Genomic DNA, 132,700 nt, shown 5'->3' with positions numbered 1-132,700 from the left:
AAAGGGCCCTCACTATAAATCTATAGAAGAGTGTATATCAAAATTGAGGCCTATTTATCACCGAAATCAGAAACACCAGGGGTATTTGCTTAAAATGCAGATTTCCTTATTCTACCAAAATGTTCTAAATGATAATTGCTGGTATTGGGACCTGGGGACATTTTAACAAGCTCTATAGGTGATTCCTGTGTATGGTAAAGTTTGGGGACTCTGTCGCAGAAGAAGGGCTACGTGTTAGAAAGTTGTGGCTCATTCTGATGACCGGAAAAGTTGTCAGTCATGAGAAGAACTGCTCATCTGCCGTGTTTTTGTTTTTGTTTTGTTTTCCAATGATTAAAAACACTTATATTCCCTTACTGCAATAAATCTTGGGCAGAAAACTGAAATGAAAAGAGATAGGTTTTCTTTTTCTCTCCCCCCCCCTTTTTTGACTTTTCATATTGGAAAACTTAAAAAGTATATAGAAGTAGATAGAACAGTATAATGAGCCCCAAAGCTTCTCTCCTTCACAGAGCTTCAACAATCACCAACTTAGAGTCAGTCTTTCTTTATCTATCACCTCACTCATCTCTCCCCATGCTCCTCATGATCTCCTCATTGTCTCTTCTTTGGTTACATTTTAAAAATCATTGTCCTCAAAACATTAAAACAATAACTAAGACACTTAGTAGCATAGACATGTACGGTGATCCACTAAAATGTAATATAAGGTGTACAGTCATAGCAACTGATTTACAGCCAGGAAGCTCATTAAAACTATAAAGCTATGATGTGAGAGATGTGTGGCACGGGACAGGATGGTTGTTAGCATTAAGTGAGATAATGCTTGTGAGTTCATATAGTACAAGTGCTATCATGGAATACGTGTTTTGAGATGAAGTCTCCACATTAGACAATGCGGTAGTTGTAAAAATATGTTCACACATTTTTAAAAATTAAATTATATTAAATTAAATTTTAAATTCCAATATAGTTAACATACAATACAGTACTAGTTTCCGGCATACAATATAGTTAATTCAGCAGCTCCATACATCATCCTGTGCTCATCAAGACACATGCCCTGGAGCACCTGGCTGGCTCAGTGGGTTAAGCCTCTGCCTTCAGCTCAGGTCATGATCTGAGGATCCTGGGATCGAGCCCCGCATTGGGCTCTGCTCTGTGGGGAGCCTGCTTCCTCCTCTCTCTCTCTGCCTGCCTCTCTGCCTATTTGTGATCTCTGTCTGTCAAATAAATAAATAAAATCTTTAAAAAAAAAAGGGGGGGGGGGGAATGTCCATGCACTTATTCTTGTCAAAAGAAACATAGGAAAAAAAAATAAACCTGAGACTAATAAACACAAATAGGATTAAAAGATCTCAATTTTTATTTTTATGTAATTTTTTTACTTCAGCCAAGTAAATATTTCACATATTCAAACATAAAATGAAATAAAAATAATTGGGAAAAAACCCTAAAATGGAATAAAAACAGGAACAACTACAATAAACTGTCTATCAAATTGATAACAAACACAAATAAAAAATAATTTAAGACCCTTTGAAGCACAGAACTCAGACTATTTACCACACTCAATACTAGACCCTGTAGTAAATTCTGACACAAAATTATAAGGAAATCTCGTTTTCTTAGTAGTTCTATTATTGTTGGTTGAAGGACCGCTGTTGCGATTCTGAATCTATTCTGTGTGCACTAGAGCAAATGGGTATGTATATACTTTAAAGTTTTAAGAAAAAAATTATTTTAGAGCATCAGAGTTTTCACTGCAAATGAGTGTGGAGACCAGTGGGCACCAGAGGAAGGTGCATTTGATGCTGCATTTGAACTGAAGATATCAGTGTGATCTCATCACTTCCGAAGGGATGAAGTCTCAGGTTTGTTCTCTGACACGAGTGACACTCCAGTACAATTAGAACCCCCCAGCACGCAGATGCTGGCTTCTAAATGATATTCCCTACTAAAAGGAGTCAGTTCTCCTTAAAGAAATGGCAGGTTCTGGGCCTAGAGCAGGAAAAATGCAAGGTGAGAGCTGAACATCTTTTGCCAGAAAACAAGGCAATGCCTGAGAGTAATGGCATCGTTTCAAAAGGACCCAGAAGGGGCTGTTACTGGATAAATGTGGAAAATTTTAAGATCCCTAAAAAATAACAAAATTTTAAAAATCTTGATCCAAAGTGAAACTCAGAAACAGGGTAGGTGGGAGGAAGAAAGGAGGGAGAGGGGGAGAGAGGGCAGGGAGACAGCGAGCGAGAGAGAGAAATTGTACGTGTAGTAGGTGTGCAGGGAGGGGAAAGAAAGAGACAGCGAGAGAGACAGGACGTGAGGGAGAGTGTAGGGGTGTCTGGACAGGGAGAGAGGAGGAGGAAGAAAGAAAATTGACAATTGATTCAGGCTAGGATTATCACTGGGTGCTAAAAGCAGGTTGCTAAGGAATAGAAATTCACAGTCTTCTCCTTATAGATTACTTATTAATTACAAAGCATCATTCCATAGATAACTTATTAATTACAAAGGAGAAAAACGATCTTTTACACTGGAGAGATCGAGCAGTCGGTACCTTAAGCAAATGATCAAGTTTATCATCAGTAGTGGAACTGGTCTTCACCTTTTGCCCTATGTTGCAAGAAATGTACGTCGGTGATGTAAAAAATGCTTAACCCTGTGGTTTTCAAAGTGTGATCCTCAGACCAGCAGTACCAGCATCTCCTGGGACCTTGTTAGAAATGAGTGAGTGGACCCCAACATAGACCTATCGAATCAGGAAGCCTGGGGCAGGGCAGGCAATCTAGGTTGAGAAAGCCTCCCGATGATGCAAGAGCATGCTAAAATTTGAGAACCCCTAGTTGCACCTGAATCTAATGAGGGGAAAATTAGACAAATTCAGATCAACAGATTGTCTATTGGCCTATTTGTTCACAAATAACAAAAAAATTAGAGCCTGGGAGGGTTTGTGGGAAGAAACCTTTAGACGGAAGCTAAAGAGATGGGGCACCTCAGGTTCAATAGGTTACTTGCCTGCCTTCGGCTCAGGTCATGATCTCAGGGTACTGAAATCGAGCCCTGCACTAGGCTTGCTGCTTAGTGGGGAGTCTGCTTCTCCCTCTGCCCCTGCTTCTTGTTTGTGCTCTGTCTCTCAAATAAGTAAATAAAATCTTAAAAAAAAAAAAAAAAGCTAAAGAGATATAACAACCAAATGCAATGGATGAGATTTAACTGGATTCTGATTTCAAAAAAAAAAAAAGAAAAGAAAAAGAAAACCTATCAAGATGTCTGCAACTTATCAACTTACTTTCAAATGATTCAGGAAAAATAAACATAAACAGATAAATTAAAATTTCCCTCTATTTACCTGGACATAGGAAAACTCAATCTGAAAGAACACTAATAGTTAATGTATATAAAAGTCATTGAGCTCTTTTTTTCAGTTTTCTGCAATTCTGAACATTTTCCTAAGAAGGTGAACCAAAATTAATGCCAAAAGAGGTCTAGGAACCAAAAGACAAAAGCCAAAAAAGCCAAGAGTCAACACACAGAATGATTCTGGGCATGCATTTTTGCCAAGTGAAAGACTGAAGTATTCCCAAAGCAACAAAATGCCCAGCCGAGATCCCTAGGGTGGCAGGGACCTGCGGGGGCCTGCCAGGGTCCCGTGTGCTACCCACACATGGACTATTGTCAAAAAGTGCTGTACCTCCAATTTTCCCCTCTACTACGGAGGAAATGCGGAGAGTGTTAATAACATTATCAACCATAAGCTTGCAAGGTTCAGCATCCCAATAAAATTGAGGAATCTCGACTTGCAACCTCAGCAGTTAAATTACTGCCATGAGAATCCCTTGCCAATGGCCAAGTGCATGAAAGAATAATTATACATGTTTACTGTTAGCCATCAGTCAAGTCCAAGCGCCACGAGATGAACTACGCAATGCAATTAAATATGAATGCATAGTCTGAGGGCCTCCCAACCCACCCTCCCTCTCTCTCTCTCTCACACACACACACACACACACACACACACATACACTCGTACAGGAAGTGAGGCTAAGAATTCTCTTTGGATGTTCTTCCTGGTAATTTTACAAGGTTATTGAAAAATACGGAATGTAAGTCTGAAATGGCATCCTTCAAAGAAGGGGTTCAATCAGCAGCAAACAAACCAATAAAGAACGAGCTCTGTTCGTGGAAGTATTAAACCCTTCATTTCACGATCATCTGTTCTTGAGAAACTCTACAATCGACAGCAAGACACTCCCCTCGTATTTAAAGGGTATGATTTATGACTGACTTTCTTCCACAGCTTTTATGAGGAGGCATTTTTTGAGCCGTCCCATGTGAGTTGCTAACATATGCATTGATGAAAGAATTGTAAAGAGCAAAATTCACAAAGGATTACCACGATCAGATTTTTTAAAAGAGAAGCGATACATTACAATTTGATGGACTGCTCGTTTTTGAAGTACTTTCCAATGTAAACTTCAAAAGATCATAATGAATATTTAATTTCAATGAAGCACACATTGCAAGTTCAAAATTACCAGCCACTGAGAAACTAAACCCACCGATAAAAGAACGGAACCGTTTATTACGTCCATGGGCATGACTTTGAGCTTGGTAACTGCAGCTTTGGTAACTGCAGGATTAACTGGGTATTTCTGCAACCTTAAAATAGGGTAAATAGTCAGTAGTGAGAGCAGTTAATCAGTTAATGGAGAGCAGTTGCAGCTGCAAAATGAATCCCCATTCTTTGAAAATCTGGATTTTAATCTTGAATGGTCTCTATACTGTAAGTAAGCACTATTTTGAAGCCTTTTATTAGTAAATCTCTTTTCCTGTCTGCAGTCGCCAGCTGTGTATCCATGAGACTGGGGGGAAAACAGCAAAGCCCAAGTGAAGATCGGCTTGAAATGGAGGGTACCTGAGTGAAGGTTCTCAAGTGAAACTGGGCTGCAGAGGGGAACCGCAGCCTGTGGTTATGACGGTGTCCCCTGTGGTCACACAGACCTGGGTTGTCATAACTGCACCACTTACAACCTGTCAACCTAATGAAAATCGCATGTTTTCCATGCCTTCACTTCTCCATCTGTGAGACAGGGATGTAATAATGGCCTACCCCATTGGTAGGTTGTGATGATTCCACGAGACAATGTGTCTTTGCCACCATTGTCCCATCACTAGCTTGTGAATCGATTGGGGTTAAGCTTGTGGCGGTGGTAGCCACAGTAGCCGTGGAGGTGGGGGAGCTCTGTGTCCTTTGGTGAAGGCTGATTTCCCATAATCCTCTCCACTGCTTTCCCCGCATTCTAGCCCATCCAGGAAGGTCTATCTGAGACCTTGTGTATGCAGAAGAAAACTATGCAGAAATTTAAAGAAACACTGGCACTGATAATGTCAAATATTCCCCCTTCCAGCTTAATCCCTAAATATAACTGCTGATTTACGAGTTACTGTCACCCTCCCCCAATCCTTTCTGGAAGACACGGCATGCTTCCCTCTGGGTCCCAGGATGCAATCGTTTTAAATGACTGTTCTTCCTTTGGTGATGCACTTTTTTGGCGGGGGGAGGATGTGCTGGCTCTTGAACCTCTTCCAAGATTGCCAAGATTGCCCCCATGGAGTTCTCCTGCATTCTTAAACTGAATTTCCCTTTGGTTTTTATCTGACCCCCAGCGAAGTGATACTGAACAAAGGCACAACCGTGAAGATCAATGTCGCGACACAACTAAGGACCTAGACAGACTCATCACTTTCTCCTCTATTTGTTTGATGATGATTTTGTGGAAGGCTGGCCTCTGACCCTGGCACACAGGCGATGACTGCCCGCTATCCTAAGTGAGGGACAGAGCTGCCTTTGCGAGCTCCGTGGGACAAGGTACCACATGGACCCTGTTCCCCCACTGCATTCCCAATACCCAGCAGAGCGGCTGGTGTGGCTAGGTATTGGGAAAGCGTTTACTGAATGACAGAATAAATGGCAGGAAGACAGTAAGAGAGAGAGCGGACAGAAAGGGAGAAAGGATGGGCAGAAGGAAAGGAAGGAAAAGGGCAATTCTAAACTCGGAATAAAATCTATAAAACATCTGATTGCTTTAAAAAAATTAAAAAGTCACCCAGGGGCACCTGCGTGGCTCTGGTGGTGAAGCCTGTGCCTTCATCTCAGGTCATGATCCCAGGGTCCTGGGATCGAGCCCCATGTTCGGCTCCCCGATGAACAAGGAAGTCTGCTTCTCCTGTCATCCCTCCCCCTGCTCTTGCTTTCTCTCTCTCAAATAAATAAATAAAATCTCTCTCTCTCTCTTTTTTTTAAAAGATTTTACTTATTTGACAGAGAGAGATCACAAACAGGCAGAGAGGTAGGCAGAGAGAGGGGAAGCAGGCTCCCTGCTGAGCAGAGAGCCCGATGCGGGGCTCGATCCTAGGACCCTAGGATCATGACCTGAGCCAAAGGCAGAGACTTTAACCCACTGAGCCACCCAGGCGCCCCAATAAATAAAGTTTCTTTAAAAATGTCACTCAATGGTTAAGCCGAATGTTTAAGAACTGTTTAGGTCAGGAAAATGAAGGATCAAGGGACAATTAAAAAATAATTGTGGTGCACCTGGGAGGCTCAGTCAGTTAAGTGTCCAACTCTTGATCTCAGCTCAGGTCATGATCTCAGGGTGATGAGACAGCCCACAACAGACTCCATGCTCAAGTTGGAGTCAGCTTGTGATTCTCTCTCCCTCTGCTCCTTCCCTCACTGGAGCTCATGCTCTCTCTCTCTCTGTTGCACACATGTACTTGTGCCAAGTAAATGAACAAACAAAATCTTTAAAAATAAATAAATGCAAGAAGTGATTATAAAGGTGAGCTGTTCTCGACTAAGAACCCAATGTTAGGAGGGAGGCTGTCATGGTAGCACCTGGAGGGAAGGAGGCCCTCACAGCTGGTCATTCAATACTATGGTAAGACAGCAATGGGTCATATAATCTTTCTTCTTCAAGCACCTTTGAAAACAGGAAGAGTGATACCCATCTGCCTGGAACAATTTAGGGCCACTTCTGCCAAGATGACTTCTCAAGCCCCATTCCAAAGCTGATAAATTTTTCATCGCCTCCTTTCCAGCTATGTCCAAATGGCCATTGTAAGTAATCTCCTAGGATATTAACATTTGGAGTACATGTGCCGACCGAGGCTTTTAATATAAATGAACATTTAGAGAATAATTTAGGATTGGAAGTCTCCACCATTTCACATTTCGTGAAAGTATGTCAAATTTATGTCAGCCTTTCATATGGAGGACTATATAGCAGGGCTTGTATAAGAATTGAATGCACACTTGGGATATCAAGCAACCGCTGGTTTAATGCGAGAGAGGACTCCCTTTAAAAAAATAGAAACAAAAACATTTGGGCAGATAATCCTAGCCATCCTGACATAAACCGGTGAAAAAATAGCACAGAAAAAGATAAAAGAACACTTTTAAATTTTCTTCAATTATACAAACTAGCAAGGAATTATTTAATAGTGTCAATTAAAATTTCCACTGACTCATATCACAAACAGCTTCAGAATCAAGCTTTTGACAAACATCTCCTGCCCCTAAAATGTTTCACTCAACAGTGAACAGCTTTTAGCTTCCAGCAAAATCTCTGTTAATAAAGAGGACATATTTATATCACCAAAGATGAAAATAAAAGGTAAGCGAGTTGATATTTATTAAAGGCTTACTATATTATAGTGCCAAACACTGTATTTGTTTTAAAGAGTGAGTTGTTGGGACACCTGGGTGGCTCAGTGGGTTAAAGCCTCTGCCTTCAGCTCAGGTCATGATCCCAGGGTCCTGGGATCGAGCCCCATATCGGGCTCTCTGCCCAGCAGGGAACCTGCTTTCCTCTCTCTCTGCCTGCCTCTCTGCCTACTTGTGATCTATGTCTGTCAAATAAATAAATAAAAATCTTGCTTAGGTGTAACAGAAGCCTCCCAAATAGAACTTCCCCAAGCTACTGCAGCAAGAATTATGGCCAGAGGAGACTTGTTCCTGACAAAAGGGCGTCAACACTCTTCTCTCTAAATCCCACCTTCTTTAAAAAAAATAAAATAAAATAATAGAGGTGCCTGGGTGGCTCAGTGGGTTAAAGCCTCTGCCTTCAGCTCAGGTCATGATCCCAGGGTCCTGGGATGGAACCCGCATCCGGCTCTCTGCTCAGCAGGGAGCCTGCTTCCCCCTCTCTCTCTGCCTTCCTCTCTGCCTACTTGTGATCTGTCTCTGTGCCAAATAAATAAATAAAATCTTAAAAAAAAAAAAAGCATTGGTTTTAGAAGCAGATGCACTTGAGATGGGTGCTGGCTTGGGGGACTCATAGATCTAGAGCACTAAAAAGGGATGTAGGCTCTAAACTGTGGTTTCCCCTTGGGTCAGCTGAACTCCCCACAGGCTGTAGTAAGTAGCTCCCCCACAGGCTGTAGTAAGAATTACAAGAGACATGGAAAGATTCTAACTAGCATTCCTGGTACCTAAAAAAGTTTGTAAATATTTGTTGGCTAAATGAATAAACACCGGCTGGTATTCTTGGAAAAAGTAAAGCTAAAACAGGATGGAGTCATTCAAGGAAGAGCCATCTGAAGGAGGTATGACCTGGAAATAATACCAAGTATGAGCGGGAGGATAGAGTTTACAGGGACACTAATGAAGAGTCTTATATCTTCTGGGCTCTAATATCAGCTCTTTCCCTTAATGGTAGCGTGACTTGAGCAAGTTGTCTCATTCTAAAGCTTGGGGACAGGAAAAAATTGAAGCAAAAATGTCAGACTTTCTACATAAATTAAATCTGAGGGTTGAGTCCATGAAGGTTAACTACATCGTTCTCGGTCCTTGTTTTGTAGATTTGTATCATAATAATCATAATTTTAAAGTTACTGATCAATTGGGACACTAATATTTGCATAACATGAAAATAATGTGAGGGTCAAATAAAATAAAGTAAAAAATATAACTTTTTTCACACGGTTAGTGCTCAATACACAGTTGCTGTTGTTACTTATCACTAGAAGTATGATGACTAAGAAGTACAAGCAAAGAGGGAGGAGTAAGCATGAGTACAGTGAGCACGAGTAGGTCTACCGGGCAAGAGGTGGACGGTGCACAGGGTGGAAATGAAATGTGCTTGACTGAAACCAAGAGGGAAGCCTGGCTAACTAAAATGCTGAGTTTCTATGATTTAGGGAAAAAAAAATTATATCAACTCAACAGAGTCACTCTGGTTGATTTATGTGGATCAGACATTCTCAGTGATGTAAGTGTTTCATCAATAAAATTGAAAACATAAAGGGGCGCCTGGTTGGCTCAGTGGGTTAAAGCCTCTGCCTTCAGCTCAGGCCATGATCCCAGGGTTCTGGGATCTAGCGCCGCCTTGGGCTCTCTGCTCTGTACGGAGCCTGCTTCCCTTCCTCTCTCTCGGCCTGCTTCTCTGCCTACTTGTGATCTCTGTCTGTTGTATAAATAAATAAAAATCTTAAAAAAAAATTGAAAACATAAAATATGTTGATGATCTCCTATGTATATAGATACAAGAGAGATGTATACAAATTGCTCACCAAGGGAAATCCAGAAAAATGTTCACAGGAGCGAGCACTATCTGTAGAAGCATCAACAAGAAAACTGCCCAGATATCCATCAACGGAAATGGATAAAATGTGCTAGGCCCCTACAGTGTAATACTACACAGCAGTAAGAAGAAACAATTTTGGGTGCCTGGATGGCTCAGTAGATTTGGCATCTGCTTTCGGTTCAGGTCATGATCCTGGGGTCCTGGGATCAAGCCCCATATCAGGCTCCCTGCTCCTTAGGGAGACTTCTTCTCCCTCTTTTTCCCTGTCTCTTATGAATAAATAAATAAAATCTTAAAAAAAAGAAACATTTTTAACTACATGTATCAATAAGATAACTTACAAAAAATGGCAAGAGAAATAAGCTAAACACTTAAGCACATGTACTGTTTGATTTCATGTAAATGAAACGCAGAAACAGACAAGAAAAAGTCTATGCTGCTAGAAGTTAGGCAGATAGCTACTGGGAGATGGGAGAACCATTGATGGGTAAGGAGTGTGAGTGAGGGCTTCTCAGGGCACTGGTGTGTCTTGTTTCTTGGGAGGGACACTGGTTATATGGGTGTATGTTCAGTTTGCCAGAATTGACCAAGATGTGTACTTAATACACATGGATTTTTCTATATGTATATTTCAGTAAAAATAAAAAATAAAAGGCAGGGGGAAAGATGGTGTGAATGATGACAGTTTTATAAGTGAACTCCTTCCAAATCTAGGGTCCCCAGGGGACCCTGGAGGAGAAAAGAGTGAAATACTCATTGAGTCACTTGAGAATTTCAGCAGTGGAAAAGTGTAATTTATGTTCAGAGATGGTTAACATAGCACAATTGTGTGGAAATAAAGAATTTATATATGAATTCAAAACAAGCCTCAGATGCAGAGATCCAGATGGGGATTTTTATTTACTTATATGTGATTCCAAAAAAATCTATCTTTGGAGATTAACTTGGAGATTAACTCCCACAAATAATGGAAGTGTCTGGCATTCACACAGGAGAATGTTCACTGGGGGCCCAGAAGTTGGCTGATTCTGAAATGGATGCACTACGAAAGAAATTTATTTAAAAGAGTTGACTAAAAACAGCTGCACTTTGTCATCAGAATAAAAATCCACAAGTATTCGAAGACTTCAAAAAATATGACAAACAATGTGACCTCATTAACCCTCAGAAAAGGCATTTCTGCCATGCTTGTGTTTGATCACCATTTATCTCTCCTCAAAATCTCTTGCAATGCCTGCCTTGAGAGATGCATCCAGAAAAGTGTAAAGGGGGTAGAACTTGAAAGAAATAATAAAACACTTTGTTGCCCATGTGAAATCTGATTTTTTTTTCTTTTCTGAGGTTTTGCATATTCTCAGTTGCACTGAATTCTATTGTACAGTTAAGAGGACTTAACTAAGGGTTGAGGCCTTTAAAATAGAAGCAAAATGACAGGAAAACTTGAGAGGTTTAGGGGTTAGTTTTAGACATTATCCTGTCATGTCCTTTGTTCCAGTTCTCCCCAAGAAGGAACCTACTTAAGAAAACACCCGTGGCTGCCAACTTAGGTTACTGAGGGAAATTATAACTCCTTCCTGGGACAGTGGTTAAGAAAAAAGTCAACTGGCCCTTTTTTAAAATTATTTGGAATTACTTCTCCCCAAAAGGCAGCGGCCAAATAGGGTGTCTTCCAGATTTATGACTTCATTTTGTTCCCTGTTTCCATAAACAATATTGAGAGTCTCTCTTTAATGGAGTGACACATTCTGTACCCGCCAGAGAACATAAGCTCTAAACCAGAGTGAACGTAAACTACAGTTTCAGGGGGTTTAGAAATTGTTTCTATGAAGACTAAGTGAGGAGGACAGTGGAAAAATTAACCAGCTAATTCGGGCAAAAGTATCTCCAATTTTTTGAGGGACTAAAAAAAGACCTTCAGATCAGCTAATTGTATTATCTGCGTAACTGTGCGAGTCGAGTCTACGTTGTCCTTTGTGTACATAAAGCTCAGATGTTTTCTGGTTGTGTAGTAACACAACCTTGGAGTGAAAAGATTTTACTAGTTCATGAAATTCTTGCCCAGAGTACTCGCATGTAACAGTACATATGGAGAATACGAAGTACTTTGGGGTGGATAGGACGCTATCACTTAGGAACAGAAGAGAATTCAGAAAATCATAGTGTACATTCTAATCGGAGAAGACTTTGGAGACCATGAGTCCAAATTCACCACACTTCAAAGGAGAGAAGAGAACCCGGGGATCTGGAATGAGAACACGTCTATGGGATGCAGGGTTGCTGCAAAGACTCCTAGTTCAGTTCATACCCTCTGGAGCCCACAGTCCATGGAGTAAGTACGCTTCCTGTTTTCCCAGCGTCTCATGCATCATCAGGAACCACAGAAGTTACTCAGCACAGATGCGTTGTGTAGGTTAATTTCTGTAAATATCTAACTTGCAATGCCTTCTTGAGTCCGATTTCAGATTCCTCATTTCGGAGTCCATGTAAAATGTTCAAAAGTTAAATCATTCAAAACAGAGATTTTACAAAAGTAAACCTGTATTTCCTTTCGAATGCTCCATCAAGCTATTCCGCAATGCATCAAATGTGCAGGATCTAATTTGTCAATACTCACATGCATTTATCCTACAAGTAGATTTTTAGCCACTGTTCATTAACAAAATACAGTGTTATCACTTTCATAACATAAGCCACAAACTCACAAAGATGAGTTAGACTGGACACCACCTCCACCAGATGTTAATATGTTTTCAACCATAAAATTTGTATTGTGGTAAAGAATACTTTAAGTATCACCTAGTTTTCAAAATATAGTACTTTTTTCCTATTTTGCAAAGTCTTGCTTTACTAATGTGTTTTCACTACTAAAAGATGTAGTTGTGGCACAAATATGCTAGGTTATGCTATCATGATTCCTGAAAATGTCAAGATCACATATTCCTCCAGAGGTCAAAGGCAAGCATTTCATAAGCTACTGTGGCCATGAGAGCAGCAACTGTATTTGGGTTCAAGGAAGTGAAAATTTCTAAAGCAAGGTATCCACTACCTCGCTATGACACATGTAACTATAAACTATTATATATATTTTTTTAAGATTTTATTTATTTGCCAGTGAGAAAGAGAGAGAGAGAGTACACACAAGCAGGCAGAGAGGCAGGCAGAGGCAAAGAGAGAAGCAGGCTCCCTGCTGAGCAAGGAGCCAGATGCGGGACTTGATCCCAGGACCCTGGGATCATGACCTGAGCCAAAGGCAGCAGCTTAATCAACTGAGCCACCCAGGCATCCCAAACCATTATATTTTTCCAACAAATACCTAAGCACTAACATATCCAGACAACTGCACTGTTTCAAAGGTGATGCCTGTTGTACCAGAGTTGTTACTATTATTCTAACCATTTTGAAAAAGTCCCCTTCTGGAACTGCTTTTAGAGAACACAGCTCATTCTTTTGACTATCTGCAAGGATGGCAAATCTTTTTCCTTTGAAAATGGAAAATAGTCTGAGAAGAGTCAAAAATTGTTTCAGACCATGGCTAGAGAAGTAGGTGTGTATCTAAAAGAATGTGTGACTACAACAGCAATTTGAAGAATTTTTCCAGGGTGGCTCCAAATTCCCAAATCCGTGTTTATGCGGTTTCGAAAAACAAAACAAAACAAAACAAAACTTTGTTATAGTTTTATTTAAGAGAGTTGACAATAACTTTTCTCTAAAAAATCTTCCCCAAAATTTCAAGAAAATATTTTGAGAATTATAGAGTAAGTACAAATTTCCAGAGCAAATATCTCAAGGGCATACATTGTCTTTTTTCTACATATCTATTCAATATTTTGATTGTGATTCAAAATTGCTATGCTTGTTTCACATCAACTGTATTTTTTTTCTTTTTATCTTTTGATCCCTTTCACCCATATTTCTCACATGCCCACCCCCTCCCTGATTCTGGCAGCCACCAATCTGTCCTCTTTATCTATGAGCTTTTCATTTTTTTTTCTTTTAAGATTCCACATGTAAGAGAGATCATACAGTACTTGTCTTTCTCTGTCTGACTTAGCTCACTTAGTATAATACCTCAAGTTTCAGCCATGTTGTCACAAATGGCAAGATCTCATTCTTTTTAGTGGCTAAGTAATATTCCATTGTATACATACACCACATCTTCTATAGCCATTCATCACTACATGGACACTTGGGCTCTTTTCATAGTTTGGCTACTGTAGATAACAATGCAATAAATATAGAGATATAAATTTTTTTTTGAATTAGTGTTTTCATTTTCTTTGGGAAAATACTCATGAGTGGAATTGTTGGATCATATGGTAGTAGTTCTATTTTTGATTTTTTTGAGGACCCTCCATAACTGTTCTCCATGGCACAAATTTACATTGCCACCAACAGTGCATAAAGGTTCCTTTTCCTCCACTCTTGAACATATTTCCTGTCTTCTTGATAATAGTCATTCTGACAGGTGTAAGGTGATATCTCATTGTGGTTTTGATTTGCATTTCCCTGGTGATTAATGATGCTGAGCAGCTTTTCATGTATGTGTTCACTGGAAAATCATCTATTCGGATCTTCTCCCATTTTTAAATCGAATTATTTTATGTTGCTATTGAGCTGTATGCATTCTTTATATATGTTGGACATTAATTCCTTATCAGATACATGAGTTGCAAATATTTTCTCCCATTTGGTATGTATTTTTTTCATTTTCTGAATGGTTTCCTTTGCTGTGAAGAAGCTTTTTAATATGATGTAGTCCCACCTGCTGATGTGTGCTTTTGTTGCTTTTGCTTTAGGTGTCAGATTTTTAAAAAATCATCACCAACACTTATGTCAAGAAGCTTATCACTTATTTTTTCTCCTAGGAGGTTTATGGTTTCAGGTCTCACATTCAAGTCTTTAATCTTTTTTGAATTCATTTTTTTGTGCATGGGATAAGACAGTGGTCTAGTTTCATTCTTTTCCATGTGGCTGTCCAGTTTTCCCAACACCTTTTATTTCCAAAACTATCCTTTCCCCACTTATATTCTTGGCTCCTTTGTCATAAATTAATGGACCATATATATATGAGTTTACTTCTGGCTTCTCTATTCCATCCCATTGATCTGTATGTCTGTTTTATGCCAATACCATATTGCTTTAATTACTGTAGCTTTGTAGTATAGTTCAGAATCAGGGAGGTCTCCCCACAGTAAGTCTGCTGACTGTGAAAACTGCATGAGCATTTCTATTATAGAAATGTGAGCAGTTTCAGAATGCAATACATAAACTGAATTCTCTAACTAGAAGTTCTCTAAACTGCAATAAAAAGTGTAAACCCAGGTTGGGAAAACAAGGCTACTCTGATAACAACTGAATTGAACAATGTGTCTGTGTACATGTCTTAACTCTTTTTCACCATGATATAATTCATTTGCTTCATGTTGATTTTTGGCAGATTCTTGCTTTTCTCAATGAAAACAGATACTTGGCCATGATCCGAAATTAAATGCTGAAACAAGATGAAACACATCCTTGAATTTCCACATAGCCTTTTCTATTAATATGTAGTGTGTTATGCAAATGACCCAATACGTCTGACACATTCAACCCCTTTGGCCTTCCACAAGTATCAACAAAATAAGAAGCACATGAACCTTCCAGACTGTTCCAAGAATTAGTCTTGAGAACACACTGTACTACAGTGCACAAGAATCAAGGCAGGAAAATTATGTTTGTCAAAGAAACGAGCTCTAACCTTCTTAAGCTTAAGAAGACAACTGACTCTAAAAACAGCTCCTTCATTAGCCTTGCAATTTATAGCTGTATATTCTGGTCAAATCGGGGTTGGGGTCACAGTGACCCCTGAGGCAGGGAGAAATATCTTTGTTCCACTCTGAGTCAATGCAGGGAACTAACAAGGACTTCCTGCTGATGATGTTTATTGGATGATTCTTTTTAAAAGTTTATTTATTTATTTATTTATTTTGGAGACAGAGTGAAAGAGGAGAGACTGTTGGGGGGCGGTGGAAGGAGAGGGAGAGAATCCCAAGCAGACTCCCCACTAAGCATGGAGCCCAACGCAAGGCTCAATCTCACAACCCTGAGATCATGACCTAAGCGGAAACCAAGAGTTGGGTGCTTCACCGACTGAGCCACCCAGGCTCCCTTATTTGAAGGTTTTTTACAGTTGAGGAAGCCTCAGGGGTTGAAGTGTCTATCCGGTGAGGATGGAGATATTGGGACAGGAGGACTGGGGGCTGAGGGCGTTAAATGAAACCCTCTACAGCCCACTCCAAAGGACAAGATGGGACTTTCTGAGAGGTGGGGGTGTGGGAGCAAAGAGGAGAAAGACACCTTTGCATCTGGCTTTGGGGCCAGTCATGTGACTCTAAGTCTCTATCCACTAAGTTTCTGCTTAATTACAAGGCATGATTAAAGACAGATCCACGTGATATAAAAATTCAAGGTTACAGTGAATGGAGAGCTAGCATATCAAACTAATGCAGACCCCCCTCTACAGGCAGAACCCCCTTGCCCATCCCACTCCTTGAACCTAGCATCTTGGAACAGGTCTGAGAACTTAAGTGTGAGGTTGGATTTGAGGATGATTATTCTGTGCTACAGGAGCCAGAGCTCTGGTGAGAAAAGAAGAAAGCCCAAGGATGTGCCTGGGAATGAGGAGTACATCTCTCCCTTTCCAGTTCTGTTGTGGACTCAGTGCACTTGGGAAAATATGTTCTTATTTGCTTTCACTCCTTCATCTGAAATGACAACATGCCTATCTTCCAAGAGGGGGTGACATTCCCAACTCTAATGCAAACATTTTTCCTGTCAATGGGAAGTCTTCCTTGGTGTGACACCAATGACCTCCCAGGAAGGCTTGAACACGGGGTGGAAAATATCAAGTGATTGCTTTGCCAAATTCAAGTGTTAAGAAGAGATGGGAAAATCCCAGACAGTATAAGTCAGCTACGCGCCTAAAACCTACTGTCAGGAACACTAGACAGCACTGCAGGACAGTCCACAAACCACAAGCGATGCGGAAGCCGCGAGGCGATCCAGTGGCTGGTGGCTCAGGCGAGATAATAGATGCTACCATTACTGCTGGAGAAGCAGATTTGATTACAAAGAGACCCAAGAGCAGGAAAGCCCTTGGAAGGCTTACAAGAAATAAGATAAGCAGCATCTCCAACTGTAATCACAAAATACAATACAAATGCCCTCGGCCCTCATAAGATTCTTGAGTGACAGAAAACCGTTCCTTTCCTAGAACACAACAATGAAGACAGTTACTCCCAGAGCAAGGCAAGGTCTAGTTGGTGGCACAGATGACATCACACAGAATATTCTTGAACTGTGTTTTTAAAACGGCTGGACTTCTTTCAGCTGACCCCGCCCTATGCGTTCTCACTTCTCTGCCCTTTTCCCCTTTGTCTCCAGGCCTCAGATATGATCCTTTGCTCAGTATTTCCAGCCTAACCCCTCATGCTATCTGATGACCCACGTGGCTGCCAGTGGCCCCTCAACCCTGACACCCCCCAACCCCGTCTACTGCTCTTCCCTCCCTCCCCTGCAGTCCCTAGGTCATTTCTGCCCTGGGTCCTGCCTAAGGTCTCTCTCTTCTCGCTTGCCACGTGAACACTTCAGACAGGAAAAATTAAAACCTACATGTGAAAGGAGCGCCTGGCTGGCTCAGTCAGAAGAGCATGTGACTTCTGCTCTAGGGGTTGGGAGTTTGAGCCCCGTGTTGGGTGTACAGATTACTTAAATATAATAAAATCCTAAATAATAATAATAATAATATCTACATGAAAAGAAATTCACTTCAATATTACAAAGAAAAATCCAAACTAAAATTGGTTATCTGGAAATTCTCCATCTTCTTCTGAAATTTCTCCAATGCCACTTCACACTTTCTTGGTATATATTTTAAATCCAGATGGACCAATGGGTTGTCTGGTGGTTGTCCAGTACAATCTAAATTATCTTTCAAGAAATTATGTCTGGGGGCTCCTGGGTGGCTCAGTCAGTTAAGCATCTGACTCTTGGTTTCAGCTCAGGCCGTGACCCCAGGGTCAGAAGACTGAACCCGTGTCCTGCTCCGCACTCAGCGTGAAGTCCGCTTGAGATTCTCTTTTCCTCTCCCTCTGCCCCTCGCTCCCCCTACCCCCTTTCTCTCTAAAATAGATAAGTACATCTTTTTTAAAAAAGAGAAATCACGTCTGGTTAAGAGAGACACAGAAGATGATGAAATGCCTCTGGAAAAGCAAACCTAAAATGCACAAAGATATTTATTTAACAGAAACAATTGGTCAAAAGGCACTAAATACACATAAACGTACTTCACACACCTTAGGTGATATTTGTATATTAATTGTAATAAAATGCAAAGATTGTGAGTGGGTTCAAATGACAACAGAAGGTATCTTTGGCCCCAGGGTTCCGACAAGCTAGTCTACGTGAGAACTGGTTCCTAAAATAGGTCTTAGTGGCCAACTGATGACTTGAAATCTGAATGACCAAGAAGCAGATGTCTGAGACACCAGAAGGCTTTTGCTTCAGAATGGATAAAGTCACATATATTAATAGTCATGATTCTTCAGACAACACTGTCCTTGAAATACTTGTTTCCAGCGAAGTCTGACAAGTTCAAGGCACAGCTGTAGAGCGAGGGGTGTAGCCAGGCAGGCTGGGTGGGAGTCCTTGCACAGGCTAGGTCATTTACAAGCTCTGTGTCTTGGGCAAGCTACTTGACTTCTCTGTATTTCAGTTTCCTCATGAAAATGCGGACAATAATGTGAGGGTTGTTGCTAGAATTAAATTAGTTAATATACTTAAAACATTTAGAGAGGACCTGGCAAGCACTATTTAAGTGTTAGCTCTTCCGTCTTTTTTCTCTTTTTCATTCAGAGAAACAGGATTTCTCTACATCCTTCTGTGTGTTTGCCTCATTTGGAAGTACCCCGTGGGATAAAGAAAGGCCAACAGCTGCATATCTCTGTCCTTTTGGACTGGTCTGTGGTGAGATGAATGTGCTCTGGTGCCCTCCCTCTGATTTCTACCAGCTGGAAGGACTGCTGTCTGTCTTCTCCTTGGCTTGACACGTCTCCTCGGTGCTCTCCTCCTGTGCCCCTGTTATTCGCACAGTACAACGGAGAAGAGTTTGCGGAACTTTGAGGCGGGAAATACATGAGGCTATCTGTCCATCAAACTAAAGGATTTGACTTTCAAGAATCATTTCCAGGGTCTCTTGCCTCAATTTAAAATGTTGCATATGGTGGGGATGAGCGCTCTGAGAAGCAGGGATGCCCAGAACCACTCGATTCTGAGAAAACAAACAGCACACGTGCCTGAGTGACCTACGACCCCTTGAGGACACCCTTGACTTGGATGTGGATGACTGTTAACTTCCAGTCTTCTTTCCTGATGGAGGTGGGAACTATCCCTCTGGAAAGGATGCTCTCAGAGAGAAGATGAGTTCTGCTTGGTCTGGAGTCTGACTGCTTTAAATTCAAGTTGGAAAGATGGTAGGCTGTTTGTGCTGTACAGTATGGAAATGCAGAATTAACACGGCAGTCCTGTGACCCAGGCACCCTGGGATCATCCAGTTTGGTCGTTGTTTGATGATGACAGTAAGGTAACGCTTCAGCAAGTTTCCAGCAGCAGCTCATCCGAGAAGGTCCCAGGGGCCCACAGCACTGCCTTCCCAGAGACGCCTGCTGCTTCGCTGAAGCCACTCTTCCCTGCTTCTCCGGGGATTCCACAACATAATCTGTATTTTCCATCCAGCAAACCAAGGAGAAGTTCCCTGTGTCTTATCCCAAACTTTTTCTCTTCATTTTTCTAGAGTACTGACCCAAAACTTAAACTGAGAAAGACTTTAGTGGAAAGGGAAAAAAGTAACAATATTGAGAAAGACTTTAGTAAGGGAAAAAAGTAACAGTATAGAGTCCATATAAATCGAACAGCACAATTCGGCATTATGTGGCTCTTATTATGAACGAGCTGACAGTTCCCAGAAGTTCATTCTGTCAAAAGGTATTGTTTTCTTGACAATTTCTTCCATGATGTTTTGCTCTACATCCATCTCGAAATAAAAATAGTGTGAGAATTGCCGTTTCAGGGAAAATATCCAAATTATGCACTCGGATTAACTGGAAATTTTAAATAAAAACATTTTACCAGTAGCACTAATGAATAATAAAAGTTAAGTAAGAGTATTCTAAGAATTTGAATTCCATAAATAATCAATAAATTAAAAATTACATGTATGTTCATGGGAAACGAAGTGTTCTAAATTTGGGGGTTTATTGAGGGAAAAAATACAAGTCTGGCATGTCGAGGGCTACTGAAAAGTAATTATAAAGAATGTGGAATATATTCAATATTTACATATTGTAATAATAGGAGAATTCTGCAATTACTTTCACATCAAGAATGAAAACAAACATCCAAACCTACGTAATTCTCTAACCGTCCTAAGTATATCTGACTGCCGATGCCCTACTCATAGTAATGGATAAAACTCTATATTCACTTTCTGTATTCACCTTATTGTAAAGTCATCGGTAAATGCAAAAGAGTCTTCTGGAACTATCACCTATTCAGAACATTGTAAATTATTGTAAAAAGAAAAAAAAATGCTTTGCTGATCTTTTCACCTACTGGAACCAAAAATGAAAATTCTAAAATAAATAATGGTGACTTTAAAAACTCTGAACAGTTCAAATAAAGAGTTCACTGATTTATGTTGAGCACAGTTAGTAGAAGAATGAGGCTGTGCCCTTTGTGCTTATTGCAGAGACACGGGTTTGTTTGTTTTCTGACTTTCACATAAGAAACAATGAACACGTCAATGAACACTCCCACTGAAAAAAACTTCTCATAATGATAGTGGTTAAAAATAGTTGATTATTGCCTTCATCCTGGAGATGAATAGAAATGTTATCATCTAATCCACAATTCAGAAAACCGATGTCATATGTCAATAATCAAACAAAAAGTTAACAAGGCAAGAAATGTTAAAAATCTTTCTTAACTAGCCATAAACTAATCATCATGCAGGCTAAGTAAAGTTTCTGCATAACAGGTGTTAGAAAAATCCAACAATGTTACTTCAAAGACAACAAGAACTTTCAAAACCTGAACTGATTTCTTAACAAGACACCAAGACAATGGTTAGCTGGCAGGTTGTAGTATGTAAAAGACAAGGAAGGAATTGTTGGGGACCGTCATGTCCCAACAACAGATGTCCAGTACACACTAACTGGACCAGATCCGCGGTGTGGGTCTGTGCATACTGGTGCACAGAGGATAAAAGGCTGGGGACAAATGAGTGTCAGCTTTTATCATTTCACTGTTCAGAAGCAATGGTCCCAAATGTGGTATCAACCCCTTGACACAACCTTCAGAGGTATTATGTCCTTAGTTCAAGACTTCCTTCTTTTTTTTTTTAAGATTTTTCTTTATTTATTTGACAGAGATCAAAGTAGGCAGAGAGAGAGAGGAGGAAGCAGGCTCCCCGCTATGCAGAAAGCCCGATGCAGGGCTCTATCCCAGGACCCTGAGGTCATGACCTGAGCTGAAGGCAGAGGCTTAACCTACTGAGCCACCCCACCCAGGCACCCCAAGACTTCCTTCTATTTACTTTTAAATTGTTTTCTCTTTTCACATTGATTTGCGATGGCACTAACCTAAAGAGAACACTCCAAGTCCAAGTTCACTGAGCTCCAGGTGAAAGAAGATGGGAAAGTGCCTCCAACTGCCCATCCTGGCATCTGCTTCTGGTAGTTCTGGTGTGCTTCCTCAAACTTTATGAATTTGGAAGCCACATTTCTTGTCAAATAATTAGTGGGGTCTTACAAAACTTACAGTCAGACACATCGTTACAACATGCGAAGTGAAACTAATTGCAGATAAAATAGATTTTATCACGGGTGAAGTAAATACATTTCCAAAAACATCAGCATTTTGAAACTTCAAAGCAATTTTGGCTTTCCCAATAACGGGCAGGATACAAGTAATCCTCTATGAAGGGGCAACCCTTTCCACTGTAAAACAAAACAAAACAAAAAATTTAAAAATAATCTCATTAAAATTTAGGTCTAAATAAGTTCGTAGGTCATTTCCAAGTAAATTGCTCTCAAGTTCCTTGAAACTAGTTAGACGATCAGTACTCGACTTCACAAAACTGTAAGGATGTAAAGATTCTTTCAAACTGTCAGAGAAAGCAGTCAATTGGGATCATTTGTAAGAGAGAAGAGAGGCAAATTCCTCACAGTTCCTACATATTCAGTCAGTAATGCCATAATGTTCAATTCGATGATCATTCTCAGGTAAGAATGAGCTAGTTTCATGAAAAAACGTTACTACTAATAAAAACAATTCCTGGGAATTGTAGTTTCTCATGCCGCTGTAACAAATTATGACACACAGAGTGGCTTCGAATGCCACACATACACTGCCTCACAGAAGTCCAAAATAGGTTTTCCAGAGCTAACAAGATGGTGCCCACGAGGCTGTGTTCGCACCTCTGGAGGCTCGCTGGGAGAATCTATTTCATGCTGAAGGCCGCCCACGGTCCTGGGTCTGTAGCCCCTTTCACCTTCAAAGCCACCAAGAACATCTTTCTGAGCTTTGTTCTCACAGCACAGCTCATCTGCCTCTGATTCTCCCCGCCCACTCTCACTTACAAGGACCTCTGAGATTACACCAGGTCCCTGGATAACGGAGATCATCTCCCCGTTTTCACACCCTTAGCTGCATCTCCAAAGTCCCTTTCACCATGTAACACAACATACTCCCCAGTTCCAGGGATCAGGACAGGGACATCTTTGCAGGGCCATTCTTCTGCCTTCCACACTGAACATGAAAACACGGGAAGTGAACAATTGTGCATCCTACCCTTCCACTGTGGTTCTTCTACCTGCAAACCCATGGCTCATGTGTTGGGTATGAGAAGCACATAAATAGTGGGAAGTGTGATGGAATGGGGAAGGCCCGGCCCCTGGACTCAGCCTAACTGGGTCGTTCATTAACTGTATCACCATTGCACAATTCTCTCATCTTTGAAGTGGGAATAATAAACACACTTAGATCTGGGGCACCTGGGTGGCTCAGCCAGTTAAGTGTCTGCCTTCAGCTCAGGTCATGATCTTAGGGTCCTGGGATGGAGTCCCACATTGGGCTCCCTGCTCAGTGGGGAGTCTGCTTCTCCCTCTGCCTCTGCTGGTGCTCTTCCTGCTTGTGCTCTCTCTCTCAAATAAATAAATAAAATCTGAAAAAAATATATATGTATATATATACTTAAATCTTTTTCTTAGGGTTGCAGATCAGAGAACAGTTATGATGGTTTAGAATTATGCTCGTGTTGAAACTATGAAATCTTCTGAGAGTTGCCTATGTAGGACACCAGTTTCGCCAGCAGTGATTTGAGATTTTAGTCCAATTTTCAAGTGATCATCATCCTCTGTGGCAGTGGCCTGAGAGCTAGGCATTGCAATACTGAATATGATCGTGAAAATTTAACAGAAAAGCTGAATCCGATGATGAGGTCCCCTTTCTTAAATACCTTTATCTCAATGTGTCCCCAGATCTCTTCAAACAGATCCCTTCGGTTCACTACCTCGTTCTGATGAACACAGAAGAGGGGCTGGTGAGGGAGGGATGCTCCTGAGTCTGGATAAAGGAACATGGGTGTAAACATCTGTTTCACGGAGCACCTGGCTTGGCCATACCAGGACTCCTTTCCACTGAGCTGCATTTAAGGGCATAGACCATATTTCACCCTATGACACATAATATGGGCCACTCAAGATAGAAACATTTGATGGGCGCTAACTATCACCTCAGTTTTCTTCCCCCCAAATAATTTATGCAGTGCATTTCATTAGGAGTTTTAAAAACTCTCTCTGAGCAAGCTACTAGGGACCATGTAGTGGAAAAGGGAACCACAGCATCCTGAGAAATGTCTCCAAAGCCAAAGTGTATTTATCAGCTATGTTCCCTGATCCCAGCATCCTCACAGCATCTCCGGGGTTTCTTGGTACAGCTGCATTTCAGTGGTCGAGACAGTTGAGAAAATTGTTCTCATTACCTTCCAGTCATGTTTTGTTTGTTCTTATTAGTTTCCAGACCAGTTTCCCCTGCTGGGTCGTCTGCTTGATTGAGTCACCGGCCAAGACTCTGGGTGCCCATCTCCACATTCCGAAGGGCCATGACCCACGACCTCATCGGGCAGCGCTAAGAGCCAGCGGAATGATAGCTGGGACAGACACATTCCAGAGCAAAATACCGAGAAGGCAGTGTCACCATAACGACCCCCACATCGACTAATTTCAGACAGACACAGAGAACATTTAAACAATTCATTTAGGGGTGCCTCATGAGGTAATTATACCACATATTTACATGATTACAAATATGTCCCTACCTATTGCTGAGGAAACGTGTATTTTTTAAAAAATCCACACATTCAAATACCAACAAATGATAAGGGAGTTCATTTAACACACATGCTCCGTGGAGCCTTCCAGGAAGCCCTGTGCATGGGAAGGAAGGCTCGCCCCCCACTGGGTCACATGACAACAGCTTCAACAACAAGACCCAGAGATGCTCCTTCAGAACCATTCATAAGAGGAGTAAACTGTTGCACCTGAACAACCTCAACAGCCCGGCGAGGTCTCATTTCACACTTAGGGGAGTGATGCCAGGAGTGCTGACAGCAGACGCTCACAGACTGTGTCGAGTGTGACAAATCCTGGGGAGAGCTGCATACACACGGGGCCATGGAGAATGTGGGTCTCCTTGTACATCTGCTGGCCTCCACTACCCCAGTTTCTAACAGTTGGTCTCATGTATGTCAAAATAAAGAACAGTGCCGGTGCCTGTAAACACAGGGATAAGGCCTTGTTATATCTAAAAAAAACTTTTTGCTTCTGATTTTACATTTGTTTCATGAGACAAGCTATGAAAGGGGAAAATAAAAAAATATATTTTTTTGTTTTGAAGAGCTAAAAAGGAGGAAGCGAAAAGAGCAAGGGAAAAGCAGCAAAGGAGAAATACCACTCGGGGTCAAGCTGGAAAGCTAGTGTTGGTATCAGACTGACAGGCTGATATATATAATCAGTGAATGATTGCTGCATCAAGAACCTTAGACATCGTGTACCCCAACCCTCTTATGTCACAGTTAAGGAGACGAGATCCAGAAAAGGAAGTGCTTTGATCTTTTTTTTCCCCTGCATTCAGAAATTGAAATACAGTTTTTAAACTTCTCCATGCATAAAACATTATTAGATTTAAAACAACTAATATTGAAACTTACTACTGTAGGACTCAGTATTCAACCCATGAGTAACTTCAGAATATATACAAATAATTATGTCTTTAATTCCATTTCTCTTTCAATACAATATCCACACTCACACCCACACCTAACCACCTATCCACTCATCCACCCACATAATCCCCAAACTTCCTTTTCTTTTGTTTGTTGCTATCTTTTATTGTTGCTTTAGACATACCTTTTGGCAAATGGAGAAAAAGATCTACCCAAATTCCTGCTATATTCCATTCAGTGCTTCTATCATACAAGTAGAACTGCTCTGTAGAAATAAAGATTACTTGTTTATATTTGGAAAGCTTCAAAAAATCATTCATCTAGCCATCAAAAACAGATTCATTTGCTTTTCCTTCATGAGAGTTCAGTGAGGGAACAGGCTAACCATTTCTTCTGGTTGCTGATTTTTCTTCCTTTGGCATACCATACGTAGCTGGCATGTGCTAAAAAGAGTACAGATTGAAAAAAGTCTTACTTTCTTGTCGTCATCCCACAATGTGTAATCAAGTACACTGGGGCTCTCATCATTCAATTCATAACCCACTCATTCCAGAAATATTACAGTGGTAGGTGGCAGAGCTAGAGTAAGACTCAAGGAACTTAAGCGTAGTGGATGTAAGGAAGAATTTAATGTTTTTTTTTGTTGTTGTTTTGTTTTGTTTTTTTTGAGAGAGACAGAGAGAGTACAGGCTCCATGCCCAGTGCACATCTCAGTATGGGGCTTGGTCCCACGCCTGAGATCATGATGTGAGCAAAATCAAGAGTTGGACACTTAATCAACAGAGCCACCTGGGTGCCCCATTTTTTGTTGTTGTTGTTGTTTTTAATGTGACTCTTGGTCTGAAAATGAGCAGCCTTGTTCTTTCCTCTGCCCAAATCCAATGTATTCAAGGAAGGTGCAAGCTTGCTAACCAAGGTGTTTGTAAACAAGGATGAAATATTTCTCTCTCACTCACCCATCTTAACATTTTATAAACACACTTTCCGACATCTTTGTCTTATGAAGTCACTTTCAAGGAACTCCCTTTTTAAGCAGCGGTTGCACACACACAACTGCCTTTTTGCAGAATCATTTCTGATTGCAGACTAAATTTTAGATGTGTAAGGATCTTTGGAGACCTAGAAGTCAATGGTCTCATTTTACACTAGAGGAACATGAAGTCCAGATAGACTGGCGTTTGCCCAAGGTAACCATTTAGAAGTTGATACAGAGAATCTACCTAGAATTCTAATCATTCTAATTTAATAGTTTGTTCGGTTTCTCTGCAGAAAATACACACCCACAAGCTCCTCTTTCTCAAGCCAGAGACCCTTGCTACACTGAACTCAAAGGGCAATGACTGAGAAATTGCGCCACTTGGGTCAGCTGTCCATCTCCTTAATTGTTTCCCATCTTTCTATGGCTGATGTCCTCAGGCTACCAGGGACCAAGACACACAAGGTAAAGACAGAGAAATACTCCACCAAAGCAAACACAGGTTTTCAAAGTTTACTTCTTATGATTAAAGGAAAGTCAAGATATCAAAAAATCCTTTTATTAAAAATCAAAGTGATGGGGCGCCTGGGTGGCTCAGTCAGTTAAGTGTCTGCCTTCAGCTAAGGTCATGATCCCAGGACCCTGGGATTGAGTCCTTTATTGGGCTCCACGCTCAGCAGGGAATCTGCTTCTACTTTTTCTTCTGCAATCTCTCCCACTCCCTCTTAAATAAATGAATAACTCTAAAAAAAAAAATCAAAGTGATGAACTTTCATCAAAAATTTTAAAATATTTCCAAAAGTCTAAAGAAAAAAAGCATTCCCTCCACCCCCTTTAAAAATAATTTGACTTTCAGTGGATACAGAAAAATCCACTGATACAGGTGGCGAGAACCGAGAACTATTTGGGGAACTCTGGTCTGTCCGTGGACTAAGAGTCACACTTATTTATAAAAATGCAGATTTCCACATCTTAGCTTGTTAATGACATCATCAGGCATCCGGATTTTGAGCGTTTGAGCCTGTGCCCGAATGAGATTCTACTGCCTTGTGATCATAACACACTCATTTTTCAAAACAACAACAACAACAATTAGGGCATTTAGAATGAGAAGGGAGCTTGGACGCAATGTGTGGCCCTAAAGAGGTGACAGGCTTTCAGGTCAGTACTTCAGTTCTTCCAGTAGGTGGTGCCATAGCCGTAGACAGTGACTCTTCCCTCCTGAGTCTTCCCTCAACTGTGAGGGTAATAACAAGGCTGGGCGCTTTCAAGGATTAAAGCCGTGTAAAATATCCAGCCCATAAGGTGGACCTCCTTCAAGGCACTTGGCTTCTAAGTTCCCAAGAGCCATGTGCTTGAAGAATGGATCAGCAGCGAGGGAATGAAAGTGGACAAAACCTCCATGGCAGTCAGTGCCAGCTGTGTACCCAACACAAGGGAAGAGGCCACAGCAGAGTGGCTTCCCCTGACACCTGACCCTGCGCCAGCGCCGGACACGGTGCTGTCATCCGTGATCTCATTTACTCTTCCCAAATGAATGCCCCAACATGGTAGGAACTGTCAACTGTACAGAAGAGAAATCGGGGAGTCATGCGCCCGAGGTCACCCAGCTGACAAGCAGCAGAGCCAAGACAAGGAAGGGCAGAAGAAACGACCCAACATTGCCCTCCACCCAACTGCACACAGGGTGACACATTTCAGAAGAACTGGGAGAAAAGTCCAGCAGAGACCCATCTTCCCACTCTGGCCGAAATTCCCGGGGTTAGGGCTCTGCAGCCTATGTGAACTCGGGGTCCGGGACAGTTTCTGGAACATGCGGAGTGCTCAGTCGATGTACGAGGATTATAACCAACTGGAATGCAATGGGCAATGTGGGCAACAAGGAATCACGTCTCTCAAAGCGAAGTCTTTGTGATGAGGAGTAAATATAAAAGATGGAGGAGAGTGAACACGTCCATGAAAGACAGCAGTTAGGGACTAACGATATCTTCATGTATCTACTGCCCCATAATGATGACTATGCTCACAGAGCTTTCCCACCAGCGTATTATCATGTAAGGATTCCAATCACCAAGAGTGGTGTTACCCTAAAACGTAAGGGACAATGGAGAGGAACCACACACGTACGCGTGCACACACACGAACACACACACACATCTGTATTTGGGGGATGGCTTAAATACACTCTTATATATGCTGTATGGAAAAGATTCTCCACGAAAGTGAATCAAAAGTTTAGTTTTCTCTTGTAATCTCTATGCCCAACATGGGGCTCGAACCGACGACCCCGAGTTCGGAGTCACTCACTCCACAGAATGAGCCAGCCAGGCACCCCAGCTTAGTTTCCTTTCACTCAAATGCTACCTATAACTTACAAGTCACGGTAAAATAAATTCACAGTCCTGTCAGGTACGGGCGGCCACAGGTATACAAGTGAAGCCTCAGTAACCCGAGAGCTTGCTCTTTTGGGGGGTGGAGTAGAAATACTATGAAAACAGAACCGGGATCTCACAGAATTTTCAAAGAAAATACCACTTTGGCCAAACCCAAATTCCCCACAGCAACAGCCGACGTCCCCACGGCCACATCCAGTGACTGAACTGTGTTTATGCTTTTCTTAAGCAATGGAGCTCGTTCTGACAATTTATCTACTGAGAACTGTGCCAGAAAACTGCCTATTCATTTTCTATATTCTGTTTGGCAAACAAAGCATGACACACAGCAATATAAAAGAAAAATATAATCCCGAGATGCATTTGCAATCATGGTAGGGAAGTGTTCTGAATCCTCGGAGGCCTGGGGCACCGGCTTTCTGAACAGCATTTAAACACTGCCCCCTGCTGTTCCTCTGTGTGTCCTGCAGCCCGGGAGCGCCACGCGTGGCCCGGGCGGAAGGACGGATTGCAGGCTGCGAGCTCTTCCAGGCACCAACCGGTCCTGAACAAGGGACGTGTATCAACTTTAAGAAATTAGTAATTCCTGAAGAATTAATCATCTGACTAAGATTCTGTGAAACACACCGTTGTATGCATGATAATGCAGTCTCCGTGAGCACACTGCTTCCTGTTGGAAGAGCAGAGCATCTACCGGCAAGATTTTATAAAAATGGATGGACTTGACGAAGGTGTTTGAATTTCTTATTTTACAAATTTCACAGCGTCTTCTCTTCATCGGTGCACATCGGTGTGGTGCTGCGTAGGAACCATGCTCCTGATGCGTGTTAGCGCGAGCCTAACTTTAGAAACCCTGAAGCAAAGGGCAGACACTTCTAAAGGGAGCGCAACGTGAGATGCCTGTAGGGTACCTCCGGGTAGGCGTCGTGTTAGATTCAGTTTTCTTATCAGTCCTTCTGGGCCTGATAAGAAAGGAGAGGCTGAGAGAAATCCGTGGGGAACGAACTAAGGATGAATGAAGAGGCACGGTTCAGAATTAGAGATAATTCTAGGGAATGACTATCAGGTCCTCAAATGAACTACCACATACTTCTGGTTTCCTTTTCAACAAAAATAACATATATAGAGAAAGATTTAAAATGATCAGTCATTTTTACCTCCTCTTCCCATATTCAAGAGCAGCATGAACCACAAAAAAGCACTAAAAATCCACGTTCATTTCAGTTACTTGTATCAGAAGAGCTGAACTAGCGTGTGCGATTCTGTGTTCTTATCTGAAGTCCTTAATTTTAACAAAAGCAAGCATAAAATATCGCAATTGAAAACATCTACGTGTTATGTGACACCTGGGTGGCTCAGTGGGTGAAGCCTCCAACTCTGATTTCAGCTCAGGTCATGATCTCAGGACTGTGAGATCAAGCCCCAGGTAGGGCTCCACACTATGCATGAGCCTGCTCAAGATTCTCTCTCCCCGGACGCCTGGGTGGCTCAATTGGTTAAGCAGCTGCCTTCAGCTCAGGTCATGATCCCAGCGTCCTGGGATCGAGTCCCACATTGGGCTCCTTGCTCGGCAGGGAGCCTGCTTCTCCCTCTGCCTCTGCCTGCCATTCTGTCTACCTGTGCTCACTCTCTCTCCCTCTCTCTCTCTCTGAAAAATAAATAAAATCTTTAAAAAAAAAAAAAAAGAAAGATTCTCTCTCCCTCTGCCCTTTCCTGTACTCCCCTGCCCCCACTCACACTCACTCTCTCCTTAAATAAAAAAAATAAAGAAATAAAATCTTTAAAAAATACACATAAGTGCTAAACTAAAAAAAAAAAAAACTTACATAGCATGCAGCATAAAGTTAATATTATATTAACTCACTTCATTTATGTATTCATTGTCTCAAATATTTAAAATCTCAAATGCAGTTAGGGGAGAACATGAAAAACATATTGACTGGTCTCATCTTCAACTGATAACCACGGACTTCGAGTGGCTCTTAGCACTACTTAGCTAGCCTACTACAATGTTCTACTTGGTTCACTCCCCAAAGACACTATCACTCCTCTGCTCTCCCTTTAAACCTTTGAATGTCCTGCCCCTCCCCCATCTCAGCTGATGACCTGGCTTCTTGTTTCACTGAGAAAACACAACAACCAGAGGAGGACATCCACAGGCTCGCCTCCAGGGACCGCATCCCAGCAGCCCCTGTATTCTGCAGCTTCGCATCTACACCTGCTCTATCAGGAGATCCGTCGGGCCGTTAGCAAAGGTCCCTATGCGCTAGCTCCTACTCAAGACTCTGGGTTACAGAACTGTCCAACTTTGTTCTCGTTCTTCATCAGGTTTCCCCCATTCTACTAGATTCTTCCCATCTGCACACAAATATATATATATATGTGTGTGTGTTACAATATATCCCATCTTAAAAATACAAAATAAAGATATGACCCAACCTCCTTCTCTAGCCTCCAGCCCAATTCCTCACCCCCCCCACCCCACCTCACCCTCCCACAATAGGAAAACTCCTCTAAAGAATTTTCTAAATCATTCCATTCCCAATAGGGGTGATACTGCCCTCAATGGACAAAAACTGACTCTTGCAGGGTGAGAAATTCTTACTCTTTCTATGCATAAAGTAAGTACATATACATACAATATATAACAAACATAAAGCCTATCAGCAATATCTGAATTTCATCAGGGAGAGAGAACAATTAGGAAAAAAATGTCTAAAAAAGCTCCTTAGGGAGGTAATTATTAAAATAAGATTGACAAACACAGTCTAAACCTACAATCTCAGTATCTTCTCTTCCTGTTTTTTCTCAAGCCTCTTCAATCTGTTTTTCATTCCTAGTACCCAGAGAGGAGCATCACCCCTGCCCTGTCATATTCCTAAATCCAATGGCCAATTCTTAAATGAAACTGGAGGCAGCATTTCTCATAGATGACTACTTTTTCTTTCTTCGAACACTTTCTTGGCACCGTCGATCAGTGTGTGATTTTTCTAACTCTCTGGAACCTTGAGATCCAGTTTCACGGAGACCTAATGCAAAAACTAGAGATTCTTGTACAAGTGGATTGATTACACCACTCTGGGACACACCCCCAACATGCTATAGCCCAAGCCGCCTGCATTTCTGGCCTGTATTTTTTTAGTATCAGTCCGTCTGGTCAGGCCAGTCTTCTTACAGTCTTACTTCCACACAACAAGGAATGCCTCCTTAATCTAAGTCAGATCACAAAATGCCTTCCAGCTCTTGTGGAGGAAAAGCCAATGTCTTAATTGGAGGACAAAGCCCTCCACAGCTAGGCCTTGCTTCCTGTCTGCCCTCGTCTTCCGCCACCGACCCTTCATGTGACTATTCACCAGCCACTCGGGCCTCCTTGAGAGACTGCTCATTCTTCATCCTTTACCATATGCAGCCGTTTCTGCTTGGATATCCCTCCAGATACTGCTGTGGCTCCCACTGTCACCACCTTCAGTTCTCGGCTGCTTGAAACTCCCGTTGTCACAGAGCTGTTCATCCTGCGTACAGTAGTATTCCTTATTGTATTTTGTTCTCCCTATCCTGCTTCATTATCTTTCCCCAGCACTTACTATTACCTCTCCTAGATATTTCTTTATTTCTCCTCCTCCCCCTGGAATAGAATAAAGATATTCTGTCTCCTTCCACTGGAGCAAGAGCTCCTGGCAGCTTTTATTGTTTGGTTCACCACTGTATTTGAAGCACCCAGTTTCTAGCACATAGTGAGAGTTCAAGCAAATATCTGTATAATGTTATCATTATACAGATGATTTCAACATCTAAATAAAAGACTACAACTCTCATTTTTTAACAAATAAAACTGGATTTTAATTTTCCTTCTTGAAATAAAATATCATCTCACTGGCCTGTGGCAAATAGAAGTATAAGAGGCAAAGAAAAAAAAATCTAACAACTCAGAGGAATGAAAAGCAAACTCCGCTTTGGTTAGAGTGGTTTTCCTTGACTATTAAGTCATAGAGGAAGTGTTAGCAGAAACCAACAATCAGACAGTTTCCTCAAACCAAGAGACTTCTACACTGGTAAACATGAAATGCTCATTTAGAGGATCTCTTTCACTGTTTTCTAGCAGCAAACATTCATGTCAAAATGAGAAAATGTCAGACTCTGGAACTCACGCTTCGGAAGAATGAGAGAGGATCCAAACATCCAGTCAGCGCAGAGCCCTGTCTTATAAATCTGGTCCAACGAATAAGAAACTTCTTAAATGGGATCCATTTGTGAAAAAGAAAACAGGTTCGGGAGAGTGTGGATGCATGCAGAAGGTTGGTACTACGCCATCTTTCTCTTCCTCTCTTTCAATGTTAATGTTTACAGCTCCTTACTTCCAAATTAGGAGTTGATGGCCATAATGCTTTCTTTTTTGTGTGTAGCACATTTTGTCTGAATCTTCAGAGATTTCTGCTAAAAAGCTAAAAATCTCAGTTCTCAAGTTTCTTGTCTCCTCCAAAGGCCTGTGTCAGCCCAGAAGGGAAAGAGTCTCATTCAAGTCACTTGGTGGCCAAGTCGGTGATAACGACGCGATTAATAAGTTATAGCTCTCAGCTCCTTCATCTCACCGCATATCTAGCTGTGGCTTTTCTTTTTAAAGCCTTTCTTTTTCGAAGAACTCCCGAATGGAAAGGAGAGTTCCCAGTCCTAAAGGAAGTGCCCAGTCAGGAAGGCAGATTTAGGAAGGGATCTTTTCTTAAGCTCAACTAGCAACCTGGTGAGCACCTTTCAGATATCACACAGCTCTCAACAGCACGTGTCCAGGAACAAAGGGCCCAAATATTAACATCATTGATGCATTTATATCAAGCATGGGGAGATGACACACAATGGTGCTGGGGACAGCAGCCAAAAGGTACACGGCCTCCATCACCAGAGCCTGGAGAAGACTGGATTCCAGATGGCCACCCAACAGCTCTGTGACCTCTGGGACCTCAGACAGGTTAATGTAACCTCTTAGAGTCTCACTTTCCTCTGCTGTAAAATGGGAGTAAAACACTCAGGAATCAATTGTGAAGAATGAGGGAAGAACAGTGAGGGTGAAGTGGTTGATACAGTAAGTACAAACTGTTTGCGAAACCAGTTCTCTTCACCTTCCAGATCCTTCCAGATGCCCTCTTACTCTTCTCTCCAACTCCAGCAGTCAGTCCCCAGAGCGGCAGGTATGGAAGGAGAGATGCTTGCTCTGTCCCACCAGGACCTGAGTAGGCAATCAGCACAAAGAGTGGTACCAAATTGCTCTAGAACCCACGATGGGTACAGGACTCTGACATACCCACTGACTGCTGGGTTTCTGCAGGAAGGCAAAAATCAGCTTGGGCTGCCTCTTGGCTACTAAAAGAAGGAGACATCAACCGGAACCAATGCTCACTCTCCAATACTATGCAAATAATAATAAAGAAAGACAAGTAGATGAGGGAGATATAAAAGGTGAAGATCAAGACATGACAAATAAAGGGAATTTAATAGTAATAATTGTTTTTTCTAAAAATGGAGATCTCAGTTCATAAGCTTGCAGGCAGCCCAACAGAGCAGTTAATATCCAAGACATTTTGAAACTGAATTATCTCCCCTGCTATGGAGACGGTCTGCCGGAAAAAGCAATGAAGCATGTTACCTGATGAAGAGAGGACCTTTGTTTCCTGCGCTTTTAAGCAAAATCTCTTCACCAAAATGTCAAAGGAAAATGAGGAATTTAAACTTCTTTTAGCAGAAAAGAATTGGTTCTCATTTTTCCATCAAAGATAATGGGAGATTCTAGCAGTCATGGGAAGGAGATTGAAGGTGTTTGTAGTGACCAATATTCATCCTTTTATTCTATAGTACACGATAGGTTCTGAGATTACGTATTTTTCCAGTTCGGTTTACTGAAGTGCTTAAGTGTCTATTTAAGGACAGACAGTCTGTTCAGATGAAAAACCTTTTGGACAATATTCTCCAAAGTCCCACAAGGATTTCCTTCCTCTCAGTCCAGTTGGGTAAATTTATTTACCAACTCAATGTGCCCAGTCAGGTTTTAAAGGTAGAATCTGTATTTCTGATGAACTAGGGCTTCTGTTCAATGGATGTCCACATCCGAGGCTCACCAATTCTGCCCCAAAACCACATTTCCAGCTTTATCTCCCTAACTTTCCCACCCCAAAGCCTTCTCTCCCAACAAGCCAGTCCATTTTCAGTCCCCAAAATATAAGATAAGCACCTCTACTTCCAGCTTTTTGCTAAGACCTTTTTTCTTCTCCAAAGCATTCCCTTCCTGTCCCCTGCCTGTTCTGCAAGACTTACTATAGATTGTGCCCGTCATTCATTCAGTAAACAGAGCCTGAGGGCCAGCCACAGGCGACGGGATCCTGGGAAAGTAGGACAAGGTGAGTTGGAACGCGTTTTTGTCTTCGTGACCTTTCCATTCTTCCAGGGAAGACCCACGTCAAGCAGTGGATTGAGCCATTAATTAAGTGCAGCTGTAGGGGGTGCTAAGCATATGAGGCACAGAAAACTGGGATTACGTATGGTAAGAGAAATGGCCTGGAGGTCAGGAAGACACTCCTGAGGAAGCAGTTTTGCTGCAAGTTGGGAGGATGAACAGGAGGCTAACATAGGGCAGAGGAGGCCAACAAGTCAACTTTCCCAACAGGTGCATGGTTATGATGAAATTGGGATCTAGTCATAAAAGTGTGGGAAGGAAACTCCTGCCTTCCAAGTGTGAAAACTGCAACAGCAGTTCTCCCCTGCTCTCTGTGAAGCTGGGACAAAAAGCACTCATGATCCTACATTTGAAGTTCCAGGGATCACCAAGAAAAGGACTGAGCCAACCGCTCTCAGCAAATTCTGAGAACTCGCCAGTAAGACTTGGCCTTGCTCCTCTGAGCCCCACTGTCCGGTCAATATAAAGAGAAAATTCCAACAGGATGTGAAATGCCAAAGCTCAGCTTTATGGAAATGCCAGTATTCCCAGAGAGAAGCTCGACCTCCAAATCCTGGAAGCCCCCCAGAGAATAATCCAGAAACACTCCTGGAGAGGGAGTTCCAAAAAGGAGAGGCCTTGTTTTCTAACCAGGTACACGCTGAAGGGCAGACCCCACAGGGACTGAGGTGAAGCTCGGCAGGTGGGGCTGCCTGGGGAAGACATCACTGCCTCTAGACACAGGGAAACAGCCCTGGAAACGTTCAGTATGAAGCAGAAAACCGCCCTCTGGGCCAAGAAAACACACCCCACCTTGTCTACACGTAGACCCATCCCCTAAGGGTCAGACTATAGGATGAACTCCAGGGAAGCCAAGGCTGACTCCCTCCCAGCACCAAGCAGCCAGTCACAGGACAGTCTGAAGAGAGGAGTGGGCGGATATTCAAAATCGGCCCCCAAAGCCACTCTGCCAGCATCCCTTGGTACCAGACAGGCCTGCTTGGCATTAGGGATGGAGCAAATGAGCTCAGAGTCAAGACTAAAATAACCACAACTGAGCCCTAAAAGCCAACATTAGACTCTTCCAAAGCCAAAGATGGCTAGAAAGTTGTTGCCAGTGACCAAGACTCCATTCAGGCCCTAACTCTGTGGAAAGACCTGGAGTTCACACCAGAGAGTCTGAAGGCCATTCCAGAGAACAGTCAAGCTTTCTCATGCTTATACCCCACACATTCGGCTCAGACTCCCTAAAAACAATTTATAACTACAAAGTGACTATAAGTCAAATAGCAATGGCATTGGCACAGGAATAAATAAACAGAACAAAACAGATATCCAAAAACAAATATAAGTATATGTGGAACTTAACATATGGCAAATAAGGAATTTCAATTTAGTGGGAAAAATAAATCTTACGATGTTGATAAAATCGGTATTCCTATGGGGGGGAGGGAACCCCACAAAGCCAGATCACTATCTCATACTCTATAAAACACATATTACAGATAAAGATTTAAATGTAAAGCATGAGAATTAAATGTATTAAAATACTATTTAAGATATTTACAAGACAATTAAAAAAAAAGATATTTACAAGACTTCGGAGTGAGGGAAATGAGAAGTGAGTTGGGAAATCCAACAGCCATGCAAGATAAACATGCTTAACTGAATAAAAATCTTAAGAAATTACTATGGCAAATGACATTTTAAAAGAAGCAAGAGACAAATAAATGATAGTCTGGAAAATATTTGTGATATTATATGAAAAACATTAATATCTTTTATATATGAAATGCTCCTAAGAGACAAAGAGCCCACTAGAAAAGTAAGCAAAAGAGAGGACCTGGATATTCACATGAAGGGAATCCAATGAGCAACACACATGAAAAGAGGCTCAATTTCATTTTCAGTCAAGGGAAATGCAAGTTAAAACAAGAAAAATATACCTGTTTTCACTTATCACTGTGGCAGAAATTTTAAAAGATAAAAATATCCACTGCTAAGAGTATATGGAAAAGCAGATATTCTCAAACATTAAGAATGCACATCATTATAAAATTTTTAGAAAGTATATAACTTTTAGAAAGTGATATGGCACTATCTGTTAAAACATACAGCTCTCTTGAGCCCAAAATTCCAATGTTGGCACTTTATCACTCCATATAGCAGTAAACAGGAATAAATAGAAAAAAACTAGAAAGCACATGAATGTCCGTCAATATACAACAAGGGATGAAAACTAATTCTAGGACTTCCAAAGTATAGAAGATTATGCAGCCATTAAATAGAAATAGATAAGATGTATTTATCTGAAGAAATGTCGGATTTTTTAAAAGATTTTATTTATTTATTTTGAGAGAGAGAGAGCATGAGAGTATGCACACAAGTAGGTCTGGAGCAGCAGAGGAAGAGGGAAAGAGACACTCTCAAGCAGTCTTCCTGCTGAGTGCAGAGCCCAACGTGGGGCTCAGTCTCAGGACCCTAAAATCACGGCCTGAGCTGAAATCAAGAGTCAGATGACCCTGAAGAAAAGTCAATTTAAAGAGCCAATTTCAAAACAATACATTTAGAAGGCACTCTATGCCAGAGCAAGGTGTGGAAGGGCACTCACCGCACCCCTAACATCAATTATGTCTGAGAAATGGGAAGAGAGGACAGTGCAGGGAATTAATTATTAGTTCAACCTCTGATTGTTTCTTTTGTTTTCAGATTACTCATCAGCTTTTTCATATAAAGTGATTAAAAAAATATTCTGGAAGAAGGGAAGGATCACTTAATTTTTTACCTTATTTTTATTTTTTTACGTTACCCAACAACATCGAATACAAAGGCATTCAAAATTTTTTTGTGGAATAAAGTGAAAAGGAATAGGAGGGAGATGAAATAGGTTTAAACATGTTTGTAAACGATAAAAGGATAAGCATTCGTGGAATGACAAAGCACTGTCGATGCTATAAATAAATGGCATGAGAAAAGGAAAAAGAGAGACTTGATAAAGTTGGTGAAAAGAAGAAAAAGAGAGGGAAAAGCTACAATAAAATAAATAACAGACATCAATGGAAAAGATAAAAGTAACAGGCTATTTACCCCCAGAAACGGAAAAGGGTTTAACTCCACTATCAAAAGAAACAGACCTTTCATGATGGATTTAAAAACAACTAGGTGGTTTTCTCTGAAAATGCCTAAGTAAACCTAAAACAAAAGTGACATTCTTCACAATCTCCAAGACATCATAAGAGATTTCATAATAATCCTAATAAGAAATGTATAGGATCTTAAAATAAAAGCTACCAAATTATACCAAAGGGCATAAAAATTCCTAGAAAACGGTTTTGTTTTTGGTGTTGCTGTTTTTGGGTTTTTTTGTGTTCTTTTGGGTAGAAAGATGCACTATTGTAATAGTGTCCTTTCTCCCTAAATTAATGCTTACGTTCAATGTAATTCAAGTCAGTATGCTACCTGGAGTTTTTAATGAAACCTGATTCTAAAGCACAGAGAAATAAAACATAGATTAGCCAAGAAAACTTAGAACAAAAACCATCAAGAGGCCCTAACTCTACCCTATGTTAAAATTAACTGTTTCCATGAGGAAAGGAATTTAGTGGAGAAAGCCTCTGTTTCATATTTGCAGTTAACAACACGGTTAGCATTCTGGGAACAACACTTTATGAAACTGGAAACCTCCATGTCGATCAAACTGGTTTAACACATCAAGGTGAATCCAAAGAACAGAAATGTTAGCGATATTAATAGATATATCAAAACTAGATCCTGAGCAATTCCATAAGCCTGAAGTGCACCAGTCAGGGTATCTGAAGGCAGACTGTGTAGCCAGGGGCTGGACAGGAGAAGAGAGAGTGAGACAGCATGAGGAGTTCTGCCTGCTTGCTTGTTAGGGCCCCGATGTGGAGAAAAGGGACGCACACAGATAACTACTAAAAAAGCGGATATTCTCTGGGACATCTTTACAAATTTAGAAATGGACCCCCAAGATTGTAATTTTTTTTTTACAATAACTCGACAATTTTTTAAATTTTTTATTTTGTATATTCAAATTCTTTTTTTTTTTAATTGTGTGATGTTAGTCACCACACAATATATCACTAGTTTTTGATGCAGTGCTCCAAGACCTTTAACAGTTCATCAAAAACCTCCCATCTGTGAGTCTACTGAAAATCTTAAACTATTACATTTTAGGCAAACAAGTTATAATTTTAAAAACAGAAGCAAAGTAAGCATTGCCTTTAGACTCAGTCAAACATAATATTTTTTTTAAAGATTTTATTTATTTATCAGAGAGGGGGGGGAGAGAGAGCGAGCACAGGCAGACAGAATGGCAGGCAGAGGCAGAGGGAGAAGCCGGCTCCCCGCCGAGCAAGGAGCCCAATGCGGGACTCGATCCCAGGATGCTGGGATCATGACCTGAGCCAAAGGCAGCTGCTTAACCAACTGAGCCACCCAGGCGTCCCCAAACAGAAAATATTTTGTCGGAGGGCAAACTTCTCTACGACAAATTAGAGTGCATGTCCTTCATCTGAAATTATTAACTTTAAGGCTTCCAGTTGCTGCTGCTCCTTTGGTGGTTGTATTCTAGAATTTTAAGAGCAACTCCATGTTCTCCCTATTTCCTTCTGTTAGCCTCTAGTCAGGTACACGCGTGACCCTTCCGTCATTACAGTGTGCCTTCTTGAGAGCTCCTGCAGCTTCGTTCCAGCTTTTCTATCACACAGCAACCAGAAATTCGAGAATTTACCAAGATGAGTAATTCAGGGAAAACCAACTCTCTTGTCCCCACCATCCAGTTTAGGAAAGAGATGCTCAATGGTGTGTTTCTAAAAGTGGGGACGACCCCACCCTCCCCCCCGCATGCAGTCAGAAGGAAGTAAAGTGTCTTTCTGTTGCAGGATTATGAAGTGGGTCAAGGGGGTGAATCCCTGAAAATGGAAAGGCAGGGGCTGGACGTGAAATGTCTAAAAGGGAGGAGTTTTGGGGGGTTCCTGTCAGGGTTGAGACCTGGCTCCCACTCGTGTGCTCTGTCTGGGAGGCAACTTGCAGCAGAATTCACGAGGAGCATGTGTCTAGGCCTGCAGGGCCGCGGAAAGGCTTCTGGGTCAGTGCATGGCTGTCCCCTGAGATGTCCGTGAGTCCTGCCAGGCTGAGCGATGTCCGAGGACTGAGCTGGGCCCAAGCCGACAGAGCAGAGGAGCACCAATAATGCTGGCAACCTTGTGCACTTGGGAGCCATGCCCCCCCCCCAGTTCCCTGGCACTATGAAAGCCTGGAATTCCCATGTGACCCCAAAGGGAAAGGAAGATATCCTCATGAGGACAAGGGAGGCTTTTCTACCAGGTAGGTGGAGAGAGTAATTTGTAAACTTAGAGCGACGAAGAAACAGACATTCCTTGCACCTCAGCGTTGTAGACTCTAAGGTGAAGGGACCACACAGTGTTCTGGATCCAAATATGCCACTGTTATGCACAAGAGCAAAGTAATGTTCCCTGCTGTGTTTCCAGTATCCTTACTGATACAGGGGTTTTTCTGGCTGCCTTAATGCCCAACACCAAGCATTCCACCCCTTAAACAGATGCCCAGGCCATTTCCCTAGTGGTAAAGAAGTCACAAACATTAAAAAGTCACCAAGAGTATTAATAAAAGCAATGTGCTTACTATGTGTCCAATGCCCTGACAAGGTCTGTACTCAGAGTATCTCACGGAGTCTTCGCTATGATCCCATGTGTCAATCATGTGATTTGTCCTCATTCTGTACACAAACTCAGAGAGGCTGAGTAGCTTGACCCAGGTCACCCAGACTCTGAGTGGCATGGTTGGTTACAAGCTCTGGCTCCCTCTGTCAGTGCCCTGAACTGTCCTCTGCGGAGGAGCCAATGCCAGGAGCTACATGAGTGTAAGGACGTGGTGCTGGAGAAGTCTCCAAGGTGCTTCCCCTGAAGAGCAGAGCTGTCAGAGAAGCCCAGGGAACTCTTTGGTGGGGGGGCTGGGTCCTGAAGGAGGGAGACAGAGCCCGTGTCTGAGTATGGCAGGCAAAGTGAGCTTTAGGAAGAAATGCACGAAGAACGTATGGTTCATTCCAGGAGCCCGGAGCAGACTGGGATTCCTGAAGGGAGGAGACTCACTCTACGGCTGTCCCTGCCTCCCCCTCAGCTTCCTCCTAGTGACCCTTCCGATGGGCTGCATGTGAACCTTTTGCTTTCATTCATTTGCCTCTTGAAGTAATGTTCGGCAGCTTGAGGCCTCTGGTCTAAAACTAGCAGTGTTTTGTGGGGTCAAGGCGGGGAGGACTCACATGTTTTCCCCCCGGGGCTATCTGACCATGTTTCTGCTCAGATGAACACAGTGCAGTCATGTGGTGGGAGCAGGAGTGAGTTACAGGGGGGAGTGGGGTGCTCCCTAACATGCCGGTACCTGACCTGGTTCGTGTGTTCATTCCTTCCTGTCTCAAGAAAACAAATTACCCTCCTGGTGTTAAGGATGTGAGAGAGCGTACCAAACCAATAAGGACACAAATCCATCAGGAGACTTTAATGCACGTGTCCCTTCCATCTAGGCATGTGGGAGGCAGCATGGCACAGGGAGAGGAACCTTCCAGGCTTTTCATGTCACAGTCACTCACCACCTCCCACCTGCTTTATTCTACACTGTACACCCCACAATCTCTCCACTGCCTCTGCTACGTTCCTAGCAGGAGGAGGTGAGAACTCCAGCAGGAAGTCTGGTATGTGGATTCAGACCCAATGCCTTATGACAGCTCAATGAAGAGTTGTATTAAATGTGTCAGAAACATGGGGGCGCCTGGGTGGATTAATCGGTTAACCGTCCGACTCCTGCTTTCGGCCCACGTCACGATCTCGGGGTCCTGGAACAGAGCCCCATGTTGGGCTCCCTGCTCAGCGGAGAGTCTGTTGCGGATTCTCTCTCTCTTTCTCCCTCTGCCCCCCTCTCTAAAATAAATAAATCTTGGGCACCTGGGTGGCTCAGTGGGTTAAGCCGCTGTCTTCGGCTCGGGTCATGATCTCAGGGTCCTGGGATCGAGTCCCGCATCGGGCTCTCTGCTCAGCAGGGAGCCTGCTTCCTCCTCTCTCTCTGCCTGCCTCTCTACTTGTGATCTCTCTCTGTAAATAAATAAATAAAATCTTTAAAAAAAAAAAATAAAATAAAATAAATAAATCTTTTTAAATAAATAAGTAAATAAATGTGTAGGAAACACAAAATCAAGACCATAATGATATTCGAGAGGTGCCTCCTTTTCCTCAGCCACACTTTCTCCTGCATGGTTCCCACTAAATCGTGTGATCTTGTAGAAGGCAGATCACATCTGAAACTCCCCATCTCTAAAGTCAGGGTGGCAGAAGCAATGAGCCCCGAGGTCCCTTCCGGTCCTGAAACCCTCAAGGTTCACCCTTTTATCCCAGCACCCAAATGGGGAACCAAGCCAGAACCAGTGGACTCCAAGGTCATCTGACCACAAGGAGCTTATAATCAAGTGGAGGAATAAAACAGATGCTTATTCCTTCAGCACCAAGAATGGAAATAATCATAATAATAATGTCTTAAGATCACGAAAGATAACCCTGTGATATTAATACATAGAGAGCAGCACAGTTATAGTACCAAAAGGCAAACCACAAATTCTAAGAGGTTGTCTACGTGAGCCATAAGGATTCCCTGTTCTCCCACCTGAAATAATGTAATAAATGTAACAAGTAATTGACCAAAAAAAAAAAATAGTAGCTCCATGTCTTCTGTAAAAAGCAAAGTAAGGAGAGAGCAGTGCATACGGGAAAACCCAGACCATGTGTAATCAACAGGGAAGTGTCTCACGGGAGTGATGGTATTTGCATTGATCCAAAAGGGCAGACATGATTTAAAAGGGGGACAGTGTGAGAAGGAAATGCAAAGAAAGTAAAGGCTCAGGGCTGCTCACAGTTGGTAGGAAGGCGAGGCCTGTCACTAGCACTTCTGAGCATGTTACTCAGTTATTGTGGGTCTAAGGTGATTTCCCTGTGACACTGTGGGGTTTCGTGAATTACAGTCGCGGTTTTCCGTGTTTTCTGTTTTGCACTCTTCTTCCGAGTCCCCTCTGGTTTAAAAATTCTGAGGGGACATGCACTACACAAAGAGTCCACGAGGTGGCAGCACGTGGCTTCGTAGATGGATGTCTTCCACAGGGGAACTAGGACCCAACCGGGTAACAATCACACAAGCACTATTTAAGGCTCTCGGGGGAAAACAGAGAGAAGACCTGAACAGTCCTCATACTGAGCTCCGCGTTGAGATTTAGAATTTAAAGGAAAACCACATGTTTTTGATCCCTGCGTTTTAGGGGCACCTGGGTGGCTCAGTCTTTTGAGCACTGGACTCTTGATTTCAGCTCAGGTCAGGATCTTAGGGTCAGGAGAGGGAGCCCTGCTCTGGCTCCCCCTTTAGTGGGGAGTCAGCTTGAGATCCTCTCCCTCTGCCCCTCCCCTCGCACTCCCTCTCCCTCCCTCCTTCTCAAATAACCAATCCCTTTGTTTTAAACCCACAGGTGGAAAGGATTATGGTGGGGTGTTCTGTTTTAGCCCTTTATAGCTAGGGTGGCTTCTTTACAATGAACTAAACACAGCCTTATTTGCATGGGGTCCAATTCTGATTTGAGCTGATAAAACCCAAAGAAACTTACCCTCCGTCAAGTATACCAAGTCAATCATTTGTAAACATTTTCTTTTTCTTATTCTATTTTAAGATTTCATGTATTTATTTGAGAGAGAGAGAGCACGCGCTCGAGCGCGCTCGAGCAGGGGGAGCAGCAGGCAGAGGGAGAAGCAGACTTCCCGCTGGGCAGGAAGCCCAATGAGGGGCTTGATCCCAGGCCCCTGGGATCATGACCGGAGCCAAAGGCAGATGCTTAACCAGCTGAGCCACCCAGGTGCCCAATGCGATCAATTCTTGTATCATAAAAACCTTCTTATCTCCAGGATAGACACAAAGAGACTGGTCTTCCTTTAGGCCAAACAACTGCAGGTTCATCAAAAACATTTACCTCTTAAAAGCAAGGGTGGTAAGAAAAATGTTCAAGTTTTAACTGGTTAAAAAAAAATTCTGGGGACGCCTGGGTGGCTCAGTTGGTTGGACGACTGCCTTCGGCTCAGGTCATGATCCTGGAGTCCAGGGATCGAGTCCCGCATTGGGCTCCCAGCTCCATGGGGAGTCTGCTTCTCTCTCTGACCTTCTCCTCGTTCATGCTCTCTCTCACTGTCTCTCTCTCAAGTAAATAAATAAAATCTTTAAAAAAAAAAAATTCTGTGGGTTTAAGTTTAACCTTGACTAACATCACAGACAAGGCCATAGCATCGGTTTCTAAAACACGCAAATCAATAGAATCCACAATGTGCCGTTTGCTGAGAGAGTTACACTAAGCTCACGCCTTGTGAGAGGAACCCCACTCCGTGAGGTGGACAGCCAGGCCGGGACTCACAGTTTGCGATGTCGCCTTGGAGCTGCAGAATCCGTGGAACCGGCATCGTGAGGACAACGATATCAAACTGCTCGGGGGGACCTGTTTCCTTGGAGACTTCCCACTTGTCATTCCGCAGGTTGACCTGAGTCACACGGTGTCTGAAGCAGACATCAGCACCTGTCCAAAAGCAAGGTCATGTTCACATCCTCAGGGTTTCCAGTATGAACAGGCAGAGAGAGAGGAGTTACAGACTGGATCCATTCAGGGGAACTGAACAGTGAAGGTGCCCTTCTCGGGGCTCACTTCCCCATTAAGTCGGAATTCCTCTCTTTCCCTCTTAAACCTTAAAAAGGTGTCTGTGAACGAGATCCAAGCTCTCGTTAGTGGATCAATTTACCTTTATTAAGAATTGGAATGAGGGGGCACCTGGGTGGCTCAGTGGGTTAAAGCCTCTTCCTTTGGCTCAGGTCATGATCCCAGGGTCCTGGGATCGAGCACCACATCGGGCTCTCTGCTCGGCGGGGAGCCTTCCTCCCCCTCTCTCTGCCTGCCTCTCTGCCTACTTGTGATTTCTGTCAAATAAATAAAATCTTTAAAAAAATTTAGAATGAAGAGAAATATGGTTGAGAATGTCCTCTCATCGCATTTTTCTTCTTTATCACCAAGGTATTTTGATAATTACCTGAGTAGTTATTTGACTAATATTTTCTTCCCTATTAACCTGTGAGCCCCCAGGGAAGGAACCATGTCTGCTCTGTGTCTGTGTCTGTGAAGACCGTATCTCATACACAGTAGAGTACTCGCCACATACTGCAATTTCCTAAGTACCAGTTGAAGAGAATGAATCAGGAACCATAAACCAAAAGATAAGAAAATATCCCTGGATCGCTAAGTCTCCGTGAGACCAAGCACTTACTCACATCTCAATTACCAGAAAACTTGGATTTGTTTTTACAAATCTACTTGTATGCAGTCTCAGGAACAGAAAAGCAAGAAATGAAGAAAGAACAAGACACAAAAGCACGTTGGAAGATCTCGTTCATCATTTCCAGGGGACACCCCAGCATCCCAGCCACGCAACATCCGGCTTATGTCCGCCTGGCCCTGCAGCTTCCTTCCTGAGGCGACTCCATCCTCCTCCCCTAGAAGGTCCCTCCACAGTCGTTCTGACATTGATTCAGAATATCTGCCTGTGTCAGGCATGTCTTATCCATCCAAAACCACTCATTTCCTCGATGTCACGTCTCTAGACCTCAGATGCTTTCACTGTCCCTGGAATCCCACGGCAACACTGTGAACATTCAGTTTTTAAATCAAATGCAAATATATTAGAAGGAACAAGGTGCTAACTAGGCCCAGGGGTCCGTCTCTTTGAGGCAATTAGCTTCGTTCTGTTCATACACTGGAGCAAGGGCTAGTAAACAGCCTCCAACCTGCCTGCTTGCCCCGAGGCCCCTTCAACTCCCACCCGCCAGCTCCAGGCCGGCCTGAACCGTTCCCCTTCACTCGGTTCTATTTATTTAGGGTGCCGTGGGAAAGAGCGGTGCACGGTTACGGGCAGTGGTAAGCAGGCATGTGTGCTTCAGGGAACTGAAGTCCACGGACCTAGAAATTCTCCATACCCAGCCGGATGCCCTGGATATGCATCCCAAGGGTCCCAAAGTATTCTGCAAGGTGTATGTCTGTGGTTCTCTTAATTGTGGACCCCAGGCCGGCAGCACCGGCGGCACCTTGGATCCTGGTACAAGGGTACGTTCTGAGACCTAAGCCATGTACAGGATAGGTTAAACTCTAGGTGAGCCACAGATAATTAAATATGACCTTTTTTCCCAAGAGCTTCCAAAGCAAAATTGGAAGATAAAATATATATTCTCCCAAACACCTACCAAGAGAAGGATGTAGGTACTGTGTATTCAAGGACTGTTCCTCTGCCAGAAGAACAACAGATGTAAGAGGGCAAGGACTTTGGTTTTTGTATCCTTAGCACCTAACACAGCATCTGGCATATAGGAAGTACTCAGTAAGTGTTTACTGAAGGGATGTGTACGTGCGTGGACGGATGGATAGGACATATAATACAGCTGGTAAGTACTTGAGGATTTCAGTAAATAGGAACATCCAAATTGGGTCAAATCATGATGGAAATGAGATTTTTTTAAAAGTTATATGGTGGCAAGAGATGAAGCTGACGGTGACATTCTACAAAAATCCAATGCTATCACATTCTGTAAGGGTTAATTTTATGCACTAGCTTGACTGCGTCATGGAGTCCCCCCCAAGATATTTGGTCAAATATTATTCTGGCTCTGTCTTTGACAATGATTTTGGATGAGATTAACGTTTAAATTGGTAGAATGAGTAAGGCAGATTACCCTCCCTACTTAATGCCCATGGCTCTCATCCAGTCATTGGCACGTGTGAAACAAGACTGACCCTCCCCAAAATGAAAGAATCTTCCTGACGGAGAGCCTTCAGACTGGGAGAAGGGGTTGTTGGGAGTTTTTCTACCCCTTGTATTGGGATTTGCCAGTTCATCCTGCAGATCTTGACACCTGCCAATCTCCCTAATCACGAGCCAATTCTTTATAATAAATCATATATATACAAATATATCCTATTATATATAATAATATCCTATTATATATATTTGTGTATATAATACATATAAATATATTATATTATATATTATATATAGTTATATGTTAATAACCAATCATATATAAAATATATTAGATATTTATATATAATTATATCTATAAAATATATTAAATATATAATTAATATAATATAATACTATATAATTATATATTATATATTTTACATTATATATTATATATTATAAGAAGCTGTCTAACCAGAATGACATCTACTATGTCCCCATGTTGTATGATATTGAATCTAACCGACCCCTCCCTTGCCTGCTATCAGGGATTCTTGGGGTTCCCAACAAGTAAAATTTGATGAAGAAAATCAAAACAATAATTATTCTAGAAAAAAAAATAATAATAATTATTCTAGAAGCAGTTTATAGAAGAAAACGTCTCAGCACCTTTCATCAGTGATCTTGAATTGGGCACCTTACTTACTTATGATTCATCAAGAAACTTACTTCTGTTAAAAAAAAACAAATTGGGGCGCCTGGGTGGGTCATGGCCCACATTGGGCTCTCGGCTCAGCGGGGAGCCTGCTTCCTCTCTCTCTCTCTCTCTCTCTGCCTGCTTGTGCTCTCTGTCAAATAAATAAATAAATAAAATCTTAAAAAAAAAAAAAAATTAAAAAAACAAATTGTTGGGTGCCTGGGGGGCTCAGTCAGTGAAGCATCTGCTCAGGTCATGTTCCCCGGGGCCCTGGGATCAAGTTCTGGGTCGGGCGCCCTGCTCACCCGAGGAATCTGTTTCTCCTTCTGCCTGCTGCCTCATGCACATGCGCTTGCTCTCCCCCACAAAAATAAAATCTTTAAAAAATTAAAAAAACCCAAATTGTTTATCATCCAAGATCACTTATCAACTTTTTAAAAAAAGATCATTTCATAACATGCATAAAATACATAAAGAATAAATGAAAATCCTAATAGAAAATGGACAAAGGTTATAAGAAATGGACAATAGGTACTCCATAAAAAATCCATAAGAAAATGGACAAAGATAAATAAGAAATTCACAGAAAGAAGGTGGAAAGAGCTCGCTAAAAACACAAAGATGCATAAACTCAGTCATAACTATGGAAATACAAATCAGAACACAAAAAGACATCAGCTTTAACCTGCCCCACTAGCAAAAATTAAAAATCTCCATAATATCAAGACGCACAGAGAGAGAAATTTTCATTCACTGCTTTTTAAAAATTTTTTTAAAGATTTATTTACTTGTTTTAGAGAGAGAACATGAGTGGGAGGGGCAGAGGGACAGGGAGAGAATCTCAAGCAGATTCCCCACTGAGCTCAGAGTGGGGCTCCATCCCACCACCCTGAGATTGTGACCTGAGACAAAACCAAGAGTCGGATGCTGACTGAGCCACCCAGGCACCTCCTCATTCACTGCTGACGAGATATTCTTTAAGAGGAACAGATGGAACCACCTAGTTTAATTAAAAATTCACAATACCATTTGATACAGCAACTGTCCTGTTAGAAACTGGTCCTACAGATAGGCCTAAAGAAGTGTGTTACACTTAAACAATGCAGCAATATCGGTATTAGCAAAAACCAAAACAACCCCTCACCCCACCAACAACCTAAATATTTTCCAGAAAGCTAATCCTGACATAAGCAATGAATTTATTTATTCATAAAGAAATCATATAACACTGAACAGGCATTGAGAAAAATGAAGCATACTGAATTTGTTGTTATGAAAATAGACCTAAGATATGATTTAGTTTATGATGATGTATTAGGATTTTCCAGAGAAACAGAACCAACAGGAGGTAGACAGATAGATAATGGGGGGGGGGGGGCTGATTTATTACAAATAGACCAAACAAGGTGTTGGTTTATGAAAAATAATCCCATTGGTATACTTAAAAAGAATAAATATAAACACACATGAATAAATAAATAGAGGCAGCCATGTAAATCAATACACAGATGCATAAAGTTTTTTCTAGATGCATACACTGAAAACTATTATTAGGGATAAAAGAAAATCAGCTATTGGTAAAGAGAAGAACATCTATTTTATAACTTTCTTTATAGTATTAATATTTAATTATGTTTACAACTTTTATCTTTAAATGCCAATAGTAAAAGAAAGCAGAGAAACTCCTATCCCCACCTGATTCTTTCAAGTAGTGCTTAATAATTGAAGAAACTCCTTGAGGTGCCACAAAGTTACAGTCTCCTTCTTTCATCACCATCCCTTCAATAGGAGAGGTCAGAGGCTTCAAAATGCCAAGAGCTAACAGGTCATCATAAAAACTGAAATAAATCAATATATATGATATAATTAAATACCACTATCAGTTAGCTTAAAAATACTGTATTCTCTTCCAAGAATTCTTAGAGAGTATCACTCTACATAATAACTAGAAATCTTCATAAGATTGACTCAGTGCATGTTTTACGTTAAGAAAACAATTCAAGGGGCACCTGGATGGCTCAGTCAATAGAGCAGGGGACTCTTGGTCTTGAGGTGGTGAGTTCAAGTCCCACGTGGGGCACAGAGTTTCCTTAAAAAATCAGTAAACCATCATCCAGGTGAAGAACAGAAACGTTTTGCGAATCTATAAATCTTGCTGACATTAGCTGAAGGCCTATTTTCTTGTATATCTCAAAATTACAGACAGTGAACATAGAAAGGTATGCAGTTCCCCCAGGACTAGCTGTCCTCTTTGCCAACACAGCACAGTAACTCATATTTAAATTGAACCCTGGATGTAGCCTCTCTTCCAGTATCCAGGACCACCCTTGGGAGGAAGGGACTCTGGCTTTCCCACTTAACTCAGGCTAATGCCATCAATGACGTTATTGTAATATCTTCACTATATCACGGGGCAAGGTGTCGCTCTGTTAATGATTTCTATCTTTTTACATCCTATGGGCATGAAGATTGATTTCTGCCAACTAACTCACCTTTGGTGTTGCTTGGCATAGTGAGGCGTGCAGGTGATGTACTGAGCACCCAAGTCAACCGTACTCTGTGGATTATAAGGGCTCCTGGCTGTCGTCATTCTTCCCCCTTGGATTCATTCACAAGAAACATCTTAGTGCATCAGAATGACCCTTCTGCAATGAACACCTCAATTATGCACCCCCGGGGGGGCCAAAGAGATTAGGGCTGTATTAAAAGAGGACTTTGTTGTGCTTTTCTGTTTTAGTTTTGGGCTTTGTCCTCTACCATCCTTAGGACAACTTGGTCACTGCGAAGTATTTTTAAAGAGGACACAGCGGTGTTCAGCGCTGTGCCTGGGCCCTGGATTCACACATTTAAACAACAGGAATGGGTGCGTGGAGAACGTCCAACGAAAAAACGCATGACATGTCAGAATAATCACTGGGAGCATGTTTTCACTCCCGCAAACGGGTTTCGTGAGAAAAAAAAGGGAGTCTGTCAACTAGATCCTGGTAGTCCTGGTCCAAGGGCACTTTGGGATCCTCGACATGTGCAGATGGCCTGGAAAGCACGGCCAGGCCGAGATGAAAACCAAAACAACAACAAAAACAAAAAAACCCGCGCACTGGCCAAGGGGGTAGGCCCAAGCTGTGCAATCCGCCAGAGCTCCTGGGCTGCCCTCGGGGTGGCACACCTCCCGCTCCTCCTCCCTGACCCCGCGCGGGACTCCTCCCGCTCTTGGTCCCCGGACCTGTGCTCCTCCCACCGTGGCTCCTCCCGCTCTTCCCGGACCCTTACCAAGGCTCCCCTCCCTCCCGCCACGCCCACTTCCCCAGCCCTGGGCTCCTCCTGCTCTTCCGGACCCTAGACCCTGACCGAGGCTCCCTCTCTCCCTATCCCCCCTCTCCTCCTACCCTAGGCTCCTTCCTCCTCCCTCACCCGTGCGGGGCTCCTCCCGCCTCCCGCCCCAAACCCCCACTCCTCATCCCGGGTGTCCTCCTTCCTCACGCTCCTGACCCCGCGCGGGGATCTTCCTACTCCCCCAGTGGCCCCCCTCCTCCTACGCAGGGCTCCTCCCGCTCCTCCCTCCCCGCCCCGCGGGGCTCCTCCCGCTCCTCCCTCCCCGCCCCGCGGGGCTCCTCCCACTTCCTCGCTCCCCGCCCGGCGCGGGGGTCACCGCCTACTCCGCCCCCCTCGGGCGTCTCTGGGGAGCTGGAGGCTCCGGTCACGTGACCGGGCATGTACCGCGCACGCTGCCGCCGGGAGGTGGCGGCCGCGGTGACCGGATCGTCCCACAGACCTCCCGCTGTAGGCCACCAGCAGGCGCCGACTTCCTTTCCCCGGTTTCGACCACCCCACGACCTACCTGAGTCCCCAGCCTCCTCCCACACCGTGAGGTGCACTGGAGGGGGCGCCTCCTTCCTGAGCAGCGCTGCGCACAGGCTTCCCGTCAGCCCGGCGCCCACGATGAGCACCCGCGCCATGGCCCGGGGTCTCGGGGTGAGGCCGCACGCGGCTGTCGGATTCCCCGCTCCAGGCCCGCCCCGCCCCGCCCGCGCGCAGTGCCGCCCGCCGGCCTCCAGGGGGCAGACGGGAGGCGAACGGGCCGCGGGGCGGGCCACGCCCGGGTGCTCCCGAGCCTCGCGGAGGGGGCAGGGATGCAGCATGGAGCGCGACAGCGCCGCCCCAGGCCGGAGCCGCAGCGGGAGTGACCGCGCAGTCCCGCAGGGCGGAGGGAGGGACCCGGAAGGCCGCTGCTCACCTCCTCCGGAAGCACGTGAGTGCAGGTGCTGTCCTTTTCAGGTTGGCTCCGGCTCTGTGGCTGCCCTGTAACCCTGAGCCTCAGTTTCTCCATCTGTCAAAGGGGGACCGTAACGTCTGCGTGTCAGATTGGTGACCGTTCACCAGAAAACTTGAGCTCACTCGCCTCTTCGGTACATATTTTAGAACACATTCCACGTGCTCTGAGGTATATAAAGATGAGCAAGTCAAGGACACATGACCGGTTCGTTTCTCTTCAATATTGTCCTGGACATTCTCAGTGAAACAACAAAAAGCAATGAGAACTGTGAACTGTTAAAAAATAAAGAATTCAGTTACCCTAGATTGTGGATAAATTACTACCTGCAAAACTAGAGAAACTGGATAGCTATGAGAAGTGCTACGAAAGTTGACAGTGGTAGCCAGATAATGAAAAAAATTAAAAATTAAAAGTTTTACTTTATGCCCCCTTATGAAGAAGGGTGGACCAACAATACATATATCTGATAAAAGAAAAGAAAATATAGATGAAATATAGAATTACAGCCTGTAAAAAGACATAAGAATAAAAGATAGAGCTGAACAGAAAAACATTAAATACATAGTTATTTACAACTTGTGTGTTGCAAAATGCACAGGACAAAATATAAATAGCAAACCGGAGTAGAGTTTGATAATTTATCGAAAATCCTAAAACTCTGTTCTTTGAATGAAACATACCAGGTCTAGACATTATCTGGGGGGAATAATATATAGTTATACATTAAAATTTACATAAAAATGTGTTTACCTCAATGTTATTAGAAACATTGATGTCTAGGGGCACCTGGGTGGCTCAGTTGGTTAAGCGACTGCCTTCGACGCAGGTCACGATCCCGGAGTCCGGGAATGGAGTCCTGCATCAGGCTCCCTGCTCAGCAGGGAGTCTGTTTCTTCCACGACCTCTCTCCTCGCATGCTCTCTCTCAAATAAATAAATAAAATCTTGAAAGAAAAAAAAAGAAGAAGAAGCATTGACGGCTATAACCAATGAACCTATTAAGAAAATATGGCTTTATATATTTAAGGATGTACAGAAAATTAGTCATTCTATAATGTTGAAAAACTGGCTGCAAAACTAGTAAAATCCCAGAGTTTTACAAACATACACAGAGACAAGTATGACTGCAGTATTAGAGAAATTCGAGAGGAAACAGATGTATCTACATTTTTCTATTAATTTCAAGGCTTTATAAAAGTCATATGAATCTATTAATTTATTTGTTATAAACAAAATAAAGCTGATATTCTAGGCAGAAGAAGTTAATCCCTGCTTTAAAGAGATTTCACAACCATATGCTAAAGATCTCAGAACTGTCTGGAAAGGAGATTTGAGGTAATCTAGTTCAACCGCGCTCTGCCACCAGCATTTTACATAATGTAAATATAGACACTAAGTTAAAGTGAATTTGCCCAAATTTATGTAGTATTTCAAGGATGAGACCAGGGCAGGTCTCCTGGATTGTTTTGAGTCTGTTCTCAAACAGCTCCTGCTTCCTCGTTTCTTGTACAATCAGGCCTAAAACCTCATGGTCATCTGCAGTCGTTTCTCTTTTGTCACTCTTATTAACTATTGGTCCTCCGGTCCTTTGGACCTTTTCTCCTCTGTCTCTTATATTCAATCCCATGCAATTCTACACCAGAAAACTCAAGCTTTACTTTTTTTCTTTTTCTTTCTTTCTCTTTTTCTTTCTTTCTTTCTTTCTTCTTCTTCTTCTTCTTTTTTTTTTTTTTTGTTGTTTTTGTTTTTGTTTTTGTTTTTGTTTACTCCGGGCTCAGTTTCACGACCCTGAGATTGTGTCCTGAGCTGAAATCAAGAGTGGGGCGCTTAACAGACTGAGCTGCAGAGGTGCCCCCAAGCAGTCATTACTTCTTAACTGGATTATTATAATGACTTTTTATTATTATAATGAATATTATTTCATTATTATTATTATAATGACTTTCTCCCCTTTCCTAATCTATGTTTTCCACTGAGCTTCTGGGTCAGTCACTACCATTCTCAGAAAACTTGCAGTAGCACTCAGTTTCATACAGAACCAAGTTCAACTGCTTGGCATAAAAACTGTTCAGTGATATTTCCCCACCCTATCTTTATATCTTAACCTTGGTAATCTTTGTATGTCCTGTGCTATAGCTAAATGGAATTATTTTATGTTCCCCAATAGATTTTCCACATATCTGTGAAAGCGGTAAGCCTTTGTTTATGTAGTTCTTGAGTACAGAGCATACTTTCTTTGACTTGTATTTCTAGTATTGTTCATTTGCATGAATTCTTCACTCTTTTCCTTTTCTGGTGTGATCACTAATATGTTCTTTAAAAAGTATGTAGAATTGGAGATGGTTATGAGCACTGAATGGAGGTGGCTATCATGGCTTGTGATTTCTCATTAGTCTTTAAGGACTAGTATAACCACCCACCTTACCCCCATCCCCAATCTCCAGAATGGGTTCCATCAGCCCAGAGCTATAACTGTAGGGCTGTAGGTCCACGGTTGGCTACGGGTACTAGTGCATCTTTCTGGGATATTTGAGAATGACTAGACAACTAAAGAAAGTAGGATTGCAAAATAGCTAGGACAGGCTTCTGTATTTACTCTTCCTAGCCCCCTTGACCTTTTCTCGTCTTTCCTATTCCTGATCTTTGCAAGGCTGGCTCTTTCTGTTCATTTAAGTCCCGCTTAGAAGTCACCTAAAGGAAGACTTCTCTAACTATTTGACTTAAAAGAACCACCCTGTGACTCTATTCCCCCAACCCGTTTCATTTTCTTCATGTTACCTAATCACTTTTAGAAGTTATCTTGCTTTCTTGCCTACTTATTTGTTGTTTACTTAATAGAATTTAAGAGGACAGAAACATTGTCATAGTCAATACGGTATCTCTGGCAACTAGAATCAAAGTCAGAATTCTCAGACACAGAGCTCAGTAACTCTTTGCCTAGAAGGTATGCAAGCCGTTCAAGAATTATGCTTAAACTAAGATAGGCCAAATGTTAATTCAGTGGGTCAGTTTCAGTATTGAAAATACTTTCTCAGAGAGTATTTTTTTATGGTATAATATGACTGTAATACTATAAAAATATCATGCCAGTCAGCAAAGGTTGCCTGCTTGTGTGAGGCACAGCTCTGTCTGTTCTCACTAACCGTGTTATTGATAACTTCGATAATCATTAATGGCAAATCAGTTTTTGATGGCATAAAATCAAGGTGAATAGCCTCATAGGGTTACTTTAAGATCAGGAATTTAAGAGATTTCAATAGAAGTCACTGAAATTTAACAACAACAACAAAAAAACTGGAGGAGGTTATTTGAAGTCTTACCTTTGTATCTAGAAAACAATTTTACAGAATCAAGGAAAGAGAGCTTAGAATTTTACTGGGCTTAGGTGCCTGGGTGCCTCAGATGGTTAAATGTTTTCTTGATCTTAGCTCAGGTCTTGAACTCAGGGCTGTGAGTTCAAGCCCCGTGTGCAGCCTACTTAAGAAAAAAAAATTATACTTGGCCTTAAGTTCACTCTGAGTTAACAGTATAATAGAGCTGTTAAGACAAAAAGCTAAATATAAACCTAAGCTACGACAAATGGATTAGAGTGTGCAGAACAAGGAAGGCGACAGTCCCACACTATTTACACTGCTCAGAACACATTTAGAATACCAGGTTCAGTGCTGGGCCCCAGATTTCAAAAGGGTCATTGATAAATGGGGCCATTCAAGGAAAAATGTCCAGGATGCTAAGTGGACTTGAAATTATCTTGCTTGAATAGGTTAAGAGGGATAAAGATTGCTAGGTTGCTAGCCTCAAGAAAATGTCACAAAAACACAAAAACCATTTTCAAACATGTAAAAGATCTTAAGAAAGAAAAATAATTGGATACATCAGCATACTAAAATCAGTTTATGAAAATTATCAGAAACTAGATTCTGGCTTAAAGATATTTATGGAATAATATAGATATTTATTATTTGTATTATATATTAAATATCTATGTTATTTATTGAGAATATAGATATTCTCAAAGAAGAAATTTAAAGGAAAAATTTTAAGTAGGTGCATCTAAAAATGGAACACATTTTCTCATGAAGTAGCTCTCCAACGGGGACACCTTCGGAATGTGGATGGGCACAATGGGGGATATTGCCAAAGAAACTGAAGTACTGGATAGGACAGTGGTCCTGGGACAGGATACGTATAAGTAAATGAAGATTTTCTAAATGGTAGACAGAATTTTAAGGAAGTCAATTTCCACCTTCTGAACTGCTGAAAGTACTTTTCACTAATACGTCTAGAAAAGCCTTTGTGGTCAAGCAGATTTGCCTTTCCTACCTTCCCTTTCACAGTTGCTCTTTACCAGCTTTGTAAGAAATCTCAAGATTTACCACCACCATGAAACACTAGAGTTTTCTGAATTCAACTATATATTTACCTGAACAGTTTTATAGTTTCACATGATTTCCCGTTACTTATTTTCATTTCAGCTTGAGGAAGTCCCTTTAATGTGTACTGTAAGGCCCAATTAGTACCGGTGATAAAGTCCTTCAGCTTTTACCTGTCTGAAAAACTATCTGCCCTTCCAATTTGAAAGGCAGCTTTGTTGGGTTGTTGAATGTTCATGGTTGGCAGGTTGTTTTTTGTTTTTTTTTTTCCTTCCCTCCTTTCTTCCCTTCCTTCTGCACTTTGAATATATATTCAATATATATTGAATAGGGGGTCTGGGTGGCTCAGTGGGTTAAAGCATCTGCCTTTGGCTCAGGTCATGATCCCAGGGTCCTGGGATCGAGCCCCACATCAGGCCCTCTGCTCAGGGGGTAGCCTTCTTCCCCCTCTCTCTCTCTGCCTGCCTCTCTGCCTACTTCTGATCTTTGTCTGTCAACTAAATAAAATAAAATCCTAAATACATATATATATATATATATATATTTGCATATATGTATATTTTGCAATCTGTATTTTGCAAAGTCTCTGCTAAAAAAATTTGCTGATAGTCTTATGGGGGTTCCATTATAGATAACAAGTTATTTTTCTTACTGTTTTAAGATTCTTGCCATCCCCCTTCCCTCCCCAAAACTCAACAACTGTTAAACATACTTTAAACGAGTGTTAGTCTAGGGACGCCTAGGTGGCTCCATCAGTTAATTGTCTGCCTTTGGGTCTGGTCATGATCCCAGAGTCCTGCATCTGGCTCCCCATTCTGTGGGGTGTCTGCCTTTCCCTCTGTGCTCTCTCTCTGACTCTGTTTCTCACACATACACACACACACACACACACACACACACACTCTCTCAAATAAATCAATAAAATCTTTTAAGGAAATAAACAAGTGTTAGTCTGGTAAGAATATCATTACATCATTAATTCAGGTATCAATTAACTTGTAGTATATGATAAAGTTTTTGGAATTGGGCTAAACAATTCTATAATGGAGACCTCAAAGAGGGTTTTGTGCTGCAAAAGAAGACAGCTGGAAAAGCACTGATGTGGGAATGAAGCCAGAATGAATTGAACTCTTGACTGCCAACTATACATTGTGTGTCCTTAGACAAGTTACTTAATTTTTCCAGGCTTTGGTTTTCTGACCTGAAAACAGTAATATTCCCTAACTCACAGAATTATTTAAACAGTCAAATGGTATCACTTGCTGCAATTTTAGTAGTATTAACATCTCCTTTTATATGCAGATCCCAAATGTCCTATCTTTTCAGAGTGACCTCTCTTATTTTAATTCTTGGGACTACGCAAGGTGCCTTTCTATATCGAAGAGCTCAGAACCCTGAAGTGAACATGAACATTGTAAATTGCTAGGAAATAAATGCTAAGCTGCTGAAATAACACAGTGGATGCTACTCTTTAATTGGGGAGGGCGGGCTTTTATTTTAATAGAGCTGCAGTCAAAAAAATATCCCTGTATTCATATATTTTGATATGGGTCAATGAATAGTCCCCATTTACCGTTCTGTAGCTCACAGTTTCCCCTTCACCCTTACTTTGTCCCTGGGTGAAAATATATATACCGGCATTTAAATACCTTTGTGGAAGACTTATAAATTCTTTTTTGTATACACGCACATACATGCAAATTCCAGATATAAGCTTAGCTATAATCATAGACATGCAAACATTTGTGGATAAACATATATTTTAAAATTTATGTGGCTGAGCAGGTAAAAGTTTGAGTGATTAGTAGTTAGGCAAAAAGTAATGTATAAGAATGATGTTTATAGATGTACTAAAATATCTATTACTGAATGAATCAGTGAACTAGTGAAAAAAAAAATAGTCCTGAGGTTGAGAGACTGACTATACAAGGTCCATTATTACATTAACAGCTTAGGTTATTATCAGATTCCATTAACTGACCAGAAATTGTATCCTAAAAGCCTTCCTTTTTCTTTATCTAGAGCCAAATTATTTCTTATTGGGGCTACCCAGAGGAAGTGTATGATATTATAACTGAAGATGGTTACATCCTTGGCCTTTATAGAATTCCTTATGGGAAGACAAACAGTGACAGTTCAGGTAATATTCAATTCAGAACAACTTGGTGACTGTCTGGGCCCTCAGTGAGTGTCAGACAAGGAAAAGACTTAAAGATGAAGTGCACAATTAACTTCTCACCCTTGTCTCTACATGCCCCCAGATGAGAGCCTGATTCTCCCCTGGCTTCTTGTTCACAGGATGGTTTTAGAGTGTGATGGAAACTAAGCTGTTCCAAATGTTCTTTGTGGGTCCCTTTAATAGCAGAGAGATGAGTTTGGTCTTGGTTCTTTATCCCAACAGTAGGTACATCACTATCCACAAGTGTGGTGAAAAAGATAAAGTACTTGAATTTGTCGCTAGGGTTATAATCCTATATCTGTCACTTACTAGAAGAATATGCAATAGATTACTTTTGCTTATTCATCTAATTGTTCAAACAAAAGCCAACTTTTTTTTTAGTTTTCTCTTTAGATATTTCTCCTTGAAAAGGATGTTTCTCATATTATAAAATGCCCTCTCAAGTTTTAAGCAGTAAAGTATATTTCAGGAAAGATACTAATTTGAAACAACCTCAATCAATGTAATTTTGGATTCTTATAAAGGTCAGAACTACCAGACAGAAAATGTTAACATAGATTTAACATAATTATAGTAATCATTTTTCAGGGTCTGACCTAATTTTGTGAATACTGTAATAAAATATTGAAAGGTAATTTCAAAATACAGTAAGTGCTTTTGAGTTGTCTAGAAGCAGTGCCCGAGACAGGGAGTCAGAAGCATGTGATTTATTGCTGGTCTACCATCAGGAGAAGGTCATGTGGAAATCCAAGAGGGCTAGGAAAGGAGCTAGAAAGGGTATGTCTCAGCTAAGTCCCGCTGGAGTCTGATCTCAGGGGAGCTTATGGATCCAGGAACTGCATCGTGGAAGCTGTCCTGCTTTGAAGTTAAGGAGTTAGCCTTTTGCATTGCCACAGCAGTTAGTTATTGCCTAAGGCTACTTTTATTGGTGTAATCTCCTAGGTAAGGCAACTGCCATTCGCCCTGGGGGATAGAGGGGCAATAGTGAGCACTTAGAAAGCAACACCCACAACATCTGGGAGCTCCACCTACTTTGGAAAGGAAGTCTGGGTGAGCACCAAAATAACAGAGAGTGCACCTCTTACATGACACAGATCCTTTTGTTTTTCACATTAAGCTTATTTCATCCAGGTGCAGGTTTTCCAGGGTATGGGTAGGTCAGAATTTCTGGGGAAACTTATAAGAGGAAGCTGAGTGGAACAAAGTGTGACATCTGCCATTGCCACTGATCCTAATGCCATGGCTGTCACTTGTTAATTCCCACCTGTACTACCCACTGTAGATTCCCCTCCCTCTCAGCTGTGTCCCCTGATGTGGCAAGCCAGGCCCTTATCCTGAAGGGTTACTGTGTCTGTAACAGGTCGCAGTTGCAGTACTTGTACATTTTATAGGGAAAGCAAGGCAACGGAGTAGCAAAAGATGTCCCACTGAATCTCGTGAACACCAAGTATGTTTTTCCATCCTCATTCTGTATCAGAAGCCCTACCTCGTCATGATGATCAAGGCCAATGACTCCTGCTAATATAGTTTTTCCTTTCTTTGCCACTGCTGCCCTCTAGTCTTCTATCATGAGGAGTCCAAAGTCATAGCCTACCAGCAGTCATGGCTTTATTATTAGGATGTTTACTGTGTGAACTAGTGGACATGTCTTCTGTCTGGGGACCAGGGCCTCTGGATCTATAAGAGCCTTAAATTGTGAGGACAAAAAGTACAAACTCCCAAGTGAGTTACTGGATGATAGTAAGACCATTCTTCATCCTACCCCTTTTTTCTTAGACTCCGTGTTCTACTGATTAGAGCAATATATTCAGTCATTTGTTTAAGGTATTAAATGAGTCCTTAAGGACAGGACCCACAGTTACAGGATGTCATCTCCCAGCTGGAATCTCTACTGGGTGCTGATTTCATTGCTTGGTTGGGCTGGCAGCCTCTTGATGGTGGTTACGCTCTCAGACCAGTGGCCTTCCAAGGCCATAATACTGAGGAATGCACCTTCTTTGACCTGCAATGATTCCCTTTATTTGAGGTATGTCATGAGGGGTTCCATATTTGTAGATCAGACACTCCATGAACTCTTGGAACTCTGCTGTGGTCCTATGTGGAAAGAAAGGCAAATCATAGCCAAAATATATATCAATGCCAGTCATAGTGGGTTGTTGACCTTTCCAGATGAGAAAAGGTCTGATGCCCCCAACTAGTCTCCAAGTGGCTGGTTTGGTCTCCTTGAGGGGATGGTACCCTGTGAGATATCTGTTGCAGGCAGGTCAGACATACTTTCCTAGCAGTAGCTGTGGTAAGGCACCCACGCTGGGGGCCCAAGTTAACCTACATCTCTCTCATCATGGCTACTTCTTTCATGAGCCCACTGCACAGCACTGGGGTGGCTAAGACCAGTGTCTGGCTGACATCTACTGTAATATGTTATTTAAAATGTATATGATGGAAGTGTAAGTGGCTCAGTTAAATGTCCGACTCTTGTTTTTGGCTCAGGTCATAATCTCCGGGGTGGTGAGCTCAAGGTCTATGTTGGGCTCCGCACTCAATGTGGAGTCTACTTGAGATTCTCTTTCTCCCTCTCCCTCTGCCCCTCCCCCTTCTCACTCTCTCTCTCTCTAAAATAAAAATAAAATAAAATGTATATGAGTGCTCTCATGACTATTAGCTATGTGAATGTTCTAATCTTTAAAGTTTATATATTTAAGTGAGACATGACCTAATGGTATACTTGGTCATTTGAAAAAAAATTCTTTGTAAACTTTGCTAAGTGTGCAACTTTGTAAACTTTGCTAAACAATGACAATGGTATTAAACATGAAAAATTTACCATATTTATACAATATAAAATTTAAAAATATATTTTGAAAACTTCAAACTGTCATGTTAAAGGATTTAATTTCAGATAAGATATTTATACAGATACTACAACATTTAAGAAGAAATTCTCTGCATTTTTTTTTTCTAGCTCAGAGGCTTGTTGTCTACTCGCAACATGGTTTGTTTACATGTGCCAGCAGCTGGATCTCCAATCTGCCCAACAACAGCCTGGGCTTCATTCTGGCAGATGCTGGTTATGATGTGTGGATGGGGAACAGCAGGGGGACCACCTGGTCCAGGAAACACAAGTACCTGAAGACAAATTCCAAAGAATTCTGGGCCTTCAGGTACAAATAACATCAAGTAATGTTTCATTTTATTTTATAAGTGTGTCAAATATTTTGTCTTGTGTTTGAATGAAATAAAGTAGAACAGAAGTGTCTTTTCTCAATCAGGTCTTGTAACAGACCATGACAATTTATGTCAATTTTTGCTTGAAAATGAAAGAATGCTTGCTTGACCTTAAGTGTGTTTCTCGTTTGTCAAAAATACCCAAACTACTGCAGCACATTTGAACTTTAACAAAGCACATTTGGTTTATGTAAATGTAACTCAACCATCCTAAATTAATACATAGTTTGTTTTCCTTCCTGCATGGTTCTTTGTAATTTTTTGTTCCTCTATTGGATAACCCCACCCTTCCTATTGTTTTGCTTCTTAACCTATATATTTACTTTATCCCCCTGTATGCAAAATAAACAGCCTCTTTATAAGACTATCTTGGGGCTACTTTATTCGCTGACTTTGTGTTCTCACGGAAGTCTTTATTAAGTAGATATATTACACCATATAAATTCTTTTTTAAGAAAGATTTATTTATTTGAGAGAGAGCTGGAGAGAAAGTGCATGCACATGCATGAGTGGGGGGAGGAGCAGAGGAGAAGGAGAGAGAAGCTCAAACAGACTCCACATTGAGTGCAGAGCCAGACACAGGGCTCGACCTCACCACCCTGAGACTACGACCTGAGCTGAAATCAACCAATTGAGCCACCCAAGGGCCCCATAAATTTTTTTTAACATATTTTTTTTAAGATTTGATATATTTATTTGACAGACAAAGATCACAAGTAGGCAGAGAAGCAGGCAGAGAGAGAGGGGGAAGCAGGCTCCCTGCTGAGCAGAGAGCCCGATGTAGGACTTGATCCCAGGACTCTGGGACCATGACCTGAGCCGAAGGCAGAGGCTTTAACCCACTGAGCCACCCAGGTGCCCCACCCCATAACTTCTTGATAATACCCAAAGAGAGTTGAAAATTGTTTGCCTTCACTTACCTGTTCATTATCTTCAAGGGTTAGCATCACATTCTAGAAGCAAGGGGATTTCAACTTCGCTTTTCCTTTTGTAGTTTTGACGAGATGGCAAAATACGACCTCCCAGCCTCCATCGACTTCATCATGAAACACACGGGACAAGAGGAAATATTTTATATAGGCCATTCCCAGGGTACCACTATTGGTATGGCCAGAAAGATTGTGGCTCGTAGTATGCAATGTCTTTTGTAGGGTTTGCAGACACACCTCCTAAGGAAGTGGGCAAACTCCCAGAGCTACAAGTGACACAAAACAGAGCGCCGAGAAGAAGACCCACAGCCGGGCCCTGGACACTTACCCCCTTCCTCCTTCTACCTTGTCTACGCCAGTCACAAAGAATTCATTGTAATAACAGGTTGTCTTTGTTCCCAAGCGTTCAGAAGTTGGATATCCATCTTGGGATCAAAGTGAGATCATAAGATCATAACTACCCCTTGTTCCACAAATAGAAATTTCATACTTATAATTGTTATTTAAGTGTGGCAAAGGACCTCATGAGGAGGGGATGTGAGAAGGCCATTCATGCTTATGCATTTAGGACAGATTAAACTTTAGACATGCACAAAGATGAGCCTAAGCCTTCATATGTTTAAAAAGACTAAAAAAGAACTTCTTTCAGCTCACAGCAACAATGCTTCCATCTAATGTGTAATAGTTTCATTTTCAGAAAATAATTCTCTAAAACCCAACATAATTCTCTTACATGATGTGGTAAACCTTCTTACTCCCACTCTTTCTACTGGGAAAGTTACAAAGCCTACTTGATAGTAGCAACCAGTATTCACTGAGTCTTTTCTAGGCTGAAAAATGATCATTTTCTTAAAGGAATAAGCCACATCCTGCTTTAAAAGAGTATGTTGAAGAACAGTCTAATCCAATTTTCCACAGATATTTTCTCTGACATTTATTAATCATGTGTGTGAGTTGTACTCTGGATTTTCCAGCTGTAACAGTTATCTGGAACCATGAATCTTGGAAAATTATTAAATAAGAAAGAAGTGGCTATGTGCTAAAGTTTACTGACTTCTAATATGTTATATGATTCTCTGGTCGTGTGCCTTCTTAGAACTCAGAAAACAGAAAAGCTATAAAAATAAAAAAGATGTGGCCTCCCGCTCTGAGCCTCCGTGTCAGCCGGCGTCGTCCCAGGCCCTCGGAGCCACCATGTCCACTGCCTCCTCCTCCAGTTCCTCTCAGACCCCTCATCCCCCGCCGCAGAGGATGCGGCGCAGCGCCGCGGGCTCCCCGCCCGCCGCCCCCTCCGCCGGCAGCGGGAACGGCGCGGGCGGCGGCGGCGTGGGTTGCGCCCCGGCTGCGGGAGCCGGCCGGCTGCTGCAGCCCATCCGCGCCACCGTGCCCTACCAGCTCCTGCGGGGCAGCCAGCACAGTCCCACGCGCACACCCGCCGCCGCCGCCGCCGCCTCGCTGGGCAATCTCCCGGGGCCCGGCGCGGCCCGCGGCCCCAGCCCACCCAGCCCGACGCTGCCGCCGGCCGCGGCCCCGACCGAGCAGGCGCCGCGGGCCAAGGGCCGCCCGAGACGGTCCCCCGAGAACCACCGGAGGAGCAACTCACCTGAGAGACGGAGCCCCGGCTCGCCCGTGTGCAGAGTGGACAGGCCAAAATCTCAGCAAGTTCGAACCTCTAGTACAATAAGGCGAACCTCTTCTTTGGATACGATAACAGGACCTTATCTCACAGGACAGTGGCCACGGGATCCTCATGTTCATTACCCTTCATGCATGAAAGATAAAGCTACTCAGACACCTAGCTGTTGGGCAGAAGAGGGAGCAGAAAAAAGGTCACATCAGCGTTCTGCATCATGGGGGAGTGCTGATCAACTAAAAGAGATTGCCAAACGGAGGCAGCAACTACAACGTAGTAAACAGAGTAGTCGGCACAGTAAGGAGAAAGATCCTCAGTCACCTCTTCATGGCAACCATATAACAATCAATCACACTCAGGCTGCTGGATCAAGATCAGTCCCTATGCCGCTGTCAAATATAGCAGTGCCAAAATCTTCCGTTTCACGTGTGCCCTGCAATGTAGAAGGGATAAGTCCTGAATTAGAAAAGGTATACATTAAAGAAAATAATGGGAAGGAGGAAGTGTCCAAGCCCTTGGAGATCCCGGACGGTCGAAGAGCCCCACTCCCTGCTCACTACCGGAGCAGCAGCACTCGCAGCATCAACACTCAGACCCCCTCTGTGCAGGAGCGCAGCAGTAGCTGTAGCAGCCATTCACCCTGTGTCTCCCCCTTTTGTCCCCCCGAATCCCAGGATGGGAGCCCTTGCTCAACAGAAGATTTACTCTATGATCGTGATAAAGGTCTCGTCAGCCTATCTCAGCCCCTCTCTTTTCCTGTCCTGACAAAAACAAGGTTAATTTCATCCCCACCGGATCAGCTTTCTGTCCTGTAAAACTTGTAGGCCCTCTCTTACCTGCCTCCGACCTGATGCTCAAGAACTCTCCTAATTCAGGCCAGAGCTCAGCCTTGGCCACTCTGACCGTTGAGCAGCTCTCCTCCTGGGTTTCCTTTACGTCTCTTTCCGATGACACCAGCTCGGTGGGCACCATGGAGGCCTCCCTCCAACAGCCATCCCAGCAGCAGCAGCTCCTGCAGGACCTGCAGGGCGAGGAGCACATCTCTGCTCAGAACTATGTGATCATCTAAAACCGAGGGGGAGCTGGCCTCTACCCTACCTTCAGGGATTAGGAACTAGACCTCAGACAGCTTATCTGCATGGAGTGACAAACTTGCAGAACACCACCACCACCAACAGAATACTTATCAGCATCAGAAAGTATCTCTTAACACTGATCTTGGCAGGGACGGAACTCCTATTCAGTTTTTGTGGAAAGCAGGACTGCTTGCAAAATGTGTGTGTCATTCAGCGTTTTAAGTGGAGACTATGCATTTCATAATATGTTTGACAGATTAGTACTGTGTCCTGTGTTTTGTTCCAAATTCTTCAGTATAAATAAGCTCTATATCAAAAAGTTGCCTGTCTAAATAGAAAATGTCTTGCTGTGCTTTGTCCTATGGAAAATACTGCACTTCAGGATTATGTTTACAATTGATCCAGGTGTTTGTTTCTAACTTCTATAATACATACAATGCAAAAAAATAAATAAGTAAATGGCCACAACAGTTGCACAGTGCCCACCCTATGGCCTAGCTTCAGGTACTTCAGTTGAAGTCTAAACTCAGGTAACTTGGAATGTATATCATATTGGGATATTAAATATTTCACAGCTAAAAAGCTAAAAAGGGAACATCACTCTTTTGCCTTTCCTTATTTTATGCATTTCCCTTTCCTCATTACATTCCACATTCTTCGAATAAGAAGTGCATTCAACCCTAGGAGAACAATAATCCTGGACATGGGTGAACATGAGGAGAACCAGCAAATCTGTGGTGTCTGACATCACTTTTGTCCTGCGGTTACAAGTAAAACACAACTGTTGAATTCACTGTTTCAACATGTGTACATGTGGCTTTTTTTTGGTTTTTAAACAAATTCAGGTGTTGCTCAGTTCCTGACTGTTACAATGTTGCAAATGAAGTATCTCCGGTACCAGGCTTTACATAAACATTCCAATTGTGCATGTTGGAATTTAACAAGAAAGTCTAGGTTTAATTGCAAAAAAAAGTGAACTCTCACAAGGGATGGGTGAGATTTTTTTGTTTATATTGGCCAGCAAAGTCACAAAGTGCTGTTTTAGCTAAAGGCATTATTAATGTTCAGTTTCTCTCTCGGAAGTTCTTTAACTTGAGGGTTTACAAATGTCACACTTTTTGGTTCTTGTTTTCCTCCAGCAGTTGAGGTGCATGAGTTGCATTCATGTGGAGAGAGAATGTGTGGGTCTCAGAAGCAGTGCAGCACAGAAAGCTGGTTGTTTGGTGACTTAGAAAAGCAGTAGTTTGCAGTTGTCTCTTCAAGCCTCTCCTCACAGTATCATGGATGGTTCTGTTAGTATTTCAGATGTGCAAAGTAAAGCAAAAACCCAAGTAAATCGCCTTGCACTTGCAGACTCGACCTGAATTCTCAACGAAGTTGTGTGATGAGAGCCCTAGATAATCCCAGTTGGTCAGTGGAAGAGCCCAACTCTGACTTTGTTTTCTGCAGCACAAAGAGAGTCTCCAAAAGCAAAGGGAAGTTTTTGTATTTTTATTCCATTGCTTTTAGTTCAGTAAAGCATAGAGTTGTTTCATCTGTACCTACAGTATATGGCACTGTTTTCTTAAGAATTAGGGGAATAAGGTGCTTACAGTCACAGGAACGTTTCAGTTCCCTTCAGTCATTCCTTGGGGTTTCTTTGTTTTATTTTCTAAGGAGGTTGAAGAAGGAAGAGGTGATAGAGAAGAAAGCAACACCATTGATTTTTTTTAAAGAAATTATATATATATATATATATGTATATGTATATGTTTGCATGTGTATGTATTCTGTGTATTATTTTGTCATGATCCCAATTATCTTCTTTCCACCAAAGTTTGCAGTAATATTCTCTCCTAAAGGTGCATTCTGGCTCCTTTAAAATTAGTCAGTGTTATATTGTAGGAGACTGTCATGGAAAAGGACTCAGTTTACTTTTGCCATTTTCACAGGGGAACCTTTTAAAACAATCTCTTCAGCAGCAGACACCTTTAATCCTAATAATCTCAGGCCTTGATGAAAATACTATATTTTGTAGATTATGGTTAAAGGGAGAAAATTATTAGTTCTGTAAGATAAATATGAGCTCTATTAACTTCTGATATCTGGTTTAGCATTACATAATGTGTTGATCTTACACTCTGCTTTTGTCCAAATATGATGCAATAGTGTATCAATATCAATTTCTGAAAGATGGACTGAATGGTTTTTTGGTGATGAAATCTGATGTACGATATTTATAGTGACATGTGCTTTTATTTTCTCATGAGAAACTAAATATTGTGTTGTACATTTGTTCTTAGCATATATTAAAGTTTTGAACCAAATGTGTTAAAGCGTATGCTTTGCCACGTAAACTTCCCAGAAGTTGTTGAGCTCAAATGTATCCTACATCCAGCTGTAGAAATTTGTCAGAAATTGTTTAAATTTTGTATATAGTTGTACTGTTTAATTCTAGCCACTGTGCTGAACAGTATTGGAATTACCATACAATATGGCTTTACACAAGGAAACGTGTGGCTTTTGTTTTGTGTTTTTTTGGTATAGAAGTTCCTGTGTCTTACTTAAATAAAGTTATTAGTAAAACTGGAAAAAAAATAAAAAAAATAAAAAAGATGTGCCAGAATGTAGCTTGATAAGATGTCATAAAAGGGAAAACTATTTGTCATATTAATGACTCTAACAATAAAATATAAACTAGTATCTTCTGCACAATAAGGCAAGGATGTTTTAAAATATATTAAAAGTAAATATAAAAACAATTTGACATGTATTGGATCTGTCATCTAAAGTGTAAGATTCAAATATCCAAAAAGCTCACTAGCCTATTTTCAGCATTGCCAGTTATAGAAATCTTCAATACTGTTTCTGATTTCTCAACTATCATGTTACAAGACTCTTTTATTGTTGATTTATCATTGTTTATGGTCTAGACATAGTTTTTAATATTAATCATCAGTCTGATGTTTGATCGATATGTATGTTTCATACTGGGTGATTGAGAAATGTTTGATAAGGGAATTGAGAAATGAACGAGTCAATTAAGTGGTCATACCATATTGAATTTACTCTCACTTGCCATGATATCATTTCTTACATGCTAGAAATGGTGTAAGAATAGTTAGTTTCTATCTTGTTTTCTTTCAGCTTTCATAACATTTTCCACAATACCACAGATAGCTGAAAGAATCAAAATACTTTTTGCCTTAGCTCCAGTTTTTTCTATCAAATACTCAAAGAGCCCTTTAATTAAATTGGCATACAAATGGAGGTCAGTGTTAAAGGTATGTTATTCCTTTCCTTTACATAGCTTATAAATCAAAATGACAATGATTCTGTCCTTTCAAAATAAAAGGTCTTGACTATGTTTGCATGAACTTAATTTTTTGGTTTCAGTGACACTGGATTCTTTCTTTTGTATTTACAAAGGAATAAGATTTTATTTATAATAGCTTTGGACATCTCATTTTGAAGGAAAATCCAGTAGTCAGCTTATCTCTATCTCCTGCTTCCAAGTTTTGTCCTTAATTTGAATGTATTTCTTTTAGGGTGCCTGGGTGGCTCAGTGGGTTAAAGTCTCTGCTTTCGGCTCAGGTCCCAGGGTCCTGGGATCGAGCCTCACATTGGGCTCTCTCCTCAGCAGAGAGCCTGCTTCCCTTCCTCTCTCTCTGCCTGCCTCTCTGCCTACTTGTGATCTCTATCTGTCAAATGAATAAATAAAATCTTGAAAAAATAAAGAAATGTATTTCTTTTAAAGGTTTTATTTAATTCTTTATTTGAAAGAAAGAGAAAGAGAGAGAACACAAGGGCAAGGGTGGCAGGGTAGGGCAGAGAGAGGGACAATCAGACTGCTCTGAGCATGGACCCAACATGGGACTCCATCTCATGACCCTGAGCCAAAATCAAGAGTCACCCACTAAACCGACTGAGCCACCCAGGCTCTCTCATTTAAATATTTTGAACTAATGTGAGACAGTGCATTTCATTATAAATATAATGAGCTCATTGCACCATTTATTTTGGTCTTCTAAATATGAATAAAGTAAACTTGTCTTACAGGCTTTTCTTGGCAACAAAGACTTCCTACCTAATACCTCATTCAAAAGATTTGTTGGTTCCAAGCTGTGTCCACTGAAGATTATTGGTAAGATTTGCCGTGATATCTTGTTTATGATATATGGATATGACCAGAAGAACTTAAATATGGTGAGAACAAATTGAATTTGAAATGTACTTTGTCCATTTTTAGAAAGCAGCTCTTAGTACTTTATGCCTTGCATGTCATTATATGATTTATCCACATGTACTGATAGATTCTTAGCCTTCCTGGTTTGGGGACTACACACCAACATTCTGAAACTAATCAGCATGAGCATGCTGGGATTAGTTTGCATTCCGATTTGTCTTGCTCTCTGTAGAGAACAGAGAGCAGGTGCTGTGCTGGGTCTTTTAATTGGCCTTTACTATTGGGTGTTAGTTTCCTGAAGTTTCTTGTATTTCAGTTCTCTCCTATCATTTATTTTTTAAAAATATTTTATTTATTTATTTGACAGAGAGATCACAAGTAGGCAGAGAGGCAAGCAGAGAGAAAGAGAGAGGAGGAAGCAGGCTCCCTGCCGAGCAGTGAGCCTGATGAGGGACTTGATCCCAGGACCCTGAGATCATGACCTGAGCTGAAGACAGAGGCTTAACCCACTGAACCACCCAGGCACCCCATCTTCTATCTCTTATTTTTTTAACAACTCCTGCTCTTATATCTTGGTTCCTAACACTCCCTTGCTTTCTTATTGACTCTTTTGTAATTGGCATTTGTGCCTGCTAATAACCTTACTGGCTTTGGGCATTCATAAAAATTCCTGGAGTGGGACACTGTTTAGGGGCTCAAGCTACTATTCCCAAAGCCATACAGTTTGATTGTGTATAGATGCTATTACAGATGTACGCATTCATTCTAAGACTTTTTAAGCACATTAAATTAAAAAACAGGCTTTAGCAGAAGCAGTTGTGGCATTCAAACTACTGGTTGGTTCCTGCACCTGTACCATTTAATAATTTCCCAGCAAGAATCAATTTATTCATTCAAAGAAAGAGAAGTTGTCAAGATGTCCATTCTTACCAACTTAGTCTATGGATTCAAGGCAATCCCAACCAAAACCCCTGCAAGCTAATTTTAGGATATTGACAAATGACTTCTAACGTTTATGGAGGGAAGCAAAACCTGGAGTAACCAACACAGAATTGAAGGGAAAGAGAAAGTTGGAGGACTGGTACTGTTGAACATTAAGACTTAGTCTTCAACTACAGTAATCTAGACAGTGTGCAATTAATGAAAGAATCAAGAAGATCAGGGTAGCAGAATAGAGAGTGCAGACACAGAGTCTCATGAATACCATCAACAGATATTTGACAAAGGAGAAAGGCAGTGCACTAGAAAAACCATAGTCTCTTCAACAAATAGTGTTGGGACAACTGGATGTCTACATACAAAAAAATGAAATACCCTTCACAAAGTTAACTCAGATTTGGATCATAGACCTAAATGTGAAATGTAAGACTCTCAAACTCCTAGAAGATCAAATCGGGAAAAACCTAGATGATCTTGGATGTGGCAAGGACCACCAGGTTGTACTTTTTGTTATAATTGATGAACCTACATAGACACATCATAAGTACCCCAAATCCATAGTTGACAGTGTGGTTCACTCTGGTGTTCTACATTGTGTGAGTTCTAACAAATGTATAATGACATAGACCTACCATTACAGTATCATGTAGGATATTTTCACTGCCCTACAAATCCTCTGTGATTTGTGTACTCATCCCTCCCCTCTTAAATCCTGGCAACCACTGATACCACTGATTTTTTCACTGCCTGCTACAGTTTTGCCTTTTCCAGAATGTCATGTAGTTGGAATCATAGTTTGTAGCCCTCTCAGATTGCTTTCGTCCATTTAGTAGCATAGATTCAAGGTTCTTCCATGTCTTTTCTTGGCTTGGTATCTCATTTATTTTTAGTTCTGAAAAAATATTTTATTGTCGGGATGTATCACTGTGTATCTATCCACCTACTAAATGACATTATCATTCAAGTTTTGACAATTATGAATAAAGATGTTATCAAGATCAATGTGCAGATTTTGCGTGAACATGAGTCTTTACCCCCTTTGGATAAATACCAAGGATTGGAATTGCTGGATCGTGTGACAAGGATACCTTTTGTTTTATAAGAGACCACTAAACTGTTTTTTTCCAAAGGGGTTGTACTATTGTGCATTCCCACCAGCAGTGAAGGAGAGTTCCTGTGACTTTTTCCTCACCAGCACTTGGTGCTGTCTGCATTTCAGACTTTTGTCATTTTCATAGGCTTGTAGTGGTATTTCATTGTTCTTTTAAATTGCATTTCCCTGATGGTGTATGATGCAGAGCATCTTTTCATGGTCATTTGCTATCTGTATATCTATTTGGTGAGCTGTCTTTTAAGGTCTTTGGCCCATTTTTAAATCAGGTTATTTTCTCATTGTTGAGTTTGAAGAGTTCTTTGTACATTTTGGGTAACACCTTCATATTTTGCAAATATTTTCTTCCAGTCTGTGGCCTGTCTTCTAATTCTCTTTGTCTTTTGCAAAGTGGACGTTTTTGACGGAAGAAGTTCAGCTTTTCAGTTATTTCTTTCATAGGTTGTGCCTTTGGTGTTTTATCTACAAATCCATCACTAGACCCAAAGTCAACTAGATTTTCTCTACTAGGTCATCTTATAGGAGTTTCATAGTTTTGAGTTTGACATTTAGATCTGTGTTCTATTTTGAGTTAACTCTTGCGAAGGGTGTGAGTCTGTGCCTCAATTCTTTTTTTTTTTTCTTTTTCTTTTCCATGTCATCTAGTTGTTCCAGGACCATTTGTTGAAGACACCATTGTTTCTTGATTGTATTGCCTTTTCTCTTTTTCAAAGATCTGTTGACTATATAGGGGTCTATTTTGAGGCCCTCTTTCCATTCTATGGATCTGTTGGTCTATTCTTCCACCAGTACCCCACTTCTTGATTACTGTAGGTTGATAGTACATCTTGAAGTTGTGTACGTCCATCCTCCAACTTTGTTCCTCCCTTACAATATTGTATTGGCTGTCCTGGGTCTTCCGCTTCTCCATCTGAAAAACAGTTTGTTGATATCCTTAAGAGAACTTGCTGAGATTTTGATAGGACTACATTGACATTGTCAGTCTTGCTCACTGACTAAGGTTTCCAGGGACATTGTAGGTAATTCAAACCTTGATGACAGGTTGACATGAAAGCTGCTGCATTTCTGATTGTTTCACTGTGAGTTGTGTAGCATTTCAGGAGCCTGGTTCATCATGGAAAGGGTTTCTTTTTAAATCTCCTAATCACCCTTGGCAGGCCGTGGGCTGATTTTGTTTGTTTGTTTGTTTGTTTTCCTCAACTAGCTTAGTTCTCACAATTAAACTTCAGATTCCCTGGGATTGGCAAATAACTTGAAGAAAAAACTGGCTTTAGTACTTTGCTTTTTTGAGGGTTTTTAAATTTTCCTTTTCCATTTCTCCTGGTAATTTCTATCTTTTCAGTCATTTGTGCTCTCCAAAGGGTCTGTGTGTGAGTCCTAAGAGTTTAGATTGTTTTCAGTATGGGATGACAAACTACATAACTCGGAAATCCAATAATAGCTTCTAGGTTAATGTAAAATTAAATATTTAGTAAGTACATTTATGTACTTAATTAAAATATAATTTTATATTTTATTTATATTATTTGCTTAAAATTACTTTAAATTTTGTTGAAATTATTTAGTGTAGCAAATATAAAAAGTTATGCTTTCTCTGGGTGGCCTAAGTATAAAAATAATTTTTTAACCCCTCAGAGTTGTCTGGATGTGTATTTGTCACATAACCCAGCAGGGACATCTATTCAAAATATGCTACACTGGAGTCAGGTATAACTTTTCAAGTGCTTTTTAGTACAATTTTATTTATACTACTCGTGGTTTATCCCATCATTCTGAGAATCATGCCATTGTCAGGATGATAAATTTAGAAGGATAAAATGTAACTATTACATATTTATGTAATTCTTCATGGTTTCTAATATGTTAATATCATAATCTATTAGATCTTCTAACCCTAAGCAATAATCAGAGCAATATACCTATTTTCTGTTTTACAAATGAGAAAAAGTTAATTTGGAATAGTAGACTAGGAATCATTGAGGCCATGTTTATTATTTGACTTACCCAAAGATTCAGAGTTATTCCTTCAAAAACACCTAAGATTAATAATAATAATAACAACAATAATAAAATTTTAAAAACCTAAGACTAAAACACAGGTATCCCAATGCCTAGTCTCTCACTAGACTTCATTCTCTCGTCTGTTCAATTGTGAACTTCATAAGGCCCTTGAGCAAGTTTTATTCACTTCTATATGTGCAAGGCCAAGAGTTCTGGGCAAACAACAGACACTCAAGAATATATGTTGCATGAATATTAATGAAGAAAAAATCCAGTGTGAATATCATCTTAAAGTTGAGAGCCAGGATAAAATCTTAGAAGGAACAGTATACTTGAGATCAAAATATCAGGCACTGAATCTTTTCTCTGAAACTTACTGCTAGTGAGACACTCAGCAAGCTCACTTACTCCTTATGAAGTCAGTTTCCTTAATTTTAAAAATGGAGTTAATAATAATGCTCTGACTTAACTAACAAAAATATTATGACAGTTCAATGGTGATGATCAAGAGTGTTGTTTAAATTTAATGAACACTAATGAATTCAAGTATCATTGAGATATTGGGAAGGACTTTCTCATTTAACATGTCTAAATCTACTAAGTGATTGTTTTGAGGTAAATTATTAAAAATCTTTAACTTATATTTAGATTTAGTTCATTCCTGGTGATAAATAGACCAGGAAAGTCTAAGCAACCTTTGCATCTATTCATCTATTGAAACAATATTTACTGAGTACCTACTATGTGCCCTGTACTGTTCTTGCTCGGGGTAGACATCAATGAACAAAGTAAATATTCCTGTACTCCTTAAGCTGACATTCTAGCAGTTAGATATACAGACAATAAACATTAAGCATAGCAAATAAGTAAATTATTAAAACTTTAGAAGGGAATAGAAACTATGGAAAAATAAAGGGGAAAAAGCAAGATAAAGAGATTAGACACAGTGGGTAGTGGGTTGTGTTTTTTTTTTTTAAAGATTTTATTTATTTATTTGTCAGAGAGAGAGTGAGTGAGAGCGAGCACAGGTAGACAGAGTGGAAGGAAGAGTCAGAGGGAGAAGCAGACTCCCTGTGGAGCAAGGAGCCCGATGTGGGACTCGATCCCAGGACGCTGGGATCATGACCTGAGCCGAAGGCAGCTGCTTAACCAACTGAGCCACCCAGGCGTCCCGTGGGTTGTGTTTTTGAACAGAGAGGTTAGGCCAACCTCAATGAGATGGTGACATTTGAGAAAAGATTTAGAGAAGCCAAGAAAGTTAGCAATGTGAACAACCTGGAGGAAGAACATTCGAGACAGAAAGATTGACCAAAGCAAAGCCCTTTACTTAGGAGCATTTCTGAGAGGGATGGCTAAAAGGTCACTGTGGCTGATTTCAGCAATTAAGAAAGAAAGAAGTAGGGAAAAGGGGGCAGAAATGTACTAGAGCCAGAAAGGAACAAGTACTCCATTGGGAGGACTTTGGCTTTCTAGCTAAGTGAGCAGCCACTGCAGGTTTTTGAGCAGGGAGCAGATACAATATGACTTATAGTTTTAAAGGAATGCTTAGGGGACACCTCAAAGGCTCAGTCAACAGAGCATGTGATGCTTGATCTTAGGGTCATGAGTTCAAGCACCACTTTAGGGGTAGAGTTTACTTGGGGGAAAAAAAAAAGAATGCTTTGGGTGCCATGTTGGGTAGATTGAAGTGGAAACAATGAGAAATTTTGGAGACCACCACAATCCAGATTGATGATGGCCTGCACAGATGTGTTTCCAGGAAGGGTGCCAAAGAGGGTTGGGTTCTGAGGGTACGTGTGTATTGTAAAGACAAAGACAGCCAAAGACATTTAATATGGATTCCGTGAAAGGAGAGAGGGAAAAGTCTTGGATGATTCCAGACTTTCTGGCCTAAGCAAGGAAAATATGCAATTGCCATTAAAGGAGATAGGGACATTTGGTGGCAGTGCATGTTTGAGGGACAGAGAAGATGTTCACATTTGGAGATGTTAAGTGTGAGGCATCCCAGTGTTTAACTTGAATAAGCAGTTGTGTATAGGAGTCTAGTATTTAGAAGAGATTTACAGAAGAGGATAAACATTTTAAGTATGGACACTACTGAAAACCAAGAAACTGGATGAGAATACACACAGAGCAAATACAGATGGGGAGAAGAGGAGCATGGGTAGAAGCCTGAGACATGGAAGGATTCAAAGGTCAGGCAGTGGCGGTTGGATGGATACAGCAAAGAAACCAAAAAGGGGCCGGGAGTGAAAAATGAAGATCAAGAAATGACGGTATTAGACAAACCATAAGAGACTCTTAATGTCACAAAACAAACTGAGCATGGCCGGGGGGAGTGGGGTAGGGAGAGGGTGGTGGGGTTACGGACATTGGGGAGGGTATGTGATATAGTGAGTGCTGTGAAGTGTGTAAACCTAGCGATTCACAGACCTGTACCCCTGAGGCTAATAATATGTTATATGTTTATAAATTTTTTTTAATTATTAAAAAAAAAAAAGAAATGACGGTATTCCAGAAGCTAAGTGGAGAAAAAGCTCTAGGATAGAAATGAACAGCTGGGTGCAATGGCATCATGGGTAATGTGAGGAAATTCCTCAGAATCGACAAGTTTTACAAATGCTAAGATCATGAATAACCTCAGCTGGTTTTGTGGAAGGAAAGAACTGCAGGGTAAGAAGTGTTGTTGGGAGAAAATCAGGTTGTCCAGAGAGCAGGAAGGTAAAGGAACCCATCAGAGATGGATTTTAAGATATACGCTAACAATGGAAGTCCAGATGGCAGAGAGAGCTTTAGAAGTTGGGAGGAGTTAGGAGAAGATAAAATGGTGGGTGCACGGAGACCTGTCAGGGTTAGAGTCCCAGAGAAGATCTGGAAGCTGAGAGTCTGAAACTTCCTGCAATGAAAACATTATCAGGGGGAGAAAGGGATATGATCAGATTAGACCTAAGAGGCTCACAGCAGGTGGTGGTGGTGAGGCTATAGTTATGAAAGGTGAAGCAAGCAAGGGGTGGCTTCTGGAACATGCTCTTGAGAGCTGTTGTTTGAAGCAAGGATGTTTAGGGACATGTTATTTCAGTGCTAGTGCACCTAGCACTAGACACTTTTTTTTTCTTTTAAGATTTTTTAAAAAGATATATTTATATTTATGTATATTTTAAAGAGATATTTATTTATTTTAGAGAGAGAGTGTGAGCACAGGGAGGGGCAGAGGGAGAGGGAGAATCTTCAAGCAGACTCCCTACTGTGTGCAGAGCCCAATGCGGGGCTCACTCCCACAACCCTGAGAACATGACCTGAGCTGAAGCCAAGAGTTGGACACGTAACAGACTGAGCCATGTAGGTGCCCATAGACACTCACTTTTGTCCTCTGTGGATGGAGCTGAGGCTTTCCGGGGAGGGCTGATGAGCACACAGGCTCCCATTAACAAGGTAAAAGGCCTTGGGGGAACGTGCATTTATATGAAACTGATAGAATCACGTTCCGTAGATGCCCCTGCCCCTCACCACCTCCCCCATTCCATTTCTTGCCCTTTTCAAAGGAAGGGAGAAGTGAAGACTGTCCCATACAGAGGGACAGTATATGAAACTCACACCTTACTTTACCAGCTGCACTGTAGGAAACAGATGAGTATAATCTTGCTTTAAATTTTTTTTTTTCTTTCAGGTTTTTCATTCTAGTCACTTGAGAGCTTTTGATTGGGGCAGTTCTGTTCTGAACTTGGTTCATTTTAATCAGGTACATAATTATGCATAAGCTAAAAACTATCTCCTGGGTCAGTTCAGAGGAGGTGGCTACAGAGAAGGGCTCGTGTAAAGCCCAAGAGGATAATAACAGTGAGAAGGACCAGCAGGCAAAGACTGCCATGATTTGGCTCCATAGTCTCACATCCAATGGGGGCTTTTCCAGATTTTCTATGTATTTTAACAACAAATACCTCAGGTAAGCCTGGAGAAGTTTGACAGGCTATAGAGTAATTCATCCTCCCTCAGGAGAAAAAATATTGTGTGTATAATACGCATAGCTCTGTGGTTAGTTAAATAAGAAATAAAAGGCATAATATGGTTCTTGACCCTAAAAGCTCTTGATTGTATTTGGGAAGATAAGACAAACCTGTAATTATGAGGAAAAGACAAAAGTTAATGAGAAGATAGTAATATTGTATGAAGAAGATGACAGAAATCTTGAGGTATTAGAACCCAAATCTGCCATCTTCAAAATTATTCTTTCCCATTATCCTCTTCTGCCTTAGCTAAACTTCATGCCTGGTGTGGTTTGCTTGTGTAAAACTCCAAAGTAAACTGGAAAGATTAAAATCAATAAAATCAGACTTGCTCCCCCTCCAATATTTACCATTTATTGATAAATATATTGACAGCTATACAGCTACAGAAATTTTTTTTAAAAGATTTTATTTATTTATTAGAGAGAGAGACACAGTGAGAGAGGGAACATAAGCAGGGGGAGTGGAAGAGAGAGAAGCAGGCTTTCCACTGAGCTGGGAGCCTGATGCGGGGCTCCATCCCAGGACCCCAGGATCATGACCTGAGCTGAAGGCAGATGCCCAACAATTCAGCCACCCAGGCGCCCCAGCTACAGAAAATTTTGATTAAAATGCTTTCATGCCTTATAAATAAAACGAAATTCCTTCTGCGGCATGTTTGAACACCCTGAATTAGAGCAAATGGTCTAGTTTTGATTTGTATCTGATCTATTTCTAAGTAAAAATCATAATAATGATTCTTTCAATATTCCTTGCTTCCATCATAGTAATTATTTTAGATTCAACGTACTTTAAACTTGTATTAATTAATCATTTAAAGAATAGTAAAGAACACCTTCTATGTGTCATTTTCTGTGAAAACCTTCTACATTTAGTCCACTTCTCCATATTACGACGTGAGGAACATGAACGTATCGACAGCGACTTGGAACGGGGGCAATGACTTGTTGGCTGATCCTCAAGATGTGAAGAATCTACTTTCTGAAATTACGAACCCTATTTACCCTAAAACTATTTCTTGCTACAATCATATAGACTTTTTGTTCGGTTTAGATGTATATCAGCAAGTTTACCGTGAAATCATTGACATTATCTAAGGCAGTCTATAAAGAATTATAGTAGTCTGTGTTGAAGGATCCATTTCATTTCTCTTAAAAGCCAATCATTATTTTCTTGCTATGTATGTTTTTCCTGTTATTTAAATAAAATCTGGAATTTTTCCCTGTTTTTCTTCATTGCCCCAGGCCTTCCATTCATTAAATCAGTGACATTTGTCATATGAGGGGAAATGGCAGATTCCAACGGCCCGAAGCAGTCTTTTGTGTTTTAAGTAACTAAAAGCATAATTTTAAAGGGATAATTTTTTTGAGAAAGGTGCTTTCTTTTCTTCAAAGATGAGCATATATGATATAAAAAGAGTTTGGGAGAATGCTTGCAGATATGAAAGCTAATTTTTCTCTGAATGAATGAAGAGTAGAAACACTTTTGAGCTATGTAAAGGAGTTCGGGGGAGAAAAAAAGGGAAGAAAGAGCCTGGATACCAGTGTGATAGGGCTGCATCTGCCCCACTTCTGGCCAAGCTTCAGAAGTAGGGAGATCATAAAAGCCATAGAGGGTTTGCATCACCTCACTTCCCGGGTGTATAGCTGACCTTTCCAGAAAGTGTGTGCAAAGAGTCGCAATAGTGGTTGGGGCGGCTGGGTGGCTCAGTCCTTATGCATCTGCCTTTGGCTCAGGCAATGATTCTGGAGCCCTGGGATCAGTGGGCATCAGAGGGCGGTACAGGGGACATCACATACAAGGACTTAGACCCCAGTCCTTCCAACTCCTCTATAATGCATAACTTCACAGGCTTTTCTTAGTCCCTGGGGACAGCAAGATGAAAAGGGAGAGTTCTAGAATTGAGTGTAAATTTACCCCATAAAGACAGAAAAAAAAATCTGTAATTTCCTGGATTAGAATATTAAGTTTCCTGCCCCAGGCAAATTGGAGGTTGGAAGCCAAGCCAAGTCCAGTTCACTCTGCGGTTGCTAACTCTGTGTTCCACACATGCTTACGGGCCTTAAAAAGTCTTCTACCAAAAATAATGGAATATGCATAGATAGTGAGAAAAAAATAAAATACATGCATATAAGATTATTGGAATGCAACTAAGAGAAGACACATAACTTTAAAGGACACAGTTCAGGCTACAGGTCAGTCCTTCCCTTTTTATGGTATCAATTCTCAGAGCACTGAGACTAGATACACATTTAGAGAGGTCTTTTTAAAGAATTTAAGAATGTGAATATAGTGTTAAGTGTTGCTTCAAAGTTTTCAAATGACCCTTCAAATAAGACAAATGGGAGATGACAATTATGCAGAATTACTTAGGCTGAGATTTAAAAACTAAGTTGGGGGTATCTGGTGATGGTGGACTGGGACAATGTGAAAAACATTTATTTGAAAAAAAGGAGAATTAAAAATGCGGGGGGAAATTACGGGGTCAAGGAAAAGAAGCCGAGGAAAGTAAGCCTGGCATTTTAACTGTTTATATCCCAGCAACATCTGCTTACTCCAGGTGTATAATTAAAATCCTGAAAATAATTAGTTGAGAACAAAAATTGTAATTCAGCTTACCGAAGGGAAGTTTCTCTGATAAACCTTGATCCTCAGGCTTTAGACTGAAACCTCAAAGTACTATACCTTTAGAATAAAGTCAAACTAGAAATTGATCACCCTTTCAGAAACTGCAGACCACCTTTGAATCTTAAGAATTCTTAATGTACAAAGATGATCTGGGAATACCGATGCCATAGCCATCCGTCAGAAACAAAAGTAAGTCTTCTCTGAAGGAAGATCAAATCATCTAAATACTAGAAATAATGCTAAAATCTTGCAATGTTTCAGGATAGGTTGGGTTACAAAAATAAGTTGTGTCTTTATATACTAATGTCAAATAATTGCAAAATGATATTTTAAACATGCCATTTACAATATTACAGACAATTATAATACTTACGAACACAGATAAACAAATGTGCTCAGGTTGAAAGGCAATGTTATTAAGATCTCCACTCTTCCAAATGTATCCATGTATTCAAAGGAATTGCAATCAAAATTCCACAGGGTTTTCTTTTTTTCTGGAAATGGTTATACTGATTCTAAACTTTTTGTAGAATTATAATTAATCTAGAATTGTCAAAGTAATTTTTTAAAATATTGGAGGATTTGTACTACCAAATTGCAAGATTTAAATCACAAAGCTTCCTTAATTAAGACTGTGTGGAGTTAATATAAAAAAAAAACTTCTAGATCCATGGGACAATTCAGAGTTCAGAGATAGACTAACATATAGGTAGTCAGTTGGTCTTCAGTGGGTAAAAGATTATTGTCTTCCAAGGTGGATATGATTACCAAAAAAATGAACTTTGACCTCTATATTACATCACACATAAAATTTAATTTGAAATGAACATAGACCTCAATCCAAAACCCAAACTCTAGAACTTCTGGAAGAAACAGAAGTTGGGGGTAGGCTAAAATATCCTTGGGGGTAGGCAACTTGGGGGTAGGCTAAAATATCCCAGCTGAAACAGAACATGAGCAGTCATAAAAAAAATTTTGATAATTATAATTAAAATCTCCTACCTGTCAAATGACACTTTAAGAGAATGACAGACAAACCACCACTGGAGGAAAAAAATACATACAACAAATAAATATGACAAAATCTATTTATCTGAAATACATAAAAATCATTCTCAAACTCAGAAGAAAAGGAACCTAAGAAAATTTAAGTGAAAGACTTAAACAGGTTCTTCGTAGAAGAAGTAAGAATGACTAGCGAAACAGGTATAGGGAAATGTGTTCAACATCATTAATCAACATGGAAATAAAAATCAAAACCACAATGAGATATCACCTCACATCTGTGGGGATGGCTAGAATCAAAAACTCAAACAATAGCAAGTATTGGCAAGAATGGACCGAAAAGAGAAACTTATATCCATTGTTGATGTAAATCGGTAGGGTCACTACAGGAAGTATTCTGGAGGTTTCTGAAAAATTAAAAATAGAGTTACCATAGAATCCAATAACCTCACAACTGGTAATATATCCAAAGGAAATAAAGTCACTATCTCAAAGAGATATCTGCACTCCTATGTTCATTGTATCATTATTCTCAGTGGTTGAGATATGAAAACAGCCCGTGACTGTTGATGGATGCAAGGATGAAGATCATTTATCTATCTAGGTGTACAGAGAGGTAGATGTTTATGTACTAGCATCAGGTTTATCATCATTATCAATATAAACTAATTATATATGCATATAAAATTCAGCCTTAAAAAAGAAGGAAATCCTTCCATTTACAACGATGTGGAAACCTGGGTGAGCCTGGAGGACTTTACGCTAAATGAAATAAGTCAGAGAAAGACAAATGCTGTATTATCACATTTAAGTGTAGAAACAGGGAGTAGAATGGTGGCTACCAGGGCGTAGGAGAAATAGGGAGATGTTGGTTAAAGGATACAAACTGTCAGAAATAAGACGAGTAAGTTCGGGGCATCTAGGTGGCTCAGTGGGTTAATCCTCTGCCTTCGGCTCGGGTCATGCCCTGGGATTGAGCCCTGCATCAGGCTCTCTGCTTGGTGGGGAACCTGCTTCCCTCTGTCTGCCTCTCTGCCTACTTGTGATTTCTGTCTGTCAAATAAATAAATAAAATCTTTAAGAAAAAAGATAAGTTCAAAAAAAAGATGAGTAAGAGACCTATAAATGAGTAAGAGACCTATATAAAAGATGTATATATGGTGACTATAGTTAATAATATCCTGTTATTCTAAAAAAATAAATAATAATATACTGTATTCTAGAAAGTTACAAAGGAGGTGGATAGTAAGCATTCTCACCACACGCACAAAAGATAATGACCTGAAGTGATAGTTATGTTATGTAGCTTGATTGTGGTCATCGTAGAACATACACATATAACAAAATATCAAAATTTACACCTTAAATATATAAAATTTTTGTCAATCATACCTCAATATAGCTGTGGGGGAAAAAAAGGAATGACCAATCAGCCTCTGAAAAGATTTTCAGCATTATGAGTCATCAAAGAACCACAAATTAAAAGAGTACAAAGTATTTCATAGTCACCAGAATGGCAAAATAAAAAAGAGGTTATTGTTAAGTATTGGGAAGATTGTGGAATAATTAGAATCCTTATACATTGCAAAACAACCCGGTGATTTCTTATAAAAGTAAAATATACTTAACATGTAACCCAGAAGTTCCATTCTTGGGTATTTACTCAAGAGAAAAGAAAACAGGAGTGAGTGCTGTGAAATGTAAACCTGGCGATTCACAGACCTGTACCCCTGGGGCCAATAATACATTATATGTTCATATAAATAAATAAATAACAGAAGACAGATAAGAAAAAAGAGCAAGCACAACTCTGAAACCACTATGCACATTTCTGTGTACTTCTATTTCTTCTACACACAGATGTGTATATTTTATTTTAAAGAAATTAAAAAACAAAAAAAAACCAGGAATGCCTGAATATTGACAACCAGTACTGAAAATCACCATGTTAAGAGTATAAGGGGGAAGTAGAGAGCCATATGATCCTTTTAATAAATGAGAAGTATTCAACAAAATTTAAAATCTACTTATGATAACTCTTTGAGTAAGAATAAAGTTTTCTTAATCTGACAAAGAGTATTTAGAACATAATCTACATCAAACCTCATAGTGACTGATGGAGAATCGAAAGCTTTCCTGCTGGAGCTGGGATGAACAATACGCCTCATCACATACTCATGTCAACGTTGCAGTATAGATCCTAGCCAGTGCAACAGCACAAGAGTAGGAAACAAAGGTGTGAAGGTTAGTAAAATGAAAAGCAAAGCTCATTATTCTCAGTTAATATGATTGAATACATAGAAAATTGAAATGGATTTACATATAAATCATTAGAATTAATCAGTGAGTTTAGCAAAGTTACTTTGACTTAAGGTCAGTCTTAAAAATATTATATTTATATGGAAGCAGAACTGACACGTTGCCCCAACACTGTTGTCAATAAGCGTACACAGTACATTTGTGGCCAAAAAGGCGGCGGGGGGGATGGCTTTTTACCCTGGGATAAAAAAGAATTGGGTCACCCTACCTCAGTGTAGGTCTCAAAATAAATGTAACCTGGAGCTTCTCTCATAAATTGTTGACTCTTGATTAAAAAAAAAAATCTTTATTACTGCCCTGTATAGTACTGTTGTCTGAATAAATTTCACAATCTTTGTGGATATGATAATTACACGAAAACACTGCTGTTTTCCCAACATGAATGAACTAATATAAACAAAACAACCTTTGTAATCTTGGTTTTTCTCCTTTCAAATACTCCTTATATTTCTTATTTGATAAGCCAGGCCTTCTAAAGTCTCTCCTTGTACTTTATGAAAGAAAACCCCTAATTTTCTTTTCTAATATAATTTCTCTCTGAGTTATCTGTCTATGTCCAGAGAGACTTGCCTACCAAGAGTTGAAACTGACAGCATGCTAAGTGAAGCTTCCATTGACCCCTCACTTCGAGGCAAGCCTTTACTTGGCTTTTGAGGCTTTTGATATTTTTGATGTTATTGTACATAGCATACTTCTGAAAAATTTACTTTATGTTTATTTATGTTTATGACCTTATGTAGTCATAGAATTCTCTCTTTTCCTCCCATTCTTTGTTTTCTACCTCTTATTCTAATTCGGTTCCAGACTATGTGCAGTTCTCGGTCCAGCCTGGTTCTGGTCGGGGGACTGATTTGTGTGTGTGGCCAAATATGTCTCTCTCGATGCTGGGATGAAGATATTTGGCTTAAGGATCTGATCATCTGGCGATCACTGTTTTTGGAAGAAATGTAGAAAATCACCTTATTGGTAAAGGGCTGCATGGATAACTTCCTAAATATTGATTCTGCAGCAACTAGATGAAGAGTTCTTATATTTGGTCAGCCAGTTGACATGATCATTACAAATGGACACTTGTCAGATGGCCCCAAGGGCTATAATCAGGAATGCCAGCATATTTTCCATGCAGAAGCTGATTACTTTCTGGAGGGAGACTGCCTAACTCAACACCGGGTGAAGAACCATTTATGCAGGACAAAATATATTCTAATGAAAAATGTCTTTCCCAGTAATTTTTTTGCAATGCTGATGTCTGAAAAATATGATTTCTGGGGATGTGATGATTATGGAAAGAAGTAGCTATTTTTCTACTATAAACAGTCTGATGATCTTGCTTTTTTTTTTTTTTTTTTTAAAACACCTACTGAATTGTTTTTTTCAGTTTGGTGATCTGGTACTTCTAATTTCTGACTTCTTATATTAATTGCAAGTAAACTTCTCTTAAAAAATGCTTTTTCCTCTAGCTCATTTTTTCTAACCAGAATAAACATAAAGTAAATTTTTCAGAAGTATGCTATGTACAATAACATAAAAAATATCAAGTATCTTGGAAAAAATATAATAAGAGTTGTCTGAGACCTCTACACAGAGGAAACTACTTTCCTAATAGGTTTCTCACTGTTTAAAGATGAATTATGGAATGCATGAGTTAATGGATAGATCTACCATGTGCAAGGATTGGGGAGAGTAACAGTGTAATCAATTCTCTTATTATAAAGCCACAGTAATTAATGCAGGGATTAGTCGATGAAATAGAAGTAAGAACTTCGGCTTATCAAAGCAGTTAAGATAATAAAAAACCAGTCACATAGTAGGAGATAAAAATTATAACACATGCAAGGGAAATGGGCTCCAATGTATAATACATGAATAATTTCTTTTTTTTTTTTTTAGATTTTATTTATTTATTTGACAGACAGAGATCACAAGTAGGCAGAGAGGCAGGCAGAGAGAAAGGAAAGCAGGCTCCCTGCTGAGCAGAGAGCCCAATGTGGGGCTCAATCCCAGGGCCCTGGGATCATGACCTGAGCTGAAGGCAGAGATTTTAACCCACTGAGCCATGCCGGTGCCTCAATACATGAATAATTTCTACAAGTCTATACGGTCAAGGGTTAGCTTAGCAGGCCAGTGTTGCGCAAACTCTGCACAGTCCCAAGAAAGGCTTGTCTTCAGGACTGGCCAGACTCTGACCTTTGGAAAATTCTACCTGATGAGACTATTTTTGTAGATCTGAGGCCTGGGCCACGTGGTACGGGTTGGATCAGGCAGTTCGTGCAAAGAGTGTGACTTAACAGTGACGCCTGTTTTTCTCTTGGGGCTGGAGTCTGAGTGGCCAAAGCCAGTCATGCAAACACTGCGTGTTTACAGAGTTTCAGACATTATTCCTGGGGAAAGGAAACAGAGTCCCATGTAACTCCACTGGGAAAAGGAAGCTGGAAACTTGCACCTGGTCTGTCCTCAACTTTACTCTGGGGCCTTTACCTTTGCTGATATTAGCCTGGATCCATTCTCTGTACGAGCATAACTGGTTTTCTGTAGCTTGAAAGTCCTTCTAGTGAAACACTGGCCTTGGGGACTTTCAATGCAAACCAAAGAGGAAATGACAGATAACCCAATAATAAAAGAGACCAGATACTTGAACAGATTTTCATAAAAGAGAAAATCCCAAATTCCATGAAACCTTTCAAAACAGCCTCCACATTTGAAAGCTTTGAAAAGATGCAGAATAAAACTATAACAAGATGAGAGAATAACTGAAATTAAAAAGCCTGGAAATGCCAAGTGTTGGTCAAGGATATGGAACAAATGGAAATGTCATGTGCTGTTGGCAAGAATATAAATTGACAGTTATTTTGCAAAACCTTGGCATTGACTGCTGACGTTGGGTAATAACTACGGACTGTAATTCCATATATCCAACAAAACTGAAGGCAGATGTGGACCAAAAATGTAAAAGAATGTTCATGACAGCATTATCCTTACTAGCAAAGACTGGAAACACAACAAATAGCCATCAACACCAGCAGAAAGTATAAATGAAATGTTGTATCCATCCAACACGTTGTGTGGTAATGAACATGAAGGAAGCATTGCTATACACAGGAACACATACGAGTCTCAAAAGCCTAATCTTCGGTAAGACCATGAGAATGCCTGGTTTAATTAATATAGTCTTCAAAAATGAAACAGTAGGGCACCTGGGTGCCTTTGTGAGTTAAGACTCTGCCTTCAGCTCAGGTCATGATCTCAGGATCCTGGGACTGAGTCCCACATTGGGTTCTCTGCTCAACAGGGAGCCTGCTTCTCACTCTCTCGATCTCTCTGACTCTCTGCCTACTTGAGACCTCTGTCAAATAAATAAATAAAATCTAAAAAAAAAAAAAGAATCTGTAATGTTAGAAGTGGAGACAGTTAGAAAGAGAAGGTTCTGGAAAGAAAGCTGGGAGTAAATGGGACAAGGCTTGGGCCTATTTCTTGGGTGTCAGTAGGGTTGGGTTTATTAATCTGGATGGTGGCTACACGGTTGCATTCATTTGTGATAACTCATTGATTCATGCCCTTGTGGTATGTAGATTTTGCTGTTTTTGTTATACATCAACCAAGAAGTTAAGAAATAAAAGAAAAATAAAGAGCTTAGTTATAATTGTGGGAAAAAATTCAGTTAAGTGATTCTTAGGGGATGACTGATTATAATGTGAATGTAGCTAATTCATTGGTGGGTTGATACAGGAAATATTAGAGATAAAGAACCCTTAACACTTGTTATGATAAAATGGTAGCCAAAAGAATTTTGGGGAACTTAAACATGACAGTCTTATTCAGTCTCCCTATGAATAAAGTATAGTCAATAATAACTAAGGAAATGACACTATTTTTTTAAACATTTTATTTTATATTTATTTATTTATTTAATTTATTTTTTATTTTCAGCATAACAGTATTCATTATTTTTGCACCACACCCAGTGCTCCATGCAATCCGTGCCCTCTATAATACCCACCACCTGGTAGCCTGACCTCCCAACCCCCGCCCCTTCAAAACCCTCAGACTGTTTTTCAGAGTCCATAGTCTCTCATGGTTCACCTCCCATTCCAATTTCCCCCAACTCCCTTATTTTTAAATAACCTCCACACCCAACATGGGGCTCAAACGCATAAACCCAAGATCAAGAATCACACACTCTACAGACTAAGCCAGCCAGGAGCTCCAGGAAATCACATTATTATCTTATGGAATATTGAATATTTGCTCATGTCTTAAGAAGCTATATCGACACATGTGAGGCATGACAAACACACACTGTTTTCTTTTTCTACATTTGTTGTTATAACTTTCTCCATTAGGACTTTATGTTTACATTCTACTCTGATAGGGTTTGGTTTATATTTGCTTTACTTTTTCTCATGCATTTAGTCCTCCACTATCTTTCTCATGGATAATTATTTTCTCCCACATTCAAATATTTATTTAAGATCCCTATTGTTTAAGCACATGCTCTTGGTGCTGGGCTGCCTTACTGAGAACAGAGAGAACATTAAGAGCTGGAAACCTCTGTATCTTCTCCCTCTAAAGCATAGGATCACTTCATTTCTTCATCTTTTCTTTCCACGCTTCCCTACTTTTTAAAAACTATAGTCCATGATACTGTTGATTCTATTACCTGTACCCATATTCTTTCCTTCCCCCTTTCTTTCTCTTCTAGGATCTCGTTCTATTTATCATCTCCCTTTTGCATCTTCAATAATTTTTTTGTTTACAATGTCATTTTCTTCCATCAAATGATTTGCTTAGGTCTTCACAGAACTGACTACATAACTTACAGAGTCCAGTACAAAAGCATACCCAGGGCCCCTTCTAAAATTACTGTTTTTCAAGGTCAAAGTGATGGTAATGCATTAAACCAAGGATGGGTTCTTTTTAATGTGGGACCCTGTGTCACTTGCAGGTCCCACCTTCCTGATACCATTGCTGTGTCTTCATTGACTTAAATGAAAATCTATTCAACTGCATTGCCCTCTGTAACTGCTCTTCTGCTTTAGTCCTTGTTTCCAGGATGGTAATGCAAGGTACCCTCTCCTGAAAAGAGATCACATCTTCTTGATAATGCAGTAAGAAGGGAGGATGGGAAAACTTAGAAATTAATTAACCGTGAAAATAAAGTAGTTATTCAGTTTAATAGGAATGTGTTGTAGCAAAGTGTGATCACTCAGTGAGTATAGTTGTCACTAAATCAACCTGAAATAGATGTATTTATACATGTCAACCATCTCATTTACACCTTCCAAAGACTTAAGAATCACCTATTTTGGTGCACCTGGGTGGCTCAGTGAGTCAAGCCTCAGCCTTTGGATCAGGTCACAATCTCAGGGTCCTGGGATCAAGCCCTGCATCAAGCTCTCTGCTCACCAGGGGGCCTGCTTCCTCCTGTTTGTCTCTCTCTCTCTCTGCCTGCCTCTCTGTCTACTTGTGATCTCTGTCTGTCAAATAAATAAATAAAATCTTTAAAAAAAAAGAATTACCTATTTAAAAAAATGCTAAATTTTCCTAGTATAATACTGACCTTTAGCCTGTCTTTACTTATAAAATAATAATAGAATAGAATGTGGACATCAAGGTGATAGCAGGAGGTAAGTCACGTGGTGCAGCATCTTAGAAGCCATTGTTAGAATGTAAGTCTTCCTTACAGCCATTGCTGTGGTTATAGTTGGGAGGGACATGGTCTGGCTAAACATGTCTTCAAAAGGGTCATTCTGGCTCTTTCATTAGAATGGACTCAAGGAGACTCGAGTGAGAGCTGAGAGACCAGTGAAAAAGACATGGCAGTAATCTTCAGGGAAAAGTGATGGCTTACTGAGTGGAGGTGCAGGTGTAAAATGTAAATTATTGTGCTAGCTAATGCAACAAGACAATACAAAGAAAAAAAATAAAAGGTATACATATTGGGAAGGAAGAAATAAACTATCTTTGTATGCAGATGACATGATTGTCTATGCAGAAGATATGAAAGAATTAAAAAATACCTAGAAGTAATAAACAATTACAGCAAGATTGTAGGATACAATACTAATACACAAAAGCCAATCAATTCCTTATATGCCAGTAATTAACCACTGGAATTGGAAATTAAAAGCATAACATCATTTAAATAACACCGCAAAATAAAATACTTAGATATAAATACCACAAAAGCAGTACAAGATCTATATTAGAAAGACTACAAAACTCTGATGAATGAAATTAAAAAACTAAATAAATGCAGAGATATCACATGTTCATGCATAGGAGGACACAATGTTGTCAAAATGTCAGTTCTTCCCAACTTGATCTATAGCTTTCATGCAATGCCAGTCAAAATCACAGCAACATATTTTGCAGATATTGAAAGACTTATTTTAAAGTTGTGCTATATGGAGAGGCAACAGAGCTAGAAAAGCCAACACAATACTGAAGGAGAAGAACGATGTTGGAGGGTCAACATTACCTAACCTCAAGACTCACTGTACTTACTTATAAAGCTATAATGATCAAGACAGTGTAGTATTGGTGAAAGAATAGATAAACAGATCAATGGAACAAAATAAAGAGCCCAGAAACAGACTTCTGTAAATATAATCAACTGATCTTGGACAAGGGATCAAAGGCAATGCAATGGAGCAAAGACTCATTTCAACAGATGGTGTAGGCACACACGTCCACACACACAAATAATTCTAGACACAAAAATTAAATCAAAGTAGATCCTAACTGAATATGAAATGGAAAACTGTAAAACTCCTAAAAAATAACACAGAGGAAGCATAGATGACCTTGAATATGTAGATGACCTGAGAATGTAGATGACCTTGGATATGTAGATGAGTCCTTATATACAACACCAAAGACATGATCCATAAAAGAAACAATGGAGCTCAAGCCCCATAAAATTAGAAATTCTGCTCTGTGAAAGACCATGTCAAGAAAATGAGAAGAGGGGTACCTGGGTGGCTCAGTGGGTTAAGCCGCTGCCTTTGGCTCAGGTCATGATCTCAGGGTCCTGGGATCAAGTCCCACATCGGGCTCTCTGCTCAGCAGGGAGCCTGTTTCCTCCTCTCTCTCTCTCTCTCTCTGCCTGCCTCTCTGCGTACTTGTGATCTCTCTCTGTCAAATAAATAAATAAAATCTTTAAAAAAAAAAAAAAAGAAAATGAGAAGAACAGACTCGGAGAAAATACTTGTAAAAGCACACCTGATAGAGGACTGTTATCCGAAATTTACAAAAAACTTTTCAAATTGAACAATAAGAAAAATCAGGTTTTAAAGCCTGATTTTAAAAACGGGCCAAAGATCTGAACAGACACCTTACCAAAGGTGATATACAAGTGACAAATAAGCATATGAAAAGATGTTCCACAACAGGGAAACACAATCTAAAACAACAATGAGATAGCACTGCACACCTATGAGAACAACAAAAATCTGCAGCTCTGTCAGCATCAAATACTAGTGAGAACATGGACAAGGAGGAATTCTCCTTCATTGCTAGTGGACACATGAAATGCACAGCTGCCTGGAGGACATTTTGACAGTTTCTCACAAAAGTAAGCATATCCTTACCATACAACCCCACAATTTCACTCCTTGATATTTATACACAAAAGTCTGCAGCAGCTTGCAATTCTTTCTGGTACATCCATTTTACTCAAATAGTAAATTATCTCAGTTTTCATTGTATTGTGCCCGTGTATGGACTAGAACACAAAAGTCATACAAGTGTTGAATGTCAACTGAGAACTTGCAACTTCTCACTTGAGGAATCCCATCAGAGTGTGGCAGGATGAGGAAACCATTCTCCCATGTGTCTAAAGTTGGAGAGCACTAGTGAGAGTTGGGTATTTATTTGGTGGGAGAGGGAACTGTGGTATGCAGGAGGATATTTTGTATCTGTTTCTCAAGGGGGGAAAACACCCTGATTTGTAGAGTTTGCCGATCTTCCTGGTGAAAATAATTCTTGACAGAACTGCTTTCAAGCTACCACCTTGGAGGGGCTCCACGCAGAACTGGTGAAGGGAGCACACCCTCGGTTCTCCTCCAGACTATAGGAACAGGTCCCAGCACTGCATGGGAATCGGGAAGAGGCTAGAAGTTAAGGAAGATCATGGAGAGTAGTCCTCTCTGCTGAACTTTATCCTGCCAACAACAGAGAGACAGAGAGTGTGTTCTAGCACTATGGATTGGGTCTCATGTTATAATTTAGAAATTTCTCTTCTTGAGCAACAGGAAGGAAAGTCTGTCTCTGAGACCAAACTGAACAAAGATGACTTGGTAAGAATGTAACAATCCAGATGAGAGAGAGAAAAGACTGGATGGAGTAAAGGTAGCAAAGTGGGAGACTGTTCATGATAAGAGCTCCTTTTATCCCCAATTAATGAATTCATCCAACAGTTCCTTCCTGAGCACTCGCTATGTGCTAGGTGGTCTGCTAGTCTCAGGGAGACAGCTTTAAGGAAACACAGTCTGTTCTAAGGGATGCTATATTCTAATAGGTTGAGACAGACCATAAGTAAAAGAAACAGGGAAATCATAGATGGGGTTGGAAAGGTATATGTGCAATGGGGAAAAATACAGTGAGGAGTGGGTGGTATCAGACTAGTGTTAAAATTTTTGTAAAGATGTTCTGGTTAAAGTTTCATTGAGGCAGTGGCATCACACTCAAGACTTGAAGGAAATGTCTGAATGACAGTTTTATCATAAGCGTAAATTAGATCTAGTAGTGGAGAACACCTTGAACGTTCAGAATGGTCCAATGCACAAACTCAGAGTTCCCATTTTCACCTCCTAGGTAGGGGCTGCTGCTGATAGCAGAGACTACAAGGTCATATACTTGGGTGTGGAGGGAAAGGGAAGGAGTGTTTGCTCTCTCTGACACTCAGCAAAATGCTCCATTAGAGGGCAGGACAAGTGAGGGTCAGCAGGAGTACCCCAAGATAAGGGGCTTAGCGGGGTGAGAGTGACACAGGGAGAAAGCCAAAGGACAAATATTACCTTTTACACTTTGGCTAACCTTGTCACTGTGAGACAGGTTTTCAGGAAAGCAGGAGTTCCAAGCCAGACTCAAAAAACTATGCAGGGTCTGGTTAACACATTTCTCATGAACCTTTTCTGTCTTCCTCTGTCCACCCACCAGTTTCTCGTGCAATCAGAAATGCAAATGTTGTTTTGGAGATTTGTTAAACTATGTGCTCCTCTCTACTGGCATTTAGGGATTCTTGGATCAGACAGTTTAGATGTTTCTGGGCTCGTAACTTCAGATCAGAGGTCTGCTATCTCAGAAGTATCTCCATGTTCCCCCCTACACACAGTGGCTTTTCCCCTTAAAATGGGTGAGTAGGGAGGATTTCTCATTTAAGAGTGAGATCTCAGGGTACCTGCAAGGCTCAGTCTGTCAAGTGTCCAACTGTTGATTTCATCTCAGGTCATGATATCAGGGTCAACGCTCAGCACAGAGTCTGCTTGGGACTCTCTTTCCCTTCTCCCTTTACCCCTCCCCCTTAGGTGCTCTCTAAATAAATAAATAAAATCCTAAAAAAAGAAGAGTGAGAACAAAAACCGTATCAAAAAGAATTACAGACCAATATCCCTGATGAACATGGATGCCAAAATACTCACCAAAATACTAACCAATAGTACTTTAAAAGGATTATTCACAACAAGGTGGGATTTATCCCTGGGATGCAAGGGTGTTTCCACATTTACAAATCAATCAACATGATACAGCACATCAATAAAAGAAAAGAGAAGAACCATATGATCTTCTCAACAGGTACAGAAAAAGCATTGGACAAAATATGGCATCCTTTCTTGATTAAAACTCTTCAAAGTATAGGGATAGAGGGTACATACCTTCATATCATCAAAGCCATCTATGAAAAGCCCACAGCGAATATCATTCTCAATGGAGAAACTGAGAGCTTTTCCCTTAAGGTTAGGAACATGACAGGGATGTCCACTCTCACCGCCTTTGTTCAATCCAGTACTAGAAGTCCTAGCCTCAGCAATCAGTTAACAAAAAGAAATAAAAAGCATCTAAATTGGTAAGGAAGTCACTCTCCCTCTTTGCAGATGAGATGTCCTTTATCCAGTGGAAAAAAGGACAGTCGCTTCAAAAAATGGTGCTGTTTGTTTTCCATTCAAGTCCTTAATCAGACATAATTTGCAAATATTTTTTCCCAGACTATGACTTGTCTCTTCTTTTTTTTTTTTTTTTTTTTTTAAAGATTTTATTTATTTGACAGAGAGAGATCACAAGTAGGCAGAGAGGCAGGCAGAGAGAGAGGAGGAAGCAGGCACCCTGCTGAGCAGAGAGCCCGATGTGGGACTCGATCCCAGGACCCTGAGATCATGACCTGAGCCGAAGGCAGCGGCTTAACCCACTGAGCCACCCAGGCACCCGACTTGTCTCTTCTTAAGTGTCTTTTGAAGAGCAGTTTTAAGTTTTGATGAAGTCAATTGATCAATTTCTCCTTTTTTGGATCATTCTTTTGATATTTGTATTTTAAAAATCTTTTGTCTAATCCAAAATCACATTTTTAACCATATTTTCTTTTAATATTTTTATAGTTTGTGTTCTACATTTAAATCTATGATCCATTTTGAGCTAATATTTGTGTATCATGTAACCTATTCATTAAAGTTTGCTGTTTCATATATGAATAACTTTATTTTGGTGACATTTGTTGAAACAACTATCTTTTTTTCTCTGAAATGTCTCTGCAACCTTGGAAAAGTCAATTCCTCATAAAGATGTGAAATTAGTTCTGAACTCTTCATCCTTTTCTACTGATCAACTTGTGTATCATTATATCAATACTGTACTTTAACTTTAAAATATATTTTGAAATCAAGTCATGTGAGTCTTGAACTTGTTCTTTTTCAAAATTGTCTCTCTTGGTTCATATGCTTTTTCCTATAAATTTTAGAGTTAGCTTGTCAAGAACTACAATAGGACCCTCCAGAGACTTTGATTGAGACTGTGTAGAATTCTATAGATTAATTTAAAGATAATTACACCCAGTACAGTAACAAAAATATTTCTTTTGAATATGATTTATTTCTCCATTGATTTGGGTATTTTCCATTTCTTTCTTTTTGTATAGTTTCTGGCATATAGATCTCATACCTATTTTTTAAAAACTTATCATTAAATATTTCCTGCTTTCTAGTGTTATTGTAAGTGTATTTTTTTATTTTATTTTTTCAGTGTTCCAAAATTCATTGTTTAAGCATCACACCCAGTGCTTCATGCAATATGTGCCCTCCTTAATATCCACCACCAAGCAGAGGGGGAGACAAAGCATGTAAAGGTATTTTTAAAATATTTCCATTTGTTTTAGCTAACATATAAAAATACATTGGATATTTTTGCATCCTACAACCTTATTAAACTTACATTATTTCGAATAGCTTTTTGGGGTAGATTCTTTGGGATTTTTAACAGTGGAAATTGAAAGGAAGATTCCTTTTCAATCTTAGGCCTCTTTTTTTTTTTTTTTTTTTTTTTGTCTTTCTATATTGCACTAACGTACAGGTGGTGCTATGCAGGTGGTGATGCTGATACAGGTGGTGAAAGGAGACATCCTTGCTTTGTTCCATATCTTGGAAGGAAAACACTCAGTTTTTTCACAATTAAGTATTCACACCTATGCCTATTAAATATTCACACTTATTTCTAAAAGTCAGACACACTGATAAATTTTTTTAAGTTCTTAACTTTTAGACAAATAAAGCAAATCAAGAATTAACTATTAACTTAAAAAGCTTTGTAAATATAATATCTCACAGAGATTACAAGATATTAGTATGCCAGGATATCGAGCCAGGGGTATAAGAGATACAGAGATAAAATTAGACTGATGGACAGTAAGATTTGATAAAGTAATCCATTTTGCTTTAGCTGACCACTGATTTTATTTTTCTAATAATATATATTTTATAAAATAAAATGTTTATAGTAAATACATTTTATTAGTTTGATTTTTATTTAAATAGCATTCCATTCCTGTGAGTGTAATTATTTTTATGATTGAATCTGATGTGACTGGCCTTCTCTCTTCTTCTTCTTTTCTTTTTTTTTTTTTTTTTTTGCCTTCCCTATTCTTTTTTTTTTTTTTTTAGGTTTTAAAAAATTTATTTTTTAAAAGTTAACATGTACATAAAAGGAAACTGAAAAACACAAGAAGCAAAAAACAAAGTCATCCATAATCACAAGCAGTTTACAGTTTGACTTCTAGGTCCCATGTGTGTATCTACAAAAGTAAGCATTTTAATGTAATTAAGATCGTAGTTATGTATCATGCTTTTTTACACACCATGAATATTTACCATTTCAAAGTCCCCAAACTGAGTATTTCGATAACCAAGAATACAATACACCAACTCCATCTGAAAGAAAAAGTGTAATCCTGCCTTTCTCGGCAACAAAGATTTCAGAGAGGACAAAAATGGCAACAGGCCTCTAAAGATACTGGCAGGGTTACCATTAAAATACTGCATTCCCTTAATGTTCAATTAAAACAGACATAAGTAAGAGTACACAATGTATAATGCTTCTAAAAGAATTCATTATCCAATCTATACTATTCAAATATTAGCAACAGGGTATGTTTCCATTGAATCACTTAATGTATTCCTATAGTACAGCCAAAGAGACGCACACACATTAACAGTTAATACAATGTAAGTATGAACGCATCCGCATACAGCTCTCCCTCTATACTTCCTCCTACCCCTCTGCGGCCAACCTAGTAAGTCCTCACATTTCTGAGACAGTGTAACAATTCCATGTCCAAGATGCTTCTTTCCTATCAATAATAACAAAAACTTATAAATTGGTTGATTCACTTGCTGTACCTTTTATCATACATTGTCACCTCAGGACATCCAAAAAGCTTAGATGTTACAAAATAATGACACTTGTCCACAACAAACACAGGTACTTCATCAAAATGCACATCCAGACCTATGGTTATAACCGAAAATGGTCTTCTATTTGTGGAGATAACTAGCAAAAAGCCCTTCCCTTCACCCCTCCTCTGCTCCCTCCACCATTTTAATGACCAAGCATAGGACTACATCTAGCTCTAAGAGGTGACTGACAGACACTCCCAGAACAGTCCTTCCTAAAAACTAACAAAAGGGCATTCATAAAGGGAGTATTTTACTACCTCTACTTTTAATATATTTTGGGTATTAGGACTTGTTTATCCTTTGACACACAGCAACATTAACTAAAACGCACATACAGAACTTTAAAGACTCATGGGCACAGAACCCTTTGCTCCTCACTTCCTTCCCCGCCCCCATCCCCATCCCCTAGTGAACCCAGTGAACAGTCAGCATACTCTCCAAGACATCAAGTTTAACAACTCCATTCCCAAAATACAAACATTCCTGTAAATTAACAATAAAGGGTGTTGCTACTCTACTCCTAACATGTTCACTTTCAAACATCCAGACGACTAGATGTTTCAAGTAAGGATTTATTTAAAATTTGCCCACTACATACATAATAGCACTGAAAGAATATTCTGGCTTAGAATCCTTCCTTTTCTCATTTCTATCAACATAGTGGAAAGTAGAAGCATCTGTAATGCTTAGAGGGGATTTTAACAATTTCACTTCCTCTAGTTTTCAGAATAGTCTTTCCTGATTTTAAACACAAAGTGTACACAATGTATTTGTTTACTAACTACTTTTGTCATACACTGGCAACCTCTTAAACATCTAGAAAGACTAGATGTAAATTAGGACTCATTTGTCCTTTATATACACTATATACACAGCTAAATAAAACAAAATGCAGACATACAGGACAATGGTTAATCCTCCCTAACTGTAAACATACTGGTATAAAGCCCTTTGCTCTTTCTTCTCCCTCCTCCCTGAACCAGTACAAATATCATATAATGTGTACTGCTCTGAGAGGTGGTTTCATCATTTTGATCATTCCATTTTCAAAAGACAGTATTTCACATGAATTTTAACAAAAGGATTATCTACAAAATGTGTTATTTTACTACCTCTACTTTTAACGTACTTTGTGTACTTCTAAACATCTAGAAAGGCTAGATGTTTCAAATAAGGACTGGATTTTGTCCACTATATACACAGTAGTGTTGAATAAACTACACACATGTAACAATGGGTTATATCTGAAAGTGTCTTCTGCATGGCAACATTCCAGTCTAGAACCCTTCATTTCTCACAACTCCTCTCTACCGTTAACCCAGTGGGTGAGTGCAAATAGGCATGTGTCACTTAGATGTGACTGTTATCTTTTCAAGTCCTTTTCAGAAGACAGCCTTTCGATGAATTTTAACACAAAGTGTACAAAATGTGTTAGTTTACTAACTCTACTTTTGTCAAACATTGGCAACCTCTTTAATATCTAGAGACTAGATATTATAAAATTAGGACCTATTTGTCCAGTATATATACAATATATAGTCAAGTTAAATACACATAACATATAGGGCAATGAATAAGCTGAAATTTCCTACTACACACTAGCAAAGCATCTTTTGCAATTTCTTCCCTCCCACTTCCCTCAAACCAAGGAACAAGTATACTGTTCAGAGAGGTGGTTTAGCAATTCCATTTCCAAAATATTTCCCATCAGTTTTTAAAAGCTATTTATAAGAAGCATTACTCTACTTTTACATACATCAAACATTTCTAAATATCTAGAAAGATTAGATATTTCATACACGTACTTGTCCACTGAGTACACAACAGCACTGTTAAATAAAACCGCACACAGCTAACAATGGGTACAATCTGAGGTATATTCTAAATATGACCATCATTTGGGACTAAACTATTCCCTCCCTCACTTCCTTCTCTCCACCACCAATCCAGTAGACAAGTACAGGCAAGTGTAATGTTTAAAGGTGGTTGAACAAATTCATATCCAAAAGTCATTTACAGAAGAAAAGCTTTCCTTTGAATTTCAACACAATGTGTATAGAATGTGCTAATTTTACTAATTTGTCATACATTGGCAACCTCTTCAACATCTATAGACTAGATGTTGCAAAACTAGGACTCATTTGTCCATTATATACACTATATACACAGCAAAACAAAATGCACAAAACATACAAAAAATGGTTTTGTCTGAAAATGTCCAAGCACAAACACACTAACATATTACCTTTTGCAATTCTTTCCCTTCCATCTCCTTCAAGCAACAGAACAAAGATACATGATAGAATACTGCTCAGAGGTGGTTAAACAATTCCATCACCAAGACGGTTTATTTCCTATGAATTTTAAGCAAAAAGATATTTACAAAGCGGTATTTTACTACCTCTACATTTAACATACGTTGGGCACTTCTAAACATCTAGACAAACTAGATGTTTTAAATAAGGACATAATTTGTCCACTATATACACAGCAGTCTTGAATAAACTGCACACATGTAACAGTTATAATCTGAAAGTGTCTTCAAAATGTGAACATTCTAGCCTAAGACTATTCATTCTCATCTCTCCTTTCTCCACCAACCCAGTGGGCCATAATGCTCAAATTTTCAGACTATCTTTCTAGGAATTTTAACACAAAATGTACACCATGTATTAGTTTACTAACTCTATTTTTGTCATACACTGGCAACCTTTTTAACATCTAGAAAGACTAGATGTTGAAAATTAGGACTCATTTGTCCAGTATGTACACTATATACACAGCTAAGTAAACCAAAATGCAGGAACATAAAGGACAATGGTTCATCTTCCCTCACTATGAACACACTGGCAGAGCTCTCTGCACTTCCTTCTCCCACCTCCCCTGCACCAGTGCACAAACACAATGTGTACTATTCAAAGAGGTGGTTCGGCCATTCCCCCTAAATTAGACAGCATTCCATATGAATGTTAACAGGAAGGTATTTACAAGAATGTCTTTTTACTACCTCTATTTTTAACACGTTATCAGGCACTTCAGAACATCTAGAAAGACTAGATGTTTCAAAAATGTACTTAGCATTGTCAACTATATATACAGTAATTGAGGGATAAAATGCACACACAAAACAATGGTTGTCATATGAAAATGTCTTCTAAATATGACCAGTCTGGCACCGAACCTTCTTTTCTTCCTCCTCAAGGTCGTCTACTTCATGTCCTCTTACCCACTGAACAAACGTGGATGCGAGTCGCTCCTGATGTCCCTCCTAGAGGTGGTCTAGCAATTCCATTTCAAAGTCATTTTTCAAAAGACATTTCTTCCCGGCCCGTTAGGGCCTCTGTCCACCGTTCTCCATAGAAAGTGATGTTTCGTCCAGTGGGGGCGGAGCGGTCATTCCAGGGCCGGGCCTTGTGGGGCTCCAAGGCCCAAAGGCTGCCGAGCTTGCGTCCACGCAGACCCGCCTTCTCAGGCCCTCGGTGGCCCCAATGGCCCTCCGCGGCATTCGCGTGGCCGCCATTCTTCTCGCTCCGCCACACCCGACGTCCAAAGGCGCCGGGAGCCCGCTGGCTCGGGCAGGGGCTTGGCGGAGGCCCCGCAGAGTTGCGCCCCGGGAGTGGGCAGCAGGCGAGGTCTGGGCTCCGAGAGGCCGCCGCCATCGGCGCCAAGGTGGGGGTGGGGGGTGCGGAGAAGCTTGCAGCTGCTTCACTCTGGGCCTGGCCGATGGGCAGCGGCGGTGAGGGCGCTGGGCCTCTGCAGGTCGGAGCCCGCGACCTGTCCCCGGGCCCCCCAGGTCACCCGCCAGCCTCAGGCCGGAGGGCCTGGAGGGCCCTGGGATGGACGGCCGCGCTGCGTTTCTCACCTTGCTCTCTGCCAGAACTCTTGCCTTCCCTATTCTTAAGTACATTGGTCTACATGAGAGGTAAGTATGGATTTTTATTTTTAAGATTTTATTTATTTCAGAAAGAGAGAGAGAATGAGACAGAGCACAAGCACGAACAGGGGCAGGGACAGAGGGAGAAGCAGACTTATCGATAAAAGGGAGCCCCATGCGGGACCCTGGGATCATGACCTGAGCCAAAAGCAGATGCTTAACTGACTTAGCCACTGAGGCACCCAAAGTGTGTATTTTTTTAATGTCCCCAAAGGACACCTAAATTTTAGTGCAGTTTTATTCTTTTTAGTAATTAGAGAAAAGAAAGTTGAGATTCTATGTAGACAATAATTTCTCGGTTTTCCATTTGACTCCTTTAGTGTCATTTCTTTGTGATACTTCCTTAAGAAAAAAATGTAATTCTTGAATTTTCAAAAGAATAATGGTTTTATTTTACTATTTAAAAATATTGGGCAATTTCTGGTGATGACAAAATGTCAGAAAACATAGCTAAAAGACTTCTATGTTAAATATCAAAATCCAGTGTGACAGGTGTGCTTGTAAGAAGAGGAAGTTTGGACACAGGTACAGAGGGAACAATATATAAAGACACAGGGAGAAGGCGGTCATCGGCAAGCCAAGGAGAGAGGGCTCAGATGAATCCAACATTGCCAATACCTTGATCTCTGACTTCTACTGCTATGGTTCAAGACACCCAGACTGTGGTATTGGTCATGGCAGCCCTAGTAAGCGAATGCAGTGACTTTTGTTGAATGCTGCAGAGAAACCTCAGGGTCACCCAGAAGGTGAACTGTATATAAAACCTGAAGCTCTTCTCCTAGCTTCTCCAGTAAGGTCGCTGAGCTGGTTCAATTAGAGGTGTCAGTTACAGGTGATCCCTACTGACTGTCTCACAGGTTGGCTCTAGAGATTGTATATCTTAATATGAGTGAAATCACATAAAATATACAACGTGTCTTCTGAGGCTAACAGAGTCTTAATATTTTTTTAATCTCTTCAACCTACTCTAAACCTTGAATGACACAACCAAAGACAACTTTGTTCTCACGCTTTTGTCATATATTTGACACTGAGTGGCAGATTCTGCTTCTAAATTCTTAGTCAACATATCCAAGAGTTTTCTCTCACCAAAGTAGTTTTCCATAACACTATCCCAATACCTCACTCTCGCCCAATGCCCCCTCAATTTCCTTCCTCCACTGTCCCCACTTGCCTCCATTGTTTTGTTAAGGTCCTTTCTAAACTTGCCTTACCCAAGTGGGGGCAGCACTGGAAGAGGGCAGGGACAAGTCTCAGCAGGGTTAGGGCAGGACTCCTTGAATCTAAGAGTAGAGCAACACCCTTATCTCTGGACCTAAGGGATCAATTCAAGACCAATTGACCAGAATAGGAAAATAGCTATTAACCCAAAGTGGTCTTTATCTAGAAATTCCAAAACACACCTCTCTTTGTTTTTTTGAGAGTGCCAACAAAGCAGATCCGGTTTGATTTTTAATCATCTATTTTACTGTTGCTTTAAGGATTAGGAATAAAAATATTGTCTCTCCCTTAACCTCCACCTGTGTGTAGAAGGGCACCAAAGCTTGCCAGGTATAGTGGGCCTGCTCGGATATGGAACTTTACACTGGCCAATGCACAAGGGGCCTTTTTTCCAGAATCTATGTGTGTGTGTGTGTACATATGTATGTATGTGTGTGTGATGTGTGTGTGTGTGTGTGTGTATTTTAGCTATATATTTTAACACCAACTCACTTTCACTAATAATAAAAATAACGTAAATAAAATACACCTTCTCTTCTAATGAAATGGTTTTACAGAAACCCAATGTTGCTTCCAAGTACGATTATGTTCATTTAGCTTGTTCCTCTACAGTACTGTGTGACTGAGGGCTGAACTGTTGGTGGAAAAAAGTCCTGTGTCTGAAACTAAAGATGTCAGCAACATACTGTTTCAGATCCCTAACCTCATTCACCTTCCGTCTATACCTTCTACAACCAATTGGATTGGGTTGTAGTGTAGTGTAGACATGAATCACTTCAGGATATTAACTATGAAATTTACCAAATTACTGACCCAATAAAGAAAACTCTACTAGATGCAAAGTTCTGGAATTTTCTTAATTGACAATGGAATTGTTTTTCCTTAATGCTATTGTTTATTTTTCATGTTCTTTCACAGTTATTTCCTAAGTTGGACTGTACTATTTTGGTTTTACAAAAAGTTACATAAATAATCATTACTACATCTATCTCCAATACTATTCTTTCAGTGCTGACATTGAATTCATAGTATGCATAAAATAACCTTTTTCATTATCTTTTTTTTTTCTTTCTTTTTTTAATGTAGACGGACTCTTCTATCCTTGTAAATATTCTGCTTTTCATTGCCATTCAGTCTTATTGGACATGTACTTATTGACCATTTTCTTAATTGTTGTATGAAGGATTGTTAGACATGACCCTAGTCTCAATGATACCTTTTTTTAAAAAAATATCTTATTTATTTATTTTTCATAGAGAGAGAGTGAGTGAGCACAAGCAAGGGGGGTGGCAGGCAGAGGGAGAAGCAGGCTCTCCGCTGGGCAAGGAACCTGATGTGGGACTTGATCCCAGGACCCTGGGATCATGACCTGAGCCAAAGTCATAGTCTCAAAGATTCTTAACCTTTCTATAAATGAAGGAAAATTTGAGAATTTAATGGAAATCATGCAACTATTCACCTTAGAAATCTACATATTTACATGGGCCCCAGGTCATGAACATTTGTCCCTTACAATGTTAGTGTCAAGTATTCAGAGTAACGAGGTTTCTAAGAGAAAGTTTCTAGGTTTCTAAGAGGAGCTGTAAAGACAATGTTATCTCTGCCAAGTGATAAAGAAACTGAAATTTTATGGGGACAGTCAAATAAACTCATTTCCTAAGCACCAAGAGTTGTCTCCTGTATTTGTGAAATGATGCAGGAAATAAGCTAATTCATTAATATCTAAAATACTAAGCACCTGCTGAGTGAAAAGCCCTTTGCCATGTTCTATAGTGATATAAATATGTGCTCTAATGGAGTTCATCTTGTTGAGTTAATAGAGCATTTTCTGAAGTCATTAAGAAGCAATACAGAACAGCAGAGACACATGAGCCAAATAAACTTTATTGTCACCAAAGTACAATAGACAATCATAAGAAAATGAGAGATCAGTTGGCAATGGGAACTTTAGGAACACTCCACTCCTGAAACATGAGAGTTCTCCAAAAAAATCCCTATTCTGTTGATGAAATACATTCTTTTCTGTTTGAATTCCATTCAAACAGATGGTGGGAGCCATTGCAAATTTTCAAGCCAAAAGGTGATACAATTTAGCTTGCACTTTGGACTCAACCTGGGCTCATCCAACTGGTTTCATACATGCCAATTGACTCAAAGCAGAGCGGTCACCTCTACTTTAAAGCTAGATTCCATGCTGAGCTACAACATGGGTGTGAGTCTTCAGTTACTACATGGAAAGCCCTTCTGAGCTGGAAAGACCAGGATTAAGAGCAGTGAACATTGGCAGTGAATGTGGGAGGAGGCCATAAATCATGCTCTGCGGGGTGTGAGAATTTGGAATACCTACAAGAGGACAGATGTCTCGGAGCGAATAATTTCATGTTCTATTGCATTGCGTGTAAATGTCAGAGTGGAGTGGAAGCTCTTAGACTATTTGATCCAACCAAGAAGCTGGGAAAGTGTGAAGGAGTCTTGAACCACATGCTTCACTCACTTCTCCCAATTTGGGGCAACAAATAAAGGAAAATACCTCAGAATATGAGGGAAGATTATGGCCACTTCTTAGAAAGTGAGTAGTCAGTGGAATCAAATACAGCCCTGAGGCAGGCCCACATTTGATTAACAATCCAAGGGACACTGTGACTCAGTGGGAAGGCCGCTAGGCCAATTAGGCATTGCACGGAACAAAATTAATATCGACCCTTCCTCTCTACAAATATAAAAATCAAATTGACATGGATTGCAAACCTAAATGTGAAAAGGTAAACCAATAAGATTTTTTAGAGGAAAACAGAATTCCATGACCTTGGTGCAGGCAAAGATTTTTTACATGTTACAGAGAAACACCATAAAAGAATTGAGAAAAATTAGATTTCATGTAAATGAATGCTCTTTTCAGCAAAAGATACCATTCAGAGACAGTGAAAGTAAACCCCTAGGAAACTAGGAGAAAACATTCATCCCACATGCATCTGACAAATGACCAATATCCAAAATATAGGGACAATTCCCACAAATCAATAATAAAAAGAGATAGTTCAATTAAATCAACAGAATGATGGAAACAGAAACTTCAAAAGAAGATCAAAATCTTCAGTATGTCTACGAAATGTCTTTTATTATTAATCAGGGAAAAGAAAATTAAAACCACAATGAAATATCATTTCATAGCTACCGGAATGTTTAAAAGGGAAAGGAATGACCGAACTACGTGTTAGAGAGTATATAGAAAAACTGGAACTCTCATTTCTTGCTGGAGGAGGTGTAAGTTAGCACAACTCTTTGGAAAACTGTGTGTCAAAATCTAATGAACTTAGAGGTGCACATATCCTAATACACAGTAATCCCATCCCTAAGAATGGACCCAGTAAAGGAGAAATGTATGTCCATTAAAAGACAAGGATAGCAACTTCATTCGTGAGTACTGAGAACTACGTCTCAGCAGGAGAGTGGATGAATTGTGGCAAATTCGTACAATCACAGACTGTAAAATTAGAAAAAGAACAAGTCACTTGTATGGGAAGGAATGACGGGTACAGCTCACAGAAATAATGTTGGACAAAAGAAGCAAGATACAAAGAATACAGCCTAGAGAATTCCACTGATAAGGAGTTTTAAAATGTGCAAAACGAACCCATCCATACTGTCCAAGTCAGAAAGCAGTTACTTCCCAAAGGAGAGGGAGATAAGAACCAAGGAGCCTAAGAGATCCTTATGGAATTTTGGAAATGTTCCATATCTCCACCTGGACCATGGTTACTCGAATATGGACATGTACACAAAGTAATCAAACGTAGACCCGATATGTGTATCCTTTATCATTTGTATATACAGTTCAATAAGAAATCAGTATAAGAACACCGTATCTGTCCTCACCATACCTGACCCTTTAGTGACCCTGAAGCCAGTTAGTCACACTTTTTCCTAACAGTCTCTTGAGGGGCTCACATCTGTTGCTAGGCCTACCTGGCAGCTCTTTGTGAGTTCCCTTTGCTAGGGACCTTTTGGTCTCCAGGCACTGGAGCTCAATCTGGGACCATCTTCCCTTCTCTCTCTGCAATTTCTCCCTGGGTTGGTGGTTTTCAGGTCTCAGAAATGCATCAGAATTAACATAAAGTGGTTTTGTTGTTATTGTTATTGAATGCCAAGGTTTGGTTAGCACCCTAGGGCTGATTCAGTGGATGGGGACTGGAGACTGGCCATCAGTACTTAAAAGTTTTCTAGATGATTCCATGTGTAACCAAAATTGAGAGCTGCTCTTCTAGGTGATCCCATCTGTAGATGCCATCTGTATACTAATCATGGCCACATTTGTGTCTCCAATACAGTACTTCTTGAACTCCAGTCTCCATAAGAAAACTGCCTACTTATAATTAATCAATGTGTCAAATATATGAAAAAATGAATGCGTTGGCGTCCTACCTTCACCCCTCATCTGTTCCTACCCTACAGTTCTCGTCTATGCAGTCATCATGACTTTCCCCCAGACCATCAGTGCAAGAACCTTTGATCACCCTTGTTTTCTCTCTTACCTCCATCCCGATCCCTGCTGAATCAAGTGGGTTAGCAAATTCTGTAAGAACAGAGTATATCTTGAATTGGTTCTTCTTACCTGCTCTACTACCACTCTGATCAAAACCTGTATTATCTCTCAGTGGGACATTGCAGAAGTTTCCAACTGGTGTTTCTGCTCTTGTTCTTACCTCCCCCCCCCCATTTTTTTTTTAACACAGCTTCTAGGTTGGTTGTTAATGCATATATAACAAGTTAAGGCCTTCCCCTGCTCAAAGCCTTTCAACTCTTCAAATGAAGTCGTCAGAATTGCTTATCACAGATTAAATGAGCCCTAGGGGTGGCTCCTGTCTCTCATCCATGCCCATCAGATCCCTGCCACACCAGCCTCTTTGATGTCCTTCCAATGTGACAAGGCCTTTTGTACTTCATGGTCTTTGAACTTGCTCTTACCCCTGCCCTTTTTCACAGACTCTTCATAAGGCTGGCTCCTTCTTGTCACCTGGCCCTGGCTCTGTCCTCGGAGGAACATTCCCAACCTGTCCTTCCTAAATAGTGTGTCTCTTCTATTTCAAAGAGCCCTTGACTTCCTCAAGCCCTTTGTACAATCCACCAAGACTTATATTCATTTCTTTAACACCTTCCTGTGCCTCCAAACCAAAGCTGCTAGAGAGCACGAACCTTGCTTGCCCTTTGTAAGATCTTCTTTCTGGCTTCTGAGAGCTTCAAGCATATAATAAGCACTCAAAAGAAAAAACTGGGGAATGAAGCCTTCAGCAATTGGTCAAATTTCTCATTATAAAAAATTTAAAGGATAATTTACTAAGAATTTATGCCATGCTTGATGCAATGGAGAGTGTAGAACTTACTTACTTTTCATAAAAGCCATCTGAGAGGAAGGCACTATCATCCTGCCTTACAAACTGATGTAAATCCGTTGAGACAACAGGTGACTGTTGGACTTAGTGGGTTTGACACTAAAGCCATCCATTTAGACCTGTACTCTTCTTCCCTCTGTCCAGAAATAAGCATGAGAAATTCCCCCACTATATATGGGACAGCACCCGCAGGCTGGTGTCACCTTAGGGGTCTTATGGACACTACTGAAAACACTATCTTCTGTTTACTTCTCTAGCTCTTTAAGTTTTCCAAACCATTTGCTTTTGTTTTATTTCCTTTGATCTCTGTTCATAGGTTCATTCAGCTACCTATCTGTTATGTCTCTCAGCAGGCACCATCTGGACCAGAAAACAGCTTAGATTTAAAATATGGAAAGTGTCAGTGCACAAGGACCAATAAGGACCTAGAACAATGAGGAGACGGAACCACTGACTCTACAGGGAGATTCAGATGTGACCACGGAGGTGACATTTGGAGTGAACCCTGAATCTTGAAGAAAAGATAGGAAGCAACAAAAGAAAATCAGGATATTTCTGTGAGAAGCCCACCAGGTAGTTGGGTGGGTATTGTTCCTGTTATAGAGTTTATTACACAAACTAAGGCCCAGTGAGTAAGTGTTTTGCCTTGAGTCACCTAACATAAGGTTATATAGGTACAACCATTCCTCCTGCCCTTGACCTCTTCTCTCAACAGTACAGTCTCACTCAAAGACACTTTCCACACCACAGTCATGTTTTCATGTGTCCTAATTAAAGATACACACATTAATTGCATCGGTGGATTCTGATAACGTCTAACCCAAAGACTGTGTGGTCAAGGTGGTATCTGTGGAACAATTGGTACAACTCCTAAATTATGACTTTTCTTTCAGCAGCTTATAAATGGCTTTCTGTAATCATTAGTAAAATCTCTTATGAGTATAAAAATAAGAGATCATAATAATTTAATACATATATTTTTCTAGTGTATATTTTGATATCCTCTTTTCATTTGATTTACATTCCATTAATCAGATTTTTAAAATATCCACCAGGTAGTTTAATATTACAAAACGTATTTGGTATGCTTATGCATGTGTATAGATGACTTGGCAATTCTTTTTCTTTCCCTAATGATTTTTTTCATCAGATACCTATGAATTGTGTACTTTGTTCCAGACAAGGGGTAGGCACTGGGGATAGAATAGCGATTGAACAAGGTGAAGCCCTTACAGTTACGGAGTTTACGTGTGTGTGTTGTGTGCCAGGGAAGAGATCTGACAAAGCCCATTGATCAGTAAGTCCTATGATAGGGATGACCATAGGGTTCCATTGCAGTGCATATAAAAGGACGAAGCCCAATACAGAGAAATGATAAGCACTGTCAGGAAAATACAGACTGAGCTGAGACCTGTGTATACATGAAGGACAGTTGCAAGGGGAAAAGCACAGTGAGCAGGGTGAGGGAGGTTAGAGGGGCTGATATAGTACAGAAGGCAATATGTTTCCTCATGGCCCTTAGCATATGCTGCACACTGGACCCTAACTCCTCTTTTCTAGTTTCTATGACTACGACAATTACCCCTAATGAATCAGAATTTAAGGTACTTATAAAGAAACAATTGGCTGCATTGTTATGGCAAGAATTATGGGTCTCTTTACAAGATCCTTAGTATTTAGATATACCACACTCTGACTCCAAACACTTTTCAGCTACAATAAAAGGCCAAGGGAACACGTCCTGCATTCTCCTTTTGCATGAGTACACATGATGACATGAAAAACGTGGTCAAGCTCTTTCCCGCCTGCTGGGAACGTAAATTCAGACTGCATTAGGATAGCGAGCAACACCTTCCCATTCCACATTGACCCTAGGAGATTGTGCGACTCTCTTTTCAAAAATCTCCTATTGTCAATGATAATCAACCAGAGCTGAGTGAAGCTGAGATATTAGAAACATAAGTATATGCAAATACTTGTGGTACTGGCTATGCCCTTTCTCCTAGTTTGTTCAAATCAAGCACTTCTGCTCAGTTTTATGATGGTACTTGGTGAAAAGTTGCTGTCATAGCCCACCGTTGTGTTCCTTCCGGCAATGATTATTTCTTCACAATTTCTGCAGGTAACATAAGTGCTACTGAAAAAATGATGATTCCTAAAAATAAATTTGCAAATTATCTTAAGAAGTCAAAACAGAATTCTCTTTTTCTCTCACTATAAGGTATGGGTGCTCATGGTGGTTATAAAAGATAAGCTATGTTTTTAAATATTAAGTTTTTTTTTTGTTTTTTTTTTTTTTTAAAGATTTTTTATTTATTTATTTGACAGAGAGAAATCACAAGTAGATGGAGAGGCAGGCAGAGAGAGAGAGAGGGAAGCAGGCTCTCCGCCGAGCAGAGAGCCCGATGCGGGACTCGATCCCAGGACTCTGAGATCATGACCTGAGCCGAAGGCAGCGGCTTAACCCACTGAGCCACCCAGGCGCCCTAAATATTAAGTTTTTAACTACACAAGTCATTTATTAACACAGTTACATTGTTCAAACTCCAAGTAATGATTTTATATAAGAAAATGGCACCACCCACATGTTTTTAAAGGGCAGCAGCTGGGGTTTTCTGTGAGTTAGATCATTATCTGCTGAGTTAGAGACCCTGATCAAAGACCATAATAAAATGCTAATCCTTACTGATTACATTCATTTGCAGGAAGTTATGTAAGTATCCAGTCAGAAGAGTTTATGTGCCATATTTTTAAAGAACAAGAGGAGACCTTTTATTATCTTAGGTCCCTTTATCTGAGCTACACTACATAATCATTTGTCTTATACCTTTGGTTCAACATTCTTTATATGTTTAAGCTATCAAGAATCATTTTTAATGTTTCCTAAATCCCTTTTGGGCATGACTCCTTTGGCCAATATTTGTGGTTGTTAGAAATTAAAGGTGTGATCTCGATACTAAGTGAAAATTAATGCAGTATTTGATTTTTAGGTTTGTCCTCTGATAATTAGGTGATGTCCAGATATTAAGATTTATGGAATCTAATCAGTGGCTGAGTAGTTCTGGCCATTATTGGAAGTTTTGTATATAAGAAGGAAATGCAACGTTCACCAAGATACTAAACATCAAGAGAAATACGAGCTTGTTTCTGAGGAGATCGTGAGTATAACTTCTGCCGGGCAAAATTTGTATTTGAATTATGGAACTCATTTTTTTCCTATAAACCCTTGAATTTTTTAAGAGCTTTAATATTTGTTGCATATTCATCTATATAAATGTATATATATAATGTATATATATTTATCTATATAAATGTGTCTATTTAAGTTAAGGCTCATTCTTTAAAATCCTACTTATTTTTTTCTTGGATTTTTAATTTATATGTGAACTTATTAATTACTAGATGACAGATTTGCTTATTACTTCAGCATTTTTATAGTGAACGCCTAATGTGAACATTTATCTCTCATATTCTTCCTTCTGAGAAGCAAAAATCAGTCCTCTAGCATCATGAGTTAGCTGTAGTAATATACTATATTGAATAATTTAATTTTATCAAGTGCTATTGAATCAACCTTTATTAATACCATTGCTAAAATTCAGAGGCTACTAATGCATTTCTTCAAATTATACACCTCTCCAAATAACTTTAGACCAAATTATATAAACCTCTGGTCAATGTCCCAAGCAGCATCTTATAGACGTTGGCCTTAGGCCATCCTAAAGAGGCATTATAGTGGAGAACATAATCATTGGAGACAGACTACCTAGTCTCAAACATGGGGTCAATTTCTTTCAAGCTACCTGTTGGCAAAGCCCTTTTTTTAGCCTCACCTCACTTATCCATAAAATGGGGATGGAAATGCTATCTACTGCATAGGGCTATCATGAGAATCAAATGGGATGACTGTAATAGTAGCTATTTATTCAGAGTTTATGATATGCCTGCCATGTTGTTAAGAACTTTCATTATCTTCGTGGGTTTGGATAATAACTTGGGGACATGCACCATTACTGGTTGTATTTTCTCAAAAAGGGAACAATCTCAGAGATGGTAACTCAACATGTGTGACACCCCACCCAGGACACAGTGAACCCTCTGCAGATGTTAGTTACTGATACCATCCTAGAGCTGGCCCATGGGCATTTTGAGTACACTTAACCTGCCCCTGAATACCTCTGAGCTCATGTTTATGACTGGGTTGTTGGGACATCCTATAAGTTAAACCATAGGTAAAGTGTCCTCACTTTACAATGCCAAATCACTTAATGAGGCAATAGAAGGTGAAAATTATGGCTCCTAGACATATTTGATCAGATCTTTCTGGTTTGAATGTGAAAACACTGTTGGTTGTTCTTTATGTATGAGTTTGTCCCTTTCTAAAATATCTTTGTAAAGACATGTAAAGACATTTGTAAGAGACACTACTATATCTAACCCTCAATAAAGAAGTGGTCAAACTTAGACCAGAGGGTCAGGTTGAGGTTTCGAGACCTTCAGTCTGGCTCTCCTGTAAGCTGCAAACTATACTAAGCGTTCTACGTGTATGATGACAAATGGTTATACTGCCTTTGTTGAAACATCAGCAACTGAGAAATCACCTCTTTCCAAAGAATCCCACTTGAGTCCAATGGCATGAATCTTACAAAGCTCTTCTCTATACAGAATGAAAATCTTTCCATGTGTGACCTCCAAATACTGCTCCTAGTACTCACTAGTTTCTTTCTTTCTTTTTTTTTTAAGATTATTTATTTCTTTACTTGCGAGAGAGAACATGAGTGGGTGGGAGGGGCAGAGGGAAAGGAAGTTGCAGACTCCCCACTGAGCAATGGAGCCTAATGTCGGGTCTTGACCACAGGATTCTAAGATCATGACCTGAGCCGAAGGCAGATGCTTAACCCACTGAGTTTCCCAGGTGCCCTGGCACTTAGTAGTTCCTTATCGAATATTTATTGAATGACTTATTTCAGACGCACTACAAATGAATTGATTTGAAACTGTCCTTCACATGACGTCTCTTCAAATATTTGGGGACAAACATTACTTCTCCCTTGAGGCTTTTTCACCAGCTTAATATCTGAAGACCTATAGTTGGTGATTACAACATAGAAGGGACTTCAGATGTTCTGGGTCTAATGTCAAATAGTCTGTCTATGCTGAGAAATAAGTGATAATTGCCATCACAAGATCAGAAAAGTAAAGGGCTATGAAAGTGCTCCCCTGGAAAAGGTTTGTAAATTGCAATTTCTATAAAAATGCAAAAATGGTAAAGAACATCAGTTTAGTTCTAATAAGTTTGAGTATAAGTGGGATTCCTTATTTTCCTAGAGAAAATGCTGACCAGCTGTCCCAACTACCACATGTTGACAAGCAAGACTGATAAATTTTAAATTGGGTAACCCCAGTAACTCAGAATAAGAAAAAAAAAATCATTCCTTTTATAACCAGCAGATTTTGTCACTGGGCAGTATGGCTTCATAACCAAGATGCCCAACAATTTTGGTGTTCTAGTTTTACTTTTCAAATGAGACCTTTTAAATTTTATAAATGGTACTACACAGACTGTATTAGATAAACCAAATGAACTGTATTCTGTGCCTTTTTTTTTATAACCAGCTCAGATAAATTTTCATATAAATACTTTCTCACTTTTTTCTCTTTGGGGAGTATTATAGTATTTCTTCCTCTTATTTTGTAATTTAAATACAATTGCTATATAACATTATATCCGTTTCAATGTACACCATTAATGAGTCAATATTTCTATATATTGCAAAATGATCACGAAACCAACTCTAGTTAACATCCATCACCACACATAGTTACAGAATTATTTGTTCTTGTGATGAAAGCCTTTAAGATCTACTCTCTTAGCAACTTTAAAAAATACCATACATTATTGTTATCAACTATAGTCCCCATGTTGTACGTTATATCCCCCTGACTTATTTATCTTATAGCTGGAAGTTTGTACTATTTAATTCACCTCTCTCATTTCATTCCCCCTCTACCTCCCTACCTCTGGTAAACACCCCTGTGTTCTCTGTATCCATGAGCTCAGTTGTTTAGGTTTTGTTTGGGGTTTTTTGTTTTTTTGTTTGAGATACCACACCTAAATGAGATCATATAGTATTCGTCTTTCTCTGTCTGACTTATTTCACTTAGCACGATGCCCTTGAGGTCTATCCATGTTGTCACAAAGGGCAAGATTTCCTTCTTTTTAACAGCTGAATAGTATTCCTGTGTGTGTGTGTGTGTGTGTGTGTGTGTGACATTTTCTTTATCCATTTTTCCATCAGTGGACACTTACAGTGCTTCCATGTCTTAACTACCATAAATAATTCTGCAGTGAACATCAGTGAACATGGGGGTGCCAATATATTTTGAGTTAGTGTGTTTTTTCCCCTTTGGATAAATACTCACAAGTGGAATTGTTGAATTATATGACAGTTCTATTTATAATTCTTTTGAAGAACCTCCATACTGTTTGTGGACCAATTTACATTCCCACCAACAGTGCACGATGTCTCCCTTTTCTCCATACCCAGGTCAACACTTGTCATTTCTTGTCTTTTTGATAATGGCCATGCTAACAGGTGTGAGGTATGTCATTGCAGTTTTGGTTTGCATCTCACTTTTTTTAAACAAGAAGTATCACATTCTGTTGTATGGTTTACAGGATAATTTATAAGATTATGTTCTCTACTGATAGGCACTTACTTAAGTCATTCCCAGTCTTTCCTGTTATATACAATGCTGTAGTGAACATCCTCGTACATATAGATGGTTTTAGACACATTTGTGGTTATAGCTGAGATTAAAATCTAAACGTGGAATAGAAGAGTTATGCATTTTAAATTTTCATAATTTTCTTGAAAGACCTAGCAAAAACTTACACTCCCACAAACACTTAGGTCTTCCACCCAATTTTGCCATCACTATGAATTATCAAACTTGATTTGATAGGTATTAAAACATTATAGTTTTAATTTACATTTCATTGATTATAAATGTAACAGAATATTTACAAATGTTTTTAAGTTGTAAGGTTTTAGGCCACTTTTCTCTCTAGGAAAGCTTTTTCATGTGCTCAACCAGTATTTATTGATTTGTTGGTCTTTTTTCTCACTGATTAATAAAAGCTAATAGATATTAAAGAAAGTAATCCTTTGTCATAGAAGCTACAGATATCTTATGGAAGTTAACATTTTTTTTTACTTTTGTAAAAAGACTTATTTATTTTAGGAAGAGTAAGAGAGAAACAAAAAGCAGGAGGGGCAGAGTTAGAGGGAGAGAGAATGTCCAGCAGACTCCCTGCTGCCCATAGAGCCTGACATGGGGCTCGATCTCACCACCCTGAGATCAGGACCTGCACCCAAACCAAAAGTCAGACACTTAACCAACTGCACCACCCAGGAGCCCCTGTTTTTTCACTTTATAAAATAGCTTATAAAAGCCTACCAAATTTGAGAGGACATTATGTGAAAGACTGATCACGTATATAATAGCAGTAATGTGATCCACTTGAAATTATCTTTAACTTCTCTGAGAAGTAGGTTGTTGTTTCTTACCTGTAGACTATGAGGGGGTTGAATTAGAAAATCAATAAAATTCTTTTAATATCATGATATGGGTTTTCCTCTTTGTTGTTAGATACTTTGTTGTTAGATATTTTGAACAACTGGTGGTGGCCATTAAGTCCATATAATTACCTCAGATTAATAAGCATTTATGGAGTGGCTATCATAAACAATGTTAAAGACATCATGATGGGTTTGAACCATGTTGTATTGATATCGAATCTAAAAGAATCAAATGTTAACATAATGCCACCCAACCCCAACACACACACGACTTGGGGCTCTCAAAAAGAGTTGACAAAAGCCTTAAACATAAGGCATAATAAGAACATAATATTATGCCAGACAATTAGAAGACATTTTGATCAATTAAGTTGAGCTCAATATGACTTGAAAACCAAGTAGGAAATGTTCTTAAAAGGCTTCAAGGAGAGTGAAACATGTGAAGCATTAAAATACACATGCTGACCATCACATGTCCCAGTTTACTGCCCAAAAAAGAATATAATCAAACCTTGCATGAAGGTAAAAACTAGCACAGAATACAAGTATTATGAAAGCATCATAGGCTAACCACTGCCATGGTTTCTTCTGTTTCAGACAAGAGCAAAATGTGGTTGCTATTAACTGTAGCAAGTTTGATATCTGCACTTGGAACCACACATGCTTACTTTGGAAAATTACATCCTATAAGCCCTGAAGTGACCATGAATATTGTAAGTTACCAGAGTTGTGGGGCAGGGAACCCATAGAACCAAGAGCTACTATCATGAATTAGAATCATGGCAAGCTGAAGCTTTTACATGACCAGTCAAGAATAACTTATCTACTTACTAGATGCTTTTAAAAACTCAACTGAAACTAGAAGCTTTGTTTTTCTTCAGAGTCAGATGATCTCCTACTGGGGTTACCCAAGTGAAGAGTATGATGTCATAACGGAAGATGGTTATATCCTTGGGATCAATAGAATTCCTTATGGGAAGAAAAATTCAGAGAATATAGGTATAATCCTCCCTCCCTTCCTTTTTCTCCCTTCTCTTTTCTTCCCTTCATTCCATCCTTGTTTCTTTCCTTCTTCCCTTCCTCCTTTCATTTCTCCCTAAGGACTTCGTGAGTCTTGCTCATTCTAGAAATGAAACCATGATGAAACTTTATCTCTCATCTTCAGAGAGATCACCATGAAGTCAGTGGAATCATGAACAGATAATTATAATGATACATGATAAGTGCAATGCTAGAACTTTTCAGAGGACATTAAACCAGAAGTTCTGATACAGAGGCCTAACTCGGCTGGTGGAGATCAAGGAAAACTTGCTCTAGAAATAATGACTTAGCTGAGTCCTGGAGGATCAGGAAGAGTTAGCCAGGATGTGTGTGACCATGGGGAGGAAATGGAGGCGATCTGAGGCTCATTTCCTCACTTACACAAACATTTTATCTTTTTCTCATCGCAGGAAAATTGTGAAGTACAAGGAGAATAAAATTAAGCATGATCACCTATCACTTTACCACTCACAAGCCACTTAAATTAACATCACACTGAATTTCCTCAGAATATAAGTTTCTTAATAGCCTTCCAAGGTTAAACTGCACAATCTGAAGCGTTGTGTCACTTGAGAAACCACCACCATAATTAAAATGATATATTCAAATATTCAACTCAATCAAGCAAAACTATTTCATTCTAGTCGTCCGAAAGTCTATATCCTGTCTCCACGTTTATTTGAGAATGAGGAATGAGGTATAAATCTTGGATACAATTTTCTCCCTCAGGCCGGAGACCTGTTGCGTTTCTGCAACACGGTTTGCTCACGTCAGCCACAAACTGGATCTCCAATTTGCCCAACAACAGCCTGGCCTTCATTCTGGCAGACGCCGGCTATGACGTGTGGCTGGGAAACAGCAGGGGGAACACCTGGGCCAGGAAAAACCTATACTTCTCCCCAGACTCCGTGGAATTCTGGGCTTTCAGGTAAAGAAAAGGGACAAAGAAAAATGGACAATGAAAAATAAAATCGAGTTTAAAAAGCGTGAGTATTCATGTTTGCCTGTTCCAATCCAGTCCCATTTTAATACATTACACACTCAGGAGGGAAGAAGCGAGTCCTTTTTATTCTAATCCCTTCTTGGATTCTGAGTCCAAGGGTAGCTTTTCCTCCATGATCTCAGTACGTGTGATGAACAGATTCCCTTTTCAAATGGAATGAGTGAAATGACCGAAGCAAGGAAATTTGGTGCCTTAGCAGATTCCAAAAGGAAGATCTATCGAGATTTGGGAGGATATCCAAGCTCAGTTGGGGTTTCAAGAACCCAAGTCACCATCAACAGTGAAGAGGGTGGGAGGGAGTTACTATGGACACCATGGCCAGCTTTTCAAAGGTTTCCTTTCTCCGGCCCTCTCATGCCCCATTCCTAAAAAGTGCTGATGGAGGGGGAAGTAGAAGAGATTTCGGTGGTGCTGCTAAAGCATAGAAAAGTGCTCTGAGTGTTCTAGGGCCTGCAAGGAAGCTCGTGTCTCTGGGGGGGTGAGAAAGAGAGAGAGGTCAGGTGGGATCCGTGGGCCACGCTGAGGCCTTCAGAGCTCACCCTGCGCACAATGAGAAGTCACCGAGCAGTTTCCAAAAAGGCAGTGGCAGAATCTCATTTTCATTTTCCAAAGACCATTTTGGCTGATCTTTGGGGAGTAAAAGAAAGGGCGCTCTGACTCATCTCAATTGACCCCAGATTGTGTACAATCTGTGTACAAATGATGATTAAATCTGACATTCATTTTTAGGGATAGCAAGGTTCCCCACCGACAGAGGCTATCTTGTTTGAATTAAGCTGCAGTTGTAATGCTCCATTTCAGAAATGACGTCAGCTCTTGATAAGAAGCCAGCCCCCAAAAGCACCTGACACTCTCTCCTGGTCTATAAGCAGCAATGCTTAGAGAAGCCAGTTTTCTATTTTCCCAGAGAGAGGCTTAGCTATAAATAGGCTTGACTTTTAGAAATTATAGCAAGGAAATGTATTCAGTTTTATTTTTGCCTTCGTTTTTCTCACAGCTTTGATGAGATGGCTAAATACGACCTCCCAGCCACGATTGACTTCATTTTAAAGAAAACTGGACAGGATAAGCTGCACTACGTTGGCCACTCCCAAGGCACCACCATTGGTAGGTAAAAGCAGCTGAATCAGGGGGCTTTTGTTTATACAGACCCCTTCCCAGTGGTTATGCAGGCATGTCGGTCATTGTGCTAACTGCTTTCCATCCATCATATAAAGGAATGGCTACGGCAATCCAATGATATAGCGACAATGATCAAATCTGTTGTATATATGGGGAAATAAGACAGGAGGGGAAATAACTTGTGCAAGGTAACACAGGTAGGACGAATAGGGTACCTCAGATCCCAGCTCAGGCCATCCTACTCCCAAGCCCATAATCTTAGACACTGCACCTCCTGTCCTCTGGACTGGACATCCCATCCACTCAACCACATGAGTGGAACATCTGCAATGTGTCCTAAGAATATAGCAATAAATAAAGGAGATGAAAATTTCCGTCCTTGTGCTACAGATACTCTAGCGGGGAGGCAGAGAAAGTAACAAGGGTTATAAAGTAAAATACAGAGTAAGTTAAATAATGGTAGCGTTATGGGAAGCAAATAATCAGGAAAGGCTATAAGGGAGCATCAGAGGGGACACGGCGAGTTCAGATAGAGGATATCCCCAGCACTCTGTGAAGGAGATGGGGGACTGGGGACTGGTGAGTCATGTGTATGCCTGAAAGACTGATGTTCTGGAAAGAGGGAAAAGCAAGTGCAAAGGGTCTGAGGTTGCAGACTTTCAAGGAATGGTGATGAGGTGATTCACTGTGTAGCTGAATCAGACACAAAGCAAGGACGAGATGTGGGCACAGTCTAAGGAGGGCAGACTGTTCAGAGCTTTTGAGATGTTATAGGGATTTCAGGTTTTACTCTAAGTAAAGGGAAACCAGAGCAGAGTTTTGAAGATGGGAGTACCAGGATCTGACCTCAAGGCCCTCAACAGCATTAGAAGTTACACAGTCCCATTAACAGAATCACCCCAGCTGCTGATAAGGAACAAGGGTAGGGGTAGAGGAACCGGTTAAGGGATTCTTAGAGTGACCCACGAGAGGCATGATCGTGACCTGGATGCAGGTGGGTAGCTGTGGTGTATGGTTAGGTTCTCGATGTGTTCTGAAAGAGGAACCTATAGGACTTGCCTCCACATTGGATATGGGGCATAAGGGAAAGAAAGGGGTCAAGAATGATGTGAGATTTGTGGTCTGAGCACCTGGAGTTATGGAGATGCCCAGTCCACGAGGGGGATGGCTGTGAGAACAACAGATATGGTCCAGGGGGACAGGGGCTCTGTTTTCTCGCTGTTGGGTGCCGGAAACCTGCTGGAGATCTGAATGTACAAAATGTACGAGAAACCGGGTGCAATAACCAGTAGAGTGAGTTCAGACAGGAAAGGGGAGGAGCCCAAGGACGAAGCCCGGGCTGCTCTTAGTCTAGAAGATGAGGAGGAATCAGATGAAGGAGCTGGGACATCATGGTGACAGTGCTATGGGGATCCAGGAGTACCTCATGTTCTGGAAGTCAAGGGCAGAAAGTGTTTCAAGAAGGAGAAGGTGGTCAGCTGTGGAAGAGGCTACTGATGAGTCATGGGAACTGAAGTCTAAGAAGGGACCTTTGGATTTGGCAGCCGGACAGGTGGAGGGACCTTCCGAACAGCAACATCAGAGGAACGGTTGAAATAAAGCATAATCGGGTGAGCTCCCGAGCGCGAGAGAGATAGCTTTAAGGGGAAGGGAAAGGTGGAAGCAGAAGGGGAAGGAGGGGTCACAGAGGAGGAATAATGACGTATTTTATGCTAGTCTCTGTTCTCAGCCGATGACTTGATTCCATGCTGGGAATCTAAGTAATCGGTAGGTCCATATATAAACATTGATGCAGGGAAGTGGGTGAAGTTGGTGGTGGGCACGTGGGTCTCATCTATAGAATTTTTAAAAGTTTATTTATTTGAGAGAGAGAAGGAGAAGCAGAATCCTTGCTGAGCAAGGAGTCCGATGCCGGACTCGATCCCAGGACCCTGGGATCATGACCTGAGGAGAAGGAAGATACTTAACCAACTGAGCTAACTCACCTATAAAATTTTAGAGAAAAACATCATAGGTCATGTCCCCAAGGAGATGAGGACTAGTATTCAGGTTGTTTTATAAATAAACACTGCTAGGGTAAAGGGCAGAAGGCAAGACTGGGCAGAGGGAGCAGCGGGGACGTGACACAGTTCCAAAAAGCTCTCAGTCAATTCTGTATGAGAAGGCTCTTGAGAGTCTCTTGGAGTGGAACCAGGTGGCTGGGCCTTTTTGGCCACTAGTTGACCCCCCCATTCAATGAAGACTACCCGGGGAAGGAATTCTTTAGAATTCTTTGAGAACCATGGATTCTCCTGAGCAAAAGCAAAATCAGACAGGAGTCACAAATTCTCTGCTTCTGGGGTTAAATAAATGCCTCAGACATGAGGAGGAATCTAGGCAGGTACAGCACAGCATGTATCCCACATGGTCAACAATCGAATCGATATCCTTTTTCTTTTTTTTTTTTTTTTTAAAGATTTACTTATTTTAAAGAGAGAAAACATGCACATGCATACGCAGGGACAGGGGCAGAGAGAGAAGGAGAGAGAGAGAATCTCAAGCAGACGTCCCACTGGGCATGGAGTCCCACAGGGGCTCAATCTCATGACCCTGAGATCATGACCTGAGCTAAAACCAAGAGTCAGGTGCTCAACCGACTGAGCCCAGGTGCTTCTCAAAAACCTTTGAGGATCCTTTGTTAAAAAAGGGGAGATGTTCTAGATTACCAAAATTGACTCCTTTGATTTCCGAAACCATACAAAAGTTGCATCATTTTGGAGGGAAATCTGCCTTAACTTATGACACACTGCTGTTTTTTTGTTTTTGTTTTTGTTTTTTAAATAGCACACACTGAAAAGAGTTTAACTTTTCCTCATTGATCTAGGGTTATAAAATTATTTCCTCAAAATGCAATGCAATGATTTCCTAGGATTTATGGAGATGAGTAAAACTGACACTAAGTTACTCCAAACTACCACTCTTTGGAGTCATTTGAATTTTGAACATTCCATTCTTCTTGTCACTAATGGATAACATGTCATCACTGTCACCACACACATAGATTTCTGGAAGGTGTTTCTGCTTTGCATTTGCATCTTCTAATCTTCTGTGTACTGGGAAGTCAGATAAGTGTCCCTTTTAGGATTGTGTCACAAGTAGTGTTGTTTATTCTAAGCAAGGAAGTGTATTCTGAGAAGTCACCTGTCCTACCTGTGCTGGGACCTGTAGATACCCATGCAATCTCTTCCTGTGTGATTCTTTTTTTTTTTTTTTTAAAGATTTTATTTATTTATTTGACAGACAGAGATCACAAGTAGGCAGAGAGGCAGGCAGAGAGAGAGGAGGAAGCAGGCTCCCCGCTGAGTAGAGAGAGAGCCCGATGCGGGACTCGATCCCAGGACCCTGAGATCATGACCTGAGCCGAAGGCAGCGGCCTAACCCACTGAGCCACCCAGGCGCCCCTTCCTGTGTGATTCTTGATTTCTCTGGGTGATAGACTGGCTATAATCTACAGAATTAGGCAATCAGGTAAAGAATCCCTTAGCAAATGCCATTCTTCCTTAAGTAGAATTAGGCAGAGGTAGGTGAGGTAAGTGTTCACATTTGAAAGTCTTTTCTTTTATTGTTGTTGTTCAGAACTCTTTTGTCTAATCAATATGCTATTATTAACCATGGGGAGAGATTATCCTATGTAGTTTGATTGTATAGAGTTTAGCTTAATGACTCTTTGATCACATCCCAGTCTACTAATATGCTACCATTCAAAACAGCAATTCATTACAGACAAGAGCTGAGTATATTTATGGAGCATAGATGTTTGAATTATTGTGGCTGGTCTCTTGTCCAGCATTTACAATGTGCTTAGTGTCCTGGTAAATACCTTCTATAATTCACCTCACTTGGTTCCTTAAAAAACCCTATTAAAGCACTCATTTTTAGTCCCATATTTCAGATGAGGAAAATGACGCTTTCAGTGCTTAGGTGGCCTGTCCAAGGTAACAAATCCAATAAACTCCATAGCCGGGATTCAAATCTTGTTTGGTCAGATTTAAAACTTTTTCAATCTTTCCCTTTGCATACCCTCCTCATATGAAGTGCTAATTAATTATCTCACTGTGATGACATGAATCTGAACTCATCAAAATCTGTTTGCAGTATAAGTAATTCTTCCTCACCCCACATGAATCTTAAAATTGGCCTGTTTTCTAAAGTCAGATGAAAGAACTTAACGTTTTACAAGTTCTAGCCTCAGTTTCCTAGAGAGAATCTACAAAAATAAAAAATATATACTAAAATTTGGTCGCTCTGAACAAGCAGAGGTGGTCAGTTTCTCTCTCTTAGTAAACAGCACTCTGTGTAAATCCAAATAATGTCCCACTTGTAAAACACACACACACACACACACACACACACACACACACACACATCTACTTTACTGGTTCCTTGTCGTTCTGTTTCAGGTTTCATCGCCTTTTCTACCAACCCCAAGCTGGCTAAAAAAATCAAAACCTTCTATGCTTTAGCTCCCGTTGCCACCGTGAAATACACCAAAACCCTTCTGAACAAACTCATGCTTCTTCCTTCATTCATGTTCAAGGTATGTGATTCTCTTCAACTGAATCTAAGATGTCGAGTTGTCCGTGGGTCTCAGAGGGACGGAAAGAGAAGGGAAACACGGTACCGACAACCATGCTTCTGGCCAAGAATGGAAATGGGCCGAAGCGTGTTTCAGTTCCTGCCTAGCAATGGCTGAATCCCCATGACAGCCACTGAGATCCCCCTTTCTATCCACATCCTTGGTAGCTTTACATGGGTTAGCGATACCGGGAGTGTCGGTCCCCATCATAGATGTTTCGTTTCCTTTGTATGTATGAAAACCACGATTCAGGGAGGGAGAAATAAGAACAAAAGGAAGAAAACCAGAAAGGGGAAGGGTAGAAAAGAAAGGGAAGGAGAGGGAAAAGGAGAAAGAGGGGAAGGGGAGCAACACTCGTGGAGACAAGGACCTTGAGACCCTTCATCAAATGCCCTTGACTTTCAGAACTTTAAAAGGGGTCCCAGAGGGCAGGAGTGTGGGTTGTAATAAACAGGAAATATTAAGTGTCTTGTATAGTAGGCACACACTGGAGGGAACTAATGATCCTTGTTTTCCCAACACTTAATCACCTACTTCTCCCACCTACCTAAACTGACGCATACAGACACCGATGCACTTCCTTCAGGAGAACACTTTTACTGCAGTCTGTAAAACGTAATGATGCTATTTCCTTCCATGGTTTTGCACTATTCATTTCTTTTCACTTTGAACTAACTTGTGTGTTGAAAGCCCAAGAGACTCTATCTATAGTCAAATTACATATGTAAAGCTTTTGCTCAAAACGTGAAAAATGTGCGATGACTTTGAGTATCATTACCAGCTGCGCTACTGCAGGTATTTCTTTCCTACTTGGGCTCAGGTTTTCTGATAGGCAACGTAGATAGTTGGTTTAAAAATAATAATTAAAAAGCATTAGACCTTACGTCAGGAGTTTGAGGCTCGGATCAAGATGGTAGCTTTATAGAATCTGTGAACTTTTTAGTCACTTCTAGGTAAGCACAAGATCTCAACTATTTCTTAGCCTCCTGTTTCCTCCCATATAATATGGGGATAACCCAGGTCTATTTTTCTCAAGAAGATTTAAGGCAAATAATCAAGCTCCTGAGCCTCATTGTCTTTCCAAAGGTTTTCCTGAAAATACAATGGGGTCACCATTTCGGCTTCTGATCTTTTGATGTTTTGTTGCATCACTTATGACATCCTGCCACGTTGTTTTATGATTTTTATTTCATGGCTCTTATTAGCCCAACTGGACTGTAACTCTTCGTGTCTTACACATCTCCTCAGCAGCCACTATATTTCTCAATGGAACAATACATATTCAATGTTGGTCATCTGCCCTGTCCATTCCCCAACTTTATAGTGGGAATTAAATGAGAAAAAGAGTTTGAAATTCCTGAAACAACATAAAGAAATATGAAAATCTCACCAGCCAATTTGCAACTAGACAAATTAATGAGTCTTCTTTGCCACTTCATGTTTACAAAACTGTCCCAATGCTTTTATTTTTCAGCTTGTATTTGGTGACAAAATATTCTACCCACACCACTTTTTTGATCAGTTTCTTGCTACTGAGGTGTGCTCCCGGGAGACGGTGGATCTCCTCTGCAGCAATGCCTTATTCATCATTTGTGGATTTGATACTAATAACTTGAACATGGTTTGTATGCATTGACATTTTGATTCTGAATATTTTGAGCAATATTTTGAGGACTTGTTCTACCATGACTTAGACATGGTACTTTGAAAAACTAGGAGGAGTGGAGGCCTGGGTAGCTCAGTTGTTTAAGCATCCAACTCTTGATCTCAGCTCAGGGCTTGATCTGAGGGTCGTGAGTTCAAGCTCCACGTGGGGCTCCATGCTGGGTATGGAGTCTACTCAAAAACAAATAAACAAAAAAACTAGGAGTAGCTTCAGAATTGTGTCCATGCTTTGTAGATAAGCCCAAGGGAAGTCACATCATTGCTCCCAGTTTCATTCCCTCCAGCTCCCTGCGGTCACTCAAGTGCTCCCTAAAGTAAACAGCATATAGAAAAAATAGTAGGTAGTGAGCTCTACTCACTTCTGACCTCCTAAGTAATTGGTATAATACTTAAATTCTGTGAGGGGAGGCACTGAACCATATATTTTAGCAGGCTTCTCTGCTGATGTCTAAGCATTGACTGAATGTTCTTAATGCTGATAGTCACTCCCATAAATTTTATAAAATTTATTTCAGAGCAACTATTTATGTTAGCTTTTGTCCATACTCTTTATCTAGCTATTTCCATTGTTTTGAATTGGGTTTGGGTTTTAAAAACATATATGAAAAAGTACAGTTATCAAAAGGAGTTAAGAATATAAATTCCAGTTAAGAGCCTAAACTCCAATCCTTTCTTTGGAGCTGAGTTACAATCATGTGTCTTGGTTTCCTTGTCCATCAAGTGTATTAGTGTGGAGATTAAATGAACTAATTTGTGTAAAGCTTAGAGACCATAGTTCAAAGCATATGGCTCATAGGAATTGCATATGTTTTGCTACTAATACTATTATATTTTGACAATTATCCTTACTCCGAATTGTTGGTTAACCAAGTTCATTGACAAGAAGATATAATTCTACCTCCAGGTATCTACTTATTAAATAGTATTTACTAGGACACTACTAAGTGTTGTAGCTACTGGGGACACAATGGTGAAATCACAGAAACCTTCCTGCCCTCATGGAAATCAAGGACACCCAGTCCTCTTTCTTAGTGTTGGTCAGAATATGTGGATATTTTAGAATATATGTGAAAAAGGTAAATTTCCTCCATTTCTGTTTTGGATGATAAGTAGAAGACTCATCCCTCTGTCTTGCAAGCAAGTCCCTCTCCTTGGCTCTGGGAATGGCTGCCATTTTGTATGTGCAGTATGATGGAACCGTCTACCCTTGTCACACTAAGAAAAGGCAGAACAGATTACTGCATTCCATCTGTGAGAACCTTCTGAGAAAATTGGTAGTGAAATAGAGACAAGGAGCAAAGGGAATTCGAGATTTCATCCTTCCACATGAACATTATTTGCAAAGGTATTTCGTTCTTCTATGATGATGGTCAATTTGTTTGACCCTAGCCATGGTCCTCTTTACAGTGGCACTAAGACCCACTATGAACCAGTCTATACAAGCTGAGACAAGATTTCGGTTTGTTGTCTGGGGTCTGGTCACGGTGGATTAGAGCAGTGATAGGATAGCAGGATAGCACAATGATTGTAAATATCTTGTATGTGTATCCTGACTATATATCTGTATATATATATATATATATATATATATATATATATATATATTCATAGTCATATATATATAGTCATATATATATATAGTCATATATATATATGACTATCATATATGAGTACACGTACACATCTCGCTATATGTGCATACATTACATCTACTGTACTCCAACACTGGGTAGAGAGAAGCGAAAGCTGAGAAGCTAGAGATCTAGAGTAAAATCTCTGGCTCTACCTTGATATGAGCTGCATGTCATTAGACATTTCTCCAAATTTCTCTGAGCCCCAATTTCCATTTTGATCAAAGGGATGATGAGCTGTCCTCATTGAGTGGTGACAAATCAAACAATTGTCTCATGCAATTACACTTTGCTAACTCTCCAGCAGCATACAACTATGTTGCTTGGCTCCTTTGGTGAACGCTGAATTTAGGCACTTGACCTGGATCACAAAAATTGAAATCTTAGCTATTTTAAGAAACCCAATATACATATGTGTGTGCCTTTGCTTTATAGAGTCGCTTGGATGTATATCTATCACATAATCCAGCAGGAACTTCAGTTCAGGATGTCCTCCACTGGTCTCAGGTATCATTTCTCAAATGCTCTTAAAACTTCTTTTGTGTGCCTGAACCCATGGCCCTTTCCGTACAGCACAATCTTGAAATACTCTGTCAAATGCTCCTAGCAGGGAATTTTCCTGGCATGTGGCTGCCAGCTGAAAATAGCTATTCTGTCCATGTAAATGAAATCCTAGGAGGGGCTCCTGGGTGGCTGAGTTGGTTAAGTTTCTGACTCTTGACTTTGGCTCAAATCATGATCTTGGGGTCATGAGCTCAAGCCCTGCATCAGGCTCCGCGCTGAACATGGAACCTGCTTAAGATTCTCTCTCTCTTCCTCTCCCTCTGCCCCTCCCCACCCCTCTTGCATGGGTGCATTCTCACTCTCTAAAAAAAATAAAATCCTATGAAAACAATCACTTTGGGTAGCAAAGAAGTGAATGATTTTTTTTTTTTTAATGACTTGGCATGTGAGAAAAAAATTATTTCAAGCAAAGCCACACTTAAACTTGCATAAATATCTGGTCCTGGATGAACAACAGTCTTAACTTTTGGGAAGGAGAAAAATGTTTTTCAAAAATTGTCTAAATTGAAAGTAAACTACCTGGAAGGGTTTGAATTTTGTTTTTCACATAGCAGGGAGAGCTTTTATTTCTTTGTATTATTCATTTCTCTCCATTAGGCTGTAAAGTCTGGGGAGTTCCAAGCTTTTGACTGGGGAAGCCCAGCTCTGAACATGCTGCACTTTCACCAGGTAAGCTTCTTAAAGTTGGAATTGTTCACATTTTGAAAGACAAAGATATAAAACTTTAAAGGTGAAATTATAATCATCAGGCATGTGTATTCCAAAGGAATGTTGGTGTCCAGACTCATCCTTAAGGAAATCAGAAAGTAGATGGTAATTTCCTTGTAATCCATGCATTATGCCAGACATCACCCTGTCTCCATACTCTCTCTGTGCACTGAGCTCCAGTGGCAGCATTCAGGGTACCGCACCTCCACCTGGGAGAACCTCCTAGAACTCATCCCCCTGCACCTCCTTATACAACCCTGCCCTGGATATCAGCTGCCCACACATGGCCCTCTCCTTTCAGAAGCGCAGTTCACAGATACAACAAGCCGACAATTCAAACTGTTTAGGAGAAAATCTCTGGTCTTCTTAAACAATAGCCCTTCCGGGGTCAACAGCCAGAGAAGTGATGCCACCATATTCCCAGAGATAAGATGTGAGGATGGTGTGCTCACAGATCAAGGCTGGAGATACTCCTTGGCAGACAGGGGTCTTGTTGGAGAGGCAGACATACTGGCCACCCCCTGCCCTTGTTGCTGCACGAAGAAACCAGGCTTTGGGTCCATCCCATCTGGGGCCCCATAGGCATTCAGACAGCAATTTCTTCATTGCCCCACCCAAATATGTAATGAGAACACATCTGCAAGCCCTCAGGTTAGGGTACACCTGCAGACCATCACTGGCTACATTTGAATGGGAGAGCTACTCTGTAGCTTTCATAATCTTCTCCCCTTCCTTCTCCTCCCACCCCAGAGTTTCCACCCACGTACTGGCCAAACAACCCTACTGATTTTCATCTGCTTCCACAACTCGATGTTTAGAAGGGATTTCTATCTCTTCACGACAATATCTCATGTGTAGAGATGTCCCCCTTTTGCAACAATTTTTGATGTCTTCAAAGAGGCACAATCAGATCAAACACCATTGAAAACACATTTTCTCCAATCATCACCTCCTCAAACCCCCAAAACACAGTCATTCTTTGCATCTACATTTCTCCTGGGCTGTACTACCAGTAATCAGTGGCATCCATATTAGGGGACCTGAAATAACAAATCCCAAGCCTACCCTTCCTCCGCCAAGCCACAGAACAACACAGATGGTCTTCAACTAACTGAGCCCTGACACTAAATTAAGAGCCAGAAAGTAACATCTAGAAAACTCTTTGAACAACGGAGCATGAATAAAAGAAGGTAGGTTTATAATTATTATTATGAATATTCTCCACATTTTACCCTTCTCTCCACTAAAATAAAGTATTAAAATATTATGGAAAATTATAGATGATGAAATATTTTCCTATGACAAGTTGACTATTATATAAGGTGAGATATGGAAAAATTTCATTTATTGGATTAGTATTCTGCAGAGTAGGATCTAAAAAACCAAAAAAATTCTCTGTGGATAGTGGTAAAATTGGTGATGATTTTCTTATTCCCTTGTCCTGCTTTATAAGCCTCTTTAAAACCTATGTGTAAATATTGATTTTCTAGAAATAGCAAATGGGACTGACGATAGCTTTTCTCAGAATTGTATCCAATATTTAGTCAAATCAGCCAAGTATTCAACAAAACAACCCCTTCAATGAACTGACTGACCTGCTAACTGACCATACTGGTAAGTCAGTACAAAGCCAAAATAAATGACTCAAGACATTTCGAGATCATATTTTAGAGTGTCTGGGTAGACTATTATAGTTAGAATCCAATTAAATCCACTTTCTTGATTTGGGGTAGAAATCTAAATTTTTAATTTGTAAGAAACGTGATCTAAAGATTTGCTATTCAATGCATGGTCCAGGACCAACTGTATCAGCATTCACCCGGGAATGCAGAATCCTGGCTCTTCCCCTAGATGTACCAAATCAGAATCTTCATGTTACCATGATCCCCAGGTGTTTCACAGGCCCTTTCAAGTTTGAGAAGCACTGACCTAAAACACTGCATCCACTTTGCTGTGAATGAAGGGGACTTTCTCTGAGCAATCCCTGCTAAGAATCTACTTCTATAACCCAACCATGCCATGTGCAACAACATGGATCAAAATTGAAGGCATTATACTAAGTGAAATAAGTCAGACAGAGTAAGTCACATTCTGTATGATCTCACTTATATGTGGAATCTGAAAACAAAACCAACAGCTGAATTCACAGATACAGAGAACAGATGAGTGGCTGCCAGCAGCGTGGGGTAGAGGGTGGGTGATATGAGTGAAGAGGCACACATTTCCAGTTTATACAATAAAGCCTTGAGGATGTCATGTACAACATGGTGACTACAATGAACAATGCTGTATTGTATATTTGGAAGTTGCCAAGAAAGTAGACCTTAAAGGAACACCTGGGTGGGTCAGTTGGTTGTGCAACTGCTTTTGGTTCCGATCCTGATCCTGGAGTCCCAGGATGGAGTCCTCCATCAGGTTCCGCGCTCTGCAGGGAGTCTGTTTTCCTCTTGACCCTCCCCCCTCATGCTCTTTTTCTCATTCTCTCTTCAAATAAATAAATAAAATCTTTAAAAAAGAGAGAGACAGAGAAAAAAAAACTTTCAAGTAGATCTTGCAAGTTCTCATCATAAGAAAAAAAACTGTAACCATGTGTGTGATGGACAATAACTAGACTTAATGGGGGTGATTATTTCACAATATATGCATCTATTAAAGCATTATGTTATACACCTGAAATTAATACAATGTTATGTGTCAGTACACCTCAACAGAAAAAATCATCAACCAGTGCAATATCCTCTAGCCAAGAAATAAGTATTGCGGTTTAAAGTGCAGTTACTTATAAACACTGGGGTTCTTTCTCTCTTATGTTTTAGCCCACACCTCCCTACTACAACTTGACGGACATGCACGTGCCAATTGCAGTGTGGAACGGAGGCAATGACTTGCTGGCTGACCCTCGAGACGTTGACCTTCTGCTTTCCAAACTCCCCAACCTCATTTATCACAGAAAGATCCCTCCTTACAACCACTTGGATTTTATCTGGGCCATGGATGCCCCTCAAGTACTTTACAATGAAATCGTTTCTATGATGGGAGAAAATAACTAGTACTTCCCCATTTAAAGACTTAACCAATTATTGTTCCAAAATAAGTTCTTCTCTCACACATGGTTTTCTACTGTGTTTGGGATTCAGTGACTCTTTCTGTAATTTTCACTTCAGAAATAAATCAGCATCAACAATCTATCCAGTTGTCATTTTTGATCTCAAATAAGTTTTATATGTTTTGTTTTTCACTTAAGATAGTCTGGAAACATTTGAAAGGACACATTCTTGGGGAGGTGAAATGTCTCTTCCAGTCTTCCCATTCCAATGATCTTCTAAACTCAACATAGATTGTGAGACATGAGTCATGAGTGTTGCCAAAAGGCCGCTGTTGGATTGAATACTGAACCCTCTGGTGTATGCCTGAGATCGAGTACACTGCTTTCTACTTGCTGAAGCTCATTTTCTCCCTCTGTTCGCTGCTGATATTCCTTGCCATTTTGCATATTTAATCCCATGAAAAGACAAATTAAGCTATCAGCTGAATGAAAGTCAGCTCACTTTCACTTCCTAGAGGGAAGAGGGCAACAAGCAATAGGGAGCCATGGTTCTGGAAGTTGGGGTACAAAGTGTGTCCTGCATACCTCCTGCTGTTCTACCCCCATCCCTGGACCTTGACCACAGAACATGGGACAACGAGCCAAACGATTTTTTACGTCACTGCCACCATTCTGGCACCCACAGGATCCAGAAACTCTGCCACTGGTAAATTTCAGTCAGAAGATGCAACTGCTGCCAGTTGGTGCACTTGCCCCCCAGAATGGCTCCTCCAAATTTCTAGACTCTCCAGTAGGCACAGCCTCCCCTGAGAAATTCCATCAACCATGTAATAGTGTGACCTCATATTTTATAAATTAAGCTTTTTGGGTCACATGTTTCATGCTATAAAATACAAATGAGATCAAGACTATCTTGTACCCACATCTCATGGTGAAGCATAGGGAGTATTCACAAAAATCTGTTAATGATTTTTATTACACTGCCACATCCCTCAACCTTTGCTAGAAAGCCTGAAGCCTTCTTGTTTGTTTTACCCCCCTTTATTTCAAAGATGGCAATAAGAAATTGCTTTAAAAAGATCGTTTGAAAGTCTATTTCAATGAACTTTGACGGCGGGCTTTAAGAAACTGACATGAGAATCTCAGGGAGTAACAACCAATATTCATGGTGGTGGAGAAGGTTAAGGAGGCATCCTTCTCAAGAAAACAACAATCATTCTACTTGTATAGTCTCCTGCGCTTTTGTAGCTAACTACCTTTCTTCTAGTCTGCATTTAGAAAACATGGGCAACTTTGGTTTTAGTTGTTGGATCAGGAGGGAGACAAACCGTAAGTGACTCTTAATCTCACAAAACAAACTGAGGGTTGCTGGGGGGAGGGTGGGAAGGAGAGGGTGGTGGGGATATGGACATTGGGGAGGGTACATGCAATGGTGAGTGCTATGAAGTGTGTAAGCCTGACAATTCACAGACCTGTACCCCTGGGGCTCATAATACATTATATGTTAATAAAAAATAAAAAATTTAAAAATTTAAAAAAGCCAAAGCCACAAGTAAATATATTTGTTCCAACAGAAGCTCTGCTCATGTTCCTCATTCCGAAATTCAAACTATCAGCCTCTCAGCTGATCTTCAAGGACTCATTTCTCTAGCTATTACCTTGCTCCCATATTGACTTGAAGCAAATTTAAGATGTTACCTTTTTCACCCATGAGTATTTCAGATTGTATTTCTAGAAGATCAAGTCACTTTTTTGTAACCTAACAAAACCATTATCACATCCAAACTATTCTTAATATCATTAAACTTCTAGTCAGGGTTCAAATTTCCAAATGTGTCATCAAGTGTCAAAGTTTTATACAGTTTGTTTAAATCGGAATCCAAATAAGCTCTTTTCCTTGTTTTTGTTGTTTTGGGTTTTTTTTTTAAGATTTTATTTATTTATTTGACAGTGAGAGAGAGAGAGAGGGAATGCAAGCAGGGGAAGTGGGAGAGGGAGAAGCAGGCTCTCCGCGGAGAAGGGAGTCCGATGTGGGGCTTGATCCCAGGACCCTGGGATCATGACCTGAGCCGAAGGCAGACGCCTAATGACCGAGCCACCCCAGGCTGCCCAGCTCTTTGCCTTGTATTGGTTGATCTGCCTTTTATCTCTTTAGGTCTGTAGGTCATCCGCCTCCCTTCTTTTTAGTTCTTGAATTTTTTGGTTATTGTTGTTAATGACTGTGTCTTTGGCTTGTAATTTCTTACCACTGAGATTTTGCTCATTACAGACCAGTCGTATTATTTAACATGTTCCTCTCCACTTCACAATTCCCATGAGTCAGGATTTCTAACTGCAGCACTATGGACATTCTATTTGCTAGATAATTATGCCCAGAGGATCCTGGGCATCCCAGGATTTAGTAGCATCTCTGGCCTCTGCCCACCAGGTATCAGCGGCGTATGCACCCAAATGAGTGACAACTAAGAATGCCTCCAGATATTGCCAAATATCACCTTAAGGGAAAAAAATGAACCTCCTCCCTACCAAGAACCATTTTTATGAATTATATATAACCTTGAGCACATCGAGATCTTTTTTGGAAAAGCTACTTCATAGATGATATTATGTTTCTCTAGAACGAGGATCATAACACAGAACAGCTCATCACTGACGATGTTGGTAGCCACGTCTTTGCAGCATCTGGATTCAGGTGTTCATTCGGGGTTTAGGGAGCGATGATATTCTAGCTGAATCACTTTTTCTTTATTTCTTAGCTGGGATATTTCCACAGGAGAAAAGTTTCTTCATGTACTATTTGGCTGCCCAAAATATATGACTCTTTCCTTCTTTCAATTTCCAAAATTAATTTTCCTTCTTTTAGTATCATAATCCATTTGTGATCCTTTGCATATTTGATGTGTTTCAATGCAAGGCAATTTTTAGTCTAAGTGATATATAAATGATTCCCTTCTATTGCTCGTGAGAGCCTCTATGAATGGCTCCGGTGTCCTTGTGACCTAACTGTCCTCTTGTGCATTTGCCTTCCCTGCTCTGGAATCAATTATTTTTCCAAGAATTCCTGCTCCTTTTAGGAAGGAACCATATACTACTAGTGACGGTGATCATTGTTACTGGGTTGGTCATTGTTTTGAGTTTTGTTTCAATGAA

At 40.4% G+C, this 132,700-nt stretch overlaps 4 protein-coding genes across 8 annotated transcripts; 3 read left to right on the top strand and 1 right to left on the bottom strand.

Moving 5' to 3' along the window:
* Positions 1-17,842: 17,842 nt before the first annotated feature.
* LOC131830069 (renalase-like) lies at positions 17,843-51,458 on the bottom strand. 4 transcript variants are annotated; one of them, XR_009353063.1, is made up of 7 exons: positions 51,069-51,458; positions 49,723-49,828; positions 48,926-49,068; positions 44,172-44,330; positions 25,091-25,171; positions 23,665-24,454; positions 17,843-19,723 (listed from the first exon to the last, which is right to left on the bottom strand). XR_009353063.1 is itself a non-coding variant. In XM_059172478.1 (5 exons), the coding sequence occupies exons 1-5, from the start codon at positions 51,367-51,369 to the stop codon at positions 19,707-19,709; spliced, it is 726 nt and encodes a 241-aa protein (XP_059028461.1). In that variant the 5' UTR covers positions 51,370-51,458; the 3' UTR covers positions 17,843-19,706. The 4 variants fall into 4 exon arrangements, 3 of the variants coding, with proteins under 3 accessions (XP_059028461.1, XP_059028462.1, XP_059028460.1); XM_059172478.1 differs by lacking the exons at positions 23,665-24,454; positions 25,091-25,171; XM_059172479.1 differs by lacking the exons at positions 17,843-19,723; positions 23,665-24,454; positions 25,091-25,171 and adding an exon at positions 39,256-39,415.
* Positions 51,459-56,465: 5,007 nt separating this feature from the next.
* LOC131830076 (lipase member J-like) lies at positions 56,466-78,288 on the top strand. The gene is made up of 9 exons (XM_059172484.1): positions 56,466-57,289; positions 57,898-58,015; positions 61,017-61,215; positions 62,274-62,383; positions 68,044-68,180; positions 68,956-69,102; positions 72,768-72,839; positions 76,801-76,872; positions 78,013-78,288. Exons 1-9 carry the CDS (start codon positions 57,125-57,127, stop codon positions 78,232-78,234), a joined length of 1,242 nt encoding a protein of 413 aa, XP_059028467.1. The 5' UTR covers positions 56,466-57,124; the 3' UTR covers positions 78,235-78,288.
* On the top strand, positions 62,979-65,042 carry LOC131830051 (glucocorticoid-induced transcript 1 protein-like). The gene is given in 2 exon segments (XM_059172451.1): positions 62,979-64,561; positions 64,564-65,042. Coding segments are annotated over 2 exon segments (1,632 nt in total). The 5' UTR covers positions 62,979-63,276; the 3' UTR covers positions 64,911-65,042.
* Positions 78,289-109,574: 31,286 nt separating the features above from the next.
* On the top strand, positions 109,575-129,690 carry LOC131830061 (gastric triacylglycerol lipase). 2 transcript variants are annotated; one of them, XM_059172469.1, is made up of 10 exons: positions 109,575-109,730; positions 114,753-114,868; positions 115,037-115,154; positions 115,926-116,124; positions 117,197-117,306; positions 121,761-121,897; positions 123,411-123,557; positions 125,668-125,739; positions 126,394-126,465; positions 129,321-129,690. In XM_059172469.1, exons 2-10 carry the CDS (start codon positions 114,764-114,766, stop codon positions 129,552-129,554), a joined length of 1,194 nt encoding a protein of 397 aa, XP_059028452.1. In that variant the 5' UTR covers positions 109,575-109,730; positions 114,753-114,763; the 3' UTR covers positions 129,555-129,690. The 2 variants fall into 2 exon arrangements, with proteins under 2 accessions (XP_059028452.1, XP_059028451.1); XM_059172468.1 differs by lacking the exon at positions 109,575-109,730 and having other exon boundaries at positions 114,734-114,868.
* The last annotated feature ends 3,010 nt before the right edge of the window (positions 129,691-132,700 follow it).

The sequence above is a fragment of the Mustela lutreola genome, chromosome 4 (genome assembly GCF_030435805.1).
Source record: "Mustela lutreola isolate mMusLut2 chromosome 4, mMusLut2.pri, whole genome shotgun sequence".
Taxonomy (NCBI): domain Eukaryota; kingdom Metazoa; phylum Chordata; class Mammalia; order Carnivora; family Mustelidae; genus Mustela; species Mustela lutreola.
Note: the sequence above shows the minus strand (reverse complement) of the source record. Positions and strands in the feature narration are given on the sequence as shown.

Excerpts from the sequence above, each read along its gene's own strand:
- LOC131830076 (XM_059172484.1), top strand. The coding sequence starts at position 57,125 with ATGGTATCACTTGCTGCAATTTTAGTAGTATTAACATCTCCTTTTATA. Across the intron at positions 62,384-68,043 it reads TTCCCAGGGTACCACTATTG|CTTTCATAACATTTTCCACA; the intron begins GTATGGCCAGAA and ends GTTTTCTTTCAG. Across the intron at positions 68,181-68,955 it reads AATGGAGGTCAGTGTTAAAG|GCTTTTCTTGGCAACAAAGA; the intron begins GTATGTTATTCC and ends CTTGTCTTACAG.
- LOC131830069 (XM_059172477.1), bottom strand. The coding sequence starts at position 51,369 with ATGCTGCATCCCTGCCCCCTCCGCGAGGCTCGGGAGCACCCGGGCGTG. Across the intron at positions 49,829-51,068 it reads GGAGGAGGCTGGGGACTCAG|GGGGAAGAATGACGACAGCC; the intron begins GTAGGTCGTGGG and ends AATGAATCCAAG. Across the intron at positions 44,331-48,925 it reads GCACTACTTGAAAGAATCAG|GTGCTGATGTCTGCTTCAGA; the intron begins GTGGGGATAGGA and ends GCTTTTGGACAG.
- LOC131830061 (XM_059172468.1), top strand. The coding sequence starts at position 114,734 with ATGGTTTCTTCTGTTTCAGACAAGAGCAAAATGTGGTTGCTATTAACT. Across the intron at positions 117,307-121,760 it reads CTCCCAAGGCACCACCATTG|GTTTCATCGCCTTTTCTACC; the intron begins GTAGGTAAAAGC and ends GTTCTGTTTCAG. Across the intron at positions 126,466-129,320 it reads ACATGCTGCACTTTCACCAG|CCCACACCTCCCTACTACAA; the intron begins GTAAGCTTCTTA and ends CTTATGTTTTAG.